This window comes from Haemaphysalis longicornis, unplaced genomic scaffold, assembly GCF_048455015.1.
Source record: "Haemaphysalis longicornis isolate Haplotype H1 unplaced genomic scaffold, Haemaphysalis longicornis Haplotype H1 scaffold_90, whole genome shotgun sequence".
Lineage (NCBI taxonomy): Eukaryota > Metazoa > Arthropoda > Arachnida > Ixodida > Ixodidae > Haemaphysalis > Haemaphysalis longicornis.
In genome coordinates, this window is record NW_027526461.1 from 443932 (window position 1) to 583089 (window position 139158).

The following is a 139158-nucleotide window of genomic DNA, read 5'->3' on the forward strand; positions in this document are numbered from 1 at the left end:
GCCCTCACCCATTTTCCTACGTCGGAAGTGTCTTCCTTTGCCCTGTGCCATTTCAGCAACTCGTGATGGCGCAAAAACTATATTAGTAGCGAATCCGTAGGCGACTCCATGTTCCCTTTTTAGTAGATAAACACTTGGTTTTATCGAGATTGTGGATGCCCGGCTAGTCGTAGACGTACCTGACCATTTGCACCACCTTCAGATTGACGGACTGAGCGTTAGTTCCGGCGTACCAGACCAATTGCCATCTGCTGCTTTCCAAAGTGCTTGGACGAAGACCTGGATGCAACCCTACGAGCACGACTTGCTGCATTGCTTCGGAAATTCTGTTCGTCGCTTGACCACGCTCAAAGCTCAGTGGGTCGCACGTGCGTTGTCACCCACTCCAATGGTACTGGTTCGCACGCCCCGCTTCGACAGCATCGATATCGTGTGTCACCGACTGAGCGCCAAACCATTGAAGACAACGTGACGGATATGCTTAAGCGAGGTGTCATTCGCCCTTTCAAGAGCCCCTGCGCTTCGCCTGTGGTACTTGTTCGGAAGAAAGACGGCTCTATCAGGTTCGGCGTAGATTATCGACGTTTGAACACCATTACACGCAAAGACGTCTACGTGCTCCCTCGCATCGATGATGCGCTTGATTGTTTGCAGGGAGCCTTACTTTTCTCATCCCTCGACTAACGATCCGGGTACTGGCCGGTTCCAATGGCGGAGGCTGATCACGCAAAGACGGCATTCGTCACCCCTGATGGCCTCTACGAATTTAACGTTATGCCGTTCAAGCTATTCAATTCGCCAGCCACGTTCGAAGGACTGATGAACAGCCTTTTGCGCGGCTTCAAATGGAAGACGTGCCTTTGTTACTTGGACGATGTACTCGTTTTCGCTCCAGATTTTGAGACACACCTAGTTCGCCTAGAGCAAGTTTTGACGTGCCTCGCCACGGCTGGACTGCAGCTCAATCTGAAGAAGTGTCACTTTGCGGCGCGCAAACTCACCATCCTGGGTCATGTCGTTTGCCAGGAGGGCGTTCGTCCGGACGAGACCAAACTTCGCGCCGTCGCGGAGTTCCCGAAACCGACTACCCTAAAGGCACTAAGGAGCTTTATCGGGCTGTGTTCGTATTTTCGGCGGTTTATTCGCAACTTTGCGTCCATCATTTCACCACTAAGAAAGCTTCTCACCAGCGGCAACGGCATTTCGGCTTGGTCAGCGTCCTGTGCCGAGGCGTTTGAGACACTCCGTCGTCATCTCACATCGCCTGCTACGCTACGACATTTTGACCGGTCTGCTCCAACAGAAGTCCACACAGATGCTAGTGGTATTGGCCTTGGTGCCGTGCTCGCGCAGCGAAAACCTGGCTTTCCGAAGCACGTCGTTGCATACGCGAGCCGGACGCTGACAAAGGCTGAGTCCAACTACTCAGTCACTGAAACAGAGTGCTTGGCCATAATATGGGCATTGGGAAAGTTTCGCCCGTACTTGTATAGCCGCCGATTTGATGTAGTCACCGACCACCACGCACTGTGCTGGCTGGCCTCCCTCAGGGACCCTTGTGGTCGCCTTGGTCGATGGGCTCTTCGGCTCCAAGAGTACGATATCAACGTCGTCTACCGTTAAGGCGGGAAGCACTCAGACGCGGATGCCCTCTCGCGCTCCCCACTGCCGGCTGACGTGTCTCACATCGCCACTACCGACTGCAGCTTGTCGTCTATCAGTCCTACTAACATGTTCGCTGAGCAGCGAAAGGACCCATAGATAGCTTCCATGATCAACGTCCTCTCCCGTGCATCACCTGCCCGTGTATCAAGGGCCCTGCGACGGCAAGCTTCTCACTTTCAACTGCGCAACGAGCTGCTTTACCGCCGAAATTATTTCTCTGGTGGTCGCAAAGGGTTGATTGATTGTAGGGTTTAACGCGCCGACGCAACGCAGGCGATGAGGCGCGCTGTAGTGGAGGGCTCTGGATTAATTTTGACCACCTGGGGATCTTTACCGTGCGCCGAAATCTCGTACACACGGGCGTTTTTGCTTTTCGCCTCCATCAGAAAAGCGGCCACCGCGGCCGGGAATCGGACCCGCGACCTCGTGCTCAGCAGCGCAACGCCTTAGCCACTGAGCCACCGCGGCGGGTGCGGTCGCAAAGGGCTTCTCGTTATTCCACGCCATTGGCGCGCAGATATATGCGCTTCATTTCATGACAACCCGAGCTGCGCCCATGCTGGCGTCATCAAGGCATACGAGCGACTCCGCCTCCGTTATTATTGGCGTGGAATGTACAACTTTGTGCAGAAGTACGTTCGCTCGTGCCCGGAATGCCAACGCCGCAAGTCGCCACCTGCTCGCTCGATCGCTCCACTGCAACCACTACCCTGCCCGGAAAAACCCTTTGACCACGTTGGTATCGAGCTTCCAGAACTAGATGGATAATTGTTGCCGTTGACCACCTGACAAGGTATGCTGAAACTGCTGCACTGCCCGCATCCACGGCTCGTGCCGTCGCCCCTTTCCTACTACGTCATTTTATACTTCGGCACGGGGCGCCTCGGGAGCTCCTGAGTGATCGAGGACGGGTCTTCTTGTCGGAGGTCATGAAAGCGCTACTCGCCGAATGTCACGTGGTTTATCGGACAAGCTCGTCATACCACCCACAGACGAATGGGCTCACGGAACGATTCAACCGCACCCTGGGCGACATGCTTTCAACCCATTTGTCATCAGACCACTCCAATTGGGACCTCGTGCTCCCATTTATAACGTGCGCCTACAACACTGCCACGCAGCCGACGACGGGATTTTCCCCGTTTTTCTTGCTTTACAGACGTGAGCCGACATGCGCCCTGGATGCCATACTCCCTTACAACCGCGATGCCACAGAATACACACCGGTTTCACAAGCGGCGCAGCACGCCGAGGAATGTCGACAACTAGCCCGATCTTTCACAACTGCTGACCAGCAGCGCCAGAAGCATCGTCGTGATGAATGTGCCGGTCCTAAGACGTTTGATCCTTGTTCGCATGTGTGGCTTTGGGTGCTCTGCCCAACATCCGGTCTCTCCCAAAAATTGGTTGCCAAATATCAAGATACATACAAGGACATTGCCCGCACTTCGCCAGTGAACTACCTTGTTGAGCCCGTTACTCCGTCCTCGGATCTTCGCCGCCGTGGCCGTGAAATAGTCCATGTTGATAGGTCAAGCCTTACTACGACCCGCTGGTTTCGACATCACCCTAAGTCGCCAGGTCGGCTCCTTTTGCACCAGGGGCGATTGTAGCGAGGTTAATGAACAATGCAATAGACACAACATGCCATCAAGACATCGGGGTATGTGCCTGATCGGGAAACGAAACATTCGTGGACAGCCTTGAAAAAAAGGATCAGTGAGTCCCCAATGCGCGGAGGCTCGTACGGGTCCGTCTGAGTGAAATGGTCCGGAAAGTTTCCCTAGAAAACGATTTATGCCTGGGAAAGAACCACAGGCGGAGAAGGATTTATCACCTCACCGCCACCGGAGGGGCAATAGCCACGCCAACCGTCCTGTTCTGTACTGTTCATCTTGCGTGAGCGCCGGATTCACGTTGAAGGGATGCCTACGCTTAAAGGTATCTTGGTGTGCGCGTTCAAAGTTGGCGACCGCGATCACGTCACTTGCTTCTTGCGTTTCTTCGAGTAACGCAACTTCAGCGCCTTGTTTACATGCTCGTACTGCTGGGTGAAATTCGAGACTAAAACCAGAGACCTTCAAGAAGCATTGATGGACTCTGCTAAAACGAAGGATTAGCGTTGCTTAAAGAGCGCAGTGCTTCTTGCGACTGGGGCCTCGCGGTCTAGAAACAATCCTTGGTCACTCTCTACGACAGCGTCGACGTCAGGCGCAGCATCTTCACAGTAGACGGTGATCATCAAGAATGCGCGGCGTAGCAGGGTGATATCATCAGCAGCGATTCTTCGAGCAGCACAGTTTTCGATTTATTGCAAGGTTTAACGCACTGACGCAACGCTGGCAATGAGGTGCGCCATAGTGGAGGGCTCCGGATTAATTTTAACCACCTGGGGATCTTTAACGTGCGCCGTAATCTCGTGCACGCGGGTATTTTTGTGTTTCGCCTCCATCAGAAAAGCGGCCGCTGCGGCCGGGAATCGAACCCGCGATCTCGTTCTCAGCAGAGCAACACCTTAGCCACTGAGCCACTGCTGCGGGTGCAGCACATTTTTGGGGGTTTGGTTCCGGCGCCATGCAGTGATCACAGGTAAACGTTGTCGGCTTGGTCGGTACATCAATTATTGCTCCGCTGTCTGCTAAAAAGTCCGATCCAAGAATTACGCCGTGGGAGCAGTCAGGCAAAATGACAAAGGCAGCAGGGTACGTAATGCCGTATATGCTGGCGCGCGATATACGCGTTCCACTTGGCGTTAAAAGATGGCCACCTGCAGTGCGTGTGTGTGGACTGTCCTATCCGGTCGGAACTTTCTTCAGTTTAGACGCTAATGATCCGCTCATTATTTATTAGCCGGCTTTCGTGCCTATGGGGGCGACTACATCACAGCCGTCGATGAACAACTGGACGTCGGACGCCGCCTTCCTCGAGTTCTGGGTGCGTCAGGGCGTCGTATCTCTGGTTGTCCGTATTAACGGTCGTAAACTATGTGTCGTCGTTGTCGTATTCTTCTCACCAGCAGGCTCGGCCATACCGGGTACGCCTCGCACCATGTGTCTGTCGTCGTGTTCAGGAGTCTCGTCAGGATTACGACTCGTCGTGAAGCTGAGGGCATGCCATGAATGATGGTCTTCGGTGCGTGCTTGCCGCGTTGGAGGGTTTTCGTTTTTCCGCCGTTGTGCACGTTCACCTCCAGAAGTTTCTGCTTTTAGTTTGCCAAGTGTGGGCTGGGGCACCTTCCACGTGCGAACTCAACATTGCTACGGCGGTTGGGCGACTGGAATGTATAGGCCGATTACGACCGGATGAAACGGGCTGGAACACCGCTGGTTTGAGATAGATACCCGTCTATCTCGTGGCGTCATCTGGCAGGGAAATGGTGAAGTGCATCGACGGAGAAAGCACGCAGTCCGAGCCTCTTGTATAGGCAGCGGCGATAGATGTGGTGGCCTATGCGCAGTGGTGGCACAGAGGACGATATCGGGGGTTCGCCATACGTCTTCGTAGGCGCGTGGTTTTGGACAACAGAGGGTCGATGAGGCGATAGTGGGCGCCGTACGGCGGGGCCTCATGAAGAAGGGTTGGAGAAGGTCGGGGTCAACGATCAGCTTCGGCGTAGTCCCTAGCTAGTGGCTCAAGTGGTGCTTCCAACAGCGTAGAAGTTGGGCGTGTTGAGCTTCTCGAGTCACGTCGGTAAGAGAGGCGCTTTGGGGTTGCAGGGTTGCTGGGAAAAGTTTTCTCAGTTATACGCGGACGATGGCGCGGAATGTTTCCCCTAAGTCTTCCGTCACGAATCTAGGGGATTTCGCGGAGTTCACCAAGAGCGCGTTGAGTGGCCGATCTTATCGCCTCGAACGCATGTCTAGGGTCTCTCTCGATTATGGAAGCCTCGGTCGCGACCTCTTAGACTGTTTCTAGTGCGTTGCGAGTTACTCCAGTGAAGAGCTCTTGTTTAACACCCAGTATCAGAATGCGAAGCTTCTTCTCTTCTGACTTTTCGGGGTCAGCTCGTCGACACAGCTTCTCCATCTCCTCCGCAATACTGCAACACCTACATTGGAATGTTGGATTCGCATCTGCAACAATATCTCAGCTCGTTTTTTTACGCAAAACAGTCGTGGGCGTTTTCGAACATACCGTTTTCAAGCTGCTCTCTGATGTTTGTGAGCTCTCGTTATTCCGAAGCCATACTCGAACCGAATCTCCGAGGTAGAAAAAAATGGCTCCTATCCATGCTCTGAAACTGGCTGGAAAGCAGAGCTTTAAACGACACCCACAATTTCGCATGCGCGATCACTTGAATTCAAATTCGTGGCTCTAGAAAAAGTAAAACCAGAAATTCTGCAAGACGTTACCTGAAACTCGCAGGGGCAGCCTCCCGAGCACAGCTGTGCGGCCGCGGCTAGGCTAGAGCGGCGGATGCCCCCTTTGTAGCCCGGGCGTACGTCGCCGGAAACAAAACGGACAGGGGCGTCTTTCAAATGGTGAGACCGCGGAACCTAGCCATCCTCGTGTGCTAGCTCGGGACTACACGACTGCGTTACACAAGCGCACACACCGAAACCATTCGGCCTGTTAGCTTAACGATTCCCATTCATACAGATTTGCCCTGTTAGCTTGGAAATTGCGAGAAAACTGCGGGAAATATTATAATCGCTATTTATCAGAACCAGTCGCTCTAATCGCCTTTTTTAAACATCTGAAAACACAACGAAATTGGTATTAGGAAATTTAGAAAACGGAGTCTTTTTCGTGGAAAGCAGTGCGCAAAAGGTAGCGTTTTTCCAGCTGTGAGATGTCTGTTTACGGTATCTACATTTGCTTCTCCCCATTGCAAACAAAGGCTTAACGCCACTCGGACAACTCGGGGTGGAGGAGACCTTCTTTTTAACCCCCTCGCCGTCACTCGAGTGTCTACGATATGTGGAGAGTGGTCGACCAGCGTTGAATCCTCTGAAGATCCATATGGCACGGAGACTGCGAGAACTGAGGCCCTCGCTATGCATATAGCGAATGATAATTGGAAATGATAGGCTCGCTGAATCAAGACAGAATAAAGGGTTGGCAGTCAAGAAAACTTAGAAAGCAAAGAGGAGATTGTCGTAGGTCATTGAAACAGAAAAGGAATTTCAAAAGACAGAAAGAAAGGGGAGAAAAAATTCCCACCGGGTGGTCTCAGAACCCACGACCATATTCTGACGATCGTGGAAGGTCGCGTATTCTTGCCGTCGTGAATTCAGATCCCACACGACGGCAATTTTTCTCCACTTTCTTTCTGTCTTTCCAAATTCCTTGTCTGTTTTAATGACCTACCGGATTCTCCCCTTTGCTTCCCGAGGTTTTCTTGACTGCCAGACAAAAATAAAATTTGGCCGTCAAGAAAACCTCTGAAACCAAAGGCGAGGTTATGGTAGGTCATTGAAACAGATAAAGAATTTGGAAAGAAAGAAAGTGGAGAAAAATGCTCGCCAGGTGGGATCTGAACCCACGACCTCCAGAATACCGGTCTGGTGCGATAGCCAGTATGCTACCGGCAGGGCTAATTTTCCCCTCCCTTTCTGGGGTATTTAGGTCAACGTAATTTTTTTCTGTTCATGGAGGTGATTGCCAGCGCCACTCCGCCTTCTCGGGTTGAAGTGGACCTTCTTGTTAACCCCCGGGCCATGATTCGAGTGTCTACAACATGTCGAGAGTGGTCAACCAGCGTTGAACCCTCTTAAGCTTTCTATGGCACCAAGACTTCCAGATGAGAGCCTTCGCTATGCATGTAACGAATCAGAAATGGGAAATGAGGGGCTCGTTGAAAATAACACAAAAATAAATTTTGGCAGTCAAGAAAACCTTGGAAACCAAAGGGGAGGATATGGTAGGTCATTGAAAAAGATAAAGAATTTGGAAAGAAAGAAAGTGGAGAAGAAATGCCCGCCAAGTGGGCTCCGAATCCACGACCTCCAGAATACTGGTCTGGTGCGGGAACCACTACGCTACTGGCGGGGCTATTTTCCCTCTCCACTTTCTGGGGTATTATTGATGTCAATGTAATTTTTTTCTGTGTTTCGGGGTGATTTCTCTACTTTCTTTTGTTCGAAATGCTTTATCTTTTTTAATGACTTACCATGTCCGCCCCTTTGGTTTCCGAAGTTTTCTTGACTTCCAAACTTTATTTCTGTCTTATATATATATATATATATATATATATATATATATATATATATATTTATATATTGTAAGGAAGCACTGTCCACTCGCCATGAGAGGGTACATGCCGAAACAGAGCATCATCATCGCAGTCAAGTGACAACAATGGACGGCAGCCGCATCGCGAACGCTTGGAAGGAAGAAGAAGCTGCCTCTCGCTTTTGCTCTCGGCCAACACTGCAGAGCGGACTTCGTGCTCCTGACTCCTAGAGCTGAGTTTGGCTGACCAGTCCTTCGGCCTTGGAATAAATCCTCCTTACAGTTTTGGTGGAGTGTGTGGGTCCCTCCCCGTCCTGGCCCCAGCTTCCCAGCTCACCGGCCTTCGCACAATCGTCGAGAGGGCGTGACCCGCGTGGGCAGTCGTTTTCTTACCCTGGAGCTCCGCAATCGGACACTTCAACCTCCTACAATGCCTCGCGACGATAACCCACCGCCTACGCCAACACCCATCGTCTGCTCTGGTGCGATCCGTGAGCGGGACCCTCCCAAGTACAACGGCACCGATGAGCAGGACGTCGACGACTGGCTTGCCGCGTTTGAACGGGTGAGCACTCGTAACAATTGGGACAACCGCCTCAAGCTCAATGACGTGAAATATTCTTTGACTGGGCTCGCGGAGAAATTGTTCCTGAACAATGCAGCCCGTCTTGAAACGTGGCCAGAATATAAAGCCAACTTCCAAGCAGTATTTGGACGCACCGCTGTAGGAAAATTCCGGTCGGAGCAGCGCTTGCGCGAACGTGCACAGAAAAGTGGTGAAAACTTCATTTCGTACATCGAGGACGTCGTAGATCTGTGCAGGAGGATCGACAGCGCCATGCCTGAAACGTACAAGATCAAGCACATCCTGAAAGGCATCGAAGGCGATGCCTTCCAAATGCTCCTCGCGAAAAACCCCCAAACTGTGGCAGAGGTCGTTACCATTTGCCAGAGTTTCGACGAGTTGCGTAGGCAGCGGGCTCTCACTCGGCGACCCGTCGCACAGGATCAGTTTATGTCGAGCTTGGCTGCTAACGACAGTGACGGTACATTATTTCAGCGAATCCAGCAGTTTGTGCGCGAGGAAGTGGCTCGTCGATTGTCCCTAATGCCAAACGTTCCGGAGTGTAAATCTTCTTTTAGCCCTGACCTCCGGACCATTGTCCAACAACAAGTTGCTCAGTCCCGTCCAACTGCACTGCAGTCAACTCCTGTTGTTGTAGCCCCCGTGCCCTATTCCGACGCTACGCCGGCAGCCCCAGTCACCGCAACTCTGGCTTATGCCGATTCTATACCCTCCATGCCGATGGCCGCTCCACCGACCTTTCTTGACTCTGTCCCACGGCGACCTTATGCTGAAGGCACAGCCAGGTACATACATCAAAGCCCCGTTTTTCTGCAGCCCCGCGTACCTGTACGCTCCCCGGTATGCTCGGGTCCGCAACTCACTAACCCTTTAAGGACGCTGGACAATCGTCCAATTTGCTTTGCATGAAGGGGTTCCTGGCCATGTCGCCCGCTATTGCCGCCGCAGTATGACAACTGGACGCAACCCTCCCACGGCTTATTCCTACGCCCCATCGCAACTCATTCAGGAGGGCGCCGCGTATTCGCCGGTGACATCTATGCCCTCCGAAAGCCGTGACTTCGCCGGCCGCCGATCTTCGTCTCCGCGACGACGCTCGCTGTTGCCCATGCGTCGTCGTCCTACCCCAACGCAAGCGGAAAACTAGGCGCCGCAGTTCCGGAGGCAAGAACTGCGTCGTCGTCGATCTGCCCAAGACCTCCTCCCTCTCCCGCAAACATCATTAGTATTGTGATGGATGGCGCCGAAATCTTAGCCCTTGTCGACACTGGAGCCGCCGTTTCTGTCATGGACGCCAAAATCTGCCGCCGCTTAAAGAAGGTCACGACGCCGCACCTCGGGTTCTTATTGCGGACTGCTACGGCTCCTCCCATAGATCCACTCGGCGTGTGCACTGCCCGTGCCGTTATTCGAGACGTCCTATACGTTATCGAGTTCGTTGTCCTGCCTTCGTGCTCCCAAGATGTAATACTGGGGTGGGACTTCCTTTCCCAACATGGAGCTGTAATCGACTGTGGCCGTGCCGAAGTAGAGCTCTTCCCGTCCATAGATCCTACCGCTGATTACCCGCCCTCTTGTTCTGCCGTAAAACTGGTCCTCGCGGAACAAGTTAGCATTCCTCCTCATTCCGCCGTCCTTGCTTCTTTATCGTGCCCCTCTCTGTCCAATGCGACAGTACTATTTACGCCTTCTACCCTGTTCTACCAGCGCCGAAATCTTCCGCTTCCTTTCTCCCTGCTTCCAATCCGCAACCGCCAAGCTACACTTCTCCTTTCTAACTACGGCTCATGTCCCTGCACCTTGCAACGCGGAGAGTGCGTCGGCCACGTCGAGACCGTAGCTTCTGTTGTGGCTGTGGATTTTCCGGATGATTTAACAACCCTTGACGTCAGTGGACTCTGCGTTCCTGCAGCAGTGACACCCCCACCGTCTGCAGATGTCTTTCTTCGCGCCGTTGATGACAAGCTTTCGTCATCGGAACGAGACCAACTTCTTGCTTTGCTGCGCCGATTTCGGACGTCTTTTGATTCTGTCCAGACTGGCCTGGGGCGTACCACCACTGTTGAACACACCATCGACACCGGGAGTCACGCACCCTTACGACAACGTCCCTACCGTGTTTCTCCTACTGAACGCCGCGTAATTGACGAAAAAGTTGAGGACATGCTCCAACGTGGTGTGATTCGACCATCCACGAGTCCATGGGCATCACCGGTAGTGCTTGTCAAGAAGAAGGACGGTTCTATTCGGTTTTGCGTCGATTACCGACGGCTTAACAAGATAACCCGCAAAGACGTATATCCTTTGCCAAGAATCGATGACGCCCTCGATTGTCTCCAAGGCGCAGAGTTTTTTTCTTCAATTGACTTACGCTCAGGTTATTGGCAGGTCCCCATGGCGGAGGCTGATCGTGCAAAAACGGTCTTTGTTACTCCAGATGGCCTCTATGAGTTTAACGTCATGCCGTTTGGCCTCTGCAATGCGCCTGCAACCTTCGAGCGAATGATGGACAACATTCTCCGAGGACTCATATGGCAGACATGCCTTTGTTACCTGGATGATATTGTGGTCTTTTCTCCAGATTTTTCAACACATCTCATTCGACTTGGGCACATTTTGACATGCTTAACTACCGCAGGGCTACAGCTAAACCTCAAGAAGTGCCGTTTTGCTGCCCGACAGCTTACCATCCTCGGCCACGTTGTCTCTAAAGCGGGGGTCCTGCCGGATCCTGCCAAGTTGCGTGCTGTGGCAGAGTTCCCCGAAGCCGACATCAGTGAAGGACCTTCGCAGCTTCATTGGGCTGTGTTCGTATTTTCGCCGCTTCGTACGGAACTTTGCATCCCTCATTGCGCCACTGACACAGCTCCTCAGCAAGGAAGGCAGTATCTCTGAGTGGTCAACGGCTTGCGACGACGCTTTTTGTAAACTGCGTCATCTCCTCACATCTCCGCCAATCCTGCGCCATTTCGATCCCGACGCCCCTACCGAGATTCACACCGATGCGAGCGGAGTCGGTTTGGGGGCAGTTCTCGCACAACGGAAGGCAGGTTATGACGAGTACGTGGTCTCCTACGCGAGTCGTACGCTAACAAAAGCCGAGACCAACTATTCTGTGACAGAGCGAGAATGCTTAGCTGTTTGGGCACTTGCAAAGTTCCGCCCGTATTTCTACGGCCGCCCTGTCGAGGTTGTTACGGACCACCACTCGCTTTGCTGGCTGTCCTCACTAAAAGATCCGTCCGGTCGCCTAGCACGCTGGGCTTTGCGACTCCAGGAATATGATATTCGCGTGACCTATCGGTCAGGCCGGAAGCACTATGACGCTGATGCCCTTTCTCGCTCCCCATTGCCGCATGAAAGTTACCACTCACCACTGGAGATACAGTCCATGTCATCCGAGCAAAAGAAAGACGCCTGGATTTCCTCCATCTTCAAACTCCTGTCAGGCTCATCGGCGAAAGGTGCATCTCGAAATCTACGCCGGCAAGCGTCGCACTTCGCCATTCGTGACGGTCTGCTGTTTCGACGCAACTACCAACCCGAAGGTCGCAAGTGGCTCCTAGTAATTCCACGCCACCTACGTGCAGAAATATGCGCATATTTTCACGACGAGCCGCACTGCGCCCATGCTGGTGTACCCAAAACCTACCAACGTTTGCGCCTGCGGTACCACTGGCGCGGCATGTACCGTTTCGTTCGTCAGTTCGTTCGTTCCTGTGTTCACTGCCAACGCCGCAAATCTCCACCTCGCCAAGGAATTGGACCTCGACAACCTTTACCATGTCCAGAACGACCCTTCGACCGCGTCGGCATCGACATCTATGCGCCTCTCCCTTGCACGGCAGCTGGAAACAGGTGGGTTGTTGTGGCTGTTGACCACCTGACCCGATATGCAGAGACGGCAGCACTGCCGGCTGCAACTGCGCCTGAAGTTGCCCCTTTCCTCCTTCGGCACTTCATTCTACGGCATGGAGCGCCTAGAGAACTAAGTGACAGAGGAAGGGTTTGTCTGTCTGAAGTTATAGAAGCCCTCCTCACAGCCTGCCGAACCATCCATCGCACCACAACAGCGTACCACCCACAGACCAATGGTCTCACCGAACGTTTCAACCGGACGCTAAGGGATATGCTCGCAATGTACGTGGCATCTTATCATTCTAATTGCGACACCATCCTTCCATTTGTTACATATGCGTATAACACCGCCACGCAAGCCACGACTGGCTTCTCTCCGTTTTTCCTTTTGTATGGACGCGAGCCCTCTTGTACGCTGGACACAATACTTCCTTATAGCCCTGATGACTCAGAATGCACGCCCATCTCATACGTTGCGAAACACGCCGAAGAATTCCGCCAACTGGCACGTTCACTAACCAAGGAAGACCAACAACGACGGAAGACACAGCATGACGAAAAGACCTCTGCACCAAGCTTCTTACCCAAATCACTTGTTTGGCTGTGGGTGCCAAGGACTGCTCCTGGATTGAGCAGTAAGCTCATTTCGCGATACGATGGTCCCTACCGTGTAATCAAACGCACCTCCCCTGTCAATTACATTGTCGAGCCTGTTGCCCCATCACCCGACCAGCGACGCCGTGGCCGTGATATAGTACATGTCCAGCGCCTCAAGCCTTACGTTGAGCCTCTCACCATTTCGACTCCCTGGTCGCCAGGATGGCTCTTTTTCCTCGGGGGCAATTGTAAGGATGCCCGTCGCCAGCGCAATTCACGAAGGAGCAACCCGAGTATAGGAAGCACTGTCCACTCGCCATGAGAGGGTACGTGCCGACACAGAGCATCATCAGCGCAGTCAAGCGACAACAATAGACGGCAGCCGCATCGCGAACGCTTGGAACGAAGAAGAAGCTGCCTCTCGCTTTTGCTCTCGGCCAACACCGCAGAGCGGACGTCGTGCTCCTGACTCCTAAAGCTGATTTTGAGCTGACCAGTCCTTCGGCCTTGGAATAAATCCTCCTTACAATATATATATATATATATATATATATATATATATATATATATATATATCTATATATATATATATATACATATATGTGTGTGTGTGTGTGTGTGTGTATATGACCGGCCTCAGAGCAGTTGTAAATATAAACCCCGCGTTAAAGTCGAGAGAGGAGCCGCCGCGAAACAGCATAATGGCTAGTGTACTGCACGCGTTATGCGGAGATGTGGGTTCGACTACCGCTTCCGGAAAAAACGGCGGTGTTTTTTCCCGACTTCTATTTTCGCTTATTTTAACACTGTATCAAAGAAACATGACAAACACGTCATTCGGCAGTATTAAATATCTCGGTAAAGCCGAATAGCACTGGCAATGACTACTGCAACCTTGCTGTGTCCTTACCGAGTCCCTCTTCCTGTATCTTTCTGTACTGCGACATGCATACGATGGCTCTGGCTAAAGCAGTCCGGAAATGTCGATTGCTAAACCCGACCTCCGACCACGTCTTACGGGGCGGCCGCTGGGAAAAACACGTTCTACGACTCCCGCGGTGGTCGAGGGGCGGCGCTAGTTGACCGGCCTCAGAGCAGTTCTAAATATAAATCGCAGCGGTAAAGTCCAGAGAGGAGCGGTCGCCGAATAGCGTAATGGCTAGGGCACCGCACGCGTTATGCGGAGATGTGGGTTCGACTCCCGCTTCTGGAAAAAAACGGCGGTTTTTTTCTCGACTTCTATTTTAGGTTATTTTATCAGTATATAAAAGAAACATGACAAACACGTCATTCGGCAGTATTAAATATCTCAGAAAAAGCCGAATAGCACTGGCAATGACGGCTGCAACCTTGATATGTGTCCTTACCGAGTCCCTCGTCCCGTACCTTTCTGTTCTGCTATATATGTATAAATATAATATATATATATATATATATATATATATATATATATATATATATATATATATATATATATATATATATATATATATATATATATATATATATGAAGGTTTAGACCATGGTAAAAAATAATGGCTTTAATAAAGTTTCTTCGTGGGGATCGGCATTCGTCAGATTACTGTGGTGGCATTTTACGTAGAGCTTATGTATGTTTCGAACCCACAAATTTTCAGCCAGAAGTAAAAGCTGTTGCACCAGTTGAATATAGAAAGGAGGAAAAAAAGAAAGTGCCAAACACGAAATACAGGCGCTTTTCTAAATAATACAAAGCGTCTATGTAATGTTTCTTTGTTTTTTCTTCTATGTGATACCTTGTGGGTTGAATTGTCTGTATTTTCACTTGTTTTTAAACATGGTGCCCCAGTACCAAGACCCTATGGTTGTTCCATGGCACCCGTAATAAAGATTGATTCCTTGATTGATTTATTGGTCCTGTGGTTGCCATTGTTGTCATTTTTATTAAGACCATTATGATAGCTACGGCAGTTCAAGGCGTTAAACATGCGGAGCTCCTATTTGCCTGTTCTCCTTGATAAGAACCACATAGGTAAAGTTTTAAATCCAAAATATTTTGCTCTAGCTACTTCTACGCACTGAATGACCTTTGAACGTTGTGTTACACCTACTGCATTTTAAAGGGTGGACTTTGACATTCTCTACCTTCTGCAGGTTTTTGAAATGTAGAAAAAATAGCTTTGTTTGGTTTTGCTTCAGGAAACCGTTCTCCGGATGCGCCTGCATGCAAGCGTATAGTCCCAGATTCTGCCACAGTGTAGAGGATTATCACAAGCTGCTTCAAACCTCCAGAAAAGTAATATATGGAACGTCGGGAAGAAATATATGACTATATATGACCACAACCTACAAATGTGAAAGGAATAAAACCACGTGAACCGTCCTAAATCAGCTATGCCCATCCAATTGGATTTGATTGAGTGTATATTGCACCATAATATATGTTTGTTTTTATAAACTCGCAAATAAAACTCTTGTCTCTTTGGATCTATTACATGCGCCAATGGTTCGTTGAATATGCAGGGCGCACCACCCTAGCATACATATCTTCGAATGTGGTTTTGTTACACCGACTGATGGGCGACGATTTTGTTCCATCGGTAGCAAAATATTACCTCCGATATTTTTGAATGAATACAAAAATTTACGAAGCACTACAACTCAGGCGCTCTTTTGCTTTTTAATTTACTAACAGTAAGTGGGGAATGTCCCCCAGAATTTTCATGTCGATCCGTCAGCACAGCGAGTGACTTAAGGGCCAAGAACGACAGATGGGAAAAAAGAGGCGGAGAGCGTCCATCAAAGCACTGGGCACGTTGCCGTGGAGATGATAAGTCGAGGCATGGCGCGGCACCTCCCTCTGCCTTGACAAATCTTCTCTCACTGCCCCCCCCCCCGTTAGTGCGCGTTGTAGAATCTACTCGGCTACCAGTGTGGACTACAAAGGAAGGAATAGGAGTAACGGCTGTGATAAATTGTCTCCTTGAGGGCAAAAGCGACACGCAGACAATGCTTCTCAAAACCGAGCAAACGGTAGTACGGAAACGATTAGGGCGCTGAGCAAAGTTGCTAACGTACCCTCTAAAAAAACAGGCTAGAAAAAGTAATATCAAGACAGAATTTTTTCCCAGCCCCACCAAGTCTCTTCTCTGAGCTTATTACAATCAACGCGCTCTCTACTGCCTATATAAAACACCATAATAGAAGAAAATTTTCCATCCTGCTGTCTGCGATGTTCCGACGACGCCAATAGCCAGAGAGACGACGAGAGAGCGAAAAGTTTGCCTTTTATCCGGTAGTTTGTAAGGACTAGTCCTCTCTTTTTATTATGTTTTATTTCAGGCTTCTTAACAAAGAGCAACATAAATTCTAGGTCAAGAATTAAAAGCTGCTATGCAACAGCTTGACAGTGGTCCCTGCCTCTAAGTTTAACAACGGGAACATCTCTATATACATAAACTTACACAGTCAGAATACACACACGTACATACACGCGTATATATATATATATATATATATATATATATATATATATATATATATATATATATATATATATATATATACACAAAAATGGTTTCGACCACGGTAAAAAAAGAGAACAGATTTAATAACGTTTCGGCCGAGGGACCGGCCTTCGTCAGATCCTCGGCCGAAACGTTATTAAATCTGGTCTCTTTTTTTACCGTGGTCGAAACCATTTTTGTGTATATTCTACCGGCGTCCAGGAAAACTTTGTTGCTGTATATATATATATATATATATATGTATATATATATATATATATATATATATATATATATATATATATATATATATATAGTGGTGGTTATTGCACCAGACCGGTAGTCTGGAGTTCGTAGGTTCGGATCCCACCGGCGGCCATTTTTCATCACTTTCTTTCTGACTAAAAAAATTCTTCATCTGTTTCTATGACATACCGAAACCTCCGCTTTGCTTTCTGAGGTTTTCTTGACTGCCAGCCCTTATTTTATGTTTTATTTCAATGAGTCTCTCATTTCCCATTTCTCAATCGCTAAATGCTTAGCGAGGGCCTCTGTTCTGGCAGTCTTGCTGCCAAAGGTAGCTTAAGGGGGTTCAACGCTGGTCGACTACTCTCGACTTGTCATACACACTAGAGTAACGACCCTGGAGTTAAAAAGAAAATCCCCTTCAACCCGAGTAGTCCGAGTGGCGCTGGCTACCAGGCCCCAGTTGAGGAAACAAAAAATACCTTCACATAAATACCCGAGAAAGTGGTGGGGAAACAGCCCCGCCGGTAGCGTAGTGGTTATCGCACCAGACCGGTAAAGGCCGATCCACACGGCGGACCAAAACGATTATTTGGACCCCGGTCCGCGCATCACGTGACAGGACGTCACCAGTACGCGCGGACCGCCGTTGGACCGCGCAGGACCGCGGTCTTCGCGGGCCAACTATTCGCCGAGGGTTTTCGGTCCGCGGTCTCGACGGCGGACCGCGACATCAATCAGCGTGGTCTGACAGCTCCCGCGCCGCGTGGGCGGAGCCGGGTCCAGTTGCGCAACTAGAGAATGGCGCAGGCAGCGCGGCTGTTTCGAAGCGCTCGAAGGAGCCTGTCAATCACCCCCGCTGGGATAGGCGGCGGGCTATCGCGACGCATACTTCATCCGCGCTTTTACTAGCGAGTCCTACGACTCTTACTAGTGCAATGCTAGCCATCATTATCACTTTGTTTCGCGAATGTGGACCTCAATTTACGGGAAGCGTTCGGTTCCGGCGAGCGGTGACGAGCCGTATGCAGCTCGCATCACCCCGCCGTCGCCGCTCGTAGTGTTGCCTTCGTGCGAACGACGCCGGCGGCTGCGTGAGCGCGCCCACCCGGCTGGCACGCGGGTGGCTGTTACTGTGGGGATGAAACGTTTCGTGCAGTCCTGTGCGTTACAACATGCTGTCGCGGCCAAACGGCGCCTGTGTTCAACCTTTCAGCTTGCGTGTTGAGACGGTCGGCTATTCCCGGTCCGCTCAGCCGGCCCGCCGTGTGGATGCGCTATGCTCTGGATTCCGCACGCCACAACTTGGTTCCGCAGTCCCAGCTCTTTTCGACACATCCACTTTTTAACCCAGTGCGACCTTTTCGGCGCAGGGTAGTCTTCTTCATCAACGTACAAAGCTAACGCCATAGCGGCCAAACGACGCTTGCGCTCTGTTTCCATTTCGACTGCTCCAAAATGCGCGCGGAACCGCGAAACCAAGCGCAAAATACACACAAAACATGTGCGGCGCGGGCGCGAGCCATTCGTATGGGTTCGCGAGTTCGTCTGGTTGGAAGCACTGTGGTGGAGAGTGTTGCTGGTTGGACCGCTCTGTCGTCTGCTACGGCGGTCCGCCGTGTGGATGCTCTCGGCGCTGCATCGGACCGTGGCGGGCCGTGACGCGGCATCACGTGACCGGTCGGACCGCGGACTCGGTCCGTCGTGTGGATCGGCCTTAATCTGGAGGTCATGGGTTCGGATCCCACCCGGCGGAAATTTTTTCACCACTTTCTTTTTTACTCAAAAACTTCTTCATCTGTTTCTATGACCCACCACAACCTCCCCTTTGCTTTCCGAGGTTTTGTTGACTTCAACCCTTATTTTTGTCTTATTTCACTGAGTCCCTCATTTAACATTTCTGATTCGCTACATGCTTAGCGAGGGCTTCTGTTGTGGAAGTGTTGGTGCCAAAGGTAGCTTAATAGGGTTCAACGCCAGTCGACCACTCTCTATATGTCGTAGATACTAGAGTCACGACCAGGCGGTTACAAAGAAGGTGTCCGTTACCCCGAGTAGTGCGAGTGGCGCTGGCTACCACCCCCAGTGCAGGAAACAAAAAATACCTTAACATATATGTCATGATTAAGGGGGCAATCCCCCTTTGCGAATAAAGATGACGAGGCATAGGGGAGCCAGAAGCCGAGGAAGATGAAGACGACGAAAGAGAAATCAAATTTCCCGCGAAGAGGGCGGACTAATTTACGAGGTACCGCGATGGAAGCACGTGCAGAAATAACCAATGTGCCGGTGACCCGTGCAGCTGACATGGGCACAGCGAATACAGCAGTGCCCTGACAGCTCGCTGTCTCTGGCTCGCTGTCTCTGAGTCTTCCGGTTTCGAACTTCCGAACTTTTCACGAAAACCTTCGGTCGTTAGCCGAAACCTGTGTAGCAAAGCTAGTTTGATCTTGTAATAGTTCTTGGATTCGTCCGCGGGCATCCTACCAAGAAAGGGAGAAAATGACATTTATTTGTGTCCGGCGTGCAGGGGCGAGTCAGGCCACGCAGGGCTTCACCGCCCCCTATCGGGAGGCTAGACCTCGGGGAACTCTAGGCCAGTGCTCCAGCTTTGGCTACTTGGCGAGCCCGCTTCCTCCCGCTAGGGGATGGAGGGTCTCCCGTTCGCGCCTGCTGGGCAAGGGCGTCCTCGAGCCGCTGGACGGCGATGAGCTGTTCCTTCGGGTTGGAGGAACTAACGTAGTCCACCATGTCCGGTGGCAGTGGGTCCGACACTGCACTGTAGTCACTCGCACCACACCCCCACATAATGTGGGCCAGAGTTGCAGGTTCGTCCGCGCACACACTGCACAGCACTTCCCCGTAGAGTTCGGGACACATGTGTCGAGCCAGGTCCGGTGTGAGGACTGTCCTCGTCTGCAATTGTCGTAGCAGCACCCCCTCTCTTCTGTTCAATCTTGGGTGGGACGGGGTAGTTGCGCCCTTTCCACTCTATGCCAGGCCAGGACCTCGCTGTAGTTGAGAATGGGCTCCATGTCAGGGGCGCTCTCCACCGCAATCTGAGAGGCAAGGCGGTGGGGTGCCGCACGGTGCGCGAGCTCTCGTGCGACGGCGTCCGCCTTCTCGTTGCGGTTGGCAACACCCCCGGCGATGGGTCCTACATGAGCCGGGAACCACCTTATGTGCGTTGTGGTCTTTTTGTGCTTGGGGAGGATGCGGGCTGCCACCATTCCCACCTTGCCTCTGGAGTAGTTGGTGATTGCCATTTGCGAGTCGCTCAGTACCGTTCGGGCCTCGTCGCCGCCGCACAGAGCTAGGGCGATAGCGGCCTCTTCCGCCTGCTCGGCATTGTTGGCTTGGAGGCTGCACGCGTTGACTGTGTTTCCGTCCGCAGCGCGAATTACCACTGCCACGAAGTGCTGTGGTCTTTCCGGCATCTGAGTGTGTTTCACCCACCAAGCACATGCTTAGGGCCGTAGCCCACTCACTCCGATTCCACCTTTGACCTACAGCAACCCTTTCAAAACGATGCAAATAAGCTTCCAAATCATCACGCTTATCATCTAAAAGGGCCATGAGTTTCCTAGGACATATGCTTTTTGCACGCGGTGTAGCCGCCCCTGACAAAGTATGCTCTAAGTATGCTCCGCTGCCTCTGGCGCTGATGTGTCGTACCCGTAGCGTGGCCGTGACACTCTGGTAGTCGTAGTTGTCCGCTGTAGCGGTGCTGGCGGTGGTGGCACCGAGGTAGTTACGCGCAGTAGTCACATGGTGGGCCCCTTTTCAACTACCCCTCGTGATAGCCCTCGATGCAGGAAGCAACCCCTGGCCTCGGGGCCGTCGCCGTGGAAGCAGGTAGCACCGGAGAGCTCCGATAGCACCGGGGAGCTCCGGGAGCTCCGGGAGCTCCCCTTCACTCGGACTACTCGAGACGAAGGAGACCTTCTTTTTAATTCCCGGGCCGTGACTCGGGTGATGTCGAGAGTGGTCGACCGGCGTTGAACTCTCTTATATATATATATATATATATAAATATATATATATATATATATATATATATATATATATATATATATATATATATATATATATATATATATATATATATATATATATATATATATATTTCGCTTCTGCTATATGTGTGTATTGTGGGCGTTGGGAGTGGGCTGCTGGGGTATTTCTGCGAAGAACCGACACCGTCATGGTTATATGCAGTGGGGAAGACAGTAGGTAAATCTCCCTGTTCTATCTACCTAAGCCCATCGCCACTATAATCTGTGAATAATATTCATGATCGCTCGGGGGTTCATTCCTTCAGTGGCCTCTGCTTGGCAGCCCAATAAAAGTTGTCCTATTAGATCTCGCAACTTCGTCTGTCAGGTGGTGGAGGATGCACTCGATTCCTCCGTCTACCTCTTCCAGTCGCACCACTGGAGCTTTGGTCAGGTCGGCAATTGCCTGTGGAAGACATCCCCATGCAGCACAAAAGCAGCAGTGGCTGCTGCCAATGCAGCGGCTCCGGTTCAGCCTGCCTTCAGTATCTCCAGTCACCAGCGGGATCCGCCGCACTTGGCTTGTATACGTGGCCATGATGCTAAAGACCCATGCAATCGAATGAGTTTGTAAAACCGGTGGGATGACACGCCCAAACTGCAGAACCTTTTATTTTCCCTTAACCGAAACACCACAAACATGGTTCCCTAACAATGACGCCACTATCAATGACTGGCCAAGTTTCACCCAAAAGTTGGGCAAGATTTTTGGCACGTCCTCCGCTTAGTTGGAGGCAGTCAAAAGAAAACTGGACTCTCGGGTGTAACAAGAGGAGACATATGCTTTCTACATTGAAGATGTCCTCGCGCTATATCGTCGAGTTAACAAAGACATGTCCGAAACGGAGAAGGTGCTGCTCGTAATAAAAGGGGTCGCCTTTTTTGCATTCTGTGCTATGGCGAATCAAAACCCCACCACCATTGCTGAGTCGCGAAGATTTTGTCAACGCCTGGACCATCTGCTTTCTATCCGACTCAAACCCAACCCCTCGAAAACCGATTCCTATGGTGGTACTGAGCTCTGTTCTTAATTTCGGGCAGCCATTCGCGAAAAGTTGCAGCAGCCTGATGCACCCTGCCGTCAGAAGAATCCCGTTCATCCCGTTCACGCTCAAGGTCTGCATAACGTAATCAGAGAGGAGTTGGGGTCCATGACAACTCTTCCGCAGCCCTGCCATTCGGCTCCTCTCCACGTGCCTTTATACCCCGGAGCTGTTTCAAGACAACCTGTGTACACAGAGGAGAGGGCACCTCCGACCCCTCATGGCCGCTTGACCGTCATTTCTCCGCAGGGCACCTAACGACGGGAGTAATCAAGTGGCCTCCAGCTGTACGAATTCTAAGGCCAGCCGAGGAGGTCAGAACTTTCTTTAAAGTAGCGGTGAGAGTTTGACTTATAACAGAATGGTCAGCACCAAAGTCAGTCAACGCAGTCATCTCGGGGCCGTCGATGTCCACAAGTACGTCACACGATACCGGTTCGGCGTAGCAGTGACTGGGAATAAGCTGACCAGTTTCTGTCGTCCGTTGTGGTCGTCGCAGTGGAGGATTTTGGCGGTTAGCGACTTCAGTGGCCTCACCTCCGGAAGTGGCTGCCCTCAGTTTCCCCGGTTCTCGGGGCTAGCAGGGCGACGGCTGGTAGAACCTGGCGTGGACTCGGGGATTCGCGTGGGGTGGGAGGAGACGGTGACCGGGACTCATGGTGTATGGGAATGAAACATGTTCTGACGGGAGGCCATGTACTCGTCGATCTGCCGTGGTCGTTCTCCGTATCTTAGGTGCGGTGCGTTCGGCGAAAATCCACGTAATCCAGCCCGACGGTATGCACAGGTACGGTAGACGTGCCCTGCTTCCCCGCAGTGGAAGAAGACAAGCCTACGGTCAGGGGCACGCCATACATCACTCTTCCGGGGTGTTGCATCCATCTGGTAGGGCACGTCGATGGGTCCCAAATGTACCTTAGGCTGTGGTGAGACGGGGACGATTGCGGGCGGAGAGCAGTAGGCATGGTTCCTCAAGGTAGCCACGTACGAAATGCGTGGCTCTTGCCGCGCCATGTCTGCTTGCTCCGATGTCCTCACAGCTTGGCTGAGTTCTTCTCTGACAATTTTGGCGATGGACACCGAAGCAGGTGACACGTTTCCCAGTTGAAGGCAGTGGAGCGCCTCTATGACTATTTGCCTAACGATCTCGCAGAGCCCAGGGATTTCGAGCTGACCTACGTTTGACACGCTGGCTCCTTCGCGGTGGTATTGCCGGGCCCGTGGCCGAAGCGCCCTCTTGATCGCCGTTGCCTCCTTAATAAATTCTGAAACGGTTAATAGCGGATTCCGTACTAGAGCGGCGAAGATTTCTTCCTTGACTCCTCACATGAGGTGCCGCAGCTTCTTGTCCTCAGCCATGGCGGGGCCTGCCCGCCTGAATAGACGAGACATGTCTTCGGCGTACATTGTTACGCTCTCATTAGGACGCTGACTCGTCGCTTGAAGCGCAGCCTCCACCGTTTCTTGACGGTCACCGCTCACGTAAGCCGTGAGTACCCGGTGGCGAAACTCCTCCCAAGACGTCATCTTGGCCTCGTGGTTCTAGAACCACGTTCGTATGCCTTCCTCCAGGGCGTAGTACACATTATGCAGCTTGCGCTCCTCATTCCATTCGTTGAACGCGGCGACGTGCTCGAACTGGTCGAGCCAGTCCCCTACATCTTCAAAGCTCTCCCCATAGAAGATCTTCGGCGAATGTGGCTGATGAACCACGTACTGAATGGAAGTGTTAGGTAGAGGAGGTGCATCCACGACGCCAGTGTTTCGCCCTGTAATCTTCGGATTCCGGTCTGCGAAGGACCCGAACTCCGCAGGCTATCTGCGTAGGCGTAGGCTGATCCGCTCGTGAACTGGCGTAATTTCGGTACTTGGTGGCCTTAGTCGGCGTCCTGGTACGACCGCGTATCATGTACACCGCACCTTAACCAGATGTGACGTGGTGGCAGAAGTGATGAGGCAAGCCATGGTAGGATGATGAACGATCATTTACACACGATCTATGTACAAGGTCGCCATGAGTGATACCAAGCCAGGCAACGTGTCCCGCCCAGCTTGGTCTTCGTCGGCGATGCTGGGGCGCGTCGCTGCGCGCCAGTGTCGTCTTCCCCATTTTTGATGGCGTAATATAACCCATCCTGAAAGGCGACCGTCCCGTTCGAGGCCGCGATAGCATGATCAGCTTGGTGAAGATGAACGATGTGATGAGAATGCACAGTGAAGAAGCTCTTGCCTCCACGGATGTAAGTGGGGGCTTGGGGAGCACTCTTCTGCAGTAGCGACGTCCGCAAAGAAACGACGAACCGGTGAGGGCTTGTATCAACGTCAGACCACAGGGCTGGGAACCTGGCGTCGTCGTCTGGTCACATGTCTTCGCCTCTTGATCGGCTGCTTACGGGCTGGGGACACGGAGCGGTGGACCTAGTCGAATGCTTCTTGGTCACTGTGGGCTGGGGCTGGCCGACGCGGTTTACGCCCCCTCGATAATTGTGCCGACGCCGATGAGGTGCGAAGCTGAAGCCAGGACGGAGTTGTACCACGCACCTCAACCACTTATAATGGTGAAAGTGTGCGCTGGGGTTTGTAGCAATGGGGAAAAGCACATTATTTAGAAGGCGAACTTGAGCCCGTAAGTCCACTGTCACCGCTAGCTACAGCGTCCACAGAAGCTGTTCCTCCGTCTTTCTCTTCGCATTTTTTCTCAGCTGCTCACTTCAGCGTCCTCACTTCGAATATTGGGTGTGGGCCATTGGGTCTGTCTGGCATTGATGATAATAATGTCGTAGCAATATGTATATATTATATATGTATTTAAGAAAAGAAAACTTTCAACAAGGTAAAAGCACGATTGTTGCCAACGTTTCAGCAAAGAGACTTGCTTTCGTCAGGGCATCTCAAGTCTCTTTGCTGAAACGTTGGCAACAATCGTGCTTTTACCTTGTTGAAAGTTTTCTTTTCATGTGTTCTCTAGCATCTTCAAAAGTTCAACTGCTCCCTATATATATATATATATATATATATATATATATATATATATATATATATATATATATATGTGTATTTATGTATCAAAAAGTAGAGTCCGACGCACGTCTCCAAAACCAAAAACTAACATGTTTACTAACGTTTCGACAACAGGTCCAGTCTTCATCGGAGTAACATTTACAGTACACTGCAGCACGCTTTTATAGGTGCGTGTAGAGAACGGAAGTTGCGCTACAGTGCGCCCTCCTTAAAAGAAATCATACGTCATCATTCAGCATCATCGGCGACTCGCATCGGCGACTCGCAAACCAAGCACGTCTTCTAGCATTTTGATCCCAACAGCATAGGAACCCCTGCCTTCGTGACACAGTGCGGTGCATCCGTCAGCGATGTGCACGACCTTTGAGACTCCATACCAGACAGTGCCGAGACTGTTATTCTAAATGTGGGCACCAACGACCTTCCTTCAAAAAAGGCGACTGTCATGTTGAAAGAATTCCACTTGACGCGATCACCAGGAAGCGGCCCCAAGTGTCGCGCGTGTACGCCAGCCTAATTCTCCGTGCGAGCACTGATCGCCGTCCTGGTGGCCGAAACCGTTCCCTGGTGACCATCTGCAATCAGGAAGCTTGCCGCTGCAACCAACAGCTTCGGAACTTCTGCCGCCGTTCCCGGACTACATTCTACCTGGACCATGGCTTGGAGTGGCTGCTGGCGGTACGGGTACTAGCTGCCGACGGCCTTCACGTCAGTTTTAAAGGAGTCGCCATCATGGCCAGTCATATCCGGCGCCTGTGTTCTCGAAGACCCAGCGAGGATAATAGGTGGTGCAGCTTCGGTTCAGCTGATCCACGGAGCCAGACAACCCAGGACTTCCCCCGACAAACTGGGACGCCATCGATTCCACAGAAACCTACGCCATCGGCTCCAGCCTTGCGCCCTATACCCCAGCCATCGGCTCCGCACAGGCCCCAGCCAAGCCCCCGCTCCTACAACCTTCGGAGCAGCGGTGCTGAGCCCTCAACAACCAACCGCCAAAATTAACTTCCCATCTTAGGCACGGGTAAATCTGCTCCTTTAACCGTGTCTAGGAACCTCTGAAACGCTAGAAAATTGGCAGAAAAACGCATTCGCTTTGAAATGCACGTCACGTCACTCACCCACTATTTAAATGAAGCTGCTGTTCCGGAAGGTCTCATGTTAAAATTAGAACCCGTTACGTCTGAATTGTCCCCTTATAACCAAGCCAGATGGAAAAATGTCGTAACTTCTGCATCTCTAGAAAAAACCAGTATTGTTTTAGATCACTACAAATCGGAAGGTTAATCTCCGCATGAGCAAGAATCGAATTTTGTGCCTCTTCTCACCAAACATGAATCTGATTCTCTAGCAGTCTTTGAACTACAGAAAAAGTCTTCAATAGCCACGATAAAGTCTAAAATATGTCTCGCGACATGGTTTCTCCTCAAAAGCAATTTGAACTGCAGCCTCCTATGCCGTCATCCTCGGAAATGACCGAGAAGAGTGACTTCCCCACTAGTAACTTAGTGAACTTTTCAAGTGTTGAGATGACAGAGATTTAATTTCGCACACTATCCAAAGGCCTAAGCTTTCGTTCAGCAACGGGAGGTTTCAGCGAATTCCAGCTTCTTAAAGATTTAGATAATTTCGGTCGCAACATGAGATTGTGAATGCTTTCATGGGCGCCCTAACACGGACAGTGCCGGCTCTCTACCCAGCTCCAAGCACTGGACGCCACCGCCTCAACCCGATAAATGTCTAGATCTATATATTAAAGCAGTACAACATGACCTGCTTGAAGCCTATAAACAGCAGACGCCTTTTCGACCCAACCTTTCAATTAAAGAGAAAGAATCACTTGAGAAGTTGGCATGTCTCCACGAAATTGTCATCAAGCCCGCAGAGTAAGGTGGAGCAATAGTGATCATGGATCGAGAAGATTGCATCAAAGAAGCAGACTGACAATTATCTGACACATCCTTTTACAAAATTCTTCAATGTTATCAAGCTTTTGAATAATTGTCAAGGAAAACCTCGAAGCACTACTGGAGGCCAAAGAAATAGACAAAACGACGTTGCGTTTGCTAATACCACTCAGCCCAATAGCAGGCAGGTTGTACCTTTTGCCCAAAATTCACAAGGCACATGTCCCTGGTCGCCCAATCGTATCTGGCATAGGCATGGTTACCGAAAATATTTCCCTCTATGTCGACAACTTAATCAACAGAATTCCCCCCAACTTCCCTTCATACATACGAGATACCAACCACATCCTCTCTGAAATATCAGTCCTTCAGATTCCCAGTGGCTGTCTGCTTGTCACCATGAACGTCGCGTCACTTTATACTAATATTCCCCACTCTGATGGATTACAAGCGGTGATCCACGCTCACAGTGAATCCCGGGAGCCTAAGCCAGTTGAGAATTCCAGATTGGCCTTATTACTGCGAAAAATTCTTGAGCTAAATTATTTCGAGTTCAATGGCAAACACTATGTTCAAGTGAGTGGTACATCCATGGGCACAAGGATAGGGCCAAATTATGCAAATATTTTCATGGCAGTTCTTGAGGAAGAGTTTCTTGCAAGCGTCGAATTGAAGCCAATTTTTTACAAGCGCTTCATCGACGATGTCTTTTTGATTTGGCCACACGGAGAGTCCAGTCTCCTAAGATTTATAGCCGAGTTTAACGCGGTCCACCCTAACATTTCTTTCTCACACCAATTTACCGCTACCAACATCAACTTCCTCGACGTGACAGTTTCTGTTTCGCGGAACAGGTTAGAGACCAAACTTTACCGAAAACCGACAGACTCCCATCAATATTTGCATTTTCAAAGTAGTCACATTAGGCACTGGAAGACGGGCATACCCTATAGCCAAGCGCATCGCTTCCACCTGACATGCTCCAAAAAAACAGATTTTCGTTCCAACTGTGAGGAACTGAAAAACGATATGCTTAAACAAAAGTACCCGCTCCAAATAATTGACGATTCCCTTCACCGAGCAGGCGCGCTGAGCCGCAATGAACTGCTTAACTCCAGGAAGCCAGCCGACCGACGCCCTTCAAGTAACCTAGTTCTCACTCACTCCGCATCTGTGCCGAATGTTTCTGGCACACTTCGAAAGAATCAAAACATATTAAGTCAAAGTCCTCGACTAGCATTTATACTTTCCGAACCACCACGTCTTGTCTACAGGCTAAACAAACACCTGCGCGACATTCTGACATCTTCGAGGCTCAGTCATTCACCAGTGACTGGTTGTGGGCCCTGCAACGAGCCTCGTGTCAGGTATGCCCTCCATGACGAGAGAAAAAAAGAGCCTGAGCACCGCCTCGCACTTCTCTGTAAAACTGAAGGGAAATTTTAAATGTGAAAGTGCCAACGTAGTTTACCTGCTCTAGTGCAATAACTGCCACGTGCAATATATTGGCCAGACGGCGAACGCTTTTAGATTGAGGTTCAACAATCATAGGGCACACGCCAAGTCTCTTCCTAACCTTCCTTTGCCCCGTCACGTCGCAATCTCGGGTGATTCATTTAATAATTTGAACGTAACAATATTTGAATCCAATTTCAACAGCAACCACGCACGCGAAGCTGGCGATACATATCTCATATTTAACCGCATCCTCTGGGTTGAACGAAAGCGTGGGCGCGCTGACATGTTTGCCACAGTAATTACTCGCCTTCCTTCCGTTTTCTTCTTGCGTGATTAATTCTCTTTTTAAGCACACCAGCGCCGGCTTCATCCGTCCAGGTTCATTCCCTTAGACCCTTCTAGGTAACGACACTTGAATGCAGTCTTGCCGGAAACCATTACCGCGTAGTTCATGAATTGTACTTCGCGTCATTTTTCCAAACTGCGTCCTCCACGCTGGCAAAGGACATATGTATTCACCGATTCACCCGCAAAGATACTTTTCATTTACTTCTTCTCAAGTATAACCACTTACGCACGGAATCTCCAACCCGACGCCTTCACGTATTCCTTTTTCGGCTCCCCTTTTGTATGTCAGGGTTTCGGGGAACGCTGGACGCGACGCACGACCCGTCTCCCGCGGGCGCGACGCACGACCCTTCTTTGAAGGGGCTATTTTTTGTTGCCGACCACAGCGTGACACATTCCTAAGACTAAAAGCGAGGGCGTGCTGACGCGCGTTTGCCTGTTCTTTATCTCTTTCTGCCCCTTTGTTTCTTTCTCTCCCGCCCCCTTCTTCTATTAATTCCTATGAGGAGGGGTGCCAATTTACCTCTTTCTTAGACGTCCCTTTGCATTTTACTTTTCTCTTTGTGTTGTACCACATGCCAATAATTACTTATAAAGGTGGCATTGTAGGCCACCTTTTCTTCCAAAAAGGAGGGAGGGCAGTGGATTCCCTCTCATGTATATGTCTGCTGTTTTTGCTTGTTTTGCTGAATGATGACGTATGATTTCTTTTAAAGAGGGCGCACTGGAGCGCAACTTCCTCTCTCTACTCGCACCTATAAAAGCGTGCTGCAGTGAACTGTAAATGTTACTCCGATGAAGACTGGGCCTCCAGTCAAAACGTTAGTGAACATGTTCGTTTTTTGTTTTTTGAGACGTGCGTCGGACTCTGGTTTTTGATATTTCTTCTGGACCATTGGGAACTTTCTTCTTCGAGAGTGTATACAAATATATATATATATATATATATATATATATATATATATATATATATATATATATATATATAGGGAGTAGTAGAACTTTGAAGGTGGTAGAGAACACAAGAGAAGAAAAACTTCGAACAAGGTAAAAGCACGATTGTGGCCTACGTTTCAGCAAAGAGAACTTGCTTTCCTCAGGCCCTGAAAGCAAGTTCTCTTTGCTGAAACGTAGGCCACAATCGTGCTTTTACCTTGTTCGAAGTTTTTCTTCTCGTATATACATATATATATATATATATATATATATATATATATATATATATATATATATATAGAGGATATAGGGGACATGGAGGATAATGCCGAACGAGACAGTAGTTCAGAGGAGATAGACATCCCACCAGTAACGACCGAAGAAGTAAGGAAGGCTTTGAAAGAAATGAAAGGGGGTAAAGCACCTGGTGAGGATCAGATAACAGCAGACCTCTTGAAGGATGGCGGAGAAATTGTACTTGAAAAACTGGCAAACCTGTATACGCAATGCCTAATGACCGCAATGGTACCGGAATCTTGGAAGAACGCGAACATCATCCTAATCCATAAGAAAGGCGACATGAAGGATTTGAAAAATTACAGGCCGATCAGCTTACTGTCAGTCGTCTACAAGGTATTTACCAAGGTAATCGCCAACCGAATTTCTGCAACCTTAGAGTTCAGTCAACCTAAAGAACAAGCAGGGTTCCGTAAAGGTTATTCAACAATGAACCATATTGACACGATCAATCAGGTAATAGAGAAGTGCGCTGAGTATACTGAACCCCTATATATAGCCTTCATAGATTATGAGAAAGCATTTGACTCGGTCGAAACCCTAGCAGTCATTCAGGCATTACGGAACCAGGGGGTAGATGAGCATTATGTAAGAATACTAGAGGATATCTACAATGGGTCTACAGCTACTATCATCCTCCATAGGGAGAGCAGCAAAATACCTATAAGGAAGGGTGTCAGACAAGGAGACACAATCTCTCCAATGTTATTCACTGCAGGCTTACAAGAAGTATTCAGAACGTTGGATTGGGGACAGGTGGGAGTAAGGGTTAATGGAGAATACCTCAGTAACCTCAGATTTGCTGATGACGTTGCCTTGCTAAGTAACTCGGGGGACGAATTGCAAAGCATGCTTTCCGCACTGAGCGAACAGAGTAGAATTGTGGGCTTGAAAATTAATATGCAGAAAACTAAAGTAATGATCAATAACCTCGGGACAGCACAGCAGTTTGAGATAGGCGGCGAGGCAGTGGAAGTGGTAAGCGAATATATCTACTTAGGCAAAGTTGTGACCCCAGATCCCAACCATGAGGCAGAGATAATTAGAAGGATCAGAATGGGGAGGGGTGCATATGGCAGACATTGTCAGATAATGAATAGCAGCCTACCATTGTCGCTGAAGAAGAAAGTGTATGACAGCTGCATCTTACCGGTACTCACCTACGGGGCAGAAACTTGGAGGCTCACTAAGAGGGTTCAACTTAAATTGAGAACGACTCAGCGGGCAATGGAGCGGAAAATGATAGCTGTAACATTAAGGGACAAGAAGAGACCGGAGTGGGTCAGGGAGCAAACTGGTGTTAAAGACATATTAGTAGAAATTAAGAAGAAGAAATGGACGTGGGCAGGGCATGTAATGCGAAGGCAAGATAACCGCTGGTCATTAAGGGTAACAGAGTGGATCCCTAGAGAAGGCAAGCGTTGCAGGGGGCGGCAGAAAGTTAGATGGGCAGATGAGATCAAGAAGTTTGCGGGGATGAATTGGTCACAGTTGGCACAGGACCGAGGTAATTGGAGAATAATGGGAGAGGCCTTTGCCCTGCAGTGGGCGTAGGTAGGCTGGTGATGATGATATATATATATATATATATATATATATATATATATATATATATATATATATATATATATATATATATATATAGAGAGAGAGAGAGAGAGAGAGAATGCCTTTATGTGGTATTTTTCACATTTCGCGGGTTTTCTTTATCAGTCAGAAAAATTGAGTCCGCAATTAGTTCGTCGCTTAAAATACCGCAGCTAGGTGCCCCTCATGGGTACCAACCAGTGCCTCATTGACACTTTAGTGATCAGGACCGTAATTCCTGAGTTAGATAATTATTCACTATTAATTAATTAACTCTCATTAATGACAAAATGCTGTCCGCTTCTCCACAGTACCGCAAACATTATGCACTAGGTTTTCTTTGGGTCTCTCCATCGCTCTTTTTTTTAAATCTTGGTGCATGATAGCTGGGACACCCTCTATATAGAAAGCATGAACCACACTTGACGGGAGATAATTAACGAAAAGAAAATGGAAATAAAGCGATGGAAAAATAGGTACTGCCACCTGCAGTATCTGGCAGGCATGCCTTCAATGTTTACTCACTCTTTGCAGCGTATGTACTACACGGGATAAGTGGGCGAGACAGACACATGTTTATCTCGGCCACAATCAAGTACACGGTTTTAACGGGATAGCATTATTAGGCTCATTTTTTAAATGCAGAGCATTTCAGTAACTCACGATGTCACCCGCGTTGGCGTCCGTAGTCCGCGTCCGCATCGCTCCCCCTACACTATATAAAAAAATAATACTTGCCGGCGCCAGGTTTAGATCCTACGACTCTGCGGGCGGAACGCAAGGTGCACGGTACTCTACCAACTGAGCCACAAAGCCGACACAGAACAGAAGGTTACGAACGTGCCTTATTTCCTTGACTCATTCAACCGTCGGCCAGAGGTGCGCCCTCTCCCCCGCGTCCTCCTCGCCTTCTCTCCGTTCGCAACTCCCTTTCTCGCCGCGTTCGGTTCGGGCGCACAACAGGTGGGGACGTGCGCAACACCCTCTTTCGACGCGTTAGGTTCGCGCGCAAGAACAGGTGGGGCGCTCGCATCGCGTCTCTCGCCGCGGTCGGTTCGCGCTTAAACCACATATGTTGTTCGCGCGCGCTGCGGTCGCTAACATCTGTGGCGTGATCGTGACGTCAGCATCACGCGTTCGCGTGGTGGCGATTTCGGCGCTATAACACTCTCTCGCGAAGGGCATTGGATTGGATTCGATTGGATTGGCTTGGATTTGGATTGGATTGGATTAAAGTGGATTGTGTTGGATTGTGTTGCGTCATAGCCGCGCCACGTTGCGTCATAGCCGCTCCACGTTGCGTCATAGCCGCGGCAGGGGGTTCACGGCACGTTTCACCATCGACTTCATCGACAATGTCTACGCTGGAAGACAACAATTACAACAACAACAACAATACGTAATCCATACGACTTGCAGGCGCTCCCCCCGCAGAAATGCTCTGCATTTGATCGTGCCCCTCGCGAGGGGGATGTTCTTTTCTTTCTCTCGGCGCGCACGGCCGGCCAGTTCGGTGCGTGCGCAAGCGAGTCGGCGTGCGAAGGGCTGCGCGGGTTCCTTTAACGCCTCCACGGGCTGAAAGTTTCGCTGCATTATAAAATATATTTGTATTTCCCGGTGGCTGCTAGCCATCCGCTATCAGCCGTGCTCATCAAACGTCCACGGAATTACGTCATCGCTGCAACCCAGAAGCTACGACTGAGAGAGCGAGGGCTTACCCTTCGCAAGTCTCTGCAATCAGATGGAATACGGCGCAGCGGAAGCTGCATTCTGGAAAGGGGGTCAATGACACCTTGGCGGAGACGAAGAAATGACAGGAAGGTTCAGCGGGTGCCACGCCTGCGCAGTGAAGTTTGTTCTACGCCCTCTCGGTAGTAGCAAGTGCGGCGGTCACAGTCGCCACCTGTACCCGCAACTGACACCGTCACAACAAAGCGCCTCTACAGCAGAGGATAAAAAGTTTAATTTTCGGTAATTAACGGGCCTGAACCCCCCCCCCCCCCCTGCACTACAAGGCGGGCAGTCGTGTGGGGCTCTGGATAGACTTAGACATCATGGGGATCTTTATTATGCTATGAAATCTCGACACACAGGCTTTTATGTTTTCTGCTTCCTTCAGAAAGAGAGCCCTTCGAACTTCATTTCTTAGGACAATAACGACGAATATGTCCTCCATATGTGTCCTTAAAACGCATAGGAAGAACTCAGAGAACCCGGTCTCCTGGCACCAATGGTGTGGCTCGGTAAACAATGTCTGGATGGGTCATCGTATGGAAGGCAGCCCCCTCCCAGCAAAGTATCGATGGCATGCCATCATGGACATGTCACCGATTCAGCGACTCCGCATGAAAACTCCATACCAAAACATTTCACCATCTTCCCGTCGGGGCAACCCTGAGGAGGATGCGAAGCAGCAGTGGGGGTTTGTTGGTGTGTAAGCAGAGTTGAAGTAAGTAGTGTCAGTAGAGTTGGTGTGTGGTGTTAGAGTAATGAGACGCTTTGGTAGTGTGAGGAGAAGAATGGAGGAGTGACGCGCATGCGCAGTGGAATAGCACGTAGCGCTTGTGCACACCTGGTTTATGCGGCTGTGAGAAGGAGAATGGAGGAGAGACGCGCATGCGCAGTGGAGGTGAGTACTGCGAAACAACAAGGGAGGGAACAGGTTCGACCATAAGCATTCTACTGAAGATGGTGTAATTTTATTGGAGGGGGGTGTTAGAGTAGAGAGGCATTAAAGAGAGAGAAAACGAGAGAGAGAGACATTGTACTTGGTATGAGTTTGTCTTTATTTGGGGATTATTATCATCATGTTCAACGTAGGTGACGTCGAGCTCTGGTTGGCGTTCCGCTTTGATTATGACCGCCTTATGGTCTGTGAAATGTAAAGTCAAGGGCTGTTGCAGTGGATCAACCCTAAGGTTGCTGAAGGTGAGATCGGTGCACGTTCCCCAGATGGTTGTGGGCTGCTTGTAATCACGGCCCGCCGAGACTTGCCGACGCCTGCTGCCACCGACGGCGATGAAACGTCGAAGGCGCGTGAAGCGTGCTCGTCGCGTGCCGGCCGAGGAAGACACCGGTAACACTGTCTCTCCAGGAGCCCTTAAATGGGAAGTGTGCTCGTCTAGTGCTGGCTCAGGAATACACCGGCCACAGTGTCGCTCCAGGAGCCGCTAAAGAGTAAGACACCAAAAGGCGTTAAGCAAGCCAAGCAAGCGCAGCGGGGGTGTGGACGGCGCAACAACAAAAAGAGAGGGACATAGTCCCAACCATGAGATGCTTCGCATCTAAAACATGGGTCCTAACCTAAACGGACAGGCGATATTGCAGAGTCAACTCCAGTCTAGAAATATTACAGTATAATGAGAAGACAGTATACACCGCCTCCGCCGCGTACAAAAGTAGGAGGCAGCGGTAGTCTTAGATTATCATTCTGGCACTCTTGTGACTGGATCAACCTCCCATATTCGGGAACGAAGAAGCGGAAGTTGGAACCATCCACTTCCCATAATGACTACCGGAAGCGACTCTGCTTGTTTTATATTTTGCAATTTCAACCGCACAGCAAGTATAACAGCCACAAAATCGTGCCATAACATCCCTCACTTTCACCCCTACGTAAAATGTTTCGTCTCTACTTCATTAGCTGTTCCCTCACCAATTGTTGCACAACGGTCTTATATTGTTTCCAAGTCTTATGTCATCTCGCTCGGATAATTTCCATAAGTCGGGTTGTTTTTTTTGCGAGACGGATACTTTCTTTCACTCTTTCATACCACGCACCTCTGAGGATTGGAACCGCCTTCACGCATCAGCGGCAATCTTTGGAAGTCACCTACATTTCAAAAATGCGGTAGCTAATTAAGCATAATTTATAGGTAACCAATGATGTATTACCTGCGAATGTATTTTTCCTGCACAACGTTTATCATCTCGTTTTTTTGTTCTCGGTCGAAGTTTGATTTATAATTCAAGGGCACTTGTTTGCTCAAATGCCTGTTAGCTAAAACTGTATAATTATGAACTTCGACTCGAGGTAATACCTACGCCTTCAATTTGAAAAATTTTGCGTTTTGTTTTCTAACCACCCCACCATAAAATAGCATTTAACCCCAAGGAATTTCCGAAGACTTGACCAACTAAATCTTTCAATACGAGGGATGTCAAATCGCAATGAAATGAAATCGTGGTCTCCAAATAAAAACACTTACTGAAAACCCGAAGCCAGCAGGAAGCCAGCTCAGTCTATTCCTCGGGGTTGATAGGAGTAACGTTGTACCAGCGGTCACCCACAAACCACAGTCCGGGCATGTGCCCGAGCCGACGATTTTGAAGGAAACGATTTTTGTTTGCTGCTTTTGAATTATGTGCGAATTAGGTAGCCGCCATTTGCTCCAGTGGTTCCACTTTCGAAGATCGACGTGCCACAGAAGTCCATTTTGCGGTCTTTCATTACTGGCCGATGGTGCCTCTCTCTTATTTGGGTATTGGGACGTTGTTCTCATGCAGCCTAATCGTTCCAAAAAGTTTTTGCCTCCCCAATGCCCCAGGAGGAGCGCGCCGCGCAAAACATCTAGTATACGACAGCACCGGTCCTGGGCTTTGCCGCAGTCTTTGACATTTGAAATAGCTCTATGAAATTGTTTCGCAGAAACGTGCAAAAAGCTCTCTGCAGCCCGTATCTGCTGGCACAGAAACGCAACATTCAAACAACTAAATTATTGTACGAACTCCCGAAAATTTCTTGATGGGGGGGGGGAAGCACTCGGGGGCACCTAATCGGTGGTCACAAACGCTTGATGAAAACAAATTTTCGAGTGGCAGCAGACTGGTTGTAGGAAAGGGGGGTGCACCAGGTGTTCATGTTTCTGTTATGAGCTTAATTTGTTTCCGGTCGCCTTGCGTCTTCCCACTGCAATAACAGCCCCGCAAAGTGGCCGAGAAAAAAAGAAAATAAAATGAGCTAGCTTAAGCACGTGTGCATTCGACTTTAGTTAATTTCTCTATCAACCCCGCCTTTGATGCATTCTGTGTCGGTTCTGCTTATAAACTAACCAACTTTCTAAATCAACCCCGCCTTTGATGCATTCTGTGTCGGTTATGCTTAAAAACTAACCAACGATCCCACTTACAGGGACATAGCTAAATTGTGTTTGTGTGGGGGCGGGGCGGTGTATTAGTTCTCTCAGCAGAGAGGGTGTGCCACTTGGGCTTCTCCGATTTGCAAGCTGGACTTCGAAATCTTGAAGGCGACTGTCGCAACTCTCGCTAAACCAAGCTATCCAAACTGTTTTCCTCCTATAATGGAATATAGAACAAAGCGGGGAATGTAAGGGTTGTCCATGATATGCCTGTCTTGAAGAGTTATTTGCCCGTGGGGCGACGAAAGGCAAAGTAGGAGCACTTTCTGGAGAGAGGGTGCCATCAGTACGACCTGGACCCACGGAAGGGTGTAGCCTGCAAACTTGTTCCTCTAGGGGGACACATGGGGCCCCAGGGGACTGTCATCGTGTCCTCGGGGGGCTTTTTGGGTGGCTTTTTTAGCGCATTAGAGAGGTTGTGGGAGCTCATCGTGAAGGAATAGCTGTTTCTTATATCAATACGGTGACCCTTCGGAAACCGTGAGACCAGTTACAAGGTTTTCAAGGGAATAAATCTCGGACTAGTTGACACTTTACGGCGGGGGGTGTCTGTAGAGGCGAAGAAATGAAATGGGATGAATATAACTTTGTAAATACCAAATGAAGGTTGGTTCGTCTGAATACGTGAATGACTGGTATCCCTACGCATAACCAGTAGACGCTTCATCAGAATTCAGAGATACAGATGCCGCAGCTGTTTTCAAAAGGACCCGTGCTACCTCCACGACAATATCGCAGACGTTTCTGTAAAATATATTTTATAATGCAGCAAAACTTTCAGCCCGTGGAGGCGTTAAAGGAACCCGCGCAACCCTTCGCACGCCGACTCGCTTACGCACGCACCGAACTGGCCCGCCGTGCGCGCCGAGAGAAAGAAAAGAACCTCCCCCTCGCGAGGGGCATGATCAAATGCAGAGCATTTCTGCGGGGGGGCGCGCCTGCAAGTCGTATGGATTACGTATTGGTTGTTGTTGTTGTAATTGTTGTCTTCCAGCGTAGACATTGTCGATGAAGTCGATGGTGAAACGTGCCGTGAACCCCCTGCCGCGGCTATGACGCAACGTGGAGCGGATATGACGCAACATGGCGCGGCTATGACGCAACACAATCCAACACAATCCACTTTAATCCAATCCAATCCAAATCCAAGGCAATCCAATCGAATCCAATCCAATGCCCCTCGCGAGAGAGTGTTATAGCGCCGAAATCGCCACCACGCGAACGCGTGATGCTGACGTCACGATCACGCCACAGATGTTAGCGACCGCAGCGCGCGCGAACGACATATGTGGTTTAAGCGCGAACCGACCGCGGCGAGAGAGCGCGATGCGAGCGCCCCACCTGTTCTTGCGCGCGAACCTAACGCGTCGAAAGAGGGTGTTGCGCACGTCCCCACCTGTTGTGTGCCCGAACCGAACGCGGCGAGAGAGGGCGTTGCGAGCGGAGAGAAGGCGAGGAGGACGCGGGGGAGAGGGCGCACCTCTGGCCGACGGTTGAATGGGTCAAGGATATAAGGCACGTTCGTAACCTTCCGTTGTGTGTCTGCTTTGTGGCTCAGTTGGTAGAGTACCGTGCACCTTGCATTCCGCCCGCAGAGTCGTAGGATCGAAACCGCCGGCAAGTATTCTTTTTTTATGTAGTGTAGGGGGAGCGATGCGGACGCGGACTACGGATGCCAACGCGGGTGACATCGTGAGTTACTGAAATGCTCTGCATTTAAAAAGCTGCCGACAACATTATTTGCAAATACATTTTAACGTGACAGCACCGCCCGCCTAAAACTCTTCATAATTTTCTTTGCATATTTTGGGACAACCCAATGTTTTCAAAGCAGCTTTCCTGTGAGTAGTGGGAGTGTGAATTTTATACTTCAGAAAAACCTATGGAATTCAAATTTACCATCACAAACTCCGGCTAATTCTTAACCGATTTGCATGCCACAAAGAAGAATGAATATAATTTACGTCGTGTTGTAAATTAAAACATGCGCAAACGAATTCGGTCAACTGGCTCCATTAGGGATGTTTTCGGAACAAGGTAGTGAACAAAATTATACAAATGACCAGTTCCTAAAACACACTGGCAATAATCAAAACATGGCATCGATCTAACGCTGCAATTACTGGTCTAGATTGCTGTTCATAACCCACGTTATGAGGAAATAAAAAATTTACGGTTGTTTCAAGCGAGCGAGCAGCCGATAATTCGTCGCCGAATAGTTTGTGCACCGAACTCCGAATCGGAAGGTGTGTGCATGGGTTGGGAAGGGGAGGGTAAATGGGTTATGCTAGTACTTTCGATGGCGGTGAAGACGACGCAGGCACCTAGGTCAACAGATGCATAGGCGATTAAGAATGCGACGACCAGGAGATGCGGCAAGATGACTGCGCACAGTACGGTTCTATAAAAACATTGTAAATATATATGATTTTTCTATCGATGACGGCCTCCTCAGTTGCCTCTCTGGGGGTTCTTCCACATGGGGCCGAAACCCGGTACGTCAGGCGACATGACGAGGTGAGCCATGGAGCGGAATTTCGACCGCACTGCGCATCAAGATACCCCGGCGGAAGGTTGTCCGGAAAAGCCTGCGTGAATTCAAGGAGATACTTATCGCCGAAGTTACGCCAAATCTGGCGCCCACAAAAAACGTCGAGGCCGCTGTTTCATTAGCCAGGCGCCAGCACAGCGCCGACCGACTTGAGAGAACCAATACGAAGCTGGAAGCACTGGTTAGTAGAGCCAAACTTGACAGCCAACACGACGACGCTCTAGAGTCGGTGAAAGGAGTGAAAAGGATTATCGTCTTACTGGAAATAAGACTTCGCGAGCAAAATACTTCCAAGGCATCGAAGGGCATTTTGGTAATCGATCATCGACCCCAAGAACAGTCAAGCATGGCTTCATCATCAGCCCCAACGATGGCATGTGGCTGTATGAATAACCACACGTCTGAGACGGCGCTTCGCATACGACCGACGAATGTGCCTCGCTCGATCCATATGGTCGGAGGATGCGACCAATCTCCACTGATTCCTCCCAACCTGCAACTTTCCACTGTCGAGCTTTGGGAGTGCGCCTTGGCGAGCACCAGCCTCGACGACCAGCTTCGGCTGGCTCAAAGGGCTGTCGATGCTGCCCACGCTCTTGGCATCCTGGACTGAGGACGCCTCGTTCAACCTTCAGAACAATCCCCCCTGATGATTTAAATAAACGTTTATTCTCTCTCTCGATCGGAACAGAAGATGACATGATACTGGGGACACCACACCAGCAACGGAAAGAAACTCAGCAATACTCAGCGCTATCCACGTCGGCTGTCTCCCCACCAAAATAAAACACTCTGTACGATGGTCTAGCTTCGGATGGTGTCATCGGCAAAGGCTACACGACTGAAGATGACGAATGCTCCACTGCATGCCGGTGTGCAGCCATGCGATTTCCTACAGACTGTGTGCAGAACTTCCACAAAACCGTAAATGTAAATACAGATGATGAATAACTCCGCCAAAACCCACGCAAAACTGCACCAGACTATATAAAATTACCACGCTTCGGAGATCTGTGACTGCGACAGGAGTGCGCACGGCATAGATTGGCGACCCAGGCACCAAAAGGGCAGCATCTATAACTACACCAAGGAAAGGCCACAAAAGAGAAACTGCCCGATTTTGGTCTTCGTAAGCTCACGGGCCCCTTGATGACCATTCACCTCCACGTCGGCTTGAGGGACGCAGCCTAAGGTCGCACACCCCCTTCTTCAGGAAAGAGACCAGATAAGAATGCTGCCTTGAGCATCATGACAACTACGACTAAGAAGGCCACCAGATGTGTTCTGAAATAGAAGACACCTGGAGAACGTTGTGGTACCGCGACAATTGACAATACAGAAGATGGAGACATGCGATGTTCCAATAGGTGTGTGAGGTACAAGTGCAAGACTTCAATGAACCAATACCTGAGGTCAGCGTGCAGAGGAAAATATGCCTGTGGTTCATCGCCTGACGTAGGCTTCATGAAGAAAAACAGAACTAAAATCAAAAGAAAGGCGAACACTAGGCGCAACAAAAGGCCGAAGATCAGAAAAAGAGCATAAATTCAGACCCCGGCTTGATACGACCGACAGACGGAGCTATATCTTCGCCCAGGACTCGGCTATAGAACATTAGCGTCTGTCGATAGGACCTGCATCAATTTCGTTTATCTCGCTCGCACATACTCTTGTCGGGTAGGAGAATGTAAGAACTTTCGAACTTTCGCAAGCACATAGGTCAACAGAAGCATAGGGGATGAAGAAAACGACGACAAAGGCACCAATTTACACAAGGCACTCAGTTTCGCCGAGCTCAGGAAATGCATGCAGCTACGCGCAGAGCCTTAAAGAGCTAAGGCCCTCGTAGAAATAATTTTTTTTGCAAGAAATAAATGAGCTGCATGGGTAGCTACACTGTACGATAAAAAAAGAACACACAATATTGCTGTAGAAATACCAACTTTTCACCTGAAAACCCTTGGCTCACACAAGGATTGTTAAAAAGTTTACGAAAAAATGTAATCTATATCACAAAACAAAAAGGCAGCCATACAACCCTCAGTTGAAAGCCCGCTACAAAAAGTATTCGAACCTTCTAACAAACTTGCTGAAAAAGGCCAAGACTAACTTCCACGAAAACAAAATTTTGCAGACTAGTAACAACACCGCTAAGCAGTGGCTTATATTAAATTCTTTTCTTAACAGCCAATGCAAAGCTGAGATCACCGAAATACGCCATGGTTCTAGAACGTGTTCTAATCCCTCTGATATGGCAAATGCTTTCAGCACTTTCTTTTCTGAAACTTTTTCCTTATCACCATCAACGCACATAGTCAATAACATTGCACGCGCTTCGCATTCTTTCTTCTTGTATCAGGCAACAGCCATCGAAGTCCGCGCAACAATTCTTAATCTTAAAAATACAAGCCCCGGACACGATGAAATTCACGCCCCTTGCATCAAAGAGAACGTAGACGCCGTAAGTGATATCTTCACCCATGTAGTTAACCTGATTTTGAAATCTGGAGTATTTCCCCGTGAACTAAAAAAAAGCTTGATAATTCCTGCTTTCAAAAAAGGCGATAAGGCAATAATGAATAACTACCGCCCGATTTCAATTCTACCATTTTTCAGCAAGGTGATTGAAAAAATCATATAAAGACGCCTCTCATCATATGTAAATAAATTTGATGTGGTAACGTCTAGGCAATTCGGTTTTAGGCGTGGTTTATCTACTAACCTTGCCATGATAGCTCTTACAGATTATACTACACTCTAAATTAACCAGGGCATTATTTGTGGGGGTATTTTCATCGAATTCACCAAAGCGCTTGACAGCATTATTCATGACATCCTGTTTTCGAAACTCTCCTTATACGGTGTTTACGGGCCGCCGCTGCCTCGTTTAAGATGTTTCTTATTTAATTGTGAACAAATTATTAATATATCTGTTACACTCTCAGACACTAAAACCACAAACATAGGCGTTCCGAAAGGTTCAATTCTCGGCCCTCTTTTAGTTTTATTATACATTAATGACCTTCCTTCCTCCCTCAAATTGTCTAATTGCCTACTCTACGCTGACGATACCACCATCTACACATCACACTCATCCATTGATGTTCTTACTACTAACCAAAACGTCGATATTAGTAATAATTGGTCATGGTCTCAGAGCAACGGTCTATTAATCAATTCTTCCAAAACTACATTTGTGGTATTTTCATCTCGATTGAATACTCTAACTTCTATTGATCCTGTTTACATTAACTCTGATGCCATTCTACCGACTGATGAATGCCCATTTTTGGGGTTGAACTTGACAGCTCCTTAAAATTTGTTAACCACGTAAACTAAAAAAAAGATGGCTTACGGAATCAGAGTATTAATTAAGGCAAGAAAATATTTCCCCCTCCCTACGCTTCTAACTCTTTACTATGCGTTTATTTACAGCCATATGAACTATTGCATTTCATCCTGGGGCTTAACTTACGATATTCATTTAGTTCCTTTGAAGCGCACTCAAAACCAAGCCATTCGAATCATGACGTTTAGCTCTTTCAACTCGCATGTTACTTCCTTATATCAACACCTGGACCTCCTCCCGCTCGATGAACTTATTTTATATAATCATGCAATGACCACCCATAGACTTGTTACTGATAACAGTGTGCTTTTTATAATTGGTAGAACTGATTTGACTCAGCATAACATAACTCGGTTTGCATTACAACATATTTTTATACTTCCAAAGGTCAGAACAAACTATGGTAAAGAGTCAGTTGGATTTGCCGCCATTAAATTATGGAACGACTTGCCTAATAATAATAGAATACCTTAAGTCTCCCATCTTACAAACAATGAATTCTTAAATTTATCCTCAAAGGCCTCCAATTTTGAGTTGTTTAGTTCGCATGTCTTTTTTCTTCTGTTTCTGCTCAGTTTTCTTTTTTTTCTATTTTGTCACTACTTGTCTTTTGCCCCCTTTTGTCTTTGCACTTTATATCTGAAACATGTGCGCTCTTTTGTGAAAGAAATTATTCTGTGCTAGTTTTGTGTAATGTTGCAATAATCTTCGCAATATATATTTTCTAAGTTCCTTCTGTTGCGATTGCTTCTACGTATTATTTTAGTGTTCATTTACAAGAGGTCCCACCAGAGTGCCACACTTCGGGACCTCTTTCTGCATTATCAATCACCATGCACTGTACCTTTGTTACTGGTTACAATAAACTCAAACTCAAACTCAAACTTAAGCCTGAACACATATGCGAGTACCGATACAACAATTCCGCTTATATGTTTCCCATCCACACAAAAGACACTTCTCCACATGTGTGCGATTAAAGTTAACAAAACGTCTTGACATAATTTTCCGTCTACAAAACGCCATTCAATGAAAAGGAATTTATGTGGTTGCAGTTTATTTTGGCGCGGCAACTGATTTTAGGCTTACTTTGAAACCATCACTATTGTTCCGCGGTCGTAGGCTGTACGAGAGTCTTCACTGCACTGATTTAATTCATCGATAGCGGATATGATGGAGAGGTGCGCAGTGCATGCATGCACGTGTTGCATTTGTTTTTTTTTTCGTTTGTTTTGTTTTTTGGATGTAGCCAACACCGCACAGTCTAACAGGAGCACACACTACATTAAATGTACCGGTCCAGAAACTTGATCAAACCATTTTCACAAGGGATACTTTGCACAGAACACTAAAGACGTCAACTGAACGCTGCAAACATGCTTTGCACAACTTCAAGTAGTTACTATGTAATTCTTTGTGAAACATTGCTGTCCATAAATTTAAAAGTGACAGTTCTTATTCCCATATAACTTTGTATGGCAACAAGCTAAACTTGAAACTGTACACAAAGCAAGCGGTCGCCTTGAATATCAGCTGTGTAAGAATAATTTGCATAATACATGGTTTCTCGCAGTTTCTGCATTTATACTGTTTAGTTTATAACCTGCTACACTTAATGTTATTTATGGTATGTTGGAGCCACCAACCTGATTTTTTAATTCACAATCACTGTCCTGCATCTTCAGGCAATCATCAGTCACTACTTAATCGTACTAGGTAATGTGTATTCGTTTGATATTTTTTAAAGACGATATAGTCTTTCTTGGGCTACTTAAACACACACATTTTGATCTGTATATCTGTCTGTCTGTCTGCCTGTCTGTGACTAGATTCAGCCACCCGGATAAAGCAAAATATCTATAGAGAAATAGTCTTCTATACTCACAGCCAAATGTAAACGTCTAAGCCCGGTTTATATGTTTCTATTTGCCAACTTTGTTGAACAAGAAGAAGAGCTTACGCAAATGTAAGACAGGAAATTAGTACACAAGGAATATTTGCTGTGTTCCTTTATTAAAAATACAGAGATGCTTGGTTTTTCGATAGCAAATGATATTCTACATGTACTGCAGAAAACCGCGGATGATGATGAGGATAATGATGCAGTGGTGCCTTTCCCTTTGAAACGGGTGGCACTTACAGTGACGGCCTGGCAAAAAAAAACAAGAAAACAAATATGCACAACTACCCAGAAGGAGACTACACAGTCCAGGAAGAGTTGCTGGCTTTGCGCCCTCAACGCCACCCCCACATTGTAGCAGACACTTCTTTCCTGTTCTCTCACTGATGCTGCTAGCGACCGCCTGCTTTGCAGTGCTGCATGCTGCGCCTGCTGTTGCCCGCGCCACCTTTTGGCGGCATATGAAAAACCATGCCGCAAGAGCAACGAAAGGTTCCACTAGCTAGGTTCCACGTTCTGCTTGGAACGCACGTGCAGCAAAGCCACGCGGTTCTATAAACCTTGAAGTCGGCAGTCTCGTCTTTGCCGTACTGCAGCGCTGGTATTGAGGAACCCGGCCTGTAGCAGTGAAACGCGGTTAATTCAAATAGCCTGGAGCAAACCTTTAGTGTGTTTACCTTGCGATGAGCGTGACGGTACACAAACAGCATGAGAGATAAACGAGATAATTCTCTTTGGCACTGATCACACAGAATGGCACCGCGCATTCCAAAGTATTATAAATTGAGCAAGGACGGAGTCCCTGTATATAGTAAAATGTGAACCAACTGTCCTATATCTTCTTTTTGCAAACGCTGTGCGCTAGCACATTCAATATTAATGTGTTTGTCGTTATTACTTCTACGCTGTTTAAATTTTTTACGAGGTACACATTCTCAAAAACATCGTATTGTTTACATTCTGAATATTTCGCACTGTAGGTTCACGCAGAGTAGGACACGCCAAGTATTGGTTCCTGGGCCTCAGTCAAGCTGTTTTTATAACTTCTTGCTGGGAATCTTCTAGAACATACGTAGCCGCTCGGTCAGCTTGTTGATTCAGAAGGGGTTTGAAACCGTTTAAATTCTCGCCTACTTCATTTTACATAATGAAGGGCCATAGACCCGGGTAAAAAAATAACAAGTACATGACGAAGTCGACAAGTTTTCTTAGGTATAGTTGGTCCTTCTGGGTATACGCTATGACGATCTTTGTATGATACTGTATCCCGCTGTGTACCTTTTCGGTCCCACCCCTGGAGCTTCGTTCGGGTCGTCGTGTCATGCAGCGCACTATGCCTATGGCGATAAAACCGGACAACCATTCGTTAGGCGGACTGGCACACTGCATCGTCACGACCTGCCACCGCAACCCCCCGAGATTCAACGGCCATTGCGAGAGGATGTCGACGACTGTCGGGATATCTACGCCAGGGTGAGTGCGTTCAACCAATGGGACGACACTCAAAAGCTCCAGAATGTCTTTTTTTTCCCTCACGCAAGTGGCAGAAGCGTGGTTTTTAAACAAAGAAGCTTCAACTACTGACCGGGCGGACTTCCGAACTCAGCTGCGCCTGATTTTTGGGTCTTCGGCAGCTCCTTCTAACGGTGCGAAGAAGAAACTTGAGGAGCGCATGCAAGATCCGCAAAAGGCATATACCGCTTACATTGAGGACTTTCTAATTCTGTGCCGGCGGGTGAACATGTACAGGCTGAAGGCAGATCAAGTGCGTCGCCTCCTGAAAGTTGTCGGACAGTTGGCGTTCACCGCCCTCGCCCTACAAAATCCGACGAGCGTGTCGGATGTAGCGGCTACCTGTCCACGCTTCAACGACCTTCAGTCTGTGTGTATTAAGCCGTTGACGGCGGCCTGAATCTTGGTGATGAAAATCCACGCACGCTTATACAAACGATATTTCGCGAGGAGCTTAACGACCACTCCGCTTCAAACGCAGCGACCTCTTCCCAACTCGGCTACACACCAGGCCTAGGGGACATTATCAAAGAGCTGGCTTCGATAGACCGATCTAGGCCTCTCAGATCACGTTGCTCCCTTGTCCGCTATAAAGTTGCTGGGCGACCACTCATCCCGCTGGCACCGATAACGTCTCAGTCACAACCTTGTTATGCCACCGCCCATCCTCCTTCTCCGGTGCCACGGCGTTACTACACAAGGTGACAATCACCACGTCCTGACTCTTCGGCCTACCGACCTATGAGTTACTTTTGTGGGACCCAGGGCCACATCGCCCAGTTTAGTTGTAGGCGGCAGCAGGATGAACGAAGCGGTTATGTCACAGACGAAACAAAATGGGACTCCCTTACAGTTATCGCCAGCTAGCCTACATGTCCGTAACGCGTTGGCCTCAACATCCAACGGATTCCGCTGACATTCCCCACAAATCTTGAGAATACCGGTGCCATTCCCCGTACAATAGCACTGCCAGCCAATACGTTCACAAGGTTATTTAAAAATTCTTCTAACATTGTGTATATGCTAGAATGCTCATTCTGTCAAAAGCAGCACGTTGGAAAAACGAGTCAACCTATCAACTTACGCCTGAATGGACATCGCGCCGACACTCATAACAGTGCCTCCATAGCAGTCGCGCAACACTTCAACCAGCCGAACCACAATTTCGACGATTTAAAGCTCTATATTCTGGAGTCAAACTTTAAGTCTCCAAGGGACCCGAAATACAGAGAGTCGTACTTAATCCATAAATTCAACTGCCTGTAGCCGGCTGGAATCAATGCTTCGAAAGGCAGCTTAGAAACCTTACGGTATCTGAATCGAACAGAAAAAATATTGCTTTTACAAAATTAGGCATCTCCATTCGCAACAACCCGGCCTGCCCTTCCCCAAATTTGTTACTTGAATACAATTTCTGTGCTATTTTGTTTTTCTTTTTTTCTCTTCTGTCTTGCTCCTAGCCGATTTCTACATACCCCGGGCACTCGCCTCCCTCGATCTTCGGTATTTCGTATTACTACCTGCTTTACACACACACGCAAAAAGGAAAAAGTTAAAACGAAAGAAAACAGAATCAATCAACCAATCAAGAGCTTTATTATCACAAGACAGGAGTTTACAGACTATTTGGACCGATAGCCACGAGGCTAGTTTCCGGTCCAATACAAAAATACACATACAAATGAGTTGCAGGTATCCACCAAGGTTCGATAATAAAGAAAATGAACAAAATAGGCAAAGAATAAATGAAACACAAAACAGTATAAACATCCACTATGATCACAATCGCATCATTAAACTACATTCTGTTTATCCAAGGAAAACATCTTGCAAGACAATTTGAAGTTCCTCGCAGTTTTCATTTGAATAGGTACATCGTTCCACACTTTGGCACCGTAGAACAAGCCTTTCGCCATAAACGTTATGACACATTGGAAAGTTGAAGTTGGCATTGGATGCTTGCCTAGTGCTCCGAACAGGGATAGAAAAACGTGCTAAGGGTACAGGAAAGTTATGGTTTATAAGTGTGTTTACTAGAAGAGATATTTTGTATTCCCGAATAGTTGAAAAAGAAAGTACAAGAAATTCCTTAAAAATTGTATTGACAGGACGGTTGAATGCAGAAAATGCTATTATTCTTAGTGCCCGTCGTTGTAATCGATATAACGGCGTAAAATATGTTTCATAGGTAAGCCCCCAGGCTTCCGTACAATAAATAATGTGGCACTGAAATAAAGTGAAGTATAAAGATCGTAACATACTACATGGGAAGAAAGACCGTGCTTTGGGTAACGTTAAACAACTAAACGCAAGTTTTTTACACACCTTTTGTATTTGTTCTTTCCAATGTAGGTGTGAATCAAAGACAACACCCAGATATGTGAAGGAAGTTACATTCTCAATTGGTTTGTCGTTTATATACACACTAAAAGAACTATTATCAATTACTTTCCTCCTCGAGTGAAAGATGACACATTTAGTTTTGTCGGTATTTATGGTTAACTTACTTTTCAAAAACCATGAGTAGATACTGTCCATTTCAGCTAGTATGGTATCTTGCATTTCAGATAGAGAATCATCACAAAATATGATTGCGGTGTCATCCGCATACATTAGTATTGCGGAGTTCTGTATTCCGAGTGGGAGATCATTTACATACAAAGAAAATAAAATAGGACCTAAAACTGATCCTTGCGGAACACCACATGTTAAGTCACTGTATGAAGAATGGTGATTATTGATTAGGGGGTGTATCTATACATTTAATTTCCCCTTATGCTGAATAGCAAACTTCCGCAATAAAACAAAAATTACCACTTTCTGTTTTCTAGATGAAAGATAGCTCGCAAAGAATTTAAGGAAGTTGCAATTATACCATATTTTTCCAGTTTATTTATTAGAATTGAATGATTAACGGAGTCAAAAGCTTTCTTAATGTCCAAAAACACTCCTATTTCCAACTGATTTTTGTGAAGAGCGCTGTTTATAACTTGAGCAAGTGTTACAACGGCCGAGGACGTAGTCCTGTTGGGAACAAACCCATGCTGCTGCGGGCAAATTACGTGATTTTCCTGGAGACATTTTTAAGCTGTATGGATATTAATTTCTCGAAAATGGTATTAATTGCGCTTAACACAGATATTGGTCTGTAACTATTTGGATTGTTCGGATCTCCAGTCTTATAAACTGGAACAACTCGTGCAATTTTAAGTACATTTGGATAAGAACCGGAGTTAATTGCATGATTGATTATATGATGAAGGGGAACCGACAGAATGTCAATGTTTTGCTTCACTACTTTCGCTTGTATTGCGTCATAACCGACAGCTTTATTCTCCGATAGCTGGTTTACGATATTTATTATATCTCCCTGCGTTACTGTATTAATATTGAAAACATTATTGGTCATTGGAAAATCTTCAGCTTCGTCTGCGATAGGTCCGTTGCTAACAATTAAAGAATTCCTTGAATCTACCGCAAAGCTCTCCGTGGATTGTACCTGCGCATACCCTCTTATTCTTCTGCGAACACTCACTCGCCTGCCCATCCTCAATTCGTCGGGCTTTAAGGGCTGTTGTTAATTAGGAGTTTTCTCTTTTACACTCAGTTCGGTAACCTTGCAATTGCACCCCCGAGACGTCCCTCTCCGCTCCAAACTTCCCGGAAGCCTCCTTTGAGGTCGCCCGGCACCCACCGGAGCCCAGCATTGCTTCATATTCTTAAGCTGTCCATGGTACCCATCATCGCTGACGACAGTTCACATGGGTGCGCATTCGCCAAATACTATGTATTCGTTATTTATGCTCCCTCAGCGAGCAACGTCTTTTCCTGCAGGCCGCTTACACGTGGTAGAGGTGCCCCTGACCTACCCTCTGACTCTCCGATCACACCCCTACAGCTACACACCAGCAGGCACCTCCAATTGCCGAACTTGCCGATGGAAAATGACACCCAGACGCGCACTGCCCATGCAACGGCTTCTGAGCCTCCTGCGCGGACTGCGACCAGCCGGCAACTAGATTCCCAGGTCGTCGCTGGTTTTCGCGATGACGAAGCCTACAATTGGCTCGATAACTATAACATAGTCAGTGCGTGCAACCGGCGGAGCTCCTTAATGTTGTTTTCTACATCACCGAAGTGGCTAAGGTGTGCTTTTTGAACTACAAAGATCGCCTCGGAGATTGGAGTGCCTTTTTAGAGGAGCTTCGAAAGATTTTCGGACCATTGGCGAGCCCATTGGAGAGCACCAAGAAGAAACTCTTCGAGCACATCCAGCATGCAGGTGTGGCGTACATATCTTACATTGAGGGTATGCTTGCCTTTTGTCAAAAGCGAACAAAGACATGTCGGAGAATGACATATCCTGAACCTCTTGAAAGGCATCAGCACGTTCGCTTTTAGCGCCCTTCCCGTTCAACATCGGACCAGCGTGCGCGACGTGGTTACTATGTGTCAATGCTTGAATAAGGTTATTCAGCTCGCCTACAGCAAGATTTCCCAGCAGCTCAGTGTCCACCCGTCGCTGACCGGTGCTCTTTACGTACTGTCGTTATGAAAGAACTTCAGGCACTAAAACCTCGGCATTTTCTGGTGATAGGCCATTTTCCTCTGGCCCCGCTTTGCGAGATTTGGGCAAAGAAAAACTTCGCGTCATGAAACCTGTACCCTCTGCAAACTATGCTGCTTCCCAGCCCCTTGCCCAGTCCGCCGAGACCAACCAACTAAAGTCCCTGCCAGTCTTCCCAACCCCTTGTACGCCTGCACACACCAATTTCGCGGCCCTCTCTCGGAGAGTCCCTTAGTCGATCAGCCCGTACCACGCTCCTTAGCGACCACCCTTACCCACTTTTTTGCTGCTGTGGTAGAAGGGGCCCCATTGCTGAATTTTGCGGGCGGGGTTAGCAAGGTGAACGGGCAGGCATTGCACTGGACCGCAACACCTTCCAAACTCCATATGGCTTTCATCAACTGGCATATCATTGATCTTTGACATTTACCTTTCACATTTCAACATTCACCTTTCATATAAGTACGACAGTTTTCGCATATTCGTATTTGATTCGATTTCGATTCGTATTGGAAAGTTTCAATATTCCCATACCTCTTATTATTGGCTTATGCACCAAACATAAACACCAAACACCGAGACTAACTTAATACTGTCACTACAGAGAAACGTTACGCCTGTTTTCGCGTCATTGCTGATCACCAAGCTTTCGATCTCTGCAATTGCTGGTCCGCGGCATGTCTTTTGCATGACTACCTTCTAAAAATGTATTGTGTGTGTACTGTAAAACACAGCCTTCCAGCAAATCTTTAGGCACAAGCAGCCTGACACAGGAAGGTCTGTTCCTAGAGATATTTTGCTACATCCCATTGTTAAAGATGTTTCTAGAACCGATAAGGGCAGAAGGTCAGCTCTGGAGCCGGCAATACATAATCTCCCACGTTAGACGCCGTTAACTGCAACTTCATCGTGTTCGTTCTTATCGAATTAGCATTCTTAAGGGCATAAATGTGGGCTCTTTGGTTCAGTTCAACTTATATAATTATCTGACTTACCAAACACAAAAAACCGAGATGCAGGGAACGAGTAGTACCGCCATGGTGACTGCGACTGCAGCTGGCGCACATAAGCTCCCGGCGGACGATCAATCTTCAGAAAAGGCGGATTCTAGCATTCGGGAAAACACAATGGACTGCAACAAGCCTAGCGCCTTCTTTATTTCGCAGCCCGGTTTCTGAAAACAACTGTTCAGCGCTCGATGCCAAAGAGTGCAGCAGACGTTCGACCAAGCTATGCCCAAAAAACGCCACGGGAGCGCCAGGTGAGACTATCGGCTTTTGTCTTAATCCCCGCCCTACAAAACTTCCACAATTGTACCAGAAAAACCTTTACCGACCACCACGCGCCCTGCGTCACCCTGAAATTACCCCGCGAATACTGTAGGCTAGCAAGTAAAAAGAAAGCAACTTTAGCCGAACAGGTCGTGACCAATTCAAGCAGTGCAAACCTCATTGTCGGCAACACTTTCGATGTCACGAATATACGGATATTTTCACTAAATTATCTTCCTTTGAGTTCGGCACAGATAGAAATCGCATCCTTCCCTGCATCAAGCACTTTTCTTGCTCAGCGCGGTGAGTCGTACCTGTTATGGAACACTGTGAATTACAACTACTGAGCAATTGCCCTAAATAACAGTTTTCTCTGAACCCATAAGAGTGCACGCCCAATTTCATAGAAAGTCGATCTCTATTTTGGTGGGATGTGAAGGACCTCGTGTGCTTTTGACAATCGTTTGCACGGACTCCACACACGCTTTCGACCGTATCGCGGATTCATGCAGGGGTGCGCATTGTGTGGGAATATTGGACACAGGTGACGTACCTGACTGACACCGGAAACATCTCTGTGAGCTCAGCATCCCGAACGCGACTCAACACCGGAAGACGTATGTACCCCGAAGTAGGATCTAGACTGGCGTCGCCATCCAATGGCAAACAAGAAGCGTCATAAAAAATCCACAAGCCGACGCCAGCCCTGTATGTCAGGCATGCCTTTGTTTACATCACGCCATCTCGCAAACAGCAGCCCTAAAAGCAGCTGCCAGAGCTTCACACGCCTCATAACTAGCAATAGCAAGCACCCCTTCGCAGCAACATTGAAGAGCGCGTCAAGTAAACTGTTGTTCCGTTGCCGCTTTGCAAGCCGTACGTCCCCAAGATTTTTCCGCTTAGGGAGCAGTTTTGCGGAATGGGTATCCCATTCCAATTCCATTCTGAGTAATCACAACTTCTCGCGATTCCACTCCTTTCAATTCCTCGTAATGACAGAAGTTAGCCAATCCCAATCCTGGAATGAACGGGCAGTTCAATTCCATTCCCTAATTCCTCGACGTGAACACTGCCTTGGGTTCTCTTTCGAGTTACGGAGGAACGCAACATGAATCTGACGTCAACACACATGTTGAAAACTGCAAAAGTGCAAAATGTGTCACATTACAGACGTTTGGAGGCGGTAGACGGATGGTTGCATATCTCGTGTAGAATAACCTCTCTTCTAATTCAAAAATTTACCGTCCCTTCGTAATTAAACTAGAGAACCGCGAAAGCTAAAAGTGCGTCCAACGTTCGCTGAACGTGCATCCGACAGATAGTCAAACCTTCATACACCGAAATCGCGAGCGAAGAACGAACGCAAACGACGATTCCTCACGCACTAAGTAAACGCACCTATGAACGATCTAACTGTGCACTGTTATGTGGTCAATAAAATAAATGTATACTATTGAACGCCTACATGACCCGCGTATGTGTTATCCTTAAAACCGTTCTGTTTTCGCCAGTTTCAAACACCCGTTTTGACAAAATTGAAACCCGGTTTCAGGGAGAAAAACAGAAAGAATATTTCCGGTCCCCGGTGTCACGCACCCAACGTGTCTTAAGAGATTATATCAAAGCTTTTCGGTCGAGCAACTGGGCTTTTAGGAAATGTATTACTTTTGACAGAACGCCATTGATCCAACTAAGAAAGCTTTCGCTGTAAAAGGGCGCATTGTCACACTGCCCTTTTTGCATAATAGGCAGTGGAACTCCACTAATTACAGTATTCGAACGTTAGCATGTTTTAACCGTTTGTTCTTGCGCCACACGAGATGAGCCAGCTCTTACGTTGATGTCGGCTTTTTCCGTTTCATTGCAGTGTGCTACCTTCATATCTGCTTTGCGTACCGTAATACCACCGCCGTTTGGCTAGCTCACAGGCATGTCGCGAGGAGCCTGCTCACATTCACATGTACACGAAATCGAAATGCTTACTTAATCATTTCAAGGGAATTTAAAACTTTGAGCAGTAATGCTACTTTACGAACGCGTAATAAGGGGGGGCTGCGTCACGGAACACCACTAATACTTTTGCATTCACTGTAAGATTGTCGCCACCGCTTCCACTTTGACCTCCATTTCACTTCTTTGTTGCCCTGGCACTACCTCAGCCCAATCCGTTAAATACATGACATTGTTTATGACCCCGTCTTTTAAAGTGAAAGACCTATATCGTGAAGGGAGCCCTGGCAAAATAAAAAAAGTACAGTCAGGTAGTCGGTTTCCATGAACAAGCAAACTATATGCATAAGGATTTGAGCAAAAGTTTCATATGAGGCCTTCCTGCGGAATTGTGGCGATGCTCTAACGTTCAAGTCGACGACAAACGCTTCATTAATTACGTACGTTTGCAGCCAGGCGCAACGGCCACGTGTACAGAGCCACCGCAGCCAAACCACGAACAGGTGTGGCGCAATTAGATGAAAGGCCGCAGATTAGGATCGAAGCAAATCACGGTGTCGCACTGCTGAGAGCTGTCAAAACCATCTCAAACAGGGCACTGCTGGAGCCGGAACTATTAGAAACAAAATCCCTTTGGCAGCTCTGTCTTCTGCATTGTCGTACATAATTTCTAATGTAATCGTATATCCCAGATTCTCAATAACTCAGCAGAGCGTCCAAAGCTCGCTATCCGAAGCTCGCAAATAAGGCTTGTGGCTGCTGCTGGGCGCGCATGGCCCTCACGCACACTTTTCTTCTTGGTGCCTCAGTTTTGGTTTGCTGGATCCCAGCGGCGCCACTGCGGCAAGCGGACAGACGGTTGACAGGTTGGTGCCGTACCACCGGAAGATGCCTACCTTGTCGGTTTGCAAGGTACAATGCTATTCACTGCGCGCCGAATACGGAGCGTGGGAGGAGAACGCCAAGTAGACTCACTGCTTCATGTTTTATGCGCGAATGCGTTATATTGTTAGCTCCAAGATTTCGCAATATATTCTTGCGGTAAGAAACACCACGGCTTCATATGCTCGCCGTTCGTCTTGTCCACCCCCTGCTTCTGGATGCTATTACCCCGTTTGCGAATGTGGTAGCGTAACCGGTGATGCCGTCAGTTGGTCCTGAGTCGGGGCAAACAGTGGCGCCGAGTAGGGCGAAGGAAGCAACTTTATGTACGGAAATTTACATGGTGTTTTACTGGGTGAACAGGATTCAGCGCTCCGGCGTGCGGTAGAATAAATAACCAGGTTGGGTCCGCCCCCTTCCACCCTTTCTCACGCTGTTTTCTTGAACGCACCAATCACAAAAATCCGTTGCACGGAAATTGACGCCCACACACTCACAGAAAGAAGTCACTTGCCCTCTCGCACACGTGAGCGTCAGGTTGGCTCGGTGGTGCTATCTTCCTAAGCTGGAAGCCATTAGGACAACTTAAAGGGAAGGTGAAGCGGTTTTAGAATTAAAAGAAAAGTTGACTAGCAGCAGGTACACACTGAATAGTTCCCGTGTACGAAATATTTTCGCAATACATGCAATAGAAGCGGCGCAATGAGCAAACAAAAGTGGCCCGATGCCCCGCCCCCATCTCGCCGCGCGATGCCGGAAGACCGAAGAGCGCGGGGGAAAACCGGCTGAAAAACGTCATACCTGGACTTCCGGCCGGATCGGCGGCCTCGGCCATGCTCTTTTCGCCGTGTTTCCTTGTGAATGATACTTGTTGTTGTTGTGTTTGATAGCACTCATTTGTACAATTTTCGTGTTCAAAAAGTACGCACGAACGGCAAACGAGGCATACGTTATCATGCCGTATTCCTAAGCAGAATAATGCCGCGCCGGGACGCTTGATAACATACGGAAGCGACAGCCGAGGTGGCTGTGCTTGATGACAGAGAATATACTACACTATGTTAAATACTTTGTAAACCGCTCCAATGCGTTTTTTATTGTGATGCGACGGACGTGAATGTTCACATTAGATTTTAGATTTAGGAAGGATGGGGAATACTGCTGTACTTTGGCCTGGGATGTTTCGTTCCATTCCAGAAACCAAGTCACATTTGTTCAGGAAATACTTGTTTCGTTAAATGCGTCGGTTTTCTTTCCCAAGGGCTCAGGACAGTGTTCAAAAAAACAATTTTTGGCGAAACTAAAACAAGGGGCCAATCCTGATAGAAGTTCTTTCCCGGCTAAGAGGTAAACAGTATTCCTACAAAGTAAAAAACCAAGACCACCACATTACTTATTTTGCAAGTATACATGCCACGATCAGGTAATATTTGTCTGGAATGAAAAAAAACACCGCTCTCAACCACCACCGTGCCATAATTTGTGTTGACTGCGGGGGCCTAATTTTTTGCCCAAGATTCCGCGTGGCTGCATATTATAACCTGGCAAGCACTTGTTGTCACTGAACCTCAAGTGTGCTCCAGTGATAGTCGGTGATATATATAATGATGATACTAAAAAAATTAGGTGCGAAGAGTAAATATACGGCCTCTGTCCGACTAGCGCGGTAAATGCTTAAATCTAGAAATGCTGAAACAGGCCAACGATTCATTATCACAAACGTTTGGTGATTGTTAGCTAAAGTAACGTAACTACAACGTAACTGCCTTGTCCGACTGGTCTGTTAATTATAACGAGGTGGCCGTAATATTGTAGTAGAATGCGCAACGCACAAGCGAAAATCAAGCCCTAGTACAGCCAATAATGCTGAGCAGGCACTAGTATGCTGCAGTGTTTTCAGAATAAATGCATGTGAAGCAGTAAGACGCCACTCATCGAAGTGCAGCTAGCAATCGCGGAGGCACCGTAGCGCCGCTGCCGAAATGGCGCGCGCGCGTGAGTCTGTGTACGGGGATGAGTAACGGGGCTGGGGTGGGCGACAACGAACAAAGAAAATGCGGAAGCAGAGTCTGCTTGTTGGTTTATGCGTGTACCGGCAAGATGTCTCTCGCATATACGTCTACAGCGCATGAACGCTATTTTTTCGCGCAGTGCACGTACGTGCTTTTCGCGGGTAGATTGTTTATAAAACGCCCATTAATCTTCGGCATAAATGGTTTTGTGTATAATAAGAAACAGTTAAGGCAGTACCTAATATTAACATAAGGTATAAAATCCCCGTATGCTGGTTGCCTAATTCAAAAATATTTTGATTGAACCCACTAGTCGACGTCACAGTCACTGCTTTGGGGTTCTCTGTCGTGTAAAGCGAATTTAAGCTCCAAGATAATTGAACCAACAGCACGGGAAATATATAAAACAAACTTCCAGTCATGTGCGAAAATTAAACTGCAAGCTAAATTGCCGCAAATGCAGCCGCGCGATCGTTCGCAATGCTTCCGACAACCCGCGCGGCCGAAGGGTGTCCTCCTTTGACGTCATGACGGGCGCAACCAATGAGGGGCGTCAAAAGACGAAAAGCGCGCGCCTTTCAAACGGGGCCGCGCTTTTTGCAAGATAAATGCCACTTGGACTCATGTATACGATAAATTTCAATGTGATAATCGGAATCAGCGCGCAGGAAACTATATAACTGTTAATCTAACTCAATTTTTTTGGAAAGTGCTTCAGCTTCCCTTTAAGGCTGAAGCGACAGGAGGACGCCTAGGCCGCTTCGGTAATCCGGCGTCGGGCGCTCGTTAAACAGCGGCGTTTCGGACACGCCACAAATGGTTCCAACGATGCCTGACTCGCCGCCGAAGAAGACGGGACCACGTAGCCTGCCGCCAAACGGCCGGCGCCGCGCCACGCCTTTGTCATCTCCTCCGTTCGATGCCCTCGGTCATTGTGGCTGCCCTCGCCGCCGGGTGCTTGGGTGACCGTGAATTGGCCGTGTGGCGGTCGTGTGTGTGCTCCGACTTCTCCGAGCCAGATGGAAAAACTTTGAGCGCAGGAAGTGTTCCCGTGGGAACGCGCGGCAGCATCCCAAAGGACACATGTTTCCTTTTTGCCTCGGGGCGTGCCCAGCTTCCCTTCGCTTGACGCGTTCTTGGTGGGTGCGCGGATTCCCGCGTCGTCCACCGCCGCTTGAACCCGGCCCTTCTAACCCTTCTCCCCGCCGCTCCTCGGACATAGGAGGTGGAGGAGATGAAGAGGAGCGAACGGGAAGGACCGTGGTCGGACTTGGGGCGGCCGTCTTTCTATTCGGACGCAGCTGTAAAAGCAATCCGAAAGCGTGTCCGCACGCTGCCAGCGTTGCCTTACCTGGTCTACACCTCGAGCCCGTCGAGCCACCGGTTCTGCCCGGCCTCCCCTTCCTGACTGCGGCCTACAGCTCGAGATCACCGAACTACCCGACCGGTACTGCCTTCCGTTTCTGCCCTCGGATTCACTGCGAGACCTTTCGAGCCGCCGGCCCCGCACTGCCTCCATCGCCTGGCCCGAGACCCACTTGGCCCGTCGGCATGCCGTCGACGTTTGACCACCCCTGCAACACGAACGATTCCGCCCAACCTGGTGAGGAAGTCGGCACCACTGAGGCACCCCATTAAACTAATTGTTAATGTTCTTCTCCCGCCTCGGTGTGTCTCATTTCCTCCAAGCTCTGCGTGGATCCACCTTAATAGAAGCTTGTGACAGACCAATTAACGAGCGTCACACATGGTGGCAGCGGTGAGATACAAGTCAGATAAAATGTCACATTTCACCCTCACGCTAGGAGGAAACGAAATACCATGGCCAAGGCTACTATGACCCAAGCGAACGCGACAGGCGCAAGTGTTATGGCAAGTGTTATGTCCTTCACGGGAGATGGACACGGGGTCAAGATCCTTAACTTTTTGCAAGTCCTGGAGGCAGTGGGGGGTCTGGGCGGGTCGTCTGACGCGAAGTTGGTAGGAATTGCACGCTGTAAAATGGTCGGGACAGCATATGATTTTGCAAGACATAATGAGGCCGCGGCCGCGGCTATAACTTACGCTGAGTTCAAGGAACGGGCAAAAAATTGGTTCGACACTGAGCCCGAGTGCGAACAAATGCGCAAATGTATGTGCGCCAGTCAAAAAGACATTGAGAACGTGCAATCGCTCGCGGCGAGGCTCCGAGCGTGGGGAAACGCGGCTATGGGTGGACGTGGTGACGTGGAGCCCGAATCGAATCGCAATATCCCCAGAGCAATACCGAACCCAATTCCTGAACGGGCTAAGCGAACCGATTTTGAGGTTCACGCTCTCCCGAGACCCCAAGACATTGAATGAGGTGGTCTACCAACACCGACTAGATTTCAAGGCCGTAGGGCTGCTGTGGTGATGTCAGAGGGTGGGGGCCCATTTACGCCGGCGAATGCGGCGGAAAGCCAGTGTTGCAACACGTTTTAGCAGAACCAACGCTCCCACGTTCGCAGTTGCTGCGGCTAAATTAGACCGAATAAAGGATTTGTGGAAAAAATCTTACTGAGCATCCTAGGATTGATCCACGGCGTAACAAAGTACTGCATCCGGCTTGTGAAAGTTTTGATGTTCTAGCTTTACCGCCACGGCGATGGAGAGAATCAGACGATTGATTTCAACATCTTGATCATCAAGTACGATTTATTCCGGGGAGAAAACCACACCCATTCTAGTTTTTGCTCAGTGTTTCAAGCTTCCTTTTCTTCTATTTTTCACTGGCGTCACGAATGTCATCATTCATTCTGGAGCAGAAGTTTTTCAGCAAAATGTTCGAACTGCACCACAAAATTTACTTAAGGACAATCTCCTTCGTGTGTCCAGCATCACATCCATCGAAATCAGATGGGTCATCCTCAGTGACTAGATCCACAGTGAGATCTGTCGCCACTTGACGCTGATTGGGAATGATTAAGAAGTCGTCTCGTCTTGACAATTCCTCAACAATTGCGTAGCTGTGTGCAACGGCGTTGACAGCAAATATTGACGGATGTACGAGTCCTCCTCGGCCAAGCTCCTTCACAAGGCCGTAGTTGGGATCCTTCACGGAGACAGTGACTTCCTTGTCAATGGTTAAGACGTCCCTGCACTTCTCGCATTTCAGCCTTCTCAAGGTGGAGTAAACGGAGTATCCTGCCACGTACACCAATACCGGAATGATGTCCTTCATCTTAGACAAGGTGTCTTTCGTAACAACCACATTGTACTAAGCGCGTGCTGCTCCCTCGTCTCGGTCAAGGTCTTCCCACTGCTCGTCTCTGTGACTCTCGTGCTGGGAAGGTTTACTGACAGTCGGCAGCGTGCTTTGCAAACGCATCTTGTTTTCGCCCTCGTAGATTTGTCGTATGGACACGTGGCACTGCGAGCCTGCGAGTTGCCTGTATTTCCAAAAGCGGTCTTCCAGGCTGTCGGTTTGGATCTTGCCAAACAGGACGTAGAGCATGTTGAGCTCGGTGAGGCAGTACCTAGCAATTTCCACGAGTCCATGACTTGTTTGGTGGAGAGCAGCGTGAGTTTCCTTGGTGATCTTGCCGCTGTCGTACTGCGCAGTTCGATTCTTCCACTCGTCCAGCCAGTCCAAAAAGTTGTATAGGAAGTCCACTTGCGGGTCATCTAGAGAAGACACCGGGCTTTGGAGCTCATCCCTCAGCCTTTTCCCCTTGCATGGTGTCTGGACATTCACAATCCTCCACCACGTCAGCACAATATCAAAGAAAGCCGCGGTTCCCTCAACAAACTGAAGGTTGTGCTTCGATTGAAGGGCTCGCATGGCGGGAGGGAGGGAGTTGTGGAATATCTGCAGCGCAAGTTTTACATTTTGTTTTTCAATGTCCGTCGGAAAGAGCCCTTTCTGAGTCAGCGTGTGAGCATGCCTGAGTAGCTGACCAACGTCAGCGTTTTACACATCTCTGATGGTTTGAAATGATGCCGTCAACATGCGCCGCTCGGTTGTGTGTTCTGAATCCATCTCGGAAAAAAAAGTACCGCTGGTCATTACTTTGCTTTAGCCAGTTGTTTCGGATGCACTTCAAAATATGAACTGGGTCTATCACAGAAAACAATGGCCTTGCAGGATCAGATGGATGCTCACAAACAAAGCGAGTATCCGAAGACGAGCCAGTTGGAGAAGACAGATCAAAATGCTCCATAGCTTTGCTGTTGATTTTGTTGTTGTCGGTTACAACGCATACAACTTTGTAGCCAATCTTCTCCAAACCAAAAATTACTTCTTTCAGCACCTCGTGCAGGACCTTCCCGTCTGCAGAGCCGACAGGCACTATACGGGCTACCTCTTTGAATTTTGACGTGAGGCTCTGAACCATAGAAACAAGAGCGCTATTTGCTGCCTCTGGTGAGTTGTGCGCAATGCCAGTGATGTTTCCGCCTTTGTACTCAAAAAAAGGCTTCATGTGGAATTCGTCCACCATTAGCGAAACAACGCGTTGGTGATCGTCCAGGTACGATATCCTCTTCGCCATGTATCTCAGAAAGGTAGACGGCTGGTGCTCAAGCTGAGGGTTCATTTTGTATGACGAGCATACTGATCGGATGGTTACAGGATGCGGAAGAATGATGTGTCCGGAGCTGCGGATGTACCGGTAAGCGTGAGGCGAAATGGTAAAAAGTAGGCGGGCGAACACCATGACGTCGGGCGAGTAGCGTCTTCGCACCTTTTGCTCGGACAAAAGGTTGAGCTGCTCGATCAAAAACTTGACTCTGTGGACATCGTCCTCTTCGATTTTTGCACACAGCTTGGCAAGCAGCGCACGCACAATTTCTACAGTATCTCCCTTCGAGGTGGTAACTGTCGAAATCAGGTCGCGGTCCCATTTCTCAATAGCCTCAAGGACCTCCATAACTTCTCTCTTCCCTGACGCTACATCGGGAATCGAGAGGTTACCTCCGAGCTTCTGAGTCGGGGCCACGGTGTAGGAAGGAGAGGTGACTCAACGCGGCGGGCGAGCGCGGCGAAACTTGGTTCGGCGCGGACGTATGCGCTCGTAGGTGGCGCTGCTCGAAGGAGGGCCATGTACTGCGGGTTTTCGGTAGCCACGGGCATGGAAACGCGCCTCGTACTGCGCCGTATAGAACGCGCGCTTGGATTTCAATGGCATGAATTTATGATCGCTTCACACGAAAATACCGTTTCGAAAGAACAGATGTTTTTAGGGACGTCTCGGGTTAGTATGTGAATTTTCAGGCCGAAGAGCATGCACGCTATTTGGGACGCGACAGCGACCGTGGCTTCAACACTATTTTGCGAAGACGCAGCCACCTGTGCGACTAATTTAAACAGCAGTATGGGCAAAAAAATGTTGCGGTGCACCAGTGCTATCCACTAGGGTCACGGTGACTAGGGCATACGAGGGCAATTTGAATTTCGCTGAACTCGGGCACACATGAATCACATATCTATTTTAGTTTTGCGTTGTTACTTTTTGCAACATGCTTTTACAATAACTCATGCCTAATAAGCTTGTTCGAACATATACACATGTTTATTGCACTGTTTTACACAAAAATGTCCCCAACAAGAATTATTGAGGAAATCACACACCATCAAGCAGCAAACTCTGTTTAGGACGCTTGTACCCATCAAACACCAAACTCTGTTTAGGGCGCTTCTAACTTTTCCAACTTTTGATTCATAAACACAATAAACCCGCCGCAGTCTTTGCTAACTAATACAAATAAATCGGGACGGAAGCGTGCAGCAAGATACAATACGTGCCTTCCACCACGCATTGCTAATAATGCCTAGAAATTGCAACGTCTTCTTCATTACTTTATAAAATCACAGGTTCCTTTCCCCGTGCGGTGGCACTCATTTACGCAACGATTCTCGCAGGGAATTCGCAAAGTCATAAAAAAAATTCTGATCTCTCTGATATGGGAAGAAAAAACAAGGGGGGATAAGAAGTCGTCAAAAACGAGTAAAAAACACAATGATACTATCACTGATTTGTTACACAAGATACTGGTGATAATCAGTCGCTAAAAAACAAAATAATGAACAATTATGTTGTTTAAGTGCTACAAATATCTCAGCCAATATTTAATACATAAACAAATGTTTTTTTTTTTCTAGCAAGGCTATAAAACCATCGCCTTGCCTAAAATAACGCAGAATCGCGAACAAGAACATCTCTAATAAATAGGTACAAATTGCGTGCTTGCAACAACCCCGTAAACAACGCGCTCCGCCTAAAGCGCTTGCCGAAATTCGTCTTTGTACCGAAACACCCGTATCCCGAAATATCCGTGTCCTGAAACGACCGTGTCCCGAAACGATCGTGTCCCGAAAAGTCTGTGCACCGAAAAGACCGTACCGAAACGCCCCGTATCGAAACGTCCAGTACCGAAAAGACCGGAGCCGCCCTAGCCATAGAGTTTCTTACAAGTAATATTGTAAGAAACTCTATGGCCCTAGCAGCTTTAATGGATTTACGCACCGTCCGCGGCTCGCATGGCCCCGATACTCCTAGCGCCCTCTGGTAGAAAGAAGGCGAACCCGAACAAGTTCTCCATGGAGCTGCTCTGCTGCGCCTCCGAGGCGATCAGTCACCTCTCCTTCCTACACCGTGGTCCAGGCCTTCAAATAATGAAAGACTATGCTCAAATCCTGCTTGATCGTGAAGGAATATTTAATGCTCGGGGTATCCTCGTCAACGATGTGCAGCAGGATAAGGCGTTCGTTCGCTTCTATTGCGTGCCAGAAAGCGGACGAATTGCATCTCACGTAGTCCGCCAGGTCTTTGAGCGACTGAATTCTGTCCTGTTCAACTTCATGTTGGAACGTATCGGCCGATTTCTGAAGAGCTTTTTGCAGTGCGCTCGACTCCAGGCGCAATCGTTTTGCCTCGGGAGCTTCTCGCGCGCTTCGCTGTGAGGTCAGATACTTGGGGCAGTCGGGGAATATCGACGGAATTGCCCCTGGGAGTAGGAGCGCATGCGGCAAGGTGGCAGTGACTGTTCGCCCAGTGGAGTCGTCTGTATACGATGTTTAGGTTGTGATGTCCTCCGGGTGGAAGTGAAGCTCACAGACCTGAAGAAAAACATTGTCTTCGCGTAAGTAACGAAACACGTTTTGTGGGTAGTGCTTTACACCTCTGCTTTAAATTTTAATCGTTAGCAGTAGTGCTGAGCTTGTGCCTAGCAAATAAATATTCGAAAATTGGTAATGCCTCTCAAATACCTGCAGCGCATCTTTCCCTGAATGGAATATGCAAAAAACAAACCGAAGAACTACTCACCCTCGTGTTCTCTGTTGGTAGGAAGTTTTCCCGCGGTATAGCGCGCATCCATTTTTGACGCAACTCTTCATCCTTCGGGAATCAGAATATCTGTACTTTGGAACCGTTCTTGTAGTTCCCGCGACAACGAGGTACACAACACTTGTTCGGCATGACGCACTCACGTGTTCACACACACACACATAGTCAAGGAACAAAGGCTCTATGCACAAATGCGCAACAAAGTCACAGTGTCGCACACGCGCTGATGCAGATATCTACGCTCAGCACGCTGACTTCGTAACTAAACAGTGGCCAAAGCAACGAGGGAACGAACTATGTGGATCGGAACGTAAAACTACCGCAGCAGCAACCACAGCTTGGCGCCGGACGAACAGGCAACTCTTGCACGAACGGACCAGCACCGGGTGACGTCTCCGCGTATAGAAGTAGCCCGCTACATAGTTTAAAAAATTCCTTGCACGAGTGACGTTGTGCACCACTTGTAAACTTTGTTGCAGTTTCTTTACATACGTCAACACGTTGCATAACTTACCCATAACACGTTGTTTTTTTTAATTTGAAAAGTAGTTCGTGACACAAGTTACTGCGCGAGAGATGCTCTTTGAAGCTTCCCCCAAACGGTCGCCCCGCCGGCCGCGCTAATCCGCGGTAATCCGGCGTCAGGAATGCGCTGCGCGGCCGCTCAAAGTCACTCCAGCCAACACCGACTCCAGCCCCGCTGACCCCTTCGCTCTCGGGGTCCGCGGGGCTGGAGTCGGTGTTGGCTGGAGTCGGCTTCGGCCAACTATGAAGAGGGCCTCCACCCCGTGACGTAGGTGCCATTGTGAACACGTGACATACGGCCTCGTATCTAGTCGGTTGGGTCTACACAGCCGTACGAGAGGAGAGGAACGAACGAGCGGTGAATAGCGGTCATGCGCCTGTACGCCGCGTACGAGAAGGTGACAGGGAGACCGAGACGAGCTGCGTGCGCGCCTTTAAACGGTTGAAGAGCTTTTGGAGGCTAGCATCGAACTTCAAAACAAACAAATGCGCGACCGCGACAGCCGAAGGGGGAATGCGCCGTGACGGGGGGCCTGTTACAACTGCGGGAAGTACTGCCACTTTTCGAGGAACTGTAAAGAGAGGGGGTGCGCTCAGGGCCACACCTGAGCAGGGGGAACGCAAACACAAGTGCTTCCGAGACGAGCCAGGGAAACTACTAGGGCCCCCTTCCTCAGATAACCGCGTGGAGGAGGAAAACAAAGGCGGCGCTCAGACTGCCGTTATAAACACTTGTGGGAGGCAAGCCCGATTGTACAATGCGGCTCGATTGAAGCTCTGTTGAAATGCCTAATAGACACTGGTTCCAAGGTAAGCCTTTTAGACATAGCGCTCTCGATGAGGCTATGCCGGACTAGAAGCACAAACGTAGGCGGGTAGAACAGAAAGCGAACATAGTCGGCATCACGGGCGATACCTTAGAAACGCTCGCGTGTTGTGAAGTGTCTGTGTCATTGGGAGACCGCCATGTCATGGCAAAGTTTTTTATTTGCACAGAAAAACCCATGTTGCCGGTAGCGGGCCTTATCGGCCAAACCATTCCCTCAGAGCAGGGAATAGACCTGTTGCAAAGCCAGGGGCCACTAAGCTTAGACGGTGTCGAAATACCCCTTCTAAATTGAGCTGGTCAGGCCGACAGGACCAAAAATCCCGGAGATTGGCTCACGACGGAGAGACCCACAATCCACATAGCAGAGGAAGGCACACTACCGCCGTTAAGCGAGTGCTTGCTGGTAGGCCAGGTCACTTGTGAACCGGCGAATGGGTGCTTGGGCATCGCAGAAACTGACCTAGTAGATGTATCTGGGCTTGCTAGAGCCTACTCCTTAGGTAGATGTTCCGAAGAGAGCCGGCTGCTCGTGCGCATTGTAAACACCACGCTTTAGGAAGTCAAATTACCTCGCAACAAAGCGGGAGGGGTCCTCGTTCCCGCCGTCGTGACCGAACAGCCGGTTGAGGAGGTAGTTTGCAGGCTTATCAGCACGGCAATAAGCAAATCTGTTGGGCAAGTTCGTGCATTATGATTAAAAAATAGAGCGTCACTTGGACAATGACAGTAAAGAAGGACGACGGGACAAGTGCTTGTCCCATCGTCCTTCTTTACCGTCGTTGTCCAAGTCGCGAACTATTTTTTTGAATTATCAGCATGGCAGACCTTTGCAATAAGTTTGATATTTCCCACGTCAGCGAACCCCCGAAATCAGGATCTGATCTCTGAGTTTAGCTCTGCCTTTTTCACGGGAAACAGTCATCGGCCACTGCGAGGTGTTAAAGCACCGGAGTCCTAATGACGCAGCGCCTGTCTATCGTGGGGCATACCGAATTCCTTATGCAAAGAGAAACGATTTGGACAAGCACGTTAACGATTTCTGGACCAGGGGATGATTGAGCACTCTACGCCTCCGTGCGGTGCGCCGGCGCTGCTGGTCTAGAAACCGGACTGGTCATATCGTTTTGTCGTTGTCGACCGCGATTTAAGCCGTGTGACTCGCGTCGACCCGTACCTGCTACCGAACATTTCTGAGACGCCGTCAGAGCTAGGCTCCGCCAAGTTTTTTACAGCCGTGGATATGGCTTCCGGCTATTGGCCGATAGAAATGCACGAGAATGATAGGAAAAAGACCGCTTTCAACCCGCCGTCGGGGCATTACCAGTGGTGACGGATGCCAATGGGTTGAGTTAACAGCGCCGCCGTATGGCAACGCACGGCCGACGTCATCTTCGCAGGACTGTTGGGCAAGGTCTGTCATGTGTATCTCCATGACATTATGGTGCACAGCAGCTCATTTGAGGACCACCTGACCGACCTGCGGATTGTATTCTGGAGAATACAGGCGGCGGGCATTAAACCCAAACGTTCCAAATGCCAATTCCTTAGGCCCGAAGTCAAATACCTCGGACATATTGTTGCGGCAGAAGGCGTGCGTCCCGACCCGGTAACGTACAGTGTGTGCGTGACTTCCGCGAGCCCAAGACAAAGACTGAGGTGCGGCAATTTATGGGTCTTTTGTCCTACTATCAGCCACGGCCAAGACTGGGGCGAAGTAGAGCAGACGGCCTCCTCTTCTATGAAAATGAAGTTGACGGAGGCTCCAGTGTTAAGGTTCCCCGATTTCAGTAGACCATTCACACTCGCTACAGACGCGTCGAAGGTGGCTGTAGGAGCGGTCATGTAACCAGGGCTTGAGGGGAAGGAACATACGATAGCATACTCGAGTCGCCAGTTAAACTCCGCGGAGCAGACGTATGGAGCCACGGATCAGGAATGCCTCCGCGTAGTATGGGCCGTACATTATTCGCGGTGTTTTCTGTACGGGCGGCACTTCCGCATTGTCCCTGACTGCCAGCCCTTAAAATGGCTGATGAGCGCACGCGACCCGAACTCGAGGCTAGCGAGATGGAACCTACTCTTGCAGGAGTACGACTTCGAAGTCATTCACAGGGCAGAGACAGCGAATCAGAACGCCGGTACATTTAGTATGGCAGGTATCCGGGTAGTCGAGGGTTTCGCGCCGGCAGTTGAAGAGACACGTGTAAAGGGGGAACAGGACGACGACCCAGAGCTACAGCTCATACTCAACTCACTTTAGGCCAGCTGTGGTGATACACAGTACATTGTGGATGACAGAGGACTACGCCGGTTCAGAGACAAACCAGACGATACTAAAGGGTGTCTTGTGGTACCGGCCTCCATGAGAGGCGAGCTGTCACGACTTCACCACGATGCTCCGTACGCGGGTCACCAACAGGACCGGCAAGACACGTCAAAGGATTATCAGGGCGCATTTTTAACCCGGGATGCGACGAGGCGTTGTAGAGTACTGTCACAAATGCCTCTCCTGCGCCGTTCACAAAACTCCCAAGAATCAGAAGCGTACTCCTTTACAGGTGTTTGAGAGGCTTAGCACCCCATTTCAGTGCACTGCGATGGACATAGGGGGTCCAACCTCAGCGGGGAGCAAGTACATATTGGTATTCGTGGACCATTTGAGCCGCTATGCGGAATCTTTTCCTTTAGTTGACCATAAAGCAGAAACGGTTGCGAGAGCATTTGTAGAAAGCGTAGTACTGCGACACGGTGTGCCTGAACAGCTGCTGACCGATCAGGGTACAAACTTTGTCTCCCGGGTCATGAAAGATGTTTACGATCTCTTAGGTATAAAGAAGCTACAACCGACCGCGTATCATCCTGAATGTAACGACGCGTCGAAAGGCAGAACCAAACGTTGGTGGGCATGTTGTCTCATTTTGTCACTCATGATCAAGAGATTGGAATCGGTGGCTTCCTTTCGCTATGTTCGCTTACAACACCGCGGCACTGGTCGGCGACTCTGGCTAGTTTCGGTTTCCGAAATTGTGGCGATCCTAGCGGCAGGGTGCTGCGGCGTGGCCCTTCCCTTTCCCTCAGCGTTTCTTTCTTTCCACACCGTGCATGCTTCCGCGCCTCCTCACGCATGCGCAACAGCTCACCGGTGCCAATATTTTTTTTTCTTTCTCTCGGCGCCCGCGGCGGGCCAGTTTGGTGCGGGCGTGAGCGAGCCGGCGTGCGAAGGGTTGCGCGGGTTGCCTCAATGCCTCCACGGGCTGAAAGTTTCGCTGCATTATAAAATATATTCGAATGTATTCTAAATATGGGGCCGCGGAGGAAGGAGCGTCACCAGTCCTGCGCAGCTCTGTGGTGCAGCAACACTGGGCGAAACAGTTCGGCCAAGTTTCTCGTCTTCTCCAAAGATGACAGGTAAGCAAATTAGCTTTGTACAAGTTATAGTAATTTCCAAAAAAGCCGACCGATCGCACTCTTCTGTTTTCAAAATACTTCTCGCATGTAATGGGAAGTTAATGAGACATGTCAGTCGTGTTGGAGTGGAAACTAATGTGTAAATATATCCCATCCTTGCAGGTACAAAAAGTTTTAATAGAAGTAAATGCGCGTTCGGCGCGCACACTCTTGCTCATAAGGTTAAATTGAGGCGGCATTGCCGTTTTATGATTGCCTTAGTAACTGCTTGAACGTCGATTCAGGATTCTTATCAATGTATTTTTTATTGTTGTTTCGTGCAGTGGGTTTGAGTCTTCGTTGGGGCCCCAAGTCGAGGAAGTTTTAAGACTTCATTGGACGTTTCCTATGGTGAATCTCCTCAACCCCTCCAAAGTCATCACGCTGCACCTGCTCACAAAGCAGGCAAGCTCAACTGTACGCGCTTCTTGTCATTGACTTCGTACCTATTACCACGGCGATTGTTGGCGTGGGGGTGGTGTGCCCTGACCAATTTTTCCTGTGCCATCTTGCTCCAAAAACGAATATTTGCGGCAAAACTGCTGCCAAGCATTGCTTCAGCGCTCCGAAAAATCTGGCGAATACCGCGGTGTTCAATGCCACTCGATTTGCACAGTGATCAGTGGAAGGCCAAGCCGAAATACATGCGTTGTCTGCAGCCCCCATTGCAAGTGTTTGGCTCATTAAAAACAAAACAAAAAAACAAAGTAGCATTACCGGCTTTGCTCTTCAATCTAACGTGCGCGCCCGCGCCTTGTCATCTTATCGCGAGTGGCCTTGCTGTTCCATAGTTCTAAGTTAGAAGCGTCATGCCGTATCGGACAGGATGAGATAAGAGGCGCGGTCCAGCACGAGCTAGAGAGTAGCTTGTGACAACATAGCCGATATCTGGAAGTAATGAGCACGGTACATTCGGCTTACAATACAGGAATGGTTTTTTTTTTTTCTGCCCGTCTTCTCACCCCCTCCCCCCCCCCATTTGTGTTGCGATTGTGCTCTGTGCTATACGACGTGGTTGCGCATTATTTTTGTATGCAGATATAATCCAGCAATGAGTGGTCAATAGTGCGGTTATTGTGTTGCAACAGTTTTTTCTCGCTGCATTTTGTTGGTGCGAACATGATTTCTCGGCAGTGTATGCAGGTTAATGTCCGGGTTAACGCTTTATTTCAGAGTTTGCGTTAACTGGCCAAAAAGGCCGGCCTTGAAGCATACCTGTGCGTGCTTTCTTTTATTTTATAGGTTCCCGATTACTGTGTCTCTGAACTGAAACGAATTTCTTGAATGTCTAAGAATATTCCTGTCTCGAGGCGAGCCTAAGAGATAAGTATACATTGAGTGGGACCTGTCAAGTTCTTTTCTTCTCCCGCCGAGGTGTGCGCGAAAAAAAATCTATAGTGACTAAAACTTTCGAAGTTCTGCTTGCGTAATCAATTATTTTGTATTTAAATATGTATCTCGCACGTTTTTTTTCCTATTGTGCAATGTTGTATGCCTAAATTTGCATGTCATAATTTTACTTAGAGTCCAATAGTGTGTTCATAACATGTATGTGCAATATATGAGAGTAGTGCATGTTTTTTCATGACTTCGAATCAAAGATGTCCTGATATGAATTTTGAATAAAAGAAAACCGAAAAGAATGTTTGTGTAACGCTCCAATTATTATCGCCACAAAGACAACAATTCGACACCAGAAAACGGACTATTACCTACATGTTTTCTTCGTTCAATTATTACACGCGTTACTGCACACACATACCAAACGACGGGCGGCGGCCATTCCGAGGCATCGCCGCCGCTCGTCCAACTTTCGCGCCCAACTTTCGGCCTATGAGAAGCGGCCGGCGCGAAAGTTGGGCGATCGTCGGTTGCTGCGGCCGGCGCCCGGCGGCCCAGCCCGGCTGCCGCGGAAAAAATGACGTCAGCAGCGTCCGCAACGTCACCAACCTCCTTTCCCCCCTCTCCACTCGTTGCCATGACGATAAATGCAACGTTTTTCAGACGCCACGTACTACTAGGTGAGGATTTGGCGCTGTTGGCGCGAATTACGCGGGACCACTGTGGATGCTAGAGAGGCCGCCCCGTGACCGCGGTTCATGAGGGCACCAACGAAACCCCATTTTTCCTCCTCCACGGGCGCGATGCAACGACTCCGAGCGTCGACGATGAGATGGCTAAAATCCATTACAACACCATAGAGGACTACCGCGTGGAACTGGCTCGACGCCTCTTCATATCACACCGGCTGGCGCCCGAGGCTCTCATCAAAACAGCAGAAAAGAGAAAGGCGCGCTCTGATCTAAAAGGCCAACCCAGCTGTTTCGAGGTAGGCGACAAAGTTTTCGTGAAGGTAGAATTCCGGACACAAGGACTGACCAAAAGCTCTCGCAAAAATGGAAGGGTCCGTTCCGCGTGGTCGAGAAGCTCTCTGGCGTCACGTGCAGGATCCGTGGGATCAAAACGAAAGATGAGAAAATTGTGAATGTAAAAAAACTCAAAATTTCAGTGTGTGAAACCCGAAATGAGCAACAGCCGGTAACGGTGGCTGACAGAGACAGGCCGCGACCCCGGTCTTCTGAATGCAGTAGCCCAACGGCGAGTCCCTTCGGGGACATGCCGCCCGAAGCTGTAATCGATGAAATTATTAAAAATTCCTTCCAATCGTTCCTTCCAGCCGCGGGAGGCGGCCGTCCTAAGCCATTGAACGATTATGCCTTGCGAAAAGGGGTGCTGCACCGTCCCCGCCCGAATACGCGATGCTGGGTGATGCTTCTGGGGCAAAATTGCGAGCTTCCTCAATCCGTATTTTGTTTATTTTTTGTGCTTGTACAGAGGAAGTTTGCGCGACGATCACTAGGGTCAAGTTTATAGAGGCGACAACGCGCCTTGCCTCTTCCCGTGTGTCCTTATTGCCCACAGCAAACTGTGCCGTGCTCCAAGACTGGACTTTGCGGTTCGCCTAATGTGTATGCCTAGACGGGTGCAATTCATGACTTTTGCAGTGGCAAAACTCTTCTCCTATAGCAGGCGGATGTGATGGTCATGCGTGAGTCCCGACTTCTCCGAGCAAGTTGGAAAAACTTTGGCCGCAGGAAGTTTTCCCGTGGGAACGCGCGGCAGCATCGCAAAGGACACATGTTTCCTTTTTGTCTCGGGCTGAACCAAGCTTCCCTTCGCTTTAGAGCTGTGCACGGGCCAAAAATTTGGGCCCGAGCCCAGCCCGGGCCCGGTGCTTATCGCCGTTGGCCCGGCCCGACCCGATGAAGAAGGCCGACGGGCCGGCCCGGGCCGGCCAAGAGACCTTAAATTTATGGCCCCGCCCCGGCCCGGCCCGGCCCGGCTGCGTGTTTCCAACCCAAATACCGTAGGGGCGCGCCCCAGATTGGAGCACGTTTGGAAGCGAATACTACCTCAAGGCGGTAAAATGCAACGCAGGGGAAATAATAAAAAGCAAACCAAAATTAAACGGGCGAAACAAGACCAATTAAACAAAACAAGTCCTGATCCGTCCTTTTACCGCGTCAGCAACAAGACGTTTCTTTGATATTATAGAAAACCTTAGTATTGCTTCACTATGCTGGACCAGCCCGGGCCGCCAGGACGGCCTGGCCCGTCCGAAGCATTTATATTTCGGCCAGAGTTTGGCCTGGGCCCGCGTGAAAAGTAAATCGGGTGGCCCGAGCAAGTGCAACACCTCTACTTCGCTTGACGCGTCCTTGGCGGGTGCGCGGAAAGTCACGTCGTCACCGGCGCTTGTAGCAGGCCCTTCTCGCCCTTCTCTCCGCCGCTGCTCGGATGTAGGAGGAGAAGGAGACGAACAGGAACGAGCGGGGAGGATCGTGGATGGACTTGGTGCGACCGTCTTGCTATTCGGATGCAGCTGTAGGAGCAACCCGGAAGCGTGCCCGCACGCTGCCAGCGTTTCCTGACCTGCTCTACACCTCTAGCCCGTCGAGCTACCGGTCCTGCCCGGCCTCCCCTTCCTTACCGCGGCCTACAGCTCGAGCTCACCGAACTACCCGTCCGGTACTGCCTCCCGTTTATTCCCTCGGATTCACCACCCAGACCTTTTGAGCCACCGGCATCGCACTGACTTCATCGCCTGGCCCCGAGACTCACTGGGCCCGTCGGCGTGCCGTCGACACTTGACCACCCCTGCAACCCGAATAATTCCGCCCAACCTCTGACGAAGTCGGCACCATTGAGGCACTCCATTAAACTAATTGTTGATGTTTTAATGTTTAATGTGTCTCATTTACTCCAAGCACTCGCCGCGGTGGCTCAGTGGCTAAGGCGTTGCGCTGCTGAGCACGAGGTCGCGGGTTCGATTCCCGGCCGCGGCGGCCGCTTTTCTGATGGAGGCGAAAAGCAAAAACGCCCATGTGTACGAGATTTCGGCGCACGTTAAATATCCCCAGGCGGTCAAAATTAATCCGGAGCCCTCCACTACGGCGCGCCTCGTCGCCTGCGTTGCGTCGGCGCGTTAAACCCTACAATGAAATCAATCATCAAATAATTTACTCCAAGCTCTGCGTGGACCCTCCTTAATACAAGTTTGTTACTAACCAGTTAACCACCGTCACAGCCGAAGTAGGCTTGTATCCAGCAACAGTGTCAGCCCCGGCCGCGTCATTGTGCTCAGAGCCTGGTCGCTTCCCGTCGATGGGGGAGGGGCGGGGACCGGATGATGGAAGGCTTGGGTTGGCGAATCCGATAATATTGAAGACGATGTTCGCAACAATACGTCCATCCTAACACCACCTGCTGGCGTGGGCACACGGCGCGGGCCAACGAGAAGGGCGTCTACCATCGGCGCCACGGACAGGTGTACGAAGAAAACTATGCCTCAGAAAGGCCGCCAACACACGAAGAGCCTGCCTAACGGCGCCAGGGACCAGACGTCACGATTGACGCAGAACAAACAAAAACACGTGTTCATTTGTTGTAGGCATTTAATCGTGGCCAGCCAGGGGTACGCGGAATGGAAGAACTTCGCCCCAGCGACTCATGAGTGTTGCATCAGCAATCGCCACTGCAACCGGCAACGCGAGAGTAAATCGTGTGGAAACCACAGGTGGAGCTAGATCTACTCACATGATATCAAGTTATTCTCTCATAGGCCAATTAGTGTAGGTCCAGGGACCTCACTTTTTTTCAGGTACGAACGGAACAATAAAAATAAGCTTGCACACTGTGAGCAGGCATAAAGTGGGTGAAAAGGAGAATCCAGTCAATCTGACGCAAGGAATCAGTTTCATGGAGTATGTGCTTCAGTTAAGTAAAATTCCGTAGGCAGCTAGAAGAATATAGCGAGCCGGCTACTTAATAGGTCTTAAAAAGGAAGCATTGACGACCGAAACGAGAACGCATACCGAGCATCTCGGGTAACCAAATCCCCGCAGCCTACGGCAGCGCGTAGGAAAGTTAACTTCGACCGACCCAAGCGCGCGAAGCGTGCATTACTTTACCAGAGGCGAAAAGCAAAAACGCCCGTGTGTACGAGATTTCGGCGCGCGATAAAGATCCCCAGGTGGTCAAAATTAATCCGGAGCCCTCCACTACGGCGCGCCTCATCGCCTGCGTTGCGTCGGCGCGTTAAACCCCACAATCAATCAATTACTTTACCAGAGACGACAGTGTACAGACTCCGCAAGAGGCAGTTGCTACAAGTTGCTTCGAGTGGAAAAGCTTAACCCATAATTATTCACTAATCTACGGTTGCATTTTAAAAGCTTCTTCACACTCTGAAGTATAGAGTGCTTTTCCGGGTTTTTTTCTCAGAACCCAGCACATCTTTTTTTCCATCCTTTATAGCGCTCTGCGCTGTACAAAAACGTGTTTTATTGCTCGCAGTAGTCCTCACGTATGCGGATAAAAGGGATCGCAAAAAGAAAGGGGTTTTGGAACAAGTGTGAAGCTAGAACAACAAAAAATGTTCGAAGTTAGGGGTTTTTGGAGCACCATTTTTTTCATGGGCTCGCTATATTCTTGTAGCTGCCTACGGAATTTTACTACAACGGTGTCAAAGCCCTGATTCCTCATCTGAAGCACATACTCCATGAAACTGATTCCTTGCGTCAGATTGACTGGATTCTCCTTTTCACCCACTTTATGCCTGCTCACAGTGTGCAAGCTTATTTTTATTGTTCCGTTCGTACCTGAAAAAAAGTGAGGTCCCTGGACCTACACTAATTGGCCTATGAGAGAATAACTTGATATCATGTGAGTAGATCTAGCTCCACCTGTGGTTTCCACACGATTTACTCTCGCGTTGCCGGTTGCAGTGGCGATTGCTGATGCAACACTCATGAGTCGCTGGGGCGAAGTTCTTCCATTCCGCGTACCCCTGGCTGGCCACGATTAAATGCCTACAACAAATGAACACGTGTTTTTGTTTGTTCTGCGTCAATCGTGACGTCTGGTCCCTGGCGCCGTTAGGCAGGCTCTTCGTGTGTTGGCGGCCTTTCTGAGGCATAGTTTTCTTCGTACACCTGTCCGTGGCGCCGATGGTAGACGCCCTTCTCGTTGGCCCGCGCCGTGTGCCCACGCCAGCAGGTGGTGTTAGGATGGACGTATTGTTGCGAACATCGTCTTCAATATTATCGGATTCGCCAACCCAAGCCTTCCATCATCCGGTCCCCGCCCCTCCCCCATCGACGGGAAGCGACCAGGCTCTGAGCACAATGACGCGGCCGGGGCTGACACTGTTGCTGGATACAAGCCTACTTCGGCTGTGACGGTGGTTAACTGGTTAGTAACAAACTTGTATTAAGGAGGGTCCACGCAGAGCTTGGAGTAAATTATTTGATGATTGATTTCATTGTAGGGTTTAACGCGCCGACGCAACGCAGGCGACGAGGCGCGCCGTAGTGGAGGGCTCCGGATTAATTTTGACCGCCTGGGGATATTTAACGTGCGCCGAAATCTCGTACACATGGGCGTTTTTGCTTTTCGCCTCCATCAGAAAAGCGGCCGCCGCGGCCGGGAATCGAACCCGCGACCTCGTGCTCAGCAGCGCAACGCCTTAGCCACTGAGCCACCGCGGCGAGTGCTTGGAGTAAATGAGACACATTAAACATTAAAACATCAACAATTAGTTTAATGGAGTGCCTCAATGGTGCCGACTTCGTCAGAGGTTGGGCGGAATTATTCGGGTTGCAGGGGTGGTCAAGTGTCGACGGCACGCCGACGGGCCCAGTGAGTCTCGGGGCCAGGCGATGAAGTCAGTGCGATGCCGGTGGCTCAAAAGGTCTGGGTGGTGAATCCGAGGGAATAAACGGGAGGCAGTACCGGACGGGTAGTTCGGTGAGCTCGAGCTGTAGGCCGCGGTAAGGAAGGGGAGGCCGGGCAGGACCGGTAGCTCGACGGGCTAGAGGTGTAGAGCAGGTCAGGAAACGCTGGCAGCGTGCGGGCACGCTTCCGGGTTGCTCCTACAGCTGCATCCGAATAGCAAGACGGTCGCACCAAGTCCATCCACGATCCTCCCCGCTCGTTCCTGTTCGTCTCCTTCTCCTCCTACGTCCGAGCAGCGGCGGAGAGAAGGGCGAGAAGGGCCTGCTACAAGCGCCGGTGACGACGTGACTTTTAAAGATACTTGCAAATTCGAAAAGCTAGTTTCCGACCTCTACCAGAAAATGGGCTGTCTGGTTAAATGTGTGAAAAACTTTTGAGTGGTCAGGCTACGATACGCGATGAACTCTCGGAAATGAAAACGCGTCTTATCGACACTGAACGAGAATTTCGTGATTACGGCTCGCAAATCTAGTCTATAAATAAGATCTTACAGGAACTTACCTTGAAGGCACCTGCCGTTACATCTCTCGAAACTTCGACTGCTTCTCTGCAGACCATGATGGCACGGTAGAACAGCAAGCTAGTAGACTTGGAGGACCGCAGCCGACGGTCTAACCTTGTTGTATAAGGCATCGCGGAAACAGCTTGTGAAGAGGAAGAGTCACTGAAAACAAAGGTCATAAGCAATGTTTTTAAGAAAAAACTCGGGGTTGAGTGCAATTCAATTGCTCATATCCACTGCCTTAGGCGAAAAGAAGGCCAGAGGCCAGTTATTGCCTACTTTCAGGATTTTGCAGAAAAGCAGGCTGTGTTGAAAAATGCGCATAAAATAAAGGGAACAAATATTTTGTACAGAATGATTACAGCCAAAGCACGTTGTACAAACGCAAGCTTCTCTGGTAAAGCGCGAAACCTGAGCGCGATAGTAAAAAACGCGTCCTGCTAGTTCACGATAAGCTTAAAATCGATGAAGACTTGTATATCTGGGACAACGAAAAGAAACAGAGAGTCCTACTGCTTTCACAGCCTGCCTCATCAGCACAAAAAAACCAGCGGGCGCTAGAAACTGCAGCAACGGCAACTGCAGCAGCGGCACAAAATGATTCAAATGGCAGCACAGCAGATTGACGGGAATTACAGAGCGTCCACAAAGAACTGAGAATATTAAACCTAAATGCTTAAAGCCTTGTCAACAAAACTGATAAACTTGAATATTTGCTTCCAGAATATAACCCACACATAACAGTTATAACAGAAACATGGTTGCATAATGACATCCCCGATTCTATTATAGTTCCTGCACCCTATCAAACCTATCAAATCATACGCCACGACCGCCCTTCTCGTGGGGGCGGTGTAGCTATTGTCTTGAAAAGCTCTATTCCGCATGTTATCTTACCGCAGATACCAGACCACGAGAGCCTATTTTTGAATGTAAACTGCTGGGGTCATACTTTTACGATACGTGCGGTGTATAGGCCTCCAAACGCTCCATCCAGCTATTTGCAAGTACTTCAGGATGAAGTATGTATGTATAAAGACAACCGGCTGATTCTATCTGGGGACTTTAATCTTCCCCAAATTGATTGGCTTAACACGAAATCAGTGTTTGATGCTGTTACTAACCCTCTTCTCGATGTTATGCTCATGTGTGACTTAGTTCAGACAGTTCTCGAGTACACAAGAGTTGCCGGAAATGCCCGTTCAATATTAGACCTTTTTTTTGGTAATTCAAGCACACCTGAACATAGTGTCTCTATCAATAGTGGTATCTCTGACCACATGAGTGTGCTATTGTCTTTTCCTTTAGGGGTCGTTAAGGAACACCGAAAACAAGTTAATAAGGTAGTGAAAAATTATTCTAATGCCGATGATCAACCCATCTTAGACACACTTTGGAATTTTTGTGACAAGCTGCCCAGTTCCGTTGAAACATTGTGGAATACCCTGAAGTCTACCGTCCACTTTTGCATTGACAGATATATTCCTAGCAGGAGTGTCCGTACTAACCAAAACAACCCATGGATATCAACAGAAATCATTCACCTTCATCGCAGGCTTAAGCGTGCCAAACGGCGTCACTCCCCTCCCAGCAAGTTAAACTCATTGAAAACTCTTCTTGCCTCCAAGCTTTCTGATGCAAAGGCTAAATATTTCTCGCAAATCCTTCAAAGTTTTATAAAAAGCGGTGCAGAGAAATTCTGGCGGTACTTAGGTGATCGTCCTAAAGACGTCCAACAGATATCAATGAACGGTTCTGTTACCGGTGACTCGGTCGCTATCGCTAAGAATTTTAACCAATATTTTCACTCCGTATTCTCTCCAATCCAAGACAGTACACCGTACAACATGCCCCTTCCAAATCTGTCCTCAGAATTTATAATCGTTGAAGGTGTTATTGACATGTTACTCAACCTAAAAATTAGATCTTCCGTTGGCCCCGACAACATACCCAATGCCTTTTTGCACCGATACGCTGAGCCGCTAGGGCATATTCTTACTCACCTTTTTAGGTTATCATTTGACTGTACCGAAATTCCTGACGACTGGCGCATGGCCTGTGTCATACCAATCTTCAAAAAAGGAGATCGCCTCTTTGCAGACAATTACCGCCCTATCTCCCTGACTTCTAGCATCTGTAAACTTTCAGAACATGTAGTATCAAATTTTATTGTCTCGTTCTTAGAAGCCAGCAATATTTTAACGCCTTTTCAGCACGGGTTTAGAAAACGCTTATCTACGCTAACCCAGTTAGTAACCACTATTCATGAACTTGCGATTCACTCGATAAGGCTGAACAAATCAACGTCATTTTTTTAGATTTCAGCAAAACATTCGACCGTGTTCCTCACAGTAAGCTAATCCTAAAGCTTCAAAAAATTGGCTTACCAATAACACTCATAAAATGGATCCAGTGCTATCTGTCTAACCACAAGCAGTTTTTTTAAAATCAATAGCTCTATTTCCAATACTCTGCCTGTAACTTCTGGTGTTCCTCAGGGCAGTGTGCTGGGACCTGTACTCTTTTTAATTTATATCAATGATATTTCTGACGTTATCCACGCATCGTCGATTGGTTTAAAGTTGTTTGCGGATGACTGTGTACTCTTCAAACGAATTTCATCCTCAAGTGACCAATTCCCAGGCAGCACGATCATGTGCGGCCAATCTTTGCCCAAAGAACATTGGCCAGCCCTTTTCCTTCCGGCCAATCTTCGGCCAAAGTGTTGGGCCCTTAGTCCAAAATGGTCCTTGGCCGTGTAAGGCCCGACCTTGGCTGTCATTCATTGGCCAATCTACTATGGCCGCTAATACCATTGGCTGACCGACCATTGGCCGAAGAAGTATGGCCTACTATTGGCCAAGCATATATGGCCTACCATTGGCCGAGCATGTATGGCCTACCATTGGCCGAGCATGTAGGGCCTACCATTGGCCAATGATGTATGGCCTACCATTGGCCTGATTCAGATTATTCTCTGCAGGCCAGAGGAAGCCCGCCCAAGGCTGCTGCCATGCATGCCCTACAGCAGGCTGTTAACCATGGATTAATATCGAAAATATATATTTAATGAATTTTAATTTCATCAAAAATGCTCAGAAAATGTAATTTTAAATACGTCCAAAATGCATTAGTAATGCACAGAAAATACTGCTTCAAATATACTCAAAATGTGTTGCTAGTGTATAGAAAATAAAATCATGAATAGATTGAGAGATGCCTTGCAATGTGTCTTTGGGGGAATTGTTAACGTTCAACTAGAAAAGTTCATGTTGTGGTTTCGAAAAGTTTAATAGGCTGTAGTCTCAAGATATGCTTCATTGTGAAAATGTAAACCGGCCATGCTCTGATTGCGGGCCAGCAAATGACTGAAAAGAACAGCATGTATGAGCAAGATTGGCAGTTTGGAAGTTGTTTATTGTACACCTCAGCAAAGTGGCCAATTTCGCCATTACTAAGCAGCAGGAATGAATGCCTTTCTGCCACCTCTGCAGCCTGCGCAGATGCAGCGTTGTGCATCAGAGTCCTCGTACTTCGGATTCTCCACGCAGAAAATTTCACCAGCACCTGCAATGAAAAGAAAAGAAAACAGGGGAAAAAATTAGGGAAACACTTCTTATTCAGAGGCAAATAAATGTCAAATCAATCAGGCCTTTTCCCTAGCCGTACCAACGCTCCTCGTGAGCAAGGATTTTTTAGTTTCCCCTTAAAGAAAAAAAACCGTCATGAAAACAATGCCCATTTGAAGGACGTAAGGCAATTTATGTAATGTTAAGCATAGTTTATATCGTCATGCGGCAGCGACATTGGATCTTCAATACCATTATAAAAAAAATGGTGTTTGGGGGGGAGGCTTATGTATGGAGATTGTCTAGGGATGAAAATTAGCAAAAATTAGTACAAAAATGACACAGCTAACAACGTTACCAAACATGCAACAGAGTTCTTAGCGTTACGCTGCTTCTCTTTCTTAGGCGCTTGAGTTAACTTGAAATGGTGGCCATTCTAGTTTTTTAATTAACTTGGATAAAACTTGTCTGTGACCTCACAAGACGCTAATAAAATAAGATAAATAGTAATCTTATTAACGGTAATTATTGTTATGTGTTCCGTATTTCGGCGTCAACTTCTTCGGAGATTACGTGCTAAAAAATAGTGCACAGCGAAACAGTTTAAAAATGCATGGGCAGGATTGTAGTAGAAAGCTTACATAAAAGTCATTAGATTGGCGTAAGCACTCAACAATGCCTAAAAAGAACGGCAAAGTAAGTTTATTTCGAAAAAGAAAGAAAACTTTCAAGCCGTCCTTAAAATTACAAGCTCTGATATGGTAGGCACCTAACCAAAGCGATTAAAACAAGCAAAGCAAGAAAAAGTGTATTTTTGCTTACACACATATCTAATTTTCTTGCTCTCCGTCGCACATAACCGGTAATTTTATAGGGAGCGACGCGGAAAATAATTGTAAATTCTCGCGTCGTTTACATACAAAAAACAGATAAACCCCTGTTAGCGTCAGGGACTATCAAGTAAAATGTAGTGGATTCATAAATACTCGAGACACCTAAAAGGAACTCGTTTAAGTACACCCTTTAGACGCAAATGAGCAGTTGCGGCTGCTAAACACACACAACTGCCAAGCAGCCCACGCGCATCCGCTCTAGACTTGCTGTTTTGCGGTGCCTTTGGCACATTTTTGAAATTCTCACTCGACCACGAGCGGCCTAAGGGCTCCTCGAAACGCGCACACGTGTTCGTGAATGCGCGACAAAATGAATACAGCAAGGAGGGGAAAAGTTGCTACGAAACACAAAAGAGGAAGGGTGGAACGTCCTGAAGTTTCACGAAGTTTTGGGGGAGCGATCAAAGGAACAAAAACAGACGAACCCGGCCGGGGGACCCGTTCTGGGAACCGAGGGGTCTCGTGCGGGAGAACTGGTTGCCCTCCTCTCATCCCCCCTTCCTTCTCCGTCCTTCCTTGGCTGGTTCTTGGTTCTGGGAACGGAAACTGATTATAACTTAGCGGCGACTCTCATACAGTGTCTTAGATGAACAAATAATTTTAAGTCCCTGGGCATGAAGCACTTAGTGTCGCTACAGCCACTTGCACCGAAGATTACGTGTGTGGCTTTTAACACTTTTGGTCACTTCCAAACAGACGGCACAAACTCTTTCATGGCTTTAGTTGACAGAATGGCGACATGCGACGGACAAAAATCGCGAAGGCTACCCGGCTTCTCGCCGTATGGCCCGGGCATGCGCATTAATCGAATGCATGTGTGCCACAAACCGGGTTCCTTCCCCGTACGGCGGCTGCTGTCAACATGCGCAGCTGTGAGTGGCTGCTGCGAACATAAAAAAAAAGCTGCGTCCCTGAATATCTGATTTAATTGTTTGTAGGGTGCGATACTTATGTTGTGCAGGCGGGGAACCTCTTACTCTTTCACACTCTGTTAGCAGGGTTTAACGCGCCGACGGAAGGCTCCGGATTAATTTCGACCACCTGGGGGTCTTCAACATGCGTCGAAATCTCGTACACACGGGCGTTTTTGCTTTTGGTCTCCATCAGAAAAGCGGCCGCCGCGGCCGAGAATCGAACCCGTGACCTCGTGCTCAGCATGAATACACTTCGCAAATTTCTCAAACGCGTAAACATGGACGGTGGACTTTCTGTGAACCGGCTGTGTTTAAAACGTTCCTGGCTGTTATGTCTTTACTGGAAGTGTTATTCCTAAATTAGCTCACAAAGGAATAACTCTATCTACAGAAAAACTCGTAGCAACAGTCCCCCGGCCACTCAGCAAGACCCGAGCTAAAAATTAGGCGCAAAAAGGGTAGCATTAAAATCCTTTTTTTACGTCTTCTTGCTGTCGTCGATTTCTGAGTACATTCCCTTGCACGGAGTAGTTACAGTAGGAAATCTTGCTCGCAGGCGTTAACACACTTTGATTGCAAGGCAAACATACATCGATTAATTGTTGTGCGACACCGTACGCGCAAATAGCTGGTAAATCGTGCTTACCTTGGCTAGACGGCAATCCTGTTAAAAACGCCGCTGCAACGCGCCGTCCAAGCAGAGGCTTCGTCCGCACGACGACCGCGCGTTGAGGAGTCCGAAAACTTGTAACACCACAAGACAGGCAATAGAAACGCAGCGAGGGCAGACAAAACGTGAAAGAGGGGTGCGCCGCTCCCCGCAGGTACCGGGCACAAAGGAGGAGGTAGTGAGCGGCAGTGAGAGGCGCCGAGCTGCTCGCCAGCGTTGTCCATCTAAGGCCGATATTTTTCAGGAAAAGAAAATTTTCAAATCCTCCACAGAGATACCGTCGTAACAACGCTGGCAAAGTGCAAGTGTTTTCATACATATATATACTCGTTAAATTAGATGTTTTTGCTTTGCCGATTACGTTGGAACACCGCCGCTTACATATTTGTACGCCGAGTTTCTCTCTAATACAGAGAGCTTATAGGTATGCCTGCCTTAGACAACGCAGTAAGTGAAAGTATCTCCCTCAGTTTCTTTTATTATAAGCAAACATCGAGGAGAAATTCTGAGTACGTTTATTCATTTGAGATGTATTTTATCCGGCACTTAAGATATGCTTTACGTGAATCTAATGCTTCAGCAACTGAAGCAGCGCCTCTAGTGTACTCGAAATGTATTTCGGCAAAGCTTTTATAATACATTTAAAATGTACTTTCAATGAATATTTTTCCTGCATTGAGAGTGTATCTCTACCATGTTCGTTCCACAAACGTACAATGCATTTGAAATATATTTCGAATATATTCGGAGTATATTTCTATGCTTCAGCACACTTTTAAAGTATACTCAGAGTGCTGCTCTAAATGTAGTTAGGTAAGCGTATTTTTTAAATATTTACAGTGCATTTGGACCTAGATCGTTTGGCGGGAAGAAATACATTTTCAATATATTCTGAATGCCTTAAGCGCGCAGTCACAAGGTTCAGTACATACCTAATCTATTTGTAGGGTACTTAAAAGCACTGTATTTTTTCCGCTTTTTTAATAATGTATTTTCAATATTTACTAAAAATTAAGAAAATGCAATTTTTAATGCACTTGAAATACATGTACAAATACAAGGCATATTTGAAGTGCACTTCAAGCATACTCGTAGGTATTTCAAACGTATTACTTTTCGCTAAGAGCCCTTATCCTCCCTCTCCTACCCCTCCTCTTTCCTGAGTTACACTCAGCCTGTCTTTTGAGCCGACAGTAGACTTTCGATTGATTGATTGTAGGGTTTAACGCGCCGACGCAACGCAGGCGGTGAGGCGCGCCGTAGTGGAGGGCTCCGGATTAAATTTGACCACCGGGGGATCTTTAACGTGCGCCGAAATCTCGTACACACGGGCATTTTTGCTTTTCGCCCCATCAGAAAAGCGGCCGTCGTGGCCAGGAATCGAACCCATGACCTCGTGCTCAGCAGCGCAACGCCTTAGCCACTGAGCCATCGCAGCGGGTGACAGTAGACTTTCACTTACTGCCTAAGTTTTTAGACAAGCATATAGTCCCGCACAGAACCTGCGCTTCTTTTTTCTATCTTTCGAATAAGGAAAAATCTATAGAAGTAGCTCAAAAGCGTTTTAGTAACCACGAAGGTCCGCTAGGCCGGAAATGTTCGTGAAAAAATAGCAAGCGACCGGTGCAAGAGTAGAGCGCATGTGGGAGAAACCTGATGGGGGTGACAGAGGCGTAGGGGCAAACATTTTTGTGTTTAGTCAAGACGCGACCTCATGCCGGATCTTCCTTCAGCAGTGTCACCAGTAACCTCCACTGGTGTGTTGTTCAGTTTATAGATGGCTTGTCGCTGACGATATTGAATATACTATTGAAGTACTTGGCCAACTGTTCGCCTCACAAGGAAATTGTACGGAAGTAATTCTTCGTAATGCTCTCGTAATAATTCATTTTGGAGACCGACTCATCACCTCGGCTGCGTAAAAGTGGCGGCACTCAAAATCCTGAAGAAAGCTTTCAAATGCGCTAGATTCGCTACTTTGAAAAAAAAAGCTGTGATACATACGTTGCCTGTGTGAGAATATGTTTGTGGTAACGACATGGACAGGATTATTAAAGCGATAATTGAAAGCATGCTATGACGTTGTAGGGAAACATCTGGTAACGTTCCTTTAAACCTCCATGTTATAACACGCATACGCGTTTCATCACACCCACGGAATACATTATTTCCAAATTCAGGACGCGCCCTGCACGTGATTTCGTACTATTAAGGTATTCACAATCGTCGTATGCATAGCTTGGATTCAACAACCTGCGTGCAACCTCGTAACGCTTGTATTATTCTTTGTGCATGTCAGGAGAGTTCTTATGCCCTGGGTGCCAGAAATATAGGGCTTCGCAACTTCCGTGGTTTCCACAACTTTTGATGAATAACTCACGTCGTTTCAGAGCATACGCGTTTTATATAAATATACATTAGAGCGTAAAACCTCAGCATAGCCTGTAGCTATCGTAAAATACATATTTCGAATCCTCGAAGGGTTCCTTTTTGTCCAGGTACTGAACTCTATAGGAAATATAACCGAAATGAAGCGTCAAGGATGTTCCACTCACCAATGACGAAACATCGTGTTTTCGGCGAAGTAGCTGGGTCACAAGACATTGTGGCACAGGGAAGTATGTAGTCATGCATAGCAGAGCTAAGGGGTATGTTGTTATTACGATGCAAATTTAATAATATTTATTAACACACCACATGTCTCAAATGAATCAGTAGTGCCACGTGTATCACGGGCACTTAGCTGTATGCTAGGAGCATATGCATGTGCTTGGTAGGCTGGGAAAAAGAAAATTAATGACTTGTCTACATGCTCATTGCCTGTTCTTGGTTTTATTCACGGGTAACACCCCTAATGTAACCAGAGTGGCACGGTGCTTCCAAACACTACACGAATGCTAGTTAGATCAATTGCAACAGCTGCCGTTTTTTTTTCGTTTAGTTTAAAAGAATACCCTGACGTCGCCTTTGCGGCGCTAACTTAATACCCTCGTGTGATGTAAATGTAGCATTTAGGTATACCCTTTTGTTTAAGCCAGCTTCGGCTCGAAAAAAATGTTTGAAGTTGAATTTAGCATCCCACACACTAACATTTAAGTTAAAGCAAGTCTCATGTCAGCAGCCCTACCTGCTTTATCAGAGCTTATAAACTAAAGGAGAGATTTTTCTGCCTATAATGGCCTTCGTTAGCTGACTCACAGAAAGGGAGATTCGCTGTAGAGGTTACTGCCACCGCCAGGCCCTCGCGAAGCTACATATCATGCTACTGCATGCCATTGAGTCTCCGCGGACAAGCGGCTCGTTCTCCCGCACCATTGTATTTCCCGTCCACCGCGACCCCTCCTTCCAGAGGTCGTCACGTACATACACGCAATTCTCTGTCCGGAGATCTTTTCTACATGGGTGGCCGCAGAGAAAACGAGTATTCCGCTTCCAGATGCTTGTCGTTCGTCTTCGGACCTTCGTTGGCCAAACAGGAAATAAGTAATTCGTGGCCAGACTGTTGCCGTTCGTGTTCCGCCTTCCGCTGGCCAAATGGGAAACGAATAATGCGTGGCCAGACGCTCTTTGTTCGTCATCAGACGTATGGTGGCCATGGAGAAAGCGTGTACTCCGTGGGCAGATGCTTGCCGTTCATCTGGGGACCTAAACTGGCCAATCAGACAACGCGGCCCCCGTGGCCAGTCGCTTGCAATTCGTCTTCCGACCTCAGCTAGCCAAAAAGGAAACAAGTAATCTGTGGCCGGACGCGTGCTGTTCGTCTTCGGACGTGTGGTGACCAATGAAAAAACATGTTCTCTGTGGCCAGATGTTTGCCATTGGTGTAAAGACCTCGGCTGGCCGAACAGACAACAAGTATTCCGTGACCAAATGCATGCCAAAGAACATAAGTTCTCTGGCAGTCCAAACTTTCCCAATGGCCAAACAGGCCAAGCATCGGCCAAAAATAAGCCAAAGGCTGGCCACGTTTTCTGTGCTGCCTGGGAAGCTAACCTGCAATGTAACCTTGATGCTGTCTCTGAATGGTGTGCGAAATGGTCTATGGAACTGAACTGTGACAAATCGGTATTGCTTGAAGTCTCTAACAAAAAAAAATGCATTCACGTCTTCTTACAGGCTCAATAACCACACGCTGAAACAAGTAGACGAATATAAATATCTAGAAGTTACTATAACAAGCCGACTAACTTGGTCCAGTCACATTAACAAAATTTGCGCATCGGCCTCCAGAAAACTCGGGTGCCTCAGGCACAAACTAAAAGCCGCTCCTTCACATGTTAAATTGCTAGCTTATAATTCCATTGTTAGGCCGCAACTCGAGTACGCAAGCGCAGCATGGGACCCATTTCTTAAAAACGACATTCACAAATTAGAAATGGTGCAAAGAAAGGCAGTCCGGTTCATTTTTAACAGCTATCATAGCCGAGCTTCTCCATCGCTTCTCATGACGAACAACTATATAATGACCCTGGAAAACAGGAGGCAGGTTGCACGACTAAGGTTTCTGTTTTTGTTTAATTCCCAACAGTTTATAGCTAATCCAGGACTTTATATTCAGCCCCGCTTATCTCGTTCAACTCGAAGCACCCATGAGCACAATCTAACTCCACTTTGCGCACGCACAGATCTTTTTAAGCACTCCTTCTTTCCCCGCACAATCGAGCAGTGGAATAGATTGCCTGTTGATGTGTTTTCGGTGCGTGATGTGTCGGATTTTGAAAAACGTGTACTTTCTGCAATATTTTAAACATTCACTGTGCCACTACTTTTCTTTGTGTACTGCTATCATTCCTGTTTTTTGTCAGTTTCTTATTTTTTTTCTGTTTTTTCACACTTGCTTGACTGTTTTCAGAAATATGTACCAATTTACCATGCGGATAGATGCTTTTTTATGTAATTAATCCCTGCCCACCTGCTTGGTCTTCGGACTGCAGTATGTCCTAAATAAATAAATAAATAAATATTATTTACTGGCAAAATCCTTGAAAACCAACAAAGAGGCCAAAATTAAAGTGGCAAAAAACAGAAGCCGCAATTCCTAACATCCTCCTGGTAAGCGGGAAGCAGGCAAAAGTATAAAGCCGTGAAAGCTCTCTAGCATAACAACTGTCATAACTCTAGCATAACAACTGTCATAACAACTGCCAGTCATATCAAAGCAAGCAAAATTATCTCTCTTCACTTCACCAACTTATTAAAGGGGCAATAAAGACAAAATACAACTTCGGTTTGTTAAAAAAAGCTGTTTTGCCTCCATAACAACTATAACGATTTTATCGCAAACTTCGCACAAATAAGCGAGCTATTAACGAAAACGTATTCAAATGTGACGACTCCCTAGCCTCTTTCCTTGCATTAGAACTCCTTAGCCATTTCCTTGCATTCTTGCATTAGAACGTTGCTGAAGTATGTAGTGTTCGCGGTAAATGTTTGTTCAGTTGTTTAATTTATTTTTGGTTTTTGCTAATGAGACAAATCCTAACAATGTAGTTATAACCAATGTTAACCTATTGTATTTTTGTTTGTTTCAGCCTTTATTTTTCTATTTGTCTTTGTCTTGTAGCAAAGTGGAAGTCCGGGCCTCTTGGTTCATCATGTTCAAGGAAAAACCAGTGAAAACAACGCTACACACGAGCAGAGGCAAGTGATTGTGATTGTCCTTGTCTTGCCTCTGCTCGTGTGTAGCGTGTGTTTTCACTAGTTTTTTCCTTGAACTTTGTCTTGTCTTTTGTTTCTCCTTGTTCTTCCTTCTTTTTTATCGGTATTCAGTTATCGCTATCCACGAGTACTCTTGACGGCAGTGATGGCCACTGCTGCCCGGTGACGCCGCACATGCCCACCTGCTGCGTTTCGGGAGCCCGGTATGTGCTGTTTAATAATAAGCAAAGTATAATAATTCACAGCCAAGAAACCTGACTGGGAGACTATAGTGGGGCCTATAGTTCTGTTCGACCGTATCAAGTGAATGCTACTACGCAATTGCACGTAGTAATGTTTTATCGGTAGGTGCCCGGTGCCACCAAGGCACGCGAATGCACATGGTGACTTCCACAGCCATGGTGGACGTTCAACGCGTAATTGCTTGTGAAAGGACATTCCACAAGACTCTTTCATTCCCGGAAATGCGGTGTTGTTGAAGGCCGGGGGGCTCCGCCAGATGTACAAGGTTCTGGGGCCCCTCGCAAAGGTAATGCTAGATCCCAGGCGGACCTTTGAAAGGTTCGCAAACGACCAAGCACACCTTTACCCACTAAAGAAATGGTGATACCCGCATATGAGGCTAGTGCGGTATTTCTGAGCTTTCGCTGCGATCAAAGTTACGACCCCTTCCACTAGGGCATTCACCGATGAAGTCCAGTAACTTTCCAAGCCCTGACAGTTTTTACTTCGGGACCTCCTTCTCTACTAACATCAATAACGCACTTTGTAAACCAAACATTTATTGAATAAACCTTGAAACCTTGAAGCCCTTAATGCACTTCCGGGGTGCTCGTACCAATTTTACTGGCTGGCGCCCAGCGGTACTGAAGTATGTACAACTTTCGAGTATCCATGGTACACACTAACTTGGTGTTCCGGCTTCCAGTACACCGGATCTCCCGTACGGAAGGTGCTTGTACCCGTTCTTTTATTCTGGGGGGTAACAAATGGCTCCTGAGGCCTACCACGTCTTCCGCAGGGAAAGTGCGTCACCAAGCTCTTTTTTCCCTGCCGAGACAGGGGGTGTTTGTACCCTTTGAACTGGTGGGTGCCGAGCAGTCCCAAACGCCGCCCGAAGGGGTTCGAAGAACCTACCGCATGACATCCCATGTCTGCTCGTTGTCAAGCTGCATGCATTTTTTCAACCGTCGAGACAAGCTACGCTACGAGGACGCTTGTACCCTTCGCAGAAACCGGTTGGCATCCACGTTATTAGAAACCAGCGTTAATACTTCACAAATTTTTTAAACACAGCCGAAAGGAAACCCACCCAACAATATTTGTTGGCAACCTAGGTTACAATACTGAATGCTTCTCTACCACCCTGCCAGTCATCTACTGACGTGGCCGAGAGGCTGGATGTCTGGCTTCTATTTAGAAGGTCTTTGGTTCAAGTCGAGTCATGGAGAAACTTCCCGCTCGTTCTTTTTCTGCGGTGAGGATTTGATTGGCCTTTCTTTATTGAGGTGAAAATAGGGTACCAGAGTACTTAGCCTTTTAATCTACAAGTGCATTCGACTCTAACCTCAGTAGCAAGCAAGCGCTAAAATTTCGCCCACACTTTCAATTTATGAAAGAGTACTGACATAGGACCAAGGTAGAACATCACGTTGCGAGAAAATAAGGGGTTCTTTGGGCTTTTTTATTTATCAAGCTGTCTAGTTTTGTTCAAATTTCACTGTCATAACTTGAAATACATTTTTTAGCATTCCAAAGTAAAAAATACACAGACTACAACTTTAATGAACGAGGCCCCTGGGGCGCTCGGCCTTTCTGCGTCTTCTGTCGTTGTTGTCAGCATCTCGTTTAGTCACGGTAGTACCAATATACCCGTACAGTCGTTTTACACCGCCTCGCCCTACAGCGTAACACGTGCTAAATTTTATAAGGAATAAAACTGGTAATAAATAAACTAACATGTTTAAAGATATGTGGAACGTTCAATGTCCGCTGTTGAAAAATAACGATGTGAAGGGGAGCGCTGCTATCACAGACGCCATTCTCACTTCGGATGCGTCACTACAGCCCTTCCGCAACCCTCGGATCGACAACTCGACCAACGCACTGGAGACGTCTGACCCGTTCTGCCACGGTACCAGCGTCAATGATGCTACACTTGTTTTGAAGACCTCCGGGCTTCCCTGTTGCGACCCTTACATCGGAAACGCATCTCTCGTTTCGCAAGCAGTTCAGCAGCCGGTTTCGAGTCGGCGATAGTTTCATTGTGTCCACCAACGAAAATGCTATTTCTGCAGAAGGTGGACTCGCTTCAGGGGATAACGAACCGCCTGCTCCTCCGATGCTCCGCGAACGAGCTTCAACGCTGGAAGCGAGCTTCGGCCGCGCTCGTCCAGGCCCGGTGGAGAGGCATCCTTGTGGTGAAGAAAAACAAATGATTCGATGGTGACGACCTGATCTTCAGAAAGCACAGGTCGATGCTGGACGCGCCTTTCTGCACTGTTGATACGTCCGCCGAGAGGAAAGTCCTATGGTTCGCCGAAAAAATTGGGCCCATCTCCCCACGAGGGGGGAATCGAGTAAATGTGTCGCGTAGGGGGTGGGTGTGTTGCGTTAACGTTAGTGTTTGGGGGGTGGTGGTGGGATGGTAGGGAATGTGTTAACTATTATTGCTTATTACTATTTATTGTTATTATTTTTTTCATATATTAATTATTACTTTCGTGATTTTTCGACTCGAGTCCCCCCTCGTGGAGAGATGGGCCCTATTTTTCTTTTTGTTTTGTGACGCAAGAAGTGAAGCCATGGAGTAGTTTGTTGTAAGTCGTTATTTATTTATTTGTTGCTGTTGTCGTTGTATTGGACGCTGAGAACGACGGCTTCGTGGTCGCTAAAGTGTACTGTTAAGGGGTCTTTCAGCAGTGGTCGTGCGTTGCAGGAACTGGTGAAGACGAGATCGATGCAACTGCTGCCGTGTATCAGCAGCTTCTTGACGTAGTTTGAATGAGTCAAGGATATAAGGCGCGTTCGTACCCTTTGATTCTGGTCGCTTTTGTGGCGCAGTGGGAAGAGGACCATGTACCTCGCGTTCCGCCCACAGGGTCGTGGGATCGAAACCAGGCGCCGATAACTATTATTTTTTTACATAGTGTAGCGGGAGGGGTGCGGACCTGTTGTTGACAGTGAGGAGGGTAGCGTGATGCGGGAGAAGAGGAGTGGGGGAGAGGGCGCACCTGCGCACTGAGCTGTTGCGGACGGACGGCGGACGCTACATGCGAGTTAAAGAAATGCTCTGCATTTAAAACCTGATGTGCTGCGGGAACACAACGATTACTTCACCGAAGCAGTATCAGGCATGGACGCAATGACAATGCGACCAAGCTCACCGCATATTCTCTGCGAATTTGACCCTCCGCATCAGCTGTTTCCTTTGGATCCCGGCGGCTCCCTTCTGGCCCAAAACCTGGAGCATGGTCTGTCTTCCCGGGTGACCCTATGAATATTCGCAATGTCCACTTTTAGGCCTAAGTCACTCTGATTCAGCAACCCAGCAAGCGCTCACTGCCCGTGGTGCTGTCTATGGAGTTGTACTGCCTTACTCGAATGACAAAGCTCTTTTTCGAGATCGACGGCACCGAGACACCCAGCCAAAGGATTAACAAGATGCCCCAGCCAAGTACAAGCATCGCTGCAGTGAAATCATGCACCGATATGGAAGTCCGACAACTGGTCGCAGTGGGGCCCATACTTTGTCACTACCCCTTCAGCTGCCAGCTTGCTCTTAACCAATTTGGCGGCGGCTTCAGTAGGTTGAGAAATAAAGGTACGCAGGCAGGGGGCGACAGAAAGAGTAGAGGAGAGGAAGATCGAGGGCGCTCACTGCCTCGCTAGTCGACTCCATCCCTATATCCAAAGCCACACGTTGATCTTCTTTAGCTACATCCGCTTCAGCATTCGTCAAGAACAAGCACGAGCTGTTTGTAGAGGGGCTATAATTTTTAATACACTCACGAACGCACCGTCTCTTGACGCTAGTTCTGATCGGCTCCGGTGGTCGGTTGAAGCAACAAAAGGCGTCCTTACCTGGTGCCCGGGCCTCATTGATCACCGAGGGTGACCCCCAGGGCGAGACGCGGACATTGCACGGCGCTCGCGGTGGACCCTGCCATCTACCTAAAACTGGGGTAGGTGGGGAATCCAAATTGCTCAAATCCGGTTCAACGCAAGACAGGACGCCACCGCCTCAGCAACCACGCGGTTTTCCTTTCGTCCGCGCTTCTCCGGCGCCCATACAAGCGCGCCGTGTGGAAAGAGAGAGATTTACAATTTTAATTTTTGAATACAAGGATACACTGCATGCTTTGCTGCGCCCCAGGTTCCACGTTAGTGACAATGGCCGGGGATTTTTGCATAACGATGGGGCGAAACCCCTTAGGGGCTCGGGCTGTCGCCGCCTTCCGTCCTCGTCGTCCTTTCACGTCATGGTAATAAAACACCAGGGCACTGCTTTTTAGCGCCTCGTGCTAGAACGTAATGCGTGCTAAAAGAGCATATCGAGTCACTTGTTTTGAAACGCTTCACGCTAGAAAGTTTTATCAGCGATTGGCAGTGATGGCTCAACGGAGTGTTCACACCATGCAGAAATACTTGTGCTCCGTCGAACGGACGCTCTCGGCCGAGACGTCCTATTTTGTTCTTTTTCATGAGAACCGGCGACGGTCCACCTTTTGTTAATTTAACATTGGGCAGCCTGTTTACCCGCCAAGCCATTCACGTGCGGTTCCTTGGTGTCACCCTGCACAGCAGAGTGTATTGTCAAAGGGCTGTTGACATGACTATTTCGGTTCGGCTTCCCCGTGTGAACATTTTAAGCAGGATTGCTGGAGCTAAGTGGGGGAATCACCTGGCGTCGATAATTAAGCTGCACTTAGCTCTGGTTGTGAGTCGTATTCTTAACCACTTGCTTCTGATCTCTCCTTCAGAATCCCAGTATAAGCGCCTCGAAGGGTTGCATAGGAAGGGGCTCAGGACAGCAATTGGAGTTCCTCAGCAAGCGGCAAACGAGAAGGTCATACGGGAGGGCCAGTGTGCTGCACTCCACTTGATGGCATCACAGAGGTTCCTGATGCAGGTAATGCGTCTGGGGGAAACCAGTGCTGGAAGAGCAATAATAATATGGCTTTGTTCAAGGACGGCTTCTCATGCGCACATTGCTCTTAACACTCAGAAAATATTGTGCCATCAGTGGCCGGAGAAACTTCCTAACTCAATGCCGCCATGCTCTTACGAGAGCCTTCAGTGCCAGCTATCTCTTCCTCATATGAGTGTGCAGCGAAACACGCAAGTGGAAGCGCCATATTTTTGGTTTTTGAACATTTGGAGAACTCTTTTCCCAATCACCCTGATTTTTTTCGGATTGCTCAGTCAGTCCGCACAGAGGAATTAGTGCAACGGCGTATGTCATTCCTGATGATCAGGTTACCTGGGCAGCACGCTTAGATGATGATGGATCCTCCACCAAATCCGAGTACATTGCCGCCGCGGCTGCTTTGAGGAAACTTAAGTAATATAAGCCGCAGGAAGTGGTAATTCTGACTGATTCAAAAGCAGCACTACAACTTTTGCAGCGTGAGGTCCTTACGACTGTTAGCGTTCCTTACGGCTTGTGCAAGAACTGAGCAGCAACTGCTTTTATGTGCGGTTTCAGTGGATTCTATTTCAAGTTGGTGTCAAGGGCATTGAGACTGCATATTGGATGGCACGGAATAAGCTGCAATGTGCACCGACTACAAACGTTTCCACAAATCACTGGAAGGATTTCAGGCGAACATTCGTCGACCATTTCAAATTTCTTGGAAACTCCCTATAACCAGCCTTGCGTCACAAAGGGACTTACCATATTGGAGGCAATATTGTTGTACCGCATCCGAATGGGCTTAGCGAAGACCACAGCATGGCTATTCCAGGTGGTGCTCGTGCGGTGGCCTCTGTGTTCGTCATGTGCAGTGATGACTACGCAGTGAGCACTACGCAATCTGTTACCCAGAGCATGATGTCGAGCGAACTGCAATGCTCTCAGCGATTGGAAAGCTGGCGGCCCCTCACAGTACTCTGGACCACATCGTCTTTCCAAAGGGGCGTTAGATGCTGCGCAGAGACGTGTCGCGCCTTCTACTAAGCTTCCTTTAGGAGACGGAAATGACAAACTCGGTGTGAAAGGAGCTTCGGTAGAGCAATTGCCGGCATATACAGCCAGGCTAGCCGTGCCTGATCCCACACAACAACAACCACCACCACATCCTTGGGAAAAATAGCGTACTAAAACAACACACTGCGGCACTCGTTTCCCAACAAATCGCGATAGAACGCCTCGTGCCTTAAAGACACGAGACTTTTACAGCAAAGCTGTGCACCTCTACCCCCCAACGGTTTCATGTCCGTGACAAAAACGCCAAGGCGCCAAGAATACACTGATACACTGCAAGTTTCGGCCGTCGCCGGGATACACTTTAATGAGATGGCCTGTGATTTTGTTTCACAGCGGAGCTGTATTACGCTACGATTTTATACCTTTTTCGATTCCATCACATCAACGCCTTGCGGCAAAGCCAACTTTATCTGCAGCCTTGTTTAGCGTGAGACGTCAAATACACCTAGGCGTTCGTGGTTGTGCGTTTCTTTTACACGTTTAGAGATCGCTCACGCTTTAGGTCACCCGATGGAGGGACGCATACTTTCAGTTAAGTTTCCCATAAAACGTCTTTTACCGTCATTTTATATTAGTGAAAGCAATAATACACAAAAGTTAACTCCCCAGTATCTCCAGCAGGCAGGGGAAAAAGAAGCTAGATGACCTGCAGGTAGTTAGCCGACCCCTCTAAGCCTCCGTTTCCTGCGCGCAACAACTAGTCGGTAAAGGTCGCCCGTGCCTAACCAGCCACTCCGTCCCCACGCCAGACTCGCACCGTATTGGTCGTTACCGGTGTTGCATAGTGCGAGGTAACCCTGCCGAATTGAAGCGGACCAGTTAGTGAACATCGAGTAAATTGAGATTTCATAGCTTCCCGGTACCACCCGGTAACCCAATTGCAACAGTACAAAAACAGGCCAACCGTCAAAGAGAATTTTGTCCACCCGAAGGTGCAGAAAAATTAACGTGGAAAGCTACCTTGCAACCCACCGCCAGGGGTACAATCCCGGGGGACCCCGCGTGTCCCCCCTAGGAAGAAGCCGGATGGGGTGGGTTGTTGGGAACAGAAAATTGGGCATCGGGACAGGTTTTGAGAGAAAGGAAGGGAATGGGGGGAGCGGTTTTGCTCTAATCCAGATGTCTGAATCTTTTTCAAGACTGGTTGCTCAGCGAGGGCATCAGACAGTGCCAATTGCAAAATATGCTTTACCTTGCACGGGTAACCGCTCACCCATAGGGTCCGTTAACTGGGCCCCAACCATCGGAGACAGGAAGTACCTTATTTGGTGGCGACGGTCACGCCCCTCCCCGACCCCCAGCTATGCGGCCGATGCGTACTAACGTCCTTGATCGACGGTCCCGCACCAGGTACTCACGAATAACCAGTGAGGTTTTGCACTATACACGGGTGCTTGCAACACCTGCTTTTCACGGATTCCGGACACAGGAAGTCTGTATGCGCACGCTACCTGAACGGCCCGTTCGCAAGGTCCCTTCGTCCAGATAAGGGCCTATTTTTGTTTTCCTCTTTGCCTACTCTGTCGCTCATAGGAACAAGAGTCTTCGGGCATTGCCTTGCATATGGCAGAGGAGATCGGTCCGGGCCTACTAGCCGTTACTAAGCCCAGAGAGTTTCCCCGGTCGGTGTACTCACCTCACCTTTTCTCGTTTTGCCCATACGAGACACCAAGTAGCATGTGGTTCCTGGTCCCTGAGGCATACAGAAGATTAGTCTATAGGCCCCTCGCAGCAAGGTTACAGGGGGGCGCAACCCCCCCCCCCCCCCCCCGGCCTCATACGGCCTCAACATCTAGCCCCCATGACATTTGGTTACAGGGGTATGTCACTCCCCCTGACCACTTTGCGATCAGGTCGCTTGCCCCGCCAAGCTCTCGGTTACAAGGGTCGCCAGTCCGTAGTGGTTTCCCGACCATTGAGATCGGTACTGCCAACTACAAACGACTGTACGCGGGCATCACTCGCTACTTCGCAACTTGACTCGCCGGCCTCCTCTCACGCTGGATTACAAGGGGTGCGTTACTTCCTCCGGCCAAAGAAAGTCATAGTTGATCGATCTCGACACGCCTTCCTACTTCAATCGCATTGACAAGTGACGGGTTGACACCCTACCAACCGACCTCCGCGTAGGACCTGATTCCAGTTAACCAGGAACTTCCGCAGGGGCGGCCGTTTTGCACGCTCCCCGGGCAGGGGTTGTGTGGCCTTCCCGATTCCTCGAGGAGGTCCGGTGGAACTCCCCGTACCTCCAAGCTCTAGCCCCTATGATATTAGGTTACAAGGGTTTGTCACAACCCCCGGCCTGCAGACCAGCTCGCAATTTCAACCGAACGAGCCCCAAGCTATGGTTACAGGGGTGCGCACGCCCCAGGCTCACTAGTGGTTTACCCATTGCTTCAGCAATGGTACGCCAACACTACGTGCGAACTGTACCACTTGGGCGCAGTAGTTTCTTCGCAACAATGACCCTTTGGCTTCCTCTCACGCTGGATTACACGGGCGCGTTACCACCCCCCGCCTTTGGCCTCCTCCCACACGGGATTACAGGGGCTCGCTACGTCCCCTAGCCAAGAGAGTCATAGTTGATTCACAAATACCATCTTTCGAAATACACGCGATTCTCTGAGGAACTCCCAATAGCTCCGCACTCTCGCCCCCAAGACTGAAGGTTACAAGGGCTCATCAAGTTCCCTCGGTCAGTACACTAGCTCGCATTAAAGGCCCCTTCCATGCTCCGATTACAGAGGTTCGCTACACCCCCGGCCTCATTGTGTGTACCCGTGCTTCAGCATGGCACGATAAAATGAACTGTACTGTGTATACCCCTATGACTTGTGTTTCCAGGGCTCGTCACCTCCCTCGGCGAGCAGATCGGTTCGTGTTTATAGGCGCCTTCCTAGCTGCGGTTACAGGGGCTCGCAACTCTTCCGGCCTCATAGTAGCGCTCAAATTGCTTCAGCAACTGTGCGCCACTATAACACAAACTGTGTCGCTTGAGTGCAGTTGCACTTCGCAACATTGACCCCTAGGCCTCCAACCACACTGGATTACAGGAGCACGTTGCCGCCCACGGCCAAAGAGAATCGTAGTTGATCCACAGAAATTTGCGACCGCAAATTTTCATCGAATTACCATTCCAAGCACCAACCTCGGTAACCACCCAGGCTGTCCGGGCCTGCGTCCGCATCACGCATGGGTGTTCTTGGAAGGCACTTGCCCTCAGAGTGCCTTGGGAGTTGCTCAAGCTCCCATGGGCGTTGAATATCCAATACAGTGGGCCTGGCGCACCACTGACTCCTGCCATTGCGGCGGACTAAAGCAGGACAGCCGAAACCGACCTACACAGCCCAGTCCGCCGGCGGGGGGGGGGGGGCGCGGGAACGTGCATGGCGACAGTAAGATTCCCCCCCCCCACTTAGTGAACAGTAAGAGCGTACTCTTTAATGAGAACTAGCCGGAGCCTGACCGGTGTCGTTGATGCCTGAACTCACTCTTGAAATCACGTGTGCCTCCGGTTGAGTCCGGCTCCACGAGATGGCTGTTTTGTTGGCGTTGGCGCCTGGTGGAGCACAGTACATGACACTTATCAGCCGCGAAATACAGGCGAATACTCTGCGAATATTATCACTGCAGCTTACATCCCACCGATGCGGACTTCTTGCGCGCAGGACCCGCTGTCCGTAAGCGTGGTGCGAGCATTTCTAAGCTCCAACCTTTTTGCGGCGAATAGGGGCGCCGCTGGTCGCTTGAGCAGCGGCTTCGCTCGCCGTCAGCGTGATGGGGTGTGGGTAGCTAACCCACACCGCAATATTGTTCGCTCGAGGAACAAGCAATGCAAAAGCATTGCTCGTTCAATAGGGTGTCAAGGCGCGGTTAGCCTTCTGGGTGCGAGTTTCGTTTCATTGTCAGAAGCCGTCACGGCTTGGAGGAGACAGAGCTACCGGTGTTAGCGTTCGAACACTTAAATCAAAACACTCTACGCACTGGGGGTGACCCGCTCCAACGTTGGGACGCGACGGCTGTGTGACGAAAAAACGAAAGGGAAACCATTAAGAGAAATGTCAGCGTTATTTGCTTATTTCTCAGCAAAAAAATTGGCCGCGTATCTGCTCCTTTCGTTGCAAATGTCGTCAAAAGACGATAGTCTTTGTAGACATTTGCCAAGGAAGTGGCCCCCTTTGCTTTCCCGGTCACCTCTGATGCTGTTCCTGTAGAGAGGTCGCGCTCATTCCAAGGCAAACACACTAAAGGTTTGCGCAAGGCGATCTGAATATACCGCGTTCCACTACTACAGGCCGGGTTCCTCGATGCCAGCGCTGCAGTACGGCGGAGACACGCGTGAATGGAGGCGGCTGACTAGAAGGTTTATAGAGCCGGGTGGCCATGCTCCACATGCGTTCCAAGCAGAACGTGGAAGCTAGCTAGTGGAACCTTTCGTTGATGTTGCCGCGTGATTTTTCATATGCCGCCAGTAGGCGGCGGTTTTCTGCAGTAGATGTAGAATATCATTTGCTATCGAAAAACCAAGCATCCATGAATTTTTTTAATAAAAGAACACTGTAAATATCCCTTGTTTACTAATTGTATATCATATATTTGCGTAATGTCTTGTTCTTGTTCAACAAAGTCGACAAGTATGAACATATAAACCGGGCCTAGACATTTACATGTGGCTGTGAGTATATATGACTATTGCGCAATATCAATTTCACTTTGGCCGGGTGGCTGAATCAAGTCACAGACAGACAGACGGACTGACAGACCGACAGACCAGAATTTCTGCGTTTAAGTAGCCCAAGAAAGACTATCGTCTTTAATAAGGCATCGTGGGCCGTCGAACAAAATCGGGGACAGCTACGAATAGAATGATCTTTAGGTTGACATAAAAGGTTATTCAGCCTTTAGTGTCTCTTTCAGCCACCCTAATTAGCGGGCATACCTGACAAACTTTCCTCTTGGCCCGAATCGGAGCTTTCTGGATGTGGCCCAAACATCAGTTCTTCCATGGGCGCTACAATTGAATATGCTCGTCTTATTCGCTGACGGTGGGGGAGACCTCGGATGCGGCAACGGTCGTTAGGGAGCTTCTCCGCGATGACGTGCGGTTCCTTGTACTTGTTCTTCAGTTTTCGTGGATTCTCCGCTGGATTTAGGCTTTCGTTCAGCTACTACGATAACTCCCGGTTGGAGCTCTGACGGTTCAGCCCTCTCATTGATATAACGTGATCGCTGTTTATGTTGGTCGTTACGGATGCTTTTATTCCTGCGGTTCTACAGGGTGTCCTGCACTCAGCCACTCTTACTGCTGCGCGAACTGATGTTGAAAAGAAGTCCAAACGGCGTAGTCTTCGTAGCCCTGAGCGCGGTGTTATCTTCCCCACTGCACTTGAGGCCATGTAGAGTCCGAATCCCAAGCATTTTCTCTCTTGGACATGCTTGCCACCGTTGTAGTTATACAGTTGTACCATTCTACTTGCCCATTTGCTCGTGGCGGGGCAGTTGCAGTGTTGACGTGCGTGACTCAAAAGCGTTCACACATGGCTGTGAAGTTCTTCCTTCTGTATGCAGTCGTTCTGTCTGTGATTTCCATAGTTGGTGGCCCAAAAACACAATAAATATCTTCAAGATACAGCTCCGCTCGTCCAGCTGACATATTACGAACAGTTCGCAACACCACGAACTTTGTGAAGCCATAAGCCGCAAAGTTAATAAACGCACTACCCGAAATCTCCTCAACAAATGGGCTGAAGTGATGAATATGAGTCGTAGGAAATGGCGTATTCACCTTTTTCATGATATGCAGCTTGCCGCCAAAACCACCTTTCCCAGAAGAACTTCGAAGCGCTTTGGACAGTGAAGAAATTCTTCAGGTGATTCGTCCGTGAGCACGCTCACTGCGAGGATTGTGTCTGTGTCCCTCAGAACCGTGATGATGCGCTCAATGTAGGCTTTGTCACTGATGTTGCACCGGCGACCCGTAACGAGCACGCCGTTGTAGTATGATTGAATGAGCTCACTTCGCTTGAGATAACCCGCTTTCATTGCACCGTTGCAGACATCGACGGAAATGCACGTTTCACCTCGTCCGTCGACTGCACCCACGTTTTAAACGACGGTTACAGGGAATCGTACCAAGTTCAGGCTGGGCCTTAAAATCTGAATAGTACGTTGCAGGAGGTCACACTGTAGACCTACCTTAAAGGAGTACTGACACTAAATTTCTCGCTTTCAGTTTTTATGCTGTAAAGAATACCTGTTGGCCCAGTAAATACAAAAACCGAACCGAAAGCCGTCAGCCGCCAACATAAAAATAATTACTGCACGTTTATTGCAACCAGTTTCAAATTCGGTCGCCGCGAGGGAAAATTGTCGTTCGAAGGCCAGACTGCAAGCGGGCCAGTCTTACGTCACGGTCTCACCCGTGACGTCAAGGACTTTCGCCGCATCGTCTGCTACGATTGCACAAGGACCGCACTCGCCCGCGCAGTCGACATGTAGCCTGAATCGTCAGACTCGGATGAGTCGCCGCCAGCAGACAGAACAACTTTATTTGGCCAGGTGAGTAGGCCGGCGATGTCTTCGCCGTCGTCCGTTTTTTCACATCACTGCTGCTCGAACCGGCGCAGACAATGGTACCAACATCTTGTCGCCACTCTTATAATCAATCTCATCGCGAAAAAGAAGTTCCACATGCGAGAAAGTAGATGTCAGTGTGTTGAAAAATTGTGCTAGGGGTTGTTATCAGCGCTGAATATAAAAGCGGCGTTCAGATATTTGCCGCGATGGTAAGCCTACGCTGACCGCAGCGGACATTCGTTCGGCGCTCCGACCCAGCACTGCCGGCACCGCGGTGCGGCGAGCAGCCGAAAGATGGCGCCACCTGCGCGCTAGAATCAAAACAGGTCACGACAGATGTCTTGGTCACTGATCGCTGAAACGAACATTATCGCCAAAATAAAGCTCCCTATGCGAAAAAGGGGATGATATTGTGGTGAAAAGTTGTGTAAGGGATGGTCATTCGCAGTCGTACAGATACCAGTGATCAAATAGTCGCCACGATACTAAGCCTAAAGTTCCCAACGCCCAAGCTGACCGGAGCAACGCCGAGCCCGCTGGCTTGGGCGAGAGTTCTTGCGGCCGCCGCCACGCACGAACTCAGTCCACGTTTAGCGCTGCATGTCGTCGCGTGGAAAATAATGCATCTTGGCGTAGTCGTCGATTTGCTCTGACAGGCTTCCACGAGCAGTTCTTCGCATTCCGTGAGCTTGCCATAGCACAACTTCAGCGAGCTCGGCGACGAGCACCGCGCGGTGCCGGAACCGCGCAGTTTTCGGCACCAGTGCAAGAGAACAACATGCGCCGGCCACGAACTGAAGAGCAAAGACGTCGAACACGCAAAGTTTACAAGCATTGCTCACACAGCTACATCCACGTCTTCTGTCCAAACGAATACCACCGACAACAGCAGCGCAGGATGTCGTTTCCGGTTCCGAAAACGACTATATGACGTCACCCTGAACCGGCCAGACACGCCGGCCGATGTTTCGTCACGCCTAAAGTGATTTCGCTAGTGCTGCCGATTTGTGGAAGCTCGCGGCCGGGACAATCAAAATAGATTTTAGATGTGATTCCGGCCTCGGATCGCTGCAAACATTTCTGTGAGGCATCTGTATAAACTGCTGAAGCCAATTATATCATTTTTTTAGGCGTCAAAATTTGGTGTCAGTACTCCTTTATATGTCTGAGAAGTTGTCGACTCGCCGAATTCCCGGGTCGACGATCGGGCAGCCTGAAGAAAGGGGACCAACTAGGTTTAAAGTCTCCGCCGGAGGCGTCACGTGCGCGTAAGGCGCCTGCTGCATACTTTTTATCACTTTCCCCACGGGCGCTTGTACAGCTGCTTGAAAATCGCGGTCATGTCCAACGCTGTCTTCGATGTCGTGGTGTCCCTTGGGCCTTAGTCTTCTAATCCGCTCTCGCGGCGTATTCTCACTCACCATTGGCCTAATATGGCCCTTTTTATCTCTCTCGTTGTGGTTAAAGATGATGCCTTAAGCGTCCCGTCAGCCCGAGCCTCCACAAACGCTCCCGGTGCGGTATGACGCTAGCCGAGGCGAAGGTTTCGACGTTCAAGAGTTTGGCGAAACAGCGGGGCCTGGGCAACATGGACTGGCTTTGGCAAGCCAAGGTGGAGGCCCTCTCCTAATATAGTTCCGCACTAACCGCAACTCGCACATGGGATCCTTCCTTCTTTATACCCGCAGGTGGTGGCACCTCTGGATGCGAGAGCCGTCGACCAACCCTTACCCTGGCGGCCGAGCTGCACCTGGACATCCCATACCTGAGCCGCACGCGGCCAAGCCACACTACCGGCAGCTGGCCCGGGCTGTCATCTGGGGCGACCTGGAGCTTCCCAACAAGACGCGTACAATTTGCTACGTGTGGCAGAGACCCATAACGTCCGCAGCAGCCCCCATGTGGTGGGAGTGCACCCGGCAGGCCCGGCTGCAGTACGCCAACTTCAAAGGCCATGGCCGAGCTGGTGGCGGGTTTCAACCTGTCTCTCGATCTACCCCTCTAGCTTGAGCCGCCTACCGAGCGATGAGCCCTTCTATGCGATCATTAGGGGACACTGGTGCGCATCCGGAAGCTGTACCTGCACTAGCTCCTCGTGACGGGGGTGCGGGATCGGGTGGCGCGGCTAACCTTCAGGGGCAACGGGGTGCGGCTACAGTGGTTGCGAGGCCACACCATGCTCGAGGACCACGTGCGGCAGGCGCAGTTCGCCGCCGAGCCCCCCGAGGCCCCCGAGCCGCCCGCTCGCCAACAGCGGGGCAGCTGGCGCACAACGTCGCCCTACTACTCATCCAGCGACACATGCAATCCCAGCCCCTGTATCCACTGCTGGCCTATGGAGATGCTTCGCACCCGTGCGGCCAGCGTGGCTGTCCCTACAGCAGTGCTCGGCTGTCCTGTGGCTCTGTGTAGGGGGTGTGTGGAAGGCCGAGCGAAAGCACCGCCTGGAGTTGGTCGGCAGCCCTGCTTGGCAGCTATGCCAAGCGTACATCGAATCGATCTGTATTTCAAGTGCACAGACTTTTCGGCAGGAAGGGCGGAGCCGTTGGCCGCCCTCAGGGGTGCTGGGACACTCGACCAGCGCCCCTGGCCCGCGGGGTGCGCCGAAGAGCATGACAGAGTACACGAGATCCTCGGGTCCTACCTGGATGCCTCAGGACTCCAAGCGGTGATGCGCTCCCTCGTCCAGTAAAGCAGAGAAGAACCCATGAACTGAGCTTGATGAATGTGTCTTGTGTAGGTGTAATATCGCCTTTGTCAGTGTACCAGTTTCGAGATAACCGCGCCTCTATTTTTTTATGTTGCCGTGACTTTTGACAGCGAAGCTGTTAAATCTGCCGGTGGGGCCCACCAACGTACGCGCAAATACTGCGCCGAGCGATGATGTCATCGCGCACGCCATCACCACCGTACTTTTTCCTTGCCGCGCTTGGGCGTAACTGATACAGCCACGTGCCGGGGCGCGATACGACTAGTACGATTCTGCCTTCAGCAACGTGTCGCGGAGGGGCGCGATACACCTGGTACAAGCATGGCTTTGGGAAAGCGCCTCGGTTGCCTCGCTCTAACACTTGTTTTTTATCAATGGTGCCGTTTTGAAGGTGCAAAGAGACGAAATGCTGCCAAAAAGAAGGAAGCCATCAGGCCGCGATACGATATCGTCAATCACCTTTTTATTTAGTATCCCACACCTCAGACCACACCAGCCGAACGGTGGCCATCAAAGAAGTTCAAACGTTTGAGCGAACGCTCATCCCTCTGCGATTTCCTCTATGTTTGGAGCATCGCCGCAAAGCCGAATGGCTCGCGTACACTGTACATGTTTTAATGACCGAGTTTTATTCCATCTTTAGGGGGCTAACGAAGACAACACGTGAAAACTTGACCGATTCTCCAAGCATAACCACGTGTAAACGTGGCCGAACCACGAATAACCTACGTGCAGCGTCAGCTTCGCTGTTCGCCCAGTCTTCGCCGCACCCCAAGTGCGAAGCTGTCCCAAATTATTTTTGTTATATTTGTGGTGTGCGTTTTATTATGTTCATTTCTATGTTACTTCCACTTCTCGAAATTGTGTATCTTTGTTTTTTCTCTCCTATGTGTTTTAGTTTCTTGCTGTTCTGCTTAGTATCAATCTTTCTTGAACGTCTCCCCCACCAACAACAGACGTGCAATGTTCCGCCCCAAGGCATGGAAAATACCCCTGCTGATCGTCTTTCCTTGTTCAACACACCATTAAATACCTACCTACCTACGAAACGAAACACTACACCCCGTGAGACCCGAAGCAGACAGAGAGAGATAGAGAAAGAGAAAGAGAGAGATCTATATAAAACAAGCCGCGCAAATATAGCATCTGCTGTTAGAAAAACCGCGGAACGATCCTTCTTTCAGCAGAAGAAGATCCGAAGAAGATCCAGCAGCAGCAGAAACAGCATAAGATCCGAAACTACAAAACCGAGAAAGACTGCTAAGTACCATACAATTCCGAACGAACAGCCACGTTCGACTATCTGTTCAAAGCGCTATTCCGATACATCATCCTACCCCACAAAATAATGGGACCATCACGTTCATAACGCCTTGGCAAACAATTGGGACCGGCATCAAGTTGATAACGCTCCAATAACCGCCGAGGCCGGCGCGATAGCGGAAGGCTCTAGGGGCACGCCAGCCAACGACCGGTATTATAAGCATAGTGAACGGAAAAAGAAACAAAAACAGACACTTGGGCAAATCTTGCTCGAGTAAGTTCATGATGGCAAAGTGAAAGCCCATTGTTCAACCGGACCGCTAGCTGGCCAGAGTATTAAAAATATTTTCTTTAAAATTAAGTTGACGCGCAGTGTTATACGTTTACAATTCGTTCCTAAACAGGGTACAGGTTTTATGTAACGAGTGTAATAGTTGTGACTTTCTGTTTTGTGCTTTTTTCATGGACGATAGAAAAGCAAGCATGGCGCAGCCATGCCAAGTCGCTGGAAGCAAGACGGGCCAGGCGGGTCACAGAGGTTCTTAGTAAGTATACTAAAGATGGAGCTGCCCCTGACAATCCAGGTCTTCATGGGACATGGAAAAACGAAAAGCGTGAGATGCCCTGACGCCACTTTTACTTAAGCCGCAAACACTGTTTCTGTAGGGCGCCCTTTCTTGTTGTTTAAAAGAATTAGAACGAGCGCAAAGGACGAGGACAGTGAAACACAGTACACGGGACGAGGGCTCACTACCAACTATTTAATTTCGAAACCCTTCTCTGCATATAAACATCAACACCACAGAGGCGCGCCTGCGCGCAGAACACCTGAAGAGGTGTTCCGCCTCCGCACAGAACACTGTCCTTTGCGCTCGTTTTAATTTTTTGAAGTCATGAACCAACACGCCCAATAAAGCAATCTAATAAGTTTCTTGCTTGTATTTTGAGACCAGCGTCAACTCCTTCGCCTTCGCTCGCTCCACCGATGTCTGCTTCCTTTCTACCTGCCAACCATTTGCATACGGCTGGGCCGCACAGTAAGTTAGGGCAGAGTCCTTCGATGCTTCTCTGGTCATGAAACTCCTGGCCAAGTTGTGTATGGGGACAAAGGCTACCGCGAGGGGCGCCACCGCAGATCGGAGGGCACCGAGCGACCAGCGCTGCTCTGTAGACGGACCGACAGGGAGGAACGCAGTAGCACCATGCCCGTTCGCACCAAATTTTTTTCCCACTCACAAAATGACAAGCCCTTTTAAGCGGCCCACGGCGCGCAAAGCGAAACCGCACTACTCATAAGGCGGCGAGCGTCTGTTTTATCTTACTCCGTGGTCCGTTACCTGCCAAACGCCCTCTGACCACGCCCCCGGCTGCCCTCCAATCAACAACAGCGCTGTGGCGCGGCAGCGTACGAAGCTGCCCCATAGCGTGATGGCGAAGTTTCATGACCAGAAATGCATTGAAGGAATCTGGTTAGGGCCTTGGTGGGCCGGCCTTCGTAGCCGGTACTTACGCGGTTGCCAGTAGCCTTCGATGAACGTGAAAAAATTACATCACAACCTCCACACTTCTCCCAATGCCCCGGTGGCCACTCCTAAGCTTTGTTTCCTCCATGAAACGATAGATTATGCGGACATCACAGCGTCTGGCTTGGGCTTGGCATAACAATTGGATTATAAAGCGTTTTCTTGAATTTGCTTTCTACAGTATGCACATGTCATGGCCTTTTTTGTAAAGCACAGACGACCGCTTCGACAGACCCTCAGTAAAAGGAATACCTTTGGTTCCTTTTTCTCTTAGCTTTAAAACAGCGTGTTTTATTTTAAACCGGTGCAATAAAACATCGTTCTTGGCGTTCTTTTTGGTACTTCATTTGAATACCAGGCCACTAAATCGGTTTAATCAAAGCATGTCATGAACCTAAGGCAAGCGTGTGTCATCATGGCGGTACATGACTACAGGAACGGTATTGATGTGATCCGCATAAACGCAGACGCCAGAATCCTTTATACTGTATTTTGAAAAGAACTCTGTGAGGCGGGTAAACCAAAACAGTTTGTTACTGTACTCGGGGACAACTTTCTGTGGCAATGGAGAGAAAGCTACGCTGGGGGGGGGGGGGGGGGAGCGGCGAATTGCTTTGTGTTACTGCGCCAAAATAGTTCCGGTAAACTAGTTTCGGTGTCGGTTTCGGCGTGACGCATATGCCCTTGCTACAGTTCGTTTCTTTGCATGAGCTCTTTGGTTAAGTGCACTGAACCGCAATCACCAATCATACAGGCATTTTGACGTCTCCTTCTCTGCGTTTCATTTGATTCTAAGCAAAAGCCAACGCTTTTACTGGAGAATTCGAACCGACTAAATATATTATAGTGTAAACGGTACCGTCGAACTCTGAGCCGCCCAGAAACGCCGGAAATTTTGTCAGCGAAGCAGTTTTGAAGACAGGCACTTATATTTAAACTCTTCTTTAGCCGAAAACTGGGCAGCACAACGGGCACGTGTAGCGTGCTTACATAGCGCAGGCTCGCTATACCGTTAGGGCAGCACGCGCACAATACGGCGAGAAGTGAAATCCCATTTGGATCGCGCTGATTTAGGCAGGCCCCAAGAAGTGTCGGTGACCCGCAACTCGGAAAGCGTATAGGGGAAGCTCGCGCTGCAGAACCCATAAATCTTGAGCTCAATCCCCACGCCTTCCTATTCCAATATATTTGATGAACATCATGCAGACTTTAGGGCGTGTCTCGCTGTACTACGTGGCGCAGGGTTCATACCTTAGGATAGCAGTCGTACTGAACTCGCTAAGTTGCCTATTTACAGCATAAAGGCGTGTCAGCACTTGGACGGATGAAAAACGTAACGCTGTCTAAACACCTGCACAGTTGGCGCTGGTCGTAAAGTTTAAAAACAATTGGTCACTGAACATTTTGCCAGTAATTGGTCACTGACATCGTAAAGTACATTGCATCAGCTAACTTTTCCAAACACCAATTTATCGAGCCGCTCTCAGATTGGTGGTTAAGCCACCCCTTTCTGTTTTTTAATGTGCATGTGATCACTCGCACGCTTCTTTGCTCACTTGCCAAAAAAAGCACCGTGTCCAGAACACTGCAACTGGGCCTGTCAGCAGAATTTCAATTGGCTTCCAAGCCAGGCAACAGAATTCGCGTTGGCTGAGTGTAGCTGCTAACTCTTCGTCAACATTCCAATTGGCTGCTACAGCCTCCTTTCTTTGTCACTTACATCAATGTTGTGGGAGCATGGCTGGCTCTACATTAAAAAATAGCTGACTGGTATTCATGGCTGTAAATTTGATGTTGGCCTCACCGTGCTCTTACTTGTTCCCAAGCCCAACACGTGGGTTCATTAGTGATGGTACTGCCCGTTCAATTCACCGATTTTCATTTGGCGGCGATGTCACACCCCACCACCGCTAAAGTGCCCCAAAATTTCACAAAAATGTACGATTTTGTGGCTATGGCCAAGATTTGCACAGACAATTCCAGAACCAGCAGAAAAACTCCGACACTCAGGGCTGCCACCGCCAATTGCAAACCGTTTGACATCGGTACTCCGTGAGCATTAGTCAGCAGGAATAATGTGTGCTACGTGAAAAATTGAAGCAGAAGAAAGAATGTATTTTGTTTCATTTATTTATTTCCAGCATAATCAGCTGGACAAAATCTGGAAGCACCTCCAAGTAGTCACACAACCACAAACATGCACACGAATGCCAGTCACAGCAGTAAACCTGCAAAACCGTGGCCCCATCTTTCAAGCCCACTTGAGCACTCAAAGTCACGCAGCCACGTATTTCCAAACAGACATTTCTGGCTCTGTTATCAGTTATTCGCAGTCACTGAGTACGGCGTACAGTAATTTCTTCGTGATAAATGTGAAAACAACACAGATGCACCAGTCATTGCATGACAAACATGACAAAGGGACACTGTCCATATCCGTGGCAGTGAACATTTCTGTAACTTCTGTTTCATGAGACCATGCCATTACCCTTCGGGTGTTCGACCTCATATCACAGGGCCTCGGGAAGCTAGTATTTTTACAAAAGCTAAGACTGGTAGGAGGGAAACCCACAGCGTTTCGACGTTTCAAAGTGAGGCATTGACGATTCGTATTACTGCTCGCCCATTAACCCTGTAAATACGCATTTAGAAGAAATTATTCAAGCCGGAAATGGTCTTTTACTTCAGCAATCTACCCTCTGTAGCCGAAAAGACCAACAAAACATGAGCAAGTGACTACAAATTATTACCTCACTTACAATGTGAAACTGATGGTAGCATATTTTTTTTTCAGATGACTGAAACAATTACAAATAGTAGACAATTCAGCAATGCATTTCTGGACATCACTACCATCTCGCAGTTCTTGTAAAATAATTCGTACGCTCGCTTACGCCGGTAAGCTGGCTAACCGAACGAAATGCGGAAACGACGGAAAGTCCTGCTTGCGTCAGTCTCACTTGGTCGTACACGTCGCAGATAACTTGCTTGGCCTGGTTTGACCGCTTTTGGTTGTGAAGCTCTTCGAAAATTCTTTGAGGCGAACTAACTGGCGGGCTATCGGACGGAAAAGTAGCTGCTGTCGATGAAGACGCCATTTTTTTCTGAAGAGAACCGTCGTGACACCAGTGGTAATTTCCGCAACCAAACAAAACTGATAATTTAAGAAAAGTAACGCTTACTGGCGATTATATTCTGGCGATTTATCGGCATTGTCAATTCAAGGCTACAAAAAAAGAAATACATGTTTTTGAAATGCATAGGCTATACGCATTGAATAATGTTTGTAGAACTGCTTCCAACTGTGCAGCGAATTGTCGTAGTTCGGCTGGCCACTTCACCTCCTCCCGTTGCTTTCTCTCCATTGCCACAGAAAGTTGTCCCCGAGTATAATGTACACTAGAGAGGACACTGGCACTAATCTCTATGGGAGACGCCCAATTGCGGCTTCAACCCCCGTAGAGGCAGTGATACCTGGAGGATACGTGATTTTCGAACTTTGATTGACCCCGCCGTCATGTTGACGGGACTCGGAGCGCTTTTTAGGAAATGCAAATGCTATAAAGAAAGTCATTAGCGTATAAATTATTAGTAGCGTAAACAACGTTTACGCTATCATAAGTTGATATTGAGGTTTAGAATTTTTTTGTTAGGTCACCTCAGGCATTTGATACACTGGATGCACGGCTGAGTTGAGCTAAGCCCGCGGAGTGTTTTATTTTTTGCTTTTATATTCCAGTAGGCAATGCCGTTGACTGAATCAGAACGGATATACTGCGTTTTATTTCATTCTCTAAGTCTACGAGAAGCAGAGCGGTGCGTGCTATAATCCAAAGTAAGTAATCATGGTTGTTATTTATTTCAACTCACAAGTCTAGCGGTTGGCGCCTTACTTGATATGCGGGCGACACGCTGGCGAAATCGTTAGGGGCAGCTTTATTTACGCTGAGTAAAAGCTGATCGTTTAATGTGGTTCCTCAAAGAAGCGATAACATCTAACTAGTGATGCTCAACTTGAAGCCACCCTACGGGTCTCAGCAACAGCCGTAGAAGAAGTTGAGGCCATGGCTGGCCTTCACTGTTCACCAGCCAAATCCGAACTATTAGTCCTCCCACACAAGAAATTTAGATCAGCACGAGCCCCCTCAATCGCGACACAGCCGGGGGTACACCCGTACCACGGGCAATGCAAAAAAAACATACTTGGACCGCCTCTGCAACAGGACCGACGCTACACAGCGTACATAAGAAAATTATCGGCTCATGTAGCGCTAATAATTGGGCTTCTTAGAAGAATTGTAGCACGACGACATGGCCGTAAATAAAAAAATCGGCTTCAACTAACACAAGAGTTCTTAATAGGGAGGATTACATATGCGCTCCCAGATCTTAGCCTTACGGAAACGGAAACTCGAAAATTTGAATGCCTAGTTCGGAACGTTTATCCAGTCACTCTACAGATACCCCGGGAGCTTCCACTACCAGACTCAGGCGTACACAACACGGCCAGAAAGCTTATCGAAGGACATCGCACGGGGCAACTTGGCCGCCTGAAGCGCAGTGCAGCCGGCAGAGCCCTCGTTGACAGCCTACGCATTGGCTACCTGCAAGAACCCGAGACGAACTCACTCATCGAAATCCTTACTAGAGAAAATGTGATTATTCAGCCCCTTCTTTGAAACATGAACCTTCAGTATCATTCTTGATGAAGGGCGCAACGAGCCCCTGAATTAACAGCAAAATACCCCATTGATCGAGGCACGCTGTATGTTGCTGCAGCGGAGTATCGTCACGTGGACGTTTTTGCCCTGGCAGTCATACCTTCACCCGATTTTCCCCCACTCACAAACCTCACCATTCGAACCCGTGACCCTCAAGTGGCGGAAGTGGCAGTGCACTCACACATAGACCAACCCCCCGATTCATATTATCGGATTCGAGAACGGCCGTTCCAAACTATGCCAGAGGCCAGATCTCGCCTCAGGCCCACCAAATTCTTAATCAAAAACCACGTACTGAACCTGTAGAATTGACCTGGTTTACTGCCCACACCAGTATTTGAGGAAATTAAGTTGCACACACCGCAGCTCTAACTTCCGTCTCCCGGGCCTGTGATGCCAGCACTGCCTCCGATGGAGCCAGATCAGCCCGTGAGTTTACTCATGTGCATAGACACCATGGAACATTACCGCCTATCCCGCAGCAAATACCCTCCCGCCGACCCATCCTTTGTCAGTGGAAGAGGAGCGCCTTTGGCGTCAGCTTCAAACTGATCCCTCCCCTGTTTAGCCATACTTCATCACATTCACCCCTCACTGTATCCCACAACACTGTGCAAGCACTGCGGAGAACTGCCTGCATTACATCATCATATGTGGGCCTGCAAATCTGACCTCTTTCTTCTCAACACCTCCGTTGACCAGTGGGAAGCAGAGCTGGGTTCATCAAAACTGGATATCCAGAAGTCGCTCAGGGTTAACAAAACTTGTTGCTGAGGTAGTTGGTACGTACTTTAAGAAAGAAGAAAATGTGGCGCAAACTAGACATGGACGAAGAAAACAAGGCAAGACGCATACCGGCGTACAGGTCTTACCTTGTTTTCTTTGCCCACGTCTAGTTTGCACCACATTTTCATCTTTCGCTCAGGGGTTGGGCGTCAAACAGTTCACAAATTTTTAGCGAGACCAACTGCTAATAATGACGGCCGAAATGGGACACTCGCCTTAAAAATTCTGCAGAAAATCAGGGAATTAACTACTAATGCGCAGCATTTTTATGCCACGTGTCTTGAATGAGAGTTTTTTCCAGCCATTTTTTTTTTTATTTTTCGAAATCCTGTCTGCCAAATTATTTCATTTACGCTATTATAGCGTTTAGAAATGAAAATTTTGCGAAATCTGCATTATTGTGTAAATGCAGTGCGTTACACGGTTCGCAATTTTCCGGAATTATTTTATAATTTTTTTATTATTTTTTTATTTTTTTTTTAATTTTCGTTCGAGCAATTATCTCCATTTACGATATTAAAACAATTACAGCTGGAACCTTGGCGAGAGAGAATAAACTTTAATTATTTCAAGCAAATGCTTCAGAGAGGCGTCCTCATTCCAGGATGCATTGAGCTCGGGTCGCGTTGGCAGCCCTTCCGTTCAGGTTCAGCTGATCTTCATAGCCGGAGCTGGCCAAGGCCCTCTCCCAAAGCTCCGTGGAGAGGTGGATGTTAGGCTGCTGTACGGTAGACTTCTCGCATCCGCCCACGTTTGCGAAATCTGCAATATTGTGGAAATTCCATGCGTTATATTTTTTGCATTTTCTGTAGTTTTTTATCATTTGTCTTTTTAATTTTGAAAATTTGGTCCAACCAGTTATCTCCATTCACGTTATTTTAAGAGCTACATTCGGCCCTGTCGCGATATCTGCATTATGCTTCAATGGCAGGGCGTTCCACGGCTCGCCATTTCCCGCCATTAATTTGTTGTTCCTATTCTTTTTTTTCTTTTTCAAAATTTCGCTCGACCAGTAATCTCCATTTGTGCTATTCTAAGATTAAAAATAAAACTTTCGCCAAATCTGCATTGATGTGGAAGTGCAATGCGTTATAAGTTTTGAAATTTTCCGTAATTCTTACAAATAGTATTCTGATTTTTTAGTTTTGCAAAATTTCTTTCACCACAATCACCATTTATTGTACCCTTAAGCGCCCCTTCCGGGGTACTACATAAGGGGGGGGGGGCGGGGCAAGTACAAAAATTCGACAGTAAGTGATGGTCGATGGTACAGGCGTAGAAGTGAGGCAGATTCATAATGAAATGGCAGCAACACAGCAAATATATATGCATATATACCTAAATTAACCGTAACAATACAAATGAAGAATAACAACTGAAATGATTTGTGATTAACTGCTTGAACACTGAGTGGTCGCGTTGGTTTACTCTGGCTTGGTAAAGTTATTCCAATCATCTATGGCTGCAGGTAAAAAAGGTTTGTTAAAAGCGTTAGTTGACACATGTAGGCGCTGCAAACTAAACGAGTTAAAGAGGTGACGCGATGAGCTGGCAGGAGGGAGGAGGACTGTACTACGTTGTGAAGACAAGTTATAATATATTTTCTGTAAGAGGTGGAGTCGAGAAACTTTTCGTCGGATTTTTGGGGTGGGGAGGTTAAGAAAAAGTTTATTACTGGTAATAATTGAGCGCGGGTTATACTGTGAGGAAATAAATCTATCGGCACGATTCTGAATGGATTCAAGTATATCGATCAAATAATTTTGGTGGGGGCGCCAAATACCCGACGAATATTCAAGTTTACTACCCGTAAAAGATTTATAAGTCAGTATCCGTATTTGGGGGGGGGGGGGGGCAGAAGTTTAGAGATCTTTTGATATAGCCAAGTGATTTAGCCGAGGCGGCAGTTAGTTGCTGTATGTAACCGCACCATGTTAGATTGCTTGATATCACTACTCCAACGTATCCATACGAATGAGCCTGGGTTAGACAACTGCAGTTTACTGAATACGGAATAAAAAGTTATTCCGCTTCCGCGAAACTTGCATGACTTTACATTTCTTTATATTTATTTGCATCAGCCACCGCGAACACCATTTTTGTAAGTTAGATAAGTCATTTTGAAGAATATTTTGGTCAGTGATATTTGAAATGCGGCGGTAAAGTACGCAGTCGTCTGAGAACAGGCGGATGGTTGATGAAATTTCGTCTGAACTGTTATAATTAAAGATCAGAAATAAAAGGGGCCCAAGTACTGACCCTTACGGAACACCGTTTAATACCTTCACGTGAGTTGATTGGTGATTCGCCACAACAGTAAATAGGACCTTATCGGTGAGAAATTTTTAATCCAAGCTATAGTTAATGGGTCAATGCTGATGCTGAGGGAGGAAAGTTTACTTATAACACGCCGATGGGGGATACGATCTAATGCTTCTGAAAAGCCAGTGTATGTTACATCGGTTTGAAAGGGGGATTCTAGGTTAAAATGAAGATCAGTAGTAAATTCATACAGCGGCGTCTCGCACGAGAGTTCTCGCTGGAACCCGTGCTGGTTACGAAAGAAGAAGTAATTTAGGTCCAAATGCGTTGCGATGAGGGACCGTGTTCTAGAAGCTTGCGGGTGATGCATGTTAGAGATATTGGACGATAGTTTGAGGGGTCTGAACGGTTTGTGGATTTGTGTACGTGGGTGATTGGCTTATTTTCCAGTCTTATGGAACGGTACCAGTGCCCAGAGATTGGTAAAAAAATGCTTTGAAAGATGACTGGATATTAGTTTGGTGGTTTTCAAAATGTTCGCGGGAATGTTATCCGGACATGGGGCACTCAAGAACTTAAGGTCATCAGTTATCTTCACAATTCCTTCGCTCGTGACATTGATATGGAGCATTTCTGGGAAGTTTCAAGGCGGTAAAAAGTTAATATTGGTGTCGGCTTCGTGGGAAAAGGAAGTTAAGACAGATGAATTCATGACCGGCGCAATCAGAAGGATCGACTACCGAAGCTACAGGGTAAGTTAGGGATACTTTATCCGTAGCAGTGTTTTAGGAGCCAAATATTTCCAAAGTTTCTGCGGGTTAATGTGAAGGATTTCGAGCAAATGATAACTGAAAAGTTCTCGTTTTGAATTCTTTAACAAAGAGGTGTACTCTCGCAGCTATGCGCGATACCCGTCTCATTTAGTGGAGAATTTCACTAATTTAGCTTCTCTAAAAAGGTTTTTTTTTTATTTTTTTTTTTTTTGACAGCCGCCTTACAGAGTTTGAGTACCAGGGTCTAACGGCAGCCCCGCGAATGCAGACTAGCGGCACATGACTGTCAATAAGTTGACGTTAATGGACATGATTCTATGGCGGCAATCTATATCAATCATTGACGAGGGCAATGTAGGCTTTATGAGTACCACTACCCCGCCTCCGCGGCGCCCAAGCCTATCTAGTCGGTGAGTGATTTACAATTCTGTCGGAGATAGTAGTACATTATCCTTAATGTCCGGGTTAAGCTATGATTCGGTGAATATGGCGAGATCTGTACTGTTATCTTCCAGGATAACTTCTACAATTTCTTTCTTGGGCATGTAGCTCCGGACGTTAGTGAACATTATGGTTGTGTTATGAGAAGCTGAAATGGCTTGGAAGGATTTCTTGGTACGTTAAGATGGGCGAGAGTGGGTTTACGGGCACGTGGCGATTGCTATAAGGATTGTTCGACGACAGAATCGGTGACTGCACTGTAGACGTAATGCTATATATCGATGGTGAGCTTGCCAAAGCGGATTTTTAACAATGCGTTGCTCTGCTTACCGAAAGCATACAACTTTTGTCTTCCGACCAATTTTCTGCCGTTTACGTTATTATAACGATTACATTTAAAACTTTCGCGAAATCTGCAATGTTCTGTAACTGCAGGTCGTTGCACGGTTCCCCATTTTCCGTAATTATTTTACATTTTTCTGATTTTTTTAGTTTCTGAAAATTTCGTTCGACAAATATTTCTGTTTACTCTATTACAGCAATTAACGGTTGTACGTTCGTGAAGCCTGCATTATTGTGGAAGTGCCATGTGTCACACGTTTTGCCATGTTGCGTAATATTAAAATAATTTTCTCATTTTTCAGTTTTTCAATACTTCGTACTACTAATAATCTCTATTTACGTTAACATAAGGATTACATTTACAACTACGGCGAAATCTGAATTACTGTGGAAATGGTGGGCGTTACGTGGTTCGCCATTTTGTGTAATTATTTTGCGTAAATTTTGTGTAAATTTTGTTGGACTAAGCATCTGCATTTATGCTATAACAACGAGAACAGCAGGACCTTTCGCGAAATATTCATTTATGTTGAAGTGCCGTGCGTTATACGTTTTGCCATTTTCTGTAATTTTTTAATATTTGTACCGATTGTTTTGTTCTTCAAAATTTTGTCTGACCAATTATCCTCATTCACGCAATTATTTTTTTGTTTAAAATACTAATAATGTATCATCAAGGAGTACATACAGGGGTAAAAAAAGGGCCACCAAAGCCAATTGGTGGGCTAAAGCGCCGTCGCTTGGCTGCAGCCACCTTCACTTCTGTAAAAAGCACTCATTGATAGCGATAACTGAACACAGAGGGAAAAAAATGAGAGAAGAAAAAAGGAAAATGTAGGAAAAAAGCAAGCGAAAAAAGATGCAAGCAGGAAAGACAAACAAACAGACACAAACACAAACACAATAAATCAACATTGGTTATAGCTACATTGTTGGTGTTTTTTCTTGGTGATGAGGAATGAATGAAGATTTCCTTGATTCATTGATTCCTCATCACCAAGAACCAAGAAGCAATCAGAAATCAAAGAACTAACGAAAAGGTCCCCACACACCCAAACGTGTTTCAGCAGCATTATAATGTGATAATAGCGGCCCGCAAAGGTTTTCTTGTAGTTGAAGAGAGCATTTCGTCAGGCAATTCATTGAAAATAGCAGCTACATAATACGTCCTTGCAGCCATTCCGTAATAGCTAGGGACCCTTGGCGTCATATAGCGAAGTATGTGCCGCAGGGGTGTAGGTTTAGCATTGAGAGTGCTGTAATCTGTGCACCAGAAATATTTTAACACAACGATTAGCCTAAACAGTATATCGAATGATGGTAAGCCGCTTGCCTTAAATACCCAGTCCGAATCTTCCGCGTGTGTCTTATAATGAACACTCTTGGCTATGTATTTTTTAAATACTGTGAGAAATGCAGAAACATTTGTAAGTTGTACAACCCACAGGCCATACTGCTAAGCTTTTACATATGTAAGTCGTGTGTGGGTTCCACGAAAAATCCTTCTCATGAAATACACCTCGGTATTTACCAGACACGACACAGAATATACGAGGACGGGATCAAAACGCACAATTAGATATGTGTATCGTGATGAAGCAGTCGTTCGGTACTGTTTTCTGTCGATTTCGGAAACAAGCTAGAAGACTTATTGGATTTATTGTTACTGAATTTTTTTCGAACCAATCGGCTACATTTCTAGCATCATCCTCAATAAACCAGCAGGGTATCATCAGCGGATTGATAAATTTTACATTTTTAACAACAGCTACATCATTAACGTATAAATTAAAGTGGAGAGGTGAGAAGATAGAGCCTTATCGACACCTCTATTAAGGCTGATACTATCACTGAGCCCTGATCTAAGTGACACCACTTGAGAACGATCCCGAAGGTAACTTTGAAGCAAAGATTGAGATGGTCCGAGGAGGCCATAATGGTATAATTCATTAGTGAGTATATCATAGTTCACAGTAAGAAACGCTTTCTTAAAGGGGCACTGACACAAAAATTTTGCATCTTGTTTTTTTTGTTGCGATAAGTAGCTAGTGACCTACTTATAACCTGTAGAAACCTAATTTGCTTCAGCGTGCGACGGTTGTTTAATTAGAGGCATTTTAAATGCGGCCAGTCGCAGTTTCGGTTTCAGCGAGTGCCGCGAAACGATGGATTTTGTGGATTTTGTGTGAACAAAGCTGACCACGTGACCGTCGGAGGGATATCACAGTTACAGAGCAGAGCCGCCGTAGCACTGTCGAATCCGCATCGACGGCAGTTTCTGCGAATGCTCCCCCGTACTGATCTCGTGAGGCGCCTAATTAAAAAGCGACGGTGGATGTGACGCAGGCGCTGCGAGTGCAAATGCTACCGCGGCTAACGAACGACGCGCGACGCTCGAGACGGTGGGTGGCAAGACGCGCGCTGGGAGCAGCCGGCCGGTCTGCCTACAGGTCCGCCTACAGATGTGTTCGGCTTAGCACTGCGGCGGATATTCGAGTGCCGCTCTCGTAAGCGGTGCAGATGACAATTTTTAATGCAACCCGCCATGGCATCATTAACTCCTTTCTCATGTAAGGCACCATGGTCGGGACTTGGGGACAATTTCGTGCAGCGGTAACAAGCTATCACTCGAGCTACCTGCGCCGGCGTGGGCCACTTCGCGGCCGTGGCCGCCGCCTGCACAGCGACCGTGCGGCTTGCTCAGTGGGCTTTTCGTGCCTCCGGCGCGTTTCCGCATCCAATGGTAATAAACAGTAATAGAAACAGAGTGCCTGGAATCGCTGTAGAACTCTGGTCGTGGCCAGCTGCCCGATGAGCTGACGAAATCACGGCGCCTCCGCCGCCAACGATCGGGTCGTTCGTTCTCGAGAGCAGAAGCTCCGCCCTCCGGCCCTCCGATTGGAGCGGCGAGCCGGCAGTGCGGAAGCGGCAAACAAACTCGTGACGTGTTTGGATGTTGTTTATTTACACTTGCGCGTGGTCCTCTGCTGGCCGCTCGGTTGCGTTTCGCACACTTCAAAATTGATTTTAAATATGTTCTAGGCTGTATTCACCGCTGATATTTTGCAGATGATGTATATGTGTTCCCACCAATCTATCTGCGAAGTTATCTCGCCTTCAAAATTTTGTGTCAGTGCCCCTTTAACATCAAGAAATATCCCAAACGGAACCTCATTCTGATTTATGCTATTATGAAGGGTATCGGAGAACTTTTAGCCCGAACCGGAGATGAACCTGTCTTAATGCTCTCTCAGTAACTCATGTTTTGTTACAAAGGAAGACATGACACGCAGTATGTGTTTTTTAAATAATTTGCAATAGATAAGATACAGCGAAAAGGGCGCCAGTTTCAAGGGTGTTGTTTGGCCAATTTTATACAGGGGAACCACGCGTGCAAACTTGGAGTTTCGCAAAATCTGCGTTATAGTGGAAATGTCGTGAGTTATATGCGTTATGTCCTTTTCCGCAATGTCTATTATTTTTGTTATTTGGCGGTTTGTCAAAATTTCGTAGGACGAATTACCTCCAGTTACATTGTTATAAATATTACATCTGGAACGTTCGAAAAATCTGAATTATTGCGGAAATGCAAGGCGTTACACGTTTCGCCATTTTACGGAATTATTTTATATTTTTTTCTTGTTTTTATACTTTTCAATATTTTGTTCGACCAGTGCCTGCAATTACGCGATTATAACGATTACAGGTACAACTTTTGCGAAATCTGGCTTATTGTAAGAATTCAGGGCGTTACACATTTCAAATTTTGGGTAATTCCTCAAGTTTTCCTATTTTTTATTTCTTCAAAAAATTTGTGTGACGCGTTATCTCCATTTACGACATTATAGCGATTACAGGTAGAACTTCCGCGATATCTGCGCTTTTGCACAAATGCAGGGCGTTTCACGACTCTTGACTATACGGGTACTCGGCGAAAAATGCTACGAATTAAAACCACACAGCTCAGAAAATATGCCTCCGCAATCAGGACGCCGATCTGGATTAAGGACCTGAAATCTTCAGCAACCTACAGAACCCAGACGGCATTTGAGACAAGAGAAGACTCCATCAGTCTGTCTGGCCAGGTCCGGCTGATACAACCGTCCAAAGCTTTCAAGCAAGAAGGAAGGCTACCTGATTTCGACGCGATGGTACACACTTTTACCGTTGCAATGGTATTGCTGAAGTTTAAAACATAAGAAAGGGAAGCGCACCCGGTCAGACAATGCCTTCCGACCACCCACTCGGCTCTTTAATACGAAAACGCAGCCGTTATGCAACACACACTTCCGACAACAGTGCATCAATCATTGAACTAAGGTGCAAACTATAGCAAGGATTTGTGTCGGTGCTGTACAAAGAGCGTTATGCATCAATACCAGAGACGAGCAGAAAGCAAGACGGGATAGATAAACGAAATTCGAGAAGCCGTGACCGAAATGCTTGGGCAATAGGTCCCACAAAAGAATAAAAGGAGCTGATGAAGAAGAAACAATCATGTTTAGGAATACGGTCGGCCACGTTTAATAATGGTGCAGGTAATTTATTGATTTTAAATTTATTTACCGCTTTGCATGTGACCCCTCGTACAAGTACACGCGTATTGTACAGTCAGAACTAAACATTCTCTTACGTTGAGGAAAAATAAGCACCAGAGAATACCCCACCGCACCACCCTCCAGATCGCTTTTACTGAATCTAGATCGTTTTTATTGAAGAAATGTTTTTTTACAGGAATCCCTTGCTTAGCTTTCTTCTCCTAGGTTCGGCTTGCAGGTTGCTCTAGCCTCCCTGCAATTTCTTCGCTTTTCGTGCTTCCCCGTGTTGAGCACCTGTTTTCCACTGCGCTGCCTCCTTCTGATCGCTCGGTCACGCCCCGGTGGAGAAAAGCCCGCTTAAAACGGCTTGCTCAGGCCAGCGAGCGAACCCTCCTGCTCGGCAGGGTGACGCCGTTGCCTGCGCCCTATGCCTCTGTGGTAGACTCTCTAGGCCAGATCATGGTCGCTCTCTCCGGACCAAACGAGCCACCTTCAGCCGTGTCGTGTGACGCACCTGCTTCAGCAACAACCCCACAGAGCCCACCACCCCCCCAAAAGCATGTGATCGACCAAACTCCAGATGATGCTGACGCTCCTGATGCAAACGTTGAAGAAATTCATTAGACGTTCACTCCTTCCATTGTATAAGAAGCGAACCACGGGAATTCCTCTCGTGTTTCAGCTGAAAGAAACAGGATGCAATCTCTGGAGAGCCAACTTTAACGTCGTCGCAGCGTAGGTTGTGGCCGTGGAACAAGAAAACGTTCTAACCCATCGGTTGAAGAAGGATGGGAGCCTTGCCAGCGGGGCTTCTCTCCGCGGCCAATCGTCTCCTCCAGGTGTCAACCCTTGCTGGGATTGCGGCTGACGCTCGTGTTCCCCAATCCTTTATGGCTACGTACGGACGGATTCAAGCGGTCCCTTTAAATACACGGTTGAGGAACTTGGCAGATGGCTGCGTGAATAAAGTGTCCTATCTGCTCGCAGGCAAGTCTCCTACTCGGTAACGAGGACAGTGTCGTTGCTGAAACCCGCCGGCGATCCGTCATCCTAGAATTCAAGGCGGCCACGAAACTTCCTGCACGAATATTTCTTGGGTCTTAAGTTTTCTGTTACAGAATACATGGATACAGCCACGTACTGTTTCAAACGCCAGAGGAATGGCCATATCGCTAAAAATTGCAGAGGGCCAATACGATGTAAAGTTTGCTCTGGTCCCACTCATACAAAGACTGCACCTCACGGGGCCCAACCTCGATGCGCGAACTATGGCAGTCCACATCCTACGTCATTTGGAGCTTGCTCAAAGAATGAGGCCGCAGCGTTTGCTCGCAAAGGGAAGAAAACTCAGGGCAAATTTACTAGTCGGCGCGAACCTTCACCAAACCCAGACCTCGTCTTTACAACTGCGTTGCAATCGTCGCAAGATCCACCAGCTCAAAGTAGCGCGTCTCCGAACAAATCTTATGCTGGAGTCGTCCTAGAACAAGCAGCCACCGACCAATTATTCAAAATTCCCTTCTTATGCTCGTTCTAAGGACGCATCTTCACCCTTAAAACGGCACTCTCATAAGTACCATGATGAAAGAGGAAATCAGATGGCCAGACAAACATTTTAAATATTGTCACGAAGTCAAAGATGACGCAGTTGTCTTCAAAGAAAACGAGTTTATTGGGGTGAACTTGTGCTCCACTAACAACTCAAAGAATACAGGTGGCGAAGAGCAGTCAACAAAGTGACGTGTGAAAGCGAGCGCGACGATTCGAAAGCCGCGGCATCTGCTCTGCGGGAATTTATCACTCGGCGCGAGGGTTTCACGGCTAGGTCAGCTGGTATACCCCCCAGGTAACCGATAATTGCGCCACTAGAGACAATTTGTCCCCTGGTGCTGGGTAGGCCAAACATTCAAACCAAGAAACTGCAAAAAAACACGGATGCTCCTATGGCAACGCTTTCATTGATGCGGGAGGAGGAAACACCATGCCGCTTATCGTCTGCTACGGGCTGAACGAGCGCAACTGTCTTTGTGTGCCGCAAGCGTGAACAAACGGCGCTTGCATTCTGCTTTTGAGATTGTGTGGCTGCTGCACGTCTTGTTTTCGACATCTTTCAGTTGCTAATTTGCTTGGACTCTCCGCACGTGCGCAAAACATTTGTTTGGATATCTAGCTTAGTTGAATACGCGTGAGCTAGCACGCCCTGAAGCGTGACAATTTTGTTCGGGGCAGAAAAAGTAGTAGGCGGCAAATGTGGTTTATTAACCTATTTTATTATCAACTTATCGCAAGGGAAATTCAATACATGCCACAATAGCACAGAGCTTTGTATCTCGTATAGTAAGTACAAATGTCTGCATTCTGTGTCAGTTACACAAACATAAGAGACATCTTCGAACAATTCTTCGTATACAGAAAATTGCTGCAGAGGTCAACATGTTCATGTGCTGTACAGAATGCAATTCTACGGAAACAATGTTTCATAAAAAACACGCGTTTGGAATAATAAAATGATTATGAAGTGATATGACAAGCTCATTTCGCCACCATTAACAACCTCTCCATATTCTTATTCTCGTAAACCTCCTAGCCAAAAAAACCTTTATTGCTAGTGAATTTTCTGCGTAATTTCGCAATACGTCACACCTCTTAAATGGAAGAAATACCACCGTGGCTATCAATAAACAACACGTAAAAGCGAAACAAATATTGAGAGTTAAAACAAAGTACAGAAAATGTGTCCTCGCATACGTTGAAAAGTGAAGCGCAGCTCGGAAGTCGCACAGGTAACTCGAACTTCTCGTAACACGAAATGCAAGCGGTCAGCTGCCACGTAAATAATTTTGAGGACTTCTTTTGTGTTAATAAGCATTCAAAGGTGGTAATGCACTAGAACAATCTGCTCGTCGGAACGCTCTAAAGCCAAACCAGTTCGTTGAAGAAGCATTTAAGCACTTAAGGCAAACATAATTTGCAAGCTTTTCTCTAGTGGAAAGAAAATTAAGAGCAACCGCTGACCAACCGATACCGACGAGAAATTTCTGTCTGTGCGTCCGCTGACATAAATTGGCTGATGAGAAACTGTTGACAAGTAGCTTTACATGCTGACAACAATACTGACAAATGCATTGTACCAAACAAAAAGAAATTCACTGTAAAGCAACAGTAGAAGATTTTCTGTACGTCCTCCAGCTTTTCTGATAAGGATAGCGCTTGCTTCTTCATAACTTTGACTGTATAAAAAGTGTGCTGACCTGCCGTCTACAGGGAAGCGGAAACATTTTGCTGTGCTATTCCTTCCCGAGTTGTCGCACCGCACAGCAACGAAGCACGTGTTGTGTCCTTTTCTCAGTTTCTCTGACATTGAGAGCCCGTTCGCACTCGCAGACACCAAAATTTTCACCTTCAAGGCATGCTACAAAACTTCTACACGTGCGCACAGTGAAAGCGACAGGAGCAGACGGACAGGGCGGCAGCAGCAAAGATAAGAGCGAAAGCGCCGCCCATCGGCGGAACGAATGAAGCGACTAAATAAATAAATAGAGTGCCAAAAAAGGCAACAGCCAAGAACACCTTTCATTTCTACACATAATGGAATCACGTTACTTTATTGCTGCGTATGTTGAAAAGATAAAGCCACATATGCAAAAGTTGCTGAATTTTTGCTTGGCTACCAGCGTAATGCCGGCACTTTATTTTGCGATACCGAAACTAGCCGAAGTGACCGGCCCCTGAGGGTTTCACGAATAGTCGAAGTGTATCCAGAACACTCTAGATCAACGAAGATTATTCAAGGCTGATCACGTTAGTTAGGAACGCTCTGCCGATCAGGAGAGATAACGGACGTGCGGCACAGAAAGAAAGAACGGAACACGCGCCTCCTTTGGCCCACAGACAACACGGATAAGAGAGACCGGCGCAGCCGGGCGCGGCAAAAGCAAAACACAAATCAACCAACCCGATGCATGGTTGGCGTCATTACTCCCTCCCCCCTCTCTCTAAGAGTGCATCGACCCGATGTTAACATAAGTGACAGTCCTAATAAATAAAAAAAATACAAGTCCGTCATCGTGCGTAGAAAGGATTTAAGCGAACCACGTGGGCGACTGCGGGCCGCTTGCGTCGTCGTGATGTTCCAGAATCACCATCGGGGATCACCTCGTAGGTAATGTGGCCAACACGTTGTAGAATACGGTAGGGTCCGAAATACCGTCGTAGAAGTTTCTCACTGCGTCCACGTCGTCGGATGGAGTCCAAACCCACACGCCATCCCCTGGGAGGTACTCGGCGTCTCGGCGTTGGAGGTTGTAGCGTCTCGCATCTACCAGCTGCTGGTCCGTTGTGCGAACTCGAGCGAGCTGTCGGGCCTCCTCTGCAAGCTGAAGGTATCCATGGACGTCGGCGTTGAGGTCGTCTTCCTCCACGTGGGGAAGCATGGTGTCAGGCATCGTAGTCGGCCGTCTTCCCTAGACAATCTCGAACTCTGTCATCTGTGTGGTTTCCTGGATAACCGTGTTGTATGCAAACGTGACATACGGAAGGACTTCATCCAAAGTCCTATGTTTCACGTCGACGTACATAGACAGAATATCCGCGATTGTCTTGTTCAGGCGTTCCGTTAGTCCGTTCGTTTGGGGGTGGTACGCCGTCGTTCTTCGGTGGTCCGTGTTGCTGTAGCGTAAGATTCCTTGCATAAGCTCCGCAGTGAAGGACGTTCCGCGGCCTTTGATTAGGACTTCAGCGGCCCCATGTCCCAGCACAATTTGGTTTATGAAGAACTTGGCGTCTTCTTGTGCAGTCCCCCTCGGAAGAGCGGTGGTCTCTGCGTAGCGCGTCATGTAGTCTGTCGCTACGACAATCCACGTGTTCTGTGATCGTGACGTAGGGAACGGGCCAAGAAGGTCCATTCCGATCTGTTGAAATGGCCTCGACGGTACGGCGATCGGTTGCAGTATTCCGGCTGGTCTTGTCGGCGGCGTATTTCATCGCTGGCAGTCACGGCGACTCCGAACGTAGTGGGTTACGTCAGATGTAAGTCGGGGCTAGAAGTACTTCGCCTTGATTTACGCAATAGTGCGAGCTGTTCCGAGATTTCCGGAAGGCGGGTCGTCGTGGCACGGTTCCAAAATTTCGTCACGAAGGTCTGCGGGGATGACAAGTAGATAATTTGTTCTGGTTCCGGGGCTGAAATTCTTCTTCCCGAGAACAGATTTTTGAGGGTGAATGCTGGTAAGTTTCTCTTGAACGCCCTAGGCACGGCGACATTGCGTCCTTCCACGTAGTCGATCATAACGCGTAACTTGGGGTCGGCACGCTGTTGAGCGGCTATATCGCTCTCCGTCAATACTCTGAAGAACGCGCTGTCAGCATCGGAGTCTTGAGGTGGGAGATCTACAGGGGCGCGGGACAGGAAGTCGGCGTCGGAGTGTTTCCTGCCGGGTTTGTAAACTATTGTAACGTCAACCTCTTGCAGGCGCAAGCTCCACCGCCCAAGACGGCCAGGGGGTCCTTTAAATTGGCGAGCCAACACAGCGCATGGTGGTCGGTCACAACATTGAACGGTCTTCCATACACGTATGGGCGAAATCACGAGGCACTCTTCTTCAGAGGCTGAGTAGTTTTTTTCTTCCTTGCACAGACCACGGCTGGCATAGGTGATTACTTTTTCGCCCCCCTTTGCTTTTAGACGAGGACGGCACCCAAGCCTATATCACTGGCATCCGTGTGAATTTCCGTTTCGGCGTTTTCGTCGAAATAAGCGAGCACGGCGGGCTTAACAGGCGTTTTTGCAGCTCGCCGAATGCTTTTTCTTGGTCGTTTTCCCAGCTAAAAGGGGTGCTATCTTTCGTCAGGCGTGTGAGTGGCTCTGCAATGCGTACGAAGTTTGCGACGAAGCGCCGGTATTACGCGCACAGTCAGAGAAATCTGCGCACGCCCTTCTTTTCTTTCGGTCTTGGGAAGTTCGCTATGTCTGAAGTTTTCACCGGGTCACGTAGGACTCCCGCGGCGTTGACAACATGGCCCAAAAACTTGAGTTCCTCGTACGCGAAGCGGCACTTTTCAGGCTTCAGCGTTAACCCCAACGTACGGATGGCCTCGAGTACAGACTGCCACCTTGCATGGCATTCGTCCAAAGCCCGGGAAAATACCACAACGTCGTCGAGGTATACGAGGCAGGTGTGCCACTTCAGACCAGCAAGCACAGTGTCCATGACTCTTTGGAACGTTGCTGGCGCCGTGCATAGCCCAAACGGCATCACCTTGAACTCGTTATAGGCCGTCCAGTATTATGAATGCAGTCTTCTCTCGATCTCTCTCGTCCACTTCAATTTGCCAGTAGCCTGTCTTCAGATCCATCGATGAGAAGTACTTCGCGTGGCAGAGGCTCGAGGGCGTCGTCGATTCGTGGCAGGGGATACACGTCCTTTTTGGTGATCTTGTTCAATCGCCGGTAGTCAACGCATAACCTCTGTGTGCCGTCTTTTTTTGTTCACAAGTACGACCGGCGCAGCCCAAGGACTTTTAGATGGCTGTATAATGTCGTCGTTGAGCATGTCATCGACTTGAGTCTAGATGGCTTCGCGCTCGTGTGAAGAGACGCGGTATGGTGACTGTCGGGTAGGTCAGGCTCCGTCCTCGGTTATTATCCGGTGCTTCGCCAGAAGTGCCTGACGTAACTTTGAGTTCGACGAAAAACACTCGCTGTAGCGACGCAGCAAAGCCAATAACTTGTTCCTTTCCTCTTGAGGTAGCGCCGGATTCACGTCCAAGGGATGCGGAAGCTTGAAGGTAACGTCGGGTGCGCGTTCAAAGTCGGCGACTGCGATAACGTCACTTGCTGGTTGCGTTCCTTCGAAGAACGCCATTGCAGCGCTCTTGTTTAGGTGCTGGTACTCCTCGGTGAAATTGGTGACCAAAACGTTGGATTTGCGATGCTTAAACCGCGCAATGCATCTTGTGACAGACACACCGCGGTCGAGTAGCTACCTTTGGTAACTCTCCACGATAGTATCGACGTCAGGAGCAGCGCCTTCACAGTAGACGGTGACCATCGAGCTTGCACGAGGTAGCAGGGTAACATGATCATTTGTGATCCTTACAGCTGAGCAGTGTTCGGGGATCGATTCCGGAGTAATGGACTGATCGGAGGAAAAAGTTATCGAAATGGTCTGCGGATCGATTGTTGCGCCGTTGTCCATCAGAAAGTTCATTCCGAGAATTACGTCGCGAGAGCAGTTAGGCAAATTGACGAACGCTGCTGGGTACGTCGTTCCGTCTATGGTGACGCGCGATGTGCACGTTCCACTTGGCGTGACGAGGTGGCTCCTGCTGTGCGTATACGCGGGCCGTCCCATCTTGTCGTAACTTTCTTCACCTTAGACGCGAATGACCCGCTCATTACTGAGTAGTCGGCTCCCGTGTCGATGAAAGCGACTACGTCAAAGCCGTCGATGGACAATTGGACGTCGGTCGCCGCCTTCCTCGAGTTCTGGGTGCGTCGGGGCGTCGCATCTCGGCTTATGCGTGTTGACTGTCGGGCACTGTGCGTTTTTGTTGTCGTCGTCTTCTCACCGGCAGTCTCGGTCATGTTGGGTTCGTGTCGCGCCGTGTAGCTGTCGTCGTGTTCGGGAGTCTCGTCAGGGTTTGGTCGGGTCGTCGGGATGAGGGTATGTCGTGAATCACGGTCTTCGGCGCGCCCTTGCGTCTGTGGAAGGTTTTCATTGTTCCGCCGTTGTGCAGCTTCACCTCCAGAAGTTGGTGCTTTTAGTTTCCCCTGCGTGGGCTGGGGGACCTTCCACGTGCGAAATCAGCATTGTTACGGCGTTTGGACGACTGGTATGGGTAGGACGACGGCGATCCGTTGAAACGGGCTGGTCCACGGCTGGTGTTGGGCACGTATTCTTCCATCTCCGATGGGCGCTGGCCGGGTCGGGGGCGGGGTGCGTCGACAGAGAACCCTCGCAAACCAAGTCTCTTGTAGGAGCAGCGACGGTAGATGTGGTTGGCCTCTCCGCAGTGGTAGCACACAGGACGATTATCGGGAGGTCGCCCTACGTCCGTCTTTCTCGGCGTCTGGTTTTCGACCACAATGTGGTCATGTCGGCCTATTCGAAACCTATGAACGTTTGCGTCTTCGTTACTTCTGGCGCGGGATGCACAACTTCGTGCGAAAATACGTTCGATCCTGGCAAGATTGCCAACGCCGAAACTCGCCGGTACCTCACCTCTGTGGTCCGTTACAGCCGCTGCCCTGCCCAGTGAAACCATTTGACCGTGTGGGCATTGATTTGTACGGACCGTTACCATGCACAACCGCCGGCAACCGCTGGGCTATAGTTGCCATCGACCACTTGACGCACTATGGTGAGACCGCCCCTCTACCAGATGCTACCGCACGGGACGTCGCCTCGTTTCTCCTGCGGCGTTTTATACTCCGTCACGGTGCGCCTAAGGAGCTTCTCAGCGACAGGGGCCGCGTCTTTCCGTCTGACGTCGTCGCGGAGCTTCTTAAGGCATGTAGCGTCATCCATCGAACGAGCACTGCCTACCATCCGCAAACGAATGGCCTCACGGAGCGCTTCAACCGTACCCTCGGGGACATGTTGTCCAAGTACGTTGCGTCTGACCATGGCAACTGGGACCTTGTACTCCCTTACGTGACGTACGCCTACAACACCGCCATACAAGCGACGACAGGTTTTTCTCCGTTTTTCCTCCTATATGGGCGGGAGCCATCGTGCATTCTGGACACCATCCTTCCGTACTGCCCTGATGTATCCGAGTGCACGCCGATTTATGAGGCTGCCAAACACACCGAAGAATGCCGCCAGCTTGCCCGTATTTCACCACTGAAGAGCAGGAGCGACAAAAGTCCATCACGAATGGCGAGCCCGCACCCGACTTCGTTCCCGGTTCTGTCGTGTTCTCTCGAGCCGCTACCACCTTCCCAGGATCTCCGACGCCGTGGACGTGACACAGTGCATGTTGCTCGTCTCAAGCATTATTATGACCCGCTCGTCTCGCAATCACCTTGAGTCGCCAGGATGGCTCCCCTCTTTTCCGGGGGGGGGGGGGTGATTGTAGTTAGGAATATTAGCTATAACCCGCAAAAGCATCGGAGGCGTCATTACCCAGAATGGGTCATGTTGACCAGTGCGAGCAGCGTCATCATCAGCAAAAAGACTGTCGGAAATCCTCATCGCCATCACCTAGAACGACGGGGTTCACTCGGACTGCTTCGCTCGGCTCGTGTCTGCTTCCCTGGTCCGCGATTCCTGACCTCTCGCCTTCAGAAAGATCTTCGGCAATAAATCACCTTTCAATATATACAGAAATAAGAGTTGGCAGTCAAGAAAACTTCGGAAAGCAAATGGGAGGATGTGGTAGGTCATTGAAACCCCGAGCAGTCCGCGTGGCGCTGGCTACCTCCCCCAAACACAGGAAATAAAATATCTTAACATAAAACATAAATACCCCAGAAAGTGAAGGGGAAAATGCCCCGCTGGTAGCGTAGTGGTTATCGCACCAGACCTGTATTCTCGAAGTCATGGGTTCGGATCCCTTCTCGCGGGCATTTTTTGTCCCCTTTCTTTCTTTCTTTCCAAATCTGTTATCTGTTTCAATGACCTACCACATCCTCCCCTTTGCTTTCCGAGGTTTTCTTGACTGCCAACTCCTATTTCTGTCTTATTTCAACGAGCCCCATCATTTCCTATTCTGATTCGCTATATATATATACATATATATATATATATATATATATATATATATATATATATATATATATATATATATATGTGTGTGTGTGTGTATGTATGTATATATATATATGTATGTATGTATGTATGTACGTATGTATTTAAAGGGACCCTGCAACACTTTCCGTGCAGTGCAAGTAAACCTGCGCGACGTTTAGATTAGACTTTCAGGAACAAACGAGCCAAATATTACACGTGCACGTGTAGCGGTAAGCGCGCAAATCACCGTGAACGAAGCGGAAAAACCATCCTTTTGGTTGTCCTATTGGCTGTCGCTGGTCAACTTCGCGACTAAATTCTGGCATTTCCTGTGACGATCAGCCGTCGTCGGCGCTGTTTATCAACCTTTTCTATGTCTGAACCTGTCCGCATGCTTTTGCTGGTTCTTTTATTTTGAGTGTGCGCGGAGGTTGACTGACGAACTAAATAATACACGTTCAACGACCCCACTCGACAACAAACGTTTATTGCTCCAAAAACGCCCTACCAGCCTGAGCGCTTGCTTGCGAGCAGGCCACCATGCCTGCTATTTCGTGGCACCAGACCGGAAATAGACCCGTCCACGTTGCGGGGAAAAGAACGACTCCCCGGCCTGTGAAATATCGAAGGCTGCCGAACAGAACGCCGCGCGCCGGCCACCTCTCCGGGAGAGAGCGCGCAGCGTTCGTCGCCTTGTCCGCGGTTGAGTTGAGAGGGAACATTTATGCACGCTTTTTCATCACGCGTAGTTTTGGTGATAGTGAACGGATTTTCATAATTATTGCGGAGGGAGATTGCTAGGACAATAGTCTTTACCCCAAAATACATTCCGAGTAGTCGATGGTAAGTGTTGCAGGGTCCCTTTAATGTAAGTAGAGACAGACACACAACAAAAAGACTTTAAACTTAAAATAAAAGTTTACTGACATTCAGGAAGAGGACTTCCTGAAGAAAGGAAGACCTCTTCCTGAAACGTCAGTAACCTTTTATTTTTAATTTTATGTCTTTCTCACGTGTCTCTGCCTCTGCTTACTTGATTTTTCGTGCTCTGTGTGAGTTTTCGTTTCCAGACTATATATATATATATATATATATATATATATATATATATATATATATATATATATATATATATATCACTGTGTCGAACCCAAAAACAATACGGGTTCGGTTACGGTTGGCGTTCAGGTAAATTTATTTTGTCGCGGTTCAGTTCCGGTTCGGCTTATTTGCTCCGCGAACCGATTCCGACCTGAATTATTAGCAAGGTGCGAAAAATCAATTTTGTATACTTTAAAATAATGATAAAACTGAAGTATTTTTTTCTTCACCCGAAGTAGCGGTTTTTTTAAAATCAGCTGCAATACTACTGTCAAATTTGAAAATCTAGCCCAGGTGTAACAGAAAATGTACCAGCCTCTTTTTTTGCCAATACACATTTGGCAATGCATTGTGCGAAATGTACTTCAGGAAAGTGCAAAGCGATGTTTGATAAGACGATCATTTCCTTCGTTCACCCAAATCGGACTACCAGGGAGATTATCCAAGCATGGCACATGTGTAAAATAACAGAAGGGCGCGTAAGCCATCCGTGTATCGCCTTGTCACAAAAAGAGTTTGATTTGCTAAACAGCATGAAGTAGGCTGTTCTTCAAAAAAAAGTGTTCTTAGTGATTACACAATGTGTGCACCATTGTGACCATGCGCAGTGTTCATAGGAAGGACGTTGAGGGTATAAATGTAATACCTTCTCAATAAAGGTCACTTGTTAGTCTGCGTTCGTCTTCGTGTCATATTTTTCTGTGTCCCCGTATCGAGTGCGCAAAAGTTACCGTTAAGACTTTTTCACCACTCCTATTGTCCTAGAGACTACACAAAGCCACCGCCAAAAGACATGAGTGTGTTATTTATTGGTGCCCCTTGCTTTGTTTTATTTTACTGCTCGGATGCTAATAATGACTAAAGACGCCAATTTTGCCTGAATTACTTCCTTGTTACGTTGCTGCTGATGCTAGACGGCAGAAAATTTGAAAGTGAAAGTTTTTTCGGTGTTTCTCACCACTTCTGATGAAAACAACTTCCTTAACGAGTCATCAAAGGCAGATCTTTCAAATAAGGCAAGATAGGGCTTCGTTTTATTTGTCTATTAGGATCCTTGGCCAAGCATGTAAGAAGCCGCCGCGGAAAAATATCGACAACCACGGGCTGCGGCTCCTTCATTATTGGGCGCACGGCGGTAATCGGGAGCGAATAGTGCATGCATCCCCATTGCAAAACAATCAACAAAGAAAACTTCCACACAAGGCGCGCGAACACACGCCCGCGCACACAACGTGGCGTTTTATTCGCTGCGAATAGCAGCTTTACCTGTTCAAGAGACTACCAAAGACGCTAGTGGAAATCCGCCAAACCAAACGCACCTGTCAATTCGAAAGAACACAATCTCTAGAATTTCGAATTGTCACGTATCTTCGCTTACTTCACCTGCCGCCGTGACTCAGTGGCTCAAAAGTCGTGCTTCTAAGCCCAAACACTCGGTGTCAATTCCCGGCCGCGGCGGCCGCTTTTCGGACGGAGGCGAAACACGAAAACGCCCGTGTGTTCGAGATTTCGGTGCACGCGAAAGTTCCCCAGGTGGTGGAAATTCATCCGGAGCCATCCACCGCCGCACGCCTCATCCCCTGTGTAGCGTCGGCGCGTTAAACCTCATAATCAAATCTTGCCTTCGCATTACATGCCCTGCCAACGTCCGTTTCTTCTTAATTTCTACTAATATGTCTTTAACACCAGTTTTCTCCCTAACCCACTCCGCTCTCTTCTTGTCCCTTAATGTTACACCTATCATTTTCCGCTCCATTGCCCGCTGATTCGTTCTCAATTTAAGTTAAACCCTCTTAGTGAGCCTCCAAGTTTCTGCCCCGTAGGTGAGTACCGGTAAGATGCAGCTGTCATACACTTTCTTCTTCAGCGACAATGGTAGGCTGCTATTCATTATCTGAGAATGTCTGCCATATGCACCCCACCCCATTCTGATCCTTCTAATTATCTCTGCCTCATGGTTGGGATCTGGGGTCACAACTTGGCCTGAGTAGATATATTCGCTTACCCCTTCCACTGCCTCGCCACCTATCTCAAATCGCTGTGCTGTCCCGAGGTTATCATTACTTTAGTTTTCTTCATATAATTTTAAGGCCCACAGTTCTACTCTGTTCGCCCAGTGCGGAAAGCATGCTTTCCGCACTGGATACAGCGATGCAGCGATGGCGTAGAGGTAGAACACCCGCCTCGCGTGCAGAAGGACCGTGGTTCGAATCCTGGTGCCGGACAATTCCCACCGGATTTAAAAAAAAGAAAATACAAGAAAAAAATCCGCGTATTGATGGAATTCCACAAAGGGGCTTGGGGTGTGGCCTGACCCCGGCGACCATTGCCGGTAGTGCACTCCCTCACCAGAGCAGGATTGGCCACACATAAAGAGAATTTATTAAACACAGGTTACAGCTAGGACCCGCTGTAGTTAGCTACTACACGGGTCGACAGAGCACAGGATTTACGTAATGTGCCACAGAGGAAAAGGAAGTGAAGATCACGGAAGTTCACAAAACACTAGTCCACCGCACCGAAGGTCCTTTACAATAATGTCCGAGGCACGAGACTCAGACACCATAGTTCACGCGTGGGAGTGAACATAAAAGCAACAGCAGTTCACACACATCCGTTCTATGTCCGTACAGAGATGCATGCGCAGCCAGGCTGCCTAAACTGCGCCTTGGCCTCAAACATACAACTCCTTTCAGCACGCAAGTTTAACCTTATTAATAACGCACGACACACCATTGCACGGTGTTATTGGCAACCTTGATGAAGCGAGAAGACCAACGCATGAGAAAAGATTCTTCACCCAGCGCCACCAGCTCATGCTGCAGATGCTCTATGGCCATTTTTCGAACACGCCACAACAGGGGATACATGGCATGCTATGGTCGTGCCTGCAAGGCGGCTACACCTCGCTGGCGCCATACAACAAAGGCACCCACACACAGCAGAAAGCTGACAAATGGGTCTTTCGATTTCGTGTGGGCTCCCAGCCTAAGCTCAAACATTCTGCTGAGTAAAACCCAGAATGTGGCGGCCACACGACACTCAAAAAGAGCATGCTCTAGCGTCTCAGTGCGTCCGCATTGCGGGCACCGGGAAGAGCGAACCACACCAAATGCTGCAAGGCGGTCACACGTCGGCAGGGCCCTCCAGCCCCGCAGCCACCCGAAATCACGAACGTCTGCAGGAAGCACCGCTGACGTAACTGTTGCCAGCGGGCCCCGCGAGACTTCTCCTTTTGCCGATCATTCAGTTGCCCAATAGCCAATTTCTCGCATATATCAGTCGCAGATGAAGCTCTAATATCCAAATCTGGGTTGGCCGACTGAAAGCCTCTAAGTGTTTTAGCAACGTACCTGTAGAAAGCTGGCGGCTGCACGGCTGTAGGTCCGGTAATGGGCTCATCATAAAACAACAAGCGAGCAGTACCCAAGAAGTAGCGAAGCAGAGCCTGCCCCGGGTACTCATCATCATCTACTAGTTCCCACACACCGCGTAACGCTAGAACACTTGACATCGTGTTCAGGCATGGCAAGCTAAAACCCCCCATGCTGCGGGGCAGACGCAGCAAAGCGCGCGCAACTGACTCGGTCTTGCTAGCCCAGAAAAATGACCCGAATTTTGTGGCCAGCCGACGAGTTATGTCACGAGGTGGTCGAGCTACCCTCGCCACGTAAAAGAACGCCGCTGACACGCACGACTTAATGATATAGCTCCTCTCAGAGAGAGACAGCTTGAAAGTCGACGCTATGTTTATACGTTTGTCAGCCGTGTCTAACAAACCCTTCCACGTCTCACGAGCAACTTCTCCAGAGCCATGGAAGACTACACCTAGCACCCGGACTTTCCTCACCCACTGTACGTCTCCAGCAAGGTCACTGGCAAGCGACCCAAATCGTAGCGCTTTGCTTTTGCCCTTATTCAGCCGGGATCCAGACAGCTCACCATACTCCAAAAAAAGCCGTGTAAACGCTCGGTAGCTGTCCTCATCCCGGAGAAAAAGGGACACATCGTCCGCATATGCAGAGACCTTAATCTGACCTTGACCGGGCAGCGGGAAGCCGCGGATGGAAGGACACGCTGCCACGCGACGCAGAAGGGGGTCCAGGCATAGGGCAAAGAGCGAGGGGGACCAGGGACAACCCTGCCTGATCCCGCGCGTAACTGTGAAGCGCTCACTGAGGCGGCCATTGACAAGCAGCCGGGCGGTTACGTTCGAGTAAGCTAGCCGAAGGCAAGATATATACTCCGACGGGAAACCGTAGAGACCTAAGACACCGAGCATGTACCGGTGCTCCACTCTGTCGAAAGCTTTCGCCTGATCGACCGATATGAAACAACCGGAAATGCCGGTTCTCGATGCGAAGTCAAATAAGTCGCGGGTCAGGGCTAAGGATGAAAAAATTGATCGGCCTGGCACGCTGCACGTTTGCGCGCAGCTTAGTATGCACGGGAGTACATGGCTCATTCGGCGGGCTAAAATGGACGCAACAATCTTATAATCAGTGTTGAGGAGCGTGATAGGCCTGTAGGCACCTGGGTCCGAAGGGCTCCCTCCTGGCTTCGCTATCAGTACGACACGACCCTCACGAAAGGATTCCGGCCGCTCTCCATGAAGAAGAAAGCCGTTCACCATGGCGAGAAGCGCGCCCCCAACAACGGAAAAAAAGGTCTTGTAGAACCTTGCAGGGATGCCGTCAGGGCCCGCCGCTGATGCGCCGTTTAGGCGTCTGACGCAATCGTGCAGCTCCTCTTGCGAAACCGGCGCACAAAGCCTGCTCGCCATGTCATGGGGTACCTGTGGCAGCGCTCCACAAAAAGACGCTAGGCGTTCCTCAAAGAATGCATCCCGCAACGTATTCTCTGAGGTGAGGAGGCGAGAAAAATGTGCCGTGAACACCTCACAAATGTCGTCGCTATTAGCACTTTTTGAGCCGTCCGGCAACATAACCTCTGGCACTTGAGCCAATCCTGGTCCGTCAAGGGAGCCTGATTTGACGTACCGTAACACGGATGGGTCTGAAACTGGCCGGCCTAGAAACTGGGCACGACTAGCAGCGCGAGAGGACTGCCGTAACAGATGTTCATATCGCGCTCTCAATACATTGACGTAGTCACGCATGGTGAAGGTTAAAGCGCCACCCCTTTTGACGATCCGAAGCCTCCACAGTGTATCGTTGAGGGCGGCCGTGATGCGGCCTTTACGCGCTCTCCCCTCCCGGACCAACACCTCGCGCCAGCCGGACTTTAACTCATCCCACGGTAGTGGGTTCGTCGAGTCGCGGCGCGGTGGACGAAGCGCATCCCTTAACGCGGCTACACTGACCTCATCTGTCAGCAAACTCTCGTCCATCCGCCACAACTGCTGACGTGGCATACAGTCGCCAAGGTTTAGAGTTGCTAGGACTGGCTTGTGATCGGAGATACGCGGAGTGCCCGCAGGAAAAGAAAGAACGTCACAGCGCTCAAGATAATGGCTGAGCTCCGGCGGGAAGTAGAACTTATCCAACCGGCTGCCCGATCGTCCCCTTTCCCACGTGGCGGCAAACCTTTCACCATGCAGCTGCACCCATGCGTCGCGGAGTTGGAACTGGCTTACAAGATCCTTTAGTGCCCGCGCGCCGACATAAGGTTTACCCTGTCCAGGACCGCACACATCTCGCTGGGGATCGAGAACACAGTTAAAGTCCCCCACTAAAAAGGTGGGGTAGGGCTCCAACATGAATGCATCTAGAGATGCGAAAAACGCCGATGAATCGGAGTGTCGCGCCGGTGCATAAACAACCACGGCACGCACGCGACGATCTAGGAGCAGAAAATCTACTGCAAGCACGCGCCCGTCAAAGCCAAACGTGCAGTGAGCCTTGCGACGAAGGCTCTCGCGCAAGAAAACAACTCCTACCCCCGAAGCTACTCGATCATTCAATGCAAAAAACGCCTCCACTGAAAACCGCTCGCGAAAAGCCAACACATCGCGCGGCGAGCGGAAATTACATTCCTGCAGGAAGAGAACGTCAACGTTTTGCGCACGTGCATAATGCATTATCTCTCTCTGTTTGTCAAAGCTTCGAAAACCTTGGGCATTCAGGGAAAGAAAATGTACCAGCATGATGGTATTAATGCGCTAGTTAATGTTGACGCTCCCTCCTACATTTCGCTGTCCTCAGAGGACACTTCAACACACAATTTCTTAGTGTCATCCGCGTCACCTGAGTCCGCGGAGGAAGGCAGGGTCCGCTTGGACGCGTCGGGCCAATCCAGGATGGATGGGGAGCGCAGTAGGTCAGCGACCTGGCTGACAGGATTGACTAGGCGGGGGTCCTTGATCTTGGGCGGAAACAGAACACTGGTGCTGGGCGTAAGAAGGCCCGCGGCAGAGGGCTTTGACGCGAGTGCTGTCTTGGCACTGGTTCCGGGCTTGTTTTTCTCCTTTCGTCGGCTGCTGCGCGAGCCGCTGGAGGTTCCAGAAAGAACGGTGTTTTTGACCGGCGCATGCCCTTGCTCGCGCTGAGGCTGCTCTGCGGTGTCGCTGCTCTCGGTAGAGCTGAGACTCGTGAAGAGGGAAGTGTCCGTCGAAGACGATGACGTGGCCTCCCCAGCAGGTGCAATCGCCTCCTCCGAAGGCGACGTGTAGCCCTCGAGGTCCATTTCTTGGCTGTCGCTCGTAGATTCCTCAATCGCCGTGCTGTCACCCAGAGCAGTACTCCCGCTTGACGCCTCTGCCGGCTGGCCTGAGGAGGCCCGGGGTAGTTCGGGAAATTCGCTTGCGCTTCCGAGAGCCTCAATATTCCCGCTTGACGCCTCTTCTGGCTGGCCGGAGAGGGCGCAGGGTAGTTCAGGAAATTCACTTGCGCTCTCGAGAGCCTGCTGACTGGGGGACGCACTAGGCGTCGCGGAGAAATTGCTTGCAGCGTCCGCATAGGACCGGGGCCGCAGGCAGTCGGCGGTTGCATGGTTGCCCTTGCAGCGCCGACACTTGGCGTTACAGTCGGCTTCGTCGTGGCCGTACTCCGAGCAGCGGCCGCACCACGGGGTCTTGCAGTTGCTCACTTGGTGGCCGCTCTGACCGCAACGGGCGCATACCCGTCGAACACCTTTATACTCAAACTGGGCCTTGAACCCTCGTATCTTCATGAAGTTAGGCACGGCCTTGGCCATCTCCATCTTCACGAGTCGCATGCCGGTCTTGATGTGCTGAAGACTCCTCCACGCCGGCTGGCTGACGTTGAGGACCTTTCCATACGGTCTCAGTGCTGCCGCGAGTTCCGCGTGGCTAACGACGGGGTTCAAGCGGTACACCGTCACGTAGACGACCTTTGGGCCCATGCATGCCACAGGACACGAAACGCCGTTCACAAGGACGGCTCCTTTTTCGGCGATCTTGCGAGCAGCAGCAGCCGAAGCAGCCACTGCGCAGAACTTATATCCACCCAGGTGCATCAGGGTGTCCAGGCCATAACGGCCTACGATTTCCTCGAGGCTGTTCACCAGGTCATCCACGGTGACGTCCTTCGGGGCCGTGAAGTAGAAGACATGGGCCTTGGGTGGTGGTTGAACAGCCTCCCAAGACGCCATGATGACGTGTCCTTAAATGCCGAAGAGGCGGTCCAGTCGGCGGCAGGGTATATGACGTCCAGAAGGAGGGGCCACCCCAACGTACAAACGTAGGGCCGCCCCACAGGAAAATGAAGTCCTTGACTCAATCAGCGTCGAAGTCGAAGTCGAACTCGGGTTTCCACGAGGCCACTGCACCTCCGACTGGGAGCTGCAGCTCTTCTTCTTCGACCTGTATGATCAATGAGGCCCCGGCAATTGACCGATCAGGTCTATTCAGCCACCTCGTCCTCGACGGTCAACGAGGACCCTTTACCAGAACGCTACTAAAGAGGTTTATTTTGTCCATCGAAGCAGATACATAACATGCCTCGATGGAACTACTCATCGGGTAACAAATATACATTACAAAAGGGAAACACAGACAAACAACAATTCAGAAGTGGCTGCCACTGGCCTACACACCAGTCGCAACATTTTGTACCACGCAGGGTACAACATAAACAGAGTAGAAAGTCGAGTTGTTGGCAAACGCGAACAGTAGTTTCAGGGTCGAAACACAATGAATGTGGGTAGAAGTGCTACAGTCTTACATAGTTACGGATACACACATGGTAAAGTGAA

General features: G+C 48.6%; 1 protein-coding gene and 1 pseudogene across 2 annotated transcripts; one reads left to right on the top strand and one right to left on the bottom strand.

Annotated features, from left to right (window-relative positions):
- Positions 1-51450: 51450 nt before the first annotated feature.
- Positions 51451-103653, top strand: LOC144154764 (uncharacterized). 2 transcript variants are annotated; one of them, XM_077685876.1, is made up of 2 exons: positions 51451-51541; positions 102478-103653. In XM_077685876.1, the coding sequence occupies exons 1-2, from the start codon at positions 51513-51515 to the stop codon at positions 102797-102799; spliced, it is 351 nt and encodes a 116-aa protein (XP_077542002.1). In that variant the 5' UTR covers positions 51451-51512; the 3' UTR covers positions 102800-103653. The 2 variants fall into 2 exon arrangements, with proteins under 2 accessions (XP_077542002.1, XP_077542003.1); XM_077685877.1 differs by lacking the exon at positions 51451-51541 and adding an exon at positions 88063-88208.
- Positions 59136-60750, bottom strand: LOC144154765 (uncharacterized; annotated as a pseudogene).
- Positions 103654-139158: the final 35505 nt, after the last annotated feature.

Bases quoted from the DNA above. Each gene is read 5' to 3' on its own strand.
- LOC144154764 (XM_077685876.1), top strand. From the start codon at position 51,513: ATGCCCAAAAAACGCCACGGGAGCGCCAG. The intron at 51,542-102,477 runs GTGAGACTATCG...TTATACCCGCAG, and splicing joins AAACGCCACGGGAGCGCCAG to GTGGTGGCACCTCTGGATGC.